The 144,179-nt window shown below is 41.8% G+C and overlaps 11 protein-coding genes across 13 annotated transcripts in view; 5 read left to right on the forward strand and 6 right to left on the reverse strand.

The window, feature by feature from the left end:
• Positions 1 to 9,668: 9,668 nt before the first annotated feature.
• Positions 9,669 to 11,973, reverse strand: LOC308083610 (long-chain-fatty-acid--CoA ligase ACSBG2-like; the record flags this gene model as incomplete). The annotated part of the gene is made up of 2 exons (XM_080425925.1): positions 9,669 to 11,768; positions 11,932 to 11,973. The coding sequence occupies 2 exons, from the start codon at positions 11,971 to 11,973 to the stop codon at positions 9,669 to 9,671; spliced, it is 2,142 nt and encodes a 713-aa protein (XP_080282051.1).
• A 3,129-nt stretch (positions 11,974 to 15,102) lies between these two features.
• LOC308083611 (long-chain-fatty-acid--CoA ligase ACSBG2-like) lies at positions 15,103 to 17,133 on the reverse strand (the record flags this gene model as incomplete). The annotated part of the gene is made up of 1 exon (XM_080425926.1): positions 15,103 to 17,133. One exon carries the CDS (start codon positions 17,131 to 17,133, stop codon positions 15,103 to 15,105), a length of 2,031 nt encoding a protein of 676 aa, XP_080282052.1.
• Positions 17,134 to 18,954: 1,821 nt separating this feature from the next.
• Positions 18,955 to 20,937, reverse strand: LOC308083612 (long-chain-fatty-acid--CoA ligase ACSBG2-like; the record flags this gene model as incomplete). The annotated part of the gene is made up of 1 exon (XM_080425927.1): positions 18,955 to 20,937. One exon carries the CDS (start codon positions 20,935 to 20,937, stop codon positions 18,955 to 18,957), a length of 1,983 nt encoding a protein of 660 aa, XP_080282053.1.
• A 3,726-nt stretch (positions 20,938 to 24,663) lies between these two features.
• sacm1lb (SAC1 like phosphatidylinositide phosphatase b) lies at positions 24,664 to 54,773 on the forward strand. The gene is made up of 20 exons (XM_080427351.1): positions 24,664 to 24,791; positions 25,852 to 25,949; positions 26,965 to 27,039; positions 27,631 to 27,758; positions 30,912 to 31,061; positions 33,099 to 33,158; positions 33,950 to 33,983; positions 35,715 to 35,816; positions 37,139 to 37,224; positions 38,789 to 38,875; positions 39,232 to 39,300; positions 39,866 to 39,945; positions 40,152 to 40,250; positions 44,838 to 44,976; positions 47,967 to 48,033; positions 48,214 to 48,286; positions 49,437 to 49,530; positions 50,696 to 50,788; positions 51,210 to 51,267; positions 51,901 to 54,773. Exons 1-20 carry the CDS (start codon positions 24,763 to 24,765, stop codon positions 52,035 to 52,037), a joined length of 1,758 nt encoding a protein of 585 aa, XP_080283477.1. The 5' UTR covers positions 24,664 to 24,762; the 3' UTR covers positions 52,038 to 54,773.
• A 7,047-nt stretch (positions 54,774 to 61,820) lies between these two features.
• slc6a20 (solute carrier family 6 member 20) lies at positions 61,821 to 78,021 on the reverse strand (the record flags this gene model as incomplete). The annotated part of the gene is made up of 11 exons (XM_080425928.1): positions 61,821 to 61,991; positions 62,865 to 63,030; positions 63,459 to 63,618; positions 64,113 to 64,317; positions 66,938 to 67,100; positions 68,529 to 68,770; positions 69,286 to 69,396; positions 72,364 to 72,591; positions 73,612 to 73,703; positions 74,611 to 74,751; positions 77,895 to 78,021. The coding sequence occupies 11 exons, from the start codon at positions 78,019 to 78,021 to the stop codon at positions 61,821 to 61,823; spliced, it is 1,806 nt and encodes a 601-aa protein (XP_080282054.1).
• Positions 78,022 to 86,804: 8,783 nt separating this feature from the next.
• On the forward strand, positions 86,805 to 93,903 carry ggctb (gamma-glutamylcyclotransferase b). The gene is made up of 5 exons (XM_080427357.1): positions 86,805 to 86,905; positions 87,736 to 87,930; positions 89,251 to 89,396; positions 90,617 to 90,749; positions 93,264 to 93,903. The coding sequence occupies exons 2-5, from the start codon at positions 87,814 to 87,816 to the stop codon at positions 93,426 to 93,428; spliced, it is 561 nt and encodes a 186-aa protein (XP_080283483.1). The 5' UTR covers positions 86,805 to 86,905; positions 87,736 to 87,813; the 3' UTR covers positions 93,429 to 93,903.
• A 1,389-nt stretch (positions 93,904 to 95,292) lies between these two features.
• On the forward strand, positions 95,293 to 103,985 carry LOC308083615 (gamma-glutamylcyclotransferase-like; the record flags this gene model as incomplete). The annotated part of the gene is made up of 6 exons (XM_080425930.1): positions 95,293 to 95,299; positions 96,974 to 97,131; positions 100,340 to 100,488; positions 100,670 to 100,802; positions 102,078 to 102,250; positions 103,979 to 103,985. 6 exons carry the CDS (start codon positions 95,293 to 95,295, stop codon positions 103,983 to 103,985), a joined length of 627 nt encoding a protein of 208 aa, XP_080282056.1.
• A 356-nt stretch (positions 103,986 to 104,341) lies between these two features.
• On the reverse strand, positions 104,342 to 105,949 carry LOC308083616 (sodium-dependent lysophosphatidylcholine symporter 1-B-like; the record flags this gene model as incomplete). Its single annotated transcript, XM_080425931.1, has 1 exon — positions 104,342 to 105,949. The coding sequence occupies one exon, from the start codon at positions 105,947 to 105,949 to the stop codon at positions 104,342 to 104,344; it is 1,608 nt and encodes a 535-aa protein (XP_080282057.1).
• A 6,152-nt stretch (positions 105,950 to 112,101) lies between these two features.
• On the forward strand, positions 112,102 to 119,937 carry cnih4 (cornichon family member 4). The gene is made up of 5 exons (XM_080427358.1): positions 112,102 to 112,177; positions 113,117 to 113,185; positions 114,549 to 114,661; positions 117,063 to 117,203; positions 117,448 to 119,937. Exons 1-5 carry the CDS (start codon positions 112,109 to 112,111, stop codon positions 117,473 to 117,475), a joined length of 420 nt encoding a protein of 139 aa, XP_080283484.1. The 5' UTR covers positions 112,102 to 112,108; the 3' UTR covers positions 117,476 to 119,937.
• The window catches only part of LOC308084610 (alpha-N-acetylgalactosaminidase-like), a 443,273-nt gene continuing 415,375 nt past the window's right edge, over positions 116,282 to 144,179 (forward strand). Inside the window, exon 1 of the mRNA XM_080427355.1 lies at positions 116,282 to 116,292. The gene's annotated coding sequence lies outside the window, so the exon portion shown is untranslated. The remainder of the gene's footprint in view (positions 116,293 to 144,179) is intronic.
• On the reverse strand, positions 120,801 to 143,921 carry wdr26a (WD repeat domain 26a). Of its 3 annotated transcripts, none has more exons than XM_080426938.1 (14): positions 143,095 to 143,921; positions 141,547 to 141,646; positions 140,663 to 140,719; positions 140,095 to 140,222; positions 138,796 to 138,893; positions 137,704 to 137,860; positions 136,083 to 136,233; positions 135,068 to 135,208; positions 134,793 to 134,912; positions 133,845 to 133,990; positions 133,204 to 133,282; positions 132,556 to 132,685; positions 125,207 to 125,401; positions 120,801 to 123,574 (listed from the first exon to the last, which is right to left on the reverse strand). In XM_080426938.1, exons 1-14 carry the CDS (start codon positions 143,469 to 143,471, stop codon positions 123,552 to 123,554), a joined length of 1,902 nt encoding a protein of 633 aa, XP_080283064.1. In that variant the 5' UTR covers positions 143,472 to 143,921; the 3' UTR covers positions 120,801 to 123,551. The 3 variants fall into 3 exon arrangements, with proteins under 3 accessions (XP_080283064.1, XP_080283063.1, XP_080283065.1); XM_080426937.1 differs by having other exon boundaries at positions 140,095 to 140,231; XM_080426939.1 differs by having other exon boundaries at positions 136,083 to 136,221; positions 140,095 to 140,231; positions 143,095 to 143,920.

Below are 144,179 nucleotides of genomic sequence, written 5' to 3' on the forward strand. Positions count from 1 at the left end.
GCTGATTTTACACTTGGTTGCACTCTGAAAATAGCAGATCTACAAGCTCACAACGTGTCGCAGCGCGACGCGTTGTGAGCTTGTAGATCTGCTATTTTCAGAGCCCAACCAAGTGTAAAATCAGCCATTACGACGCCTGCAAGGCCCACCTGGATCTCTTCTCCAGTAGATCTCTTCTCCAGTATGTTCTATATATTTAGTCTTAGTTTTAGTCATATAGCTTACTTTTTATTTAGTTTTAGTCGATGAAAAAAGGCAGTCGACGAACATTTTTCGTCATAGTTTTAGTCGACGAAATCAACACTGGTGCAGAGGGTGGATAGTTTGCACAGCCTCGATTGGGTTAAAAGCTCGCTAATCCCTGTTTTGATCCCCCCTCCTTTGCCTGGAAATAGACCAGTTTACCTGTCAATCGATGGCCACAGCGGGAAGGCCACAGCGGCCCTCATTCATCATGGCCGACCTGCGTAATGAAGGGGAAAGTAAAGGCGGCTCAGCCACCAAGCCGGGACAAATATTAGGTCTTTGATATTCACAGCCGGTACGCATGTAGTCACGTTCACAAAAATGACAATGGGCTTTGTTTGAATACAAGCATTTGTTTGATGGTCGTGTTGAGAGAGATTCTCGTTATCGAGTATCGTTTTTTCTTTCCGAAGTGAATCCATTTATACCACCGTCGGATCAACTTATAGAGATGGAACTTTGTTATAGAGATGGAAACATAGTTAAGGCCAAGTAAAATGTGTTAATTTATCCATTAACACTTGTGATCTTGCAGTGAGTGTAGCATGAAACAGACCGTTTCACATGAGTGGATATTGATTCTCTCTGGCTCTGTGGCCAGTGGTCGATTCAGAGCTTGAACCCAAAAGGCTGTCACATGGGGCTGTGCCGGTGTCAGAACCCTTGATCCGTTTCAAGGAGCTGGAATCGGGTTGCAGTGAAACCTGGTCTACAGACGGCGCCCCGCACACACCCACCGCCCATCTCCTCCTCCAACCAATTTGCACCGTACTCTTCAAGGATGAGCCCGTAAATCAAGGACAGGCTCTTTTTAAAGGCCTCCACCTCATCAGCCATAGATCACAGCTTTATTGAGGAGGGGTATTTTGGGATGATGGCTGCATCGTGGGTAGCATGTTCGACACGTGTCACATTTCCTCTGGTGGCCATTAAATCTGAGCCCCATTGAAATGTCGTAAATCATGCACTTATCAGTCACCTGCTTGTGTCTTCTTCCATTTAGCTTTTTTAGCTTTTTCTTGCAGCAGCCCCTCAAAAAAGATTCTCGTCTGTCTTTCCGCCACAGTGTTGTTCTTGATTGTGTAATAAATGCATTATGTCTTGTAATGAGGGCATTCAGGTTCAGGCATATTACATTTTTAATAGGTAGCATATGGAGATGGTGGTGCTGGAGGTGCTCTATGCTCTACAGATTCTACCTGTTTCAAAATAGAATGTTGCCTCCACCTGCTGGGCAGCTTGGAAACTGCAACTCCCTGAGGACTTCTTTTAGATAAAGGACACGGGAATACCTGGCCTGGAATCAAAGAGCACAACATATTATGAACATATTTATTCCTGTTATTTATTTAATGTTTGGGTTTCACTGCAATCTTCTTCTTTCAGCTGATTCCAGGGGTTGCCACAGAAGATCCATCTGTTTCTGTTTTGTGCATCTTTCTCAGTCACTCCAGCCACCTGCATGCCCTCTCTCAGTGCATCCAAAAACCTCCTCTTTGGCCTTCTCCTCTCTTCTCTTCACCCAATGTAGTCATTTCTGATGGTGTCACTCCTTGTCACTAATTGATTGATTGATTGATTGATTGATTGATTGATTGATTGATTGATTGATTGATTGATTGATTGATTGATTGATTGATTTAACACTTTATTACTCAAACACGCACAGAGGTACAGTAAAACACATCAACAGAGCATAGAATATTATCACATTAATACATGTCATCAACAAATACAAATAGCTTTATTTACAGAGGAGAAAAAGGAAAGTTGCGGCAGTATGACCCCTCATTTCAAGGGGATTTAATATCCATCTCCAATTGTAGTTTTCTGACAGATGTTTTTTCAGGCAAGTTAAGCCAGTGATTCATATCCTTTAATGGAGTGGTTCTCAACCAGTGGTCCGGGGACCACCAGTGGTCCTTGAGGGGGTACCAGGGCGTCCCCAGCAAAAGGTGTTAATATGAAATGAGTCGCTCTGGATTAAGAGCGTCTGCTAAATGCCTAAACTGTAAACTGTAAACTGTTAATACATTTTCACCCCTTTAACCATATTGTATGTTGGCTATTGAAAAATAGCAGATATACAAGCTCACAGCGCGTCACTTCGTGCCACGCTGTGAGCTTGTAGATCAGCTATTTTTGAACATTTTCGAAAAATCTTGAAAGTGTTTGAAGAATTTTGTAGAATTTTGATTTTTTTTTACAAAAAACTTCTCTTCTGGGGGTCCCTGGCACAAAACATTTTCAGATGGGGGTCTGCGGCCAATTTAGGGGTCCTTGGCATGAAAAAGGTTGAAAACCACTGTTTTAATGGATGATGTCAGGGCATTCCACACTATGGTGGCAGCGTAGCAGAATGAATTTCTCCCCATGTTTGGGCTAAATCTGGGGGGTACCGGTTCGTAGGCGCTCCCTCTGGCGTTGTGGCTGTGGGGTGTCACTCACTTTGGAGAAGTAGACAGGTATGTGGGCACTGTCTAGCTCTGATTCATAGCCTAGAAGGAGTTCCTCCTTCACTGTCTTTTCGTCAGTGCCACCGTTTTGAAGCCGTACAGCATGGCTGGTCTAACTACCATCTTGTACAGCTTCCCTCTCACTCTTGCTGATACCCTGCTGTTACAAATCACTCCTGACAGGCTGACACTTTCCTCCATCCGTTCCACCCTGCCTGCACCTGCTTCTCTTCTCCTCTTCTCTTCTCTTCCACACTCCCCATTACTTTGGATCGTTGACCCCAGGTATTTAAACTCCTTCACCTTCACCGCAATATGTGCCTATCGTTGCTGTCGGGCAGAAACCTTGTATCTCCATATTTCAGCCTTGCATGTTTTTTTCTTCATAAATCAATGCTTTGTATTACTACAGTAGTCGAGCACAAAAGTAGCAAAAATAGCGGATATTTTTGTTTTAAAGTAGAAGTGAAAGTGGTTAAATGTGTGTGTTTGTGTGGGTTTTATTAAATTGAAAAGTATTAACAAGGTCTTGTGACTAAAGAATAACTACATTTGATCAATTGGAATGCCCGTTCATGTTTACATAATCCTGAAAAGTAACAGTTTAAAACATTTCAACCCTGCGATATGTGCAGATAATGCAAATGATACAGTATAATTATCACATACTGTACATAATTGGAATAACGTAGCATTCCACCACACACTATACAGAAGGTTACCACACATATATTGTATGCTGCAAAGACAGAGTGATGGCTCTTCTTAGTGGAGGGAGGAAAAGAGAGGAGGCAGTGATAAAATGCTGAGACCCAGTGGTGGAAGAAGTACTTCTGTTTGTTTTTTTAATGCTTTCAGTAAAAGTAGTAATAGCACAATGTAGAAACACGCTGTTACAAGTTGCTGTTATAGTGCAGCAGTTAAGCTCATTATATGGAAGGTATTGTGCATTTTAGGAAAGAAGCATGAAACTTTCAGCATATCATCTACATACCCCAAGGTTTGATTCCAGACGTGGAAGCACTTTCAGATTGACCTCTGGTGACCTTGAGTGGTCATTGACCTCAGAATTGATTTTTTTGCCCCATTTTTCTCCATTATAATAATATATGCTTGATAAAATGTCAGTTTTGTTCTAATAAATGAAAAATGAAACCTAATAGTCACTCTACAGAAATGGTGATTATTACTATTATGATAGTTCTGTTATGACATTGTTATAACATTAAAAACATCTAGGAGAGAGAGAGCAGCAGTAAAATAAATAAAAACAAGAAAGAAAGTGCTAATGCATTCAAAGTGCAATATAGGTACAGTGCTATTCAAAGGTGCTATTCATCTCATGTTGGTTTTGGTTTTGGGGGCAGTATATGGTGAGCGTTCAAGGTTCTGATGGTTTGGGGTAGAAACTGTTGGACAGCATGCTGGTGCTTGTCCCGATGCTCTTTTTTTACTAAAATTTTTATCCCACGATTTTGTAACCCTTATTTTTCACCCGGTGCCAAAAGTGATCCTGGGCATTATACTCCCCTCACCAGCCCGATGCTCTTAAACCTCCTATCAGATTGCAGTAGTTCAAGGATATGGTGGGAGATAATATGGTACCATTTCTGTCAGAAACCTGTCTACGACTACCAGTGACATCGATGGGGAATCCAAGCTAATATAAACTGCAGGCTTTATATTCCTGGAAAGTTTGCATGCTATAATAGAAGCCATTGTTCTCGCATTAATAAAGAAATAAATGAAAAAAATGAAAGGCAACTGTCCACAGCCCTCCTCTGAGACACAGAATGAGCATGAGTGAGAGTGAGAACACTTGGAACCATAATCTAACACTCAATGGTCTTTTTCACTCTCTTCATCTTCTCTCTCCTTATTCCCTTCAGCCTCCTCATCTTCGTTGTCTTCATCTTAGACCATGGCAAAATTCAGACTTCTGCTTCAGTAAGGTTATTGCTGCTCAAGTGGTCAGACATGAGGTCGTTAGGGATTAAGGGTCTTGCTTATGTACACCCGACATATTGTCAGGGCTGGGAATCGAACCTGGTACCTTCTGTTTCCCAGGTGGCCTCTCTACAGCTATGGCCCCCCTTCTTCTTAATGGGTTGTAGTGGACCTCTCCTCCTTCACACTTACATAGTCAGTCTTACAGAATGGTATCTGCAGTTTATTTTGCTGCATGCCTTCAATGCTCTACAGCTGCAGCTGGAGCCATTGCCTGGGAGTAAACAGTGGGCATGACAGTCCCTCCTTTAGCAACCTCCCACCCGGATGTAGTGATGTCTCTTTCCTCTGCAGGTGGCTCGATCCGATCTGCAGCTTTCCACAACATGACCTGCAGATGAACATGCAGTATACTGTGTGCAGAATCATATTTGTCTGTCAATACAATGCGAAGAAGAACTCTGCACCGGTATCTTTTAGGTCACTGTGCGTGGCATCAAGTTCCCCAAGCACTGTATTGAGACTAGTCATGGTACTTTCTAGGAGTACTTTAAGCACATACCTTGCCCTTCTCACAGGGTAGGAGACAGTATCACATCCTAACAGGTTCTTGGAGGAGGACAACCACAAGCATCCGATAAGCACAGTGTATTTTGTCTAGGATTTACCATTGAGAATGAAGGCGATGCCACCGCAAGCAATGCTTTTATCCCAGAAATGTTCATCAATGTTCCACTGCAACCAGGGAATGACATCAGAGTGCCAGTGGGCATCATGCGGGGATCGATGATGGTAAATGGACTGCATTTAAATAGCACCTTACTAGTCTTCCTGACTCTTCAAAGCACTTTACAATGTACTTCACATTCACCCATACATTCACACACCAATGGTAGAGGAAACACAAATACAATACAGTGTCTTGCTCAAAGACAGGAGGAGCCAGGGATGGAACCTGGAATCTTTGGATTCCAAGACGGCCGCTCTACCTCATGAGCCACTGCCACCCCGCATGATGACAGACTTATATCGCACTTCCAGTCACTCAAATGGATTATACATGTCATGACGCTTGAGGTCCAGTGTGGGGTTCATACTTAATGGCAAAGCTTTTCAGTGATTTCTCAAGGTGTACAAGGGTTGTGAGCACAGGATCCAGGTGAGAAGGTGGAGAATCGATACATGGACATGGATCCAGATAAATTGCTTTTTTTTTGGCAAGATTAATTTCTGGACATTCAAAAATAGACTTAGTCTCTAAGAGCACCTTTCTAAATTGACTACCAGCTAAAACGAGACTTTTTCCTGGTCTTGGGCCTAATTATTACATACTTTATGCAAATTGTGCAAATGAGGAAAGGTTGCATGACTTCACCATGATAATAGATGAATTTCTGCACATCACAAACATGGGCTTTGACTCTTAAGTCACCTTTCTAAGTTAACTGGACGCAAAATGTTAGCCGCAAAATGTTAGCTATTTCCAGGTAATTTGCTCATTAAGCGATACATTTGCTGATTATGCTTATTACTCAAATTGCCCAATATGCAACTTTTAGGAATCAAGCTTAAACTCATCTGCTAAGCCTATATATGACATTTTAATCATAAAGGTTTACAGGAAACAACATTTCTGGTTTTAACATGGGGTTGACAGCCCAAAATGTGTACAGCCTCTGACAAGTCTCAGAGGTCAATTGATAAATGCTTCCACGTCTGAAAACAGACTTCATGACATATAGAAACACTGTAGGAAGTTTCATGCTTCTTTCATAAAAATCACAATACCTTCCATATATGAGCTTATCTTCTCACTAGAACCCTGAACGCTCACCATATACTGCCCCCAAAACCAAAACCAACATGAGATGAATAGCACCTTTGAATAGCACTGTACCTATATTGCACTTTGAATACATTAGCACTTTCTTTCTTGTTTTTCTTTATTTTACTGCTGCTCTCTCTCTCCTAGATGTTTTTAATGTTATAACAATGTCATAACAGAACTATCATAATAGTAATAATCACTATTTCTGTAGAGTGGCTATTAGGTTTCATTTTTCATTTATTAGAACAAAACTGACATTTTAACAAGCATATATTATTATAATGGAGAAAAATGGGGCAAAAAGTGCCAAAAATGCAATTCTGAGGTCAATGACCACTCAAGGTCACCAGAGGTCAATCTGAAAGTGCTTCCACGTCTGAAATCAAACCTTGGGGTATGTAGATGATATGCTGAAAGTTTCATGCTTCTTTCCTAAAATGCACAATTGGTTTGCTTAACTGCTGCACTATTATTGTTAAGTATTGGTGGTGTTAAAGGCATAGTATGCAACAGAGGGAAGTTAATTTGACCAATTCATTTCCCTCTATACCAGCAGTCATCAGCCACTGGAGTAGTGTGGTGGTGTTTACCTGCAGAAACACATCGCCCTCTCGTTTGTTTGTGAGCTGAATAATTAGACCATGTTTCATAAATTACCACTCTACCCTCTACCTTGTCCTTCCATGAGGGTAAGGAGTCACACTTTTTAATGGCTGTTGGTAGGGCAACTCAGCTTGAAAAAAGTAAATGTTCTAGTTACTAGAAAAGATCAAAATATGTTTCTTCTGGATCTCAGATAGTGGCAGTGCAGGCTTATACCTGCTAAGCAGTCAGTATATCAGCCTGGTTCTCATGTGAAAACATTTAAATAAAATACAGCTCCACCGTTGCAATAAGACAGTATCATCTAGTCCGTGCCGCTGCCAATAAAATTAAATACAATAATAAAATAAAATGAAAAATGTCGTCTGAGAACCAATTAGTGTAAGTTTATATTCGTATCAGTATCAGCTGAGCTATAGTTATTCTATTTATAGTGGCTCATAGGAATAGACTACGTGACAACCAGGAATAGTTTGGTGCCCACCGGAGGGACGGGTGACAGCCGGAATGTAGACGGCATCCGGGAGCAGTATGGGTTGGCGCCCAAGCCTGTGTCTTCCGTGAGGAAGCCCAACAAATCCACGTTGAGGCCTTTAAGGAGGGCCATTCAAGCAAGCTGCACGGGGACTGGGAGCCTACAGTACCACCATGGCCCAAGAAACCACGCCAGAATGAAATGTTTGGAGCGGGGGAGTCTGGTGCAACGCTCAGGTCCTGGACCTGGTGAGACGGAGGAGGAGCCCGGCCAGGAGGCCATCCACAGAGCCTAGCCCCTCCACATGCCAGAGCCTCTCTTCTCCCCCAGGCTAGTTCCGGACAAGCAGATTGAGTGGCACTGTCTTGCCCTAAGACGACTGACCGTGGGTAGCTAACTGGGACGTAAGTCCGGGCTTGATCGACACCGGCTGGGTCACCTGGGCGAGGGTGTATGTTGCGAGGCCCGAAACACCTGTTGACCCCAGGCTAGAACACTGATGATACGTCCCAGGTGCATCCATGTGATGTTTTTTCGTTACAGCTGTTCTTCATGGGCAAGAAAAAAAAAGACAGCTATCAAGACCTCTCTCATTAGGTTTTCCCAAGTTTTTATTAAGGTTTAAATTGTATAAAGTATTTATTTTTCCTGGCTTGTTTGCTCATAATAAGCCTTATTGTGAGGGGAAAGTAGCTCAACATAACTCAACGCAACTCCAGGGGTATTATACGCTAGTTCGTTCGATAGTGGCCCTTGGACTGAAATGTTGGCTATTATTCTCCTTTTCAATCATTCCTGTCATGTAATTTACATGGACACCCAAACAAAGTAGCAATTTCAAGACACCAGCTCGACTGTTTATGCTACTAATTTCAATAGACGCTAAAACTAAATGTTAAGATGAAAGAAAATTGTTGCCTGACAGTAAGTTCCTTTTTCGATTCCCGGCTATGCAGACCATAGAGCTATATAAAAACGACATTATGCCAAACCATATTAAAACTTTATTAAAAAAATCATAAAAACTATAATAAGAACAAACAAAAGAAAAAGGGGGGGATATAAACTTGAAGACACGTAGTATTACCAAACAATGTCAGAGCCGAACTGGAATATAAACACTGACCTATGACAGTTTTCATACAGGTAAGGGCGCTGTTTCCATCTCACACTCTTCCATCTAGAATAGATAAGATTGCCAAATCCTCAAAAAGCTGTCAAGCACATTTCTTAGAAGATAAGTAATCTTCTCAAGAGGAATACACCTGTTCATTAATCTCTGAGAACCATCTTGCTATGAGGATGGGGGAGTCAGATTTCCAAGTTATTGCTATGCATTTCCTAGCAACTCCAAGAACCACCTCTATGAATTAAACTTAGTTTTTTCTTAACTTTGCACTAGTATAAAGACAAAGTTCAGGGTCTAATGGAAATGGGGCACCTGTAATTTTGGTAAACGTGTCACAAATATCCTGATAGAATGTTCTAACATTTGCACATAACCATGTAGAATGTAAAGAAGGAGCCTTCTTCTATGCCACATATGAAACATCTGTCTGATAGCAGGGAGGTGTAGCCTGTAGGGGCAGCAGTGACAATCAACACTGAATTTGGAATGAAAAACGGCACATAGATATTTTGCAATGGCTTATATTCTTTTCACACAACACAAACAACAAAAGATAGTTAATATTATGAGAGATGGGAGTCAATTTCTGAAAAGGCATAACGTGTATTGGTTTGTGTAAGTCTTTTCAGTTGTGTGTCTCTGTCAAGTATGTATTTATCCAGGCAGCTCTATTTGCGAGGCAAGGGTGGTCAGGAGTACTGGGGGGGGAACCTATTTGTAAGTAAGTAAGTAGGTCGGAGAGGCTTATTGTCGGTATCAGCCAGAGCGCGGGAGTCTATCCCCCCGTTTCGCAATGTGCTAGACCCCTGGGAGATGGATTGCTGAGGTGGAGCGCAACACTACCATCAGCTAGCAGTACTTAAAGCACGACTTGCCACACCCAAGCCGTGCTATTCATTCGCTGAGTTGCCGGTGCCCGGCCATGACCTTGTGGTCAAGAGGCAAGTGCTCTACCGACTGAGCTACCCAGACACAAACTTCTACCTATTTGTAGAATTTGTCAATGTAATCTTTATACATCTTCATGACCACCGATCTCTTCAGCTTCATGGTAGGACCAAGCTCTCCACCGTCGATGGAGAAGTCATGGTCCAGGACGATCCACTTCTGAATGCGCTGGGCGTTGGAGGTGGCATTTTCGTTGACCTGGTTGATTCCTTTCTGGATGGCAGCATGGACAGCATGGTCTCGACCACCAGCAATATCAGAGACGAGCATGGATTTGCTACCCAGCTTCTTGCACAGCTCCAATGCCTCGGGTATCAACTCATCCTTTGGGGTGCCTGTCTCACCGTTCACCTGGCACTTGATGGTGAGCAGCATGGACAGGAATTTCCTGTTGTCTCCGATCAACATGGCGTTACTGATGAGCGGTATGGCCTTCTTCACAGCGTCCTCGATGGGAACAGGAGGTACGTTCTCTCCACCTGCTGTGATGATCAGCTCTTTGATGCGTCCGGTTATGAAAAGGTATCCGTCCTCATCATGTTTACCAAGGTCACCAGAGTGCAGCCACCCATCTGCGTCCATAGCCTCCTCCATCTTGTCGGCCATGTTGAGGTAGCCCATGAAGACATGTCGACCCCAGAAGCAGAGCTCACCGTTACCCTCCTCATCGGGGTTGTGAATCTTCGTCTTGCATCCTTCCATCTCCTTCCCACAGCTGGTGAGTCTGAAGGCGTTGGTCTTGGACATGGAGTGAGGTCCTGTGACCTCACTCATACCATACACGTCGTACACAGGGATGTCCAAGCTGAGGAAGAACTCCTGGGTGTCTTTGGCAATGGGGGCAGCAGCCGTGTAGCACTTGTCGCAGCAGTCCAGGCCCAGCTCTGTGCGCACCTTGTTGAACACCAGCATCTTGGCAATGTGGTAGGTAAGCGGCTCACGACTGACTCCGTTTTGGGTTATCCTGCAGAGGTTGGTGTGTAGCCCCACATTCTTGGCCCAGGCAGACACCTTCCTGCGAACAGTGGACAACTGGGCACCAGTGGCTTTCATCTTCTCCTGAATCTTTTCCCAGACTCGGGGGACGCCTATGAAGAATGTGGGATGCACCTCTTTCAGGGTGTTGACCAGGGAGCCCTGGAGGGCATCTGGCTGTGCGAAGTGTGTGGCCCCTCCAATTTTCATGGGGACCCAGATGTCATTCATCTGAGCAGCGATGTGGCTGAGGGGTAGGTAACTTATCAAACGCTCTTGAGCCACGGTGGCATCTGTCACATGTATGTGACGGCTGGTGGCTAAGGCTGTCCATGTCAGATTGTCATGGCTTAGCATGACTCCTTTGGGTTGCCCTGTGGTCCCTGAGGTGTAGATGAGTGTGCAACACTGATTGGGCTTCTGACTGGCGATGATATCATCAAGTGGAGCATCTGGCTCGCCGCGTCCTAGCTCCATAAATTCCGCCCATGTGTAGAGATTCTGTTTCTTCTCCTTTAGAGTACCTTTATACTGGATTATGGCTTTCAAGTACGGCAGCCGGTCTTGAAACTGGAGGATTTTCTGAAGTTGTTTGTGGTTCTCTACAACAATCACATTGGCCTTGCAGTTATCTGCTATGTACTGGCACGCCTCAGGAGAACTGGTGGTGTAGATGCCCACAGCAAAACCTCCTGCCAGGATGGCAGCAATGTCAGAAAACAACCACTCAGGGGAGTTGAAGCCCAGGATGCCTACACCATGGTACCGCTCCAAACCAAGCTTGAGGAAGCTCTTCGCTGCTGTGCGGCAGGTCTGGTAGTATTCTGTGTAGCTGATAACCTTCTGGTTCTCGCCGTCCTTCCAGCCCAGAGCGGTGTAGTTGCCGAAGCGCTCCACAGCTGAGGTGAACATCTGGTGGACCGTTAGTGGGGGTTCGGCGGCCAAACCAGACTCCTCCATTCTCAGTGTCACTTCCTCATTGCCCCTGGAAGTCCACAGGCGAGGTTTCTCGGCTATTGGTACTGACATGGAATCCGTCTGTATTATCTGCTCTCTTTCCTCTACTCTTGTCGTCTTGTCTTTATTACCTGTTCTCTTTCCTCTTCTATTGTTGTCTCGTCTCCTTGACTTTTTGTTTCTCCACTTCTCTTGTGAGCACAACTATGATGACAAAGTCGACCCTTATAGCACTCATCTGATGTCACACAACGAAAATTGCCTAATAATGCCGATTTGCGTGCAAATGTACTCAATTTGACATTGCACTAGGCCGATGCCCGTTGGGAACACCTGCCACTCCGGTTATGCAGAGAACCTGTTGTACCTGTGTCCCTTTTATGCCCATATGGAGTTCTGTGTCAGTCATGCCCAAGTATGGAGTCCAGACCAGTCTATGATGTCAGTACTATGACTTCATATTGATGACATTCAGGGTGTCCAGATAGATAGTACCTCATTTCCATGACTTTTCACACATCCCGCTGTCCCCGCATTGTGAACGGTAGGCTCCAGGTTTCAAATGCAGCATTTCAAAATCCGGCTTTCATCAAAAAGCTGATTCTGTTGCCACTGGTGGGGGATCTCAGCGACAACACATCATGTAATGACAAAGTGGACACTGGAGCACTGCTCAAGCAGACAAGCATCCAACCAAACATGAATGAAAATGAATATTTTGAACATTATACATTCTGGGTCACCAATGCAATGGTAGAGAAAACGGTTTCAAGTGATGGACCGTCGGGACCAATCAAGTTGTATGGTGATAGATATGTTGCAAAATTTGAGAGCAAATCGATTTGATTTGAGCATTCGTTATAAGCAATTAACACACGTGTGCATTGGAATTTGAACCTGTAAATATTTTTGCCACACACGTAATCCTGAATTTGAAGTCACTGTCACTATAAACTCTGACTGATCTATCGTGATCACATGACTTCAGAGTGTACCAATCACATAAGAATGTTTCAATTTGAGACAAAATAGGAGTTTTTGATTGATTGAATACTTTATTAACAGTTTGCAAAAAGTACAGTGGTACAGTTATACGATAATGCTAAAAGGATAACACAAAAAGCCCTGGGGGCTTGTTTCCACTGTGAATTCAATTCATCAAGACATACGAAGACATACAATACAAGAAATCATCAATACTATTTAGCAGAAAGTGTTTTCTGAGAAAAATGGCATGTCTCGGCAGGTGGAAATTGTCCAGGCCTAAATGGGAAGTTGCGTGATGATCCTGAGTTTGCTTTTTTGTTGTTTGTTTTTTGAACCACGTATGGTTCAAGAGTTATGGGCCAAACAGACAGATATGGGCCAAACAGACAGAATCTCCATATATGGGCATAAAAGGGACACAGACACACAGTCGGGTACAACAGGCACTCTGAAGAGGGGTACAACAGGTATTGCATAACAGGGTGCGGCACGCATTTAAAACATGAATCGTTCCCGAGTATGGATCACCATCTTTGTTATTAATGCAAGAACAATGTTTCTATCTAACAAGTTTGTATTTAACCATCCTAACTTTCCAGGAAGAGAAAGGCTGTAGTTTCTATTAGCTTGTAATCCCATCAATGATGTCATTGGTATGCGGGTTTCTGAACTGTCCGTAGCCCACCTCTGAGACACAGAGAGAAGAGACAATTGTGGCAATTATATGAAGATAAGGTTCATTTTTCATTTTTAACATCGACAGCGACAACTTTTGGCCTATAAATAGTATGTTTACTGGAAACGGGTGTTACAAATTGGAACATCACTCATCAGTTTTGAGAATACATTTATATTTTCATTTATGAAAATATGAATGAAATAACGTTGAAACAAATAACAATGAAATTAAATAACAGCATCTTCAATTAAGTCTTTGGCTGTTTATTTTTTATCTTATCATTCTTTTTTAATTATTATGTTTTGTTGGTTGGCCTACAGTCAGAACCTACTACTTTGATTTACTAACAAAACAGAGTGAATATCTACAGTAACCTGCAAGAACAAGAAGGGTATAAAAACAGCACTTCCATGTTGATCTCGGATTTCATGTGGCCAGTCTATGAGATTAGTTAGGGGTGTAGGCAAGGCAAGGCAGTTTTAAATATAGCACGTTTCAACAACTAGGCAATTCAGTGTGCTTTACACAGAACATCAAGTAAAGGAAACACTATTATACAGTGACATTAGGATGCATAAAAGCAAAACAAAAGAAGTAAAAAGATTACAGTTTATGTGCAGAAGAGAAAGGAAGAAAAGAAAAGTAACTCGATCAAAGGCAGCAGCAAGGTCTTTAGTTGTGTTTTAAAAGCAATACAAGTGGCATCAGACCTGCAGTTTTCTGGGAGTTTGTTCCATATTATGTGGTGCATAAAAACTAAATGCTGCTTCCCTACGTTTATGTTTGGTTTTAGAAAGCAGACCTTTCCCAGATGCCATGCGAGATCTGGATGGTTCATGATATCGTACAAGATCATAATGTATTTTGGCCCTAAACCATTCAAAGCTTTATTACACAGGGAGTTAATGTGGCTGTTTAAATGTAGGTCCGAGTCCATGACTACACCAAGGTTTATGACTTGGCAAGAAGTTAACATTACCCATTGGAGTTGGGCGCAGACTTTTAATCTGTCTTCCTTGGCTCCAATTGAAGAAAATTATGGCACAATCAGTTGCTGATTTGTTCAATGCATTTACTCAGTGTTTGTATTGGACCATAGTCCTCTGGTGATACGGTTATGTAGTTTTGTGTATCGTCTACATAACGATGGTAGCTTATTTTGTTGTTTTCCATAATCTGAGCTAGTGGGAGCATGTAGATATTGAACAGTAACTCAGAGTGTACCAAATGGACCCGTAAATGGACCCTTGTCCTGTAAGGTACCTGTAAGGGACCCTTGTCCCTTACAGGTCCATTATAGATTGGGGTCCCAGATACAGCATACAGTACATCTACGATCTACAAGCTCACAACGGGTCGCATCGCGATTTACGATTGTGCAACACTCTTGTGTGATGAAGTAGGGCATTAATGTACAGAAAAACATAGAAAGTTGAAGTATGGAGAAAAACAATTCTCCCAGACAGCAAGAACATAAAAAAGAACAAGTATCAAATTGGGGTCTGTGGCCTAACATTAAAATGTTTGAGAATCACTACTGTACAATGTGTTAGAGTTTACTGAGAATATAATAGGCCTAAAACCAACACAAATAATAGCTAAATAACCAAGTGACCAGCGAGAGAGACAGGCTGTTTCACTCTCATTACTCCGCTGCTGTTCAAAGCCTGAATACCTATGGTAGATGATGCCACAGGTCCACAATAATATTGAGGCCCACGATAATATTGAGATTTTTTTTGTTATCGCGATATCACGTTAACGACAGTACTGCCACGATAATATTGATAGATTTTGTTATTGCGACAATATTGTTACATCCTTAGCACACAGTTCTACTTAGGAGGCAAGGTGATTGTTGGGAGTGGCCACCTATTTGTAAAAGTTCTCAATCTGATCCTTGTACATCCCCATGACCACCGATCTCTTCAGCTTCATGGTAGGACCAAGCTCTCCCCCGTCGATGGAGAAGTCATGGTCCAGGACGATCCACTTCTGGATACACTGGGCGTTGGAGGTGGCATTCTCGTTGACTTGGTTGATTCCCTCCTGGATGGCAGCATGAACAGCGCAGTCCCTGCCACCAGCAATCTCAGAGACACGCAGGGATTTGCTGCCCAGCTTCCTGCACAGCTCTACGGCCCCGGGTGTCAAGTAATCCTCTGGGGTGCCCGTCTCACCGTTCACCTGGCACTTGATGGTGAGCAGCATGGACAGGAACTTCCTGTAGTCTCCGATCAACATGGCGTTACTGATGAGCGGTATGGCCTTCTTCACAGCGTCCTCAATGGGAACAGGAGGTATGTTCTCTCCACCAGCTGTGATGATCAGCTCTTTGATGCGTCCGGTTATGAAAAGGTATCCGTCCTCATCATGTTTACCAAGGTCACCAGAGTGTAGCCAGCCTTCTGCATCAATGGCCTCCTTCGTCATTTCAGGCATGTTGAGGTAGCCCATGAAAACGTGTCGACCCCAGAAGCAGAGCTCACCGATGCCCTCCTCATCTGGGTTGTGAATCTTTGTCTTGCACCCTGGCATCACCTTTCCACAGCTGGTGAGTCTGAAGCCGTTGGGTTTGGAGATGGAGTGAGGTCCTGTGACCTCACTCATACCATACACGTCGTACAAGGATATGTCCAGGCTGAGGAAGTACTGCTGGGTGTCTTTGGTGGTGGGGGCAGCACCTGTGTAGCACATGTCGCAGCGGTCCAGGCCCAGTGCCTTGCGCACCTTCTTGAACACCAGCCTCTTGGCAATACGGTAGTTCAGCGACTCGCGACCAACTGCTCCGTTTTGGTTAATTTTGTTGAGGTTGGTGTATAACCCCACGTCCTTGGCCCAAATGGCCACCTTCCTGCGAACGGTGGACGACTGGGCACCGGCAGACTTCATCTTTTCCTGCATCTTCTCCCACACACGGGGTACGCCCATAAAGAATGTTGGACGCACCTCCTTTAGAGTGATGCCCAGGGAGCCCTGGAGGGCATCTGGCTGTGCAAAGTGGGTGGCCCCTCCAACCTTCATGGAAACCCAGATGTCAACCATCTGAGCGGCGATGTGGCTGAGGGGTAGGTAACTGACCACTATATCCTCGGCCTCAGTGGCGTCTGGCAGATGCACGTGGCATTTCTGAGCTAAAGCTGACCATGTCAGATTGTCGTGACTTAACATGACTCCTTTGGGCAGCCCTGTGGTCCCTGAGGTGTAGATGAGCGTGCAGCACTGATTGGGCTTCTGACTGGCAATGATATCATCAAGGCGAGCATCTGGCTCAGCTCGGCCTAGCTCCATAAATTTTGCCCATGTGTAAAGATTGGGTCTCTCCTCTTTTAGAGTACCTTTATACTGTATAATGGCTTTCAGGTAGGGCAGTTGGTCTTGGACCTGGAGGATCTTCTGAAGCTGTTTGTGGTTCTCCACAACAATCACATTGGCCTTGCAGTTATCTGCTATGTACTGGCATGCCTCAGGAGAATTGGTGGTGTAGATGCCTACGGAGAACCCTCCTGCCAAGATGGCAGCAATGTCTGAAATTACCCACTCGGGAGAGTTGAAGCCCAGGATACCCACACCATGGTACCGCTCCAGGCCAAGCTTGAGGAAGCTCTTGGCTGCCGTCCGACAGTCCTGGTAGTACTCTCTGTAGTTGAGAACCTTCTGCTGCTCGCCGTCCTTCCAGCCGAGAGCAGTGAAAGTGCCGAATCGCTCCACAGCTGAGGTGAACATCTGGTGGACCGTTAGTGGGGGTTCAGCGGCCACGCCAGACTCTGCCATTCTCAGTGTCACTTCCTCATTGCCCTTGAATGTCCATAGACGAGGTTTATCTGCTATTGGTATTGACATGTAGACTGGGCGTTGGACATTCTGTATGGGCAAGGGTGGTAGAGCCTGTTCAGTAGTCATGGGCACAAATGAGAGAGCTTTCCGCTTCTTGGACTGCTTCTTGGTACTTTTTGGCTATTTTCTGCTTGCAGGTATCTCTTCTCTTAGTGCACTACGTTGTATCTCTCTTTCCTAGCGTGCTTTTCTATCATGTTACTATTGTGAGCAGAATGTGAAAGTCACCAACGTCAACCCTTATATAGCAGTGGTCTGATGTCACACATAACATTGCATAACAACGCAATATCAGCACTTTTTATATGCTCATACAGTGGCATGTCCATTGCCCATATAGGGGCATATCAGCGGTTCTGGACAACTGCTTACCCGAGCTACTCGGCGGCGAGCACTCCCTTGAGTCCTTGCAGATGCGCAAGCCGAGTTTGAAGTCGGCCTGTCCCATATATGCACATGACCATATATGGGCATAGGCTCTGGACAACCGGATCTCTATATGCCTGTATATGGGCGTATCAGGTTTGTTTCTGGTTTGAGTCATACTGACATGCCTACTGTATATATGGGCGTATGTCTGAGTCATAGTGTCGTGGCCGTGGTCCTGCCTATATATATGGGCGTATCTGCCGTATCAGGTATTGTTTATGGTTATGTCTGAGTCTGAGTGATGTGGCCCGGGGCATAGTCTGCCCGCCTGCCCTCGCTTCCATTAGACAATTCTAATATAGGGTAATAATATATCTTACTGCTGATCCGACTGACTTCACACTGGGCACTGTACTCCCTTGGGTCCTCAGCAATACACAATGCCAAGTTACTGGAAGCAAATGTTACAAAATAGTTTAACATAGCTACTTTGATTTAGTAATAAAACTCTCATTGTATTGACTGATTGATTTAATACTTTATTAACAGTTTGCAAATAGTAGAGTGTTACGATTATACAGTGGTGCTAAAAGGATAACACAAAAAGCCCTGAGGGCTTATTTCCATTGTGGTCCTGTGTATTCAATTCATAGAGACATTTTAAAGACATACAATATACCGTAACCTGCAAACAGACGATTGGAATTCATGTGACTGGTCTATGATGTCAGTGATCTATGATCCACATTTATATAAGCACGCCTTCAGCCCAAAATTGATTAAAATTAATTATTCAAGTAATGATTACATTAAGCGAAGAAAAAAAAGAGAACAAAAAAGATGTAGGTAATTATTTGGTGATCCGTCCAGGTTGGTTTGAGAGATTAGCCTGGACAATCAGACCTATTATGTAGACAACTGACCTCTCCTGTGGAGCCATGCCATAGGAAAATATCTAATAAAAAATACAATATGACCTGGCCAAAAATGGAACTTTGTTGGCAACCCCAATGCAAGCTGCCGACTACGAACAACAGATATACAGTGCATGGTATGACATAGGATAATATAGAAGAATTAAAATGCAGTTTATGGTATATGGTATCTATCTGTCTCTGTTTTTACTCCCCAGTCACATGACCACCAAAGGTGAATAAATACTTAATTTGATCATACATTCTTTAATCTACAGAGAAATCTATCAAGAAAGAGAACATGACGTCACACCATTGAAAGTAATAGCCGAAAACCTCCCAAGATGGCACCACCTGTCCATGGAATTCAATGGACGGGGGCGGGGCAGTTGCTCGTTCTAAATTAAGATATCCTGCCAATATTTAGAGGTACATTACAGCAAACTACAAAACTCAAACTTCTATCCAAGTTTAATTCTGCTTTACCAAGGGGGCATTTTGGACAGTTAGCTAACATGGGGGATGGCACCCACTTAAATAATCTACTTGCACACAGCTCTATTTGGGAGGCAGGTGGTTGTTTAGGAGTACTGGGATGGCCACCCTATTTGTAGAAGTTTTCAATCTGCTCCTTGTACATCTTCAGTACCACTGATCTCTTCAGCTTCATGGTAGGACCTAGCTCTCCCCCGTCGATGGAAAAGTCGTGGTCGAGGACGATCCACTTCTGGATGCGCTGGGCGTTGGAGGTGGCATTCTCGTTGACCTGATTGACTCCCTCCTGGATGGCAGCATGGACAGCGCGGTCTTGCCCGCTGGTGATCTCAGACACACGCATGGATTTGCTGCCCAGCTTCCTGCACAGCTCCACGGCTTCGGGTGTCAACTCATCCTTTGGGGTGTGCGTCTCACCATTCACACCGCACTTGATGGTGAGCAGCATGGACAGGAACTTCCTGTTGTCTCCGATCAGCATGGCGTGGCTGATGAGCGGTATGGCCTTCTTCACAGCGTCCTCGATGGGAACAGGAGGTATGTTCTCTCCACCTGCTGTGATGATCAGTTCTTTGATGCGTCCAGTAATGAAGAGGTAACCATCCTCATCTTGCCTACCCAGGTCCCCAGAGTGTAGCCATCCGTCTGCGTCAATGGCCTCCTTCGTCATTTCAGGCATGTTGAGGTAGCCCATGAAGACGTGTCGACCCCAGAAGCAGATCTCACCGATGCCCTCCTCATCTGGGTCGTGAATCTTCGTCTTGCACCCTTCCAAAACTTTCCCACTGCTGGTGAGTTTGAAAGTGTCGTCCCTGGACATGGTGTGAGGTCCGACACACTCACTCATACCGTACATGTCGTGCACAGGGATGTCCAGGCTGAGGAAGAACTCCTGAGTGTCGTTGGTGATAGGGGCAGCAGCCGTGTAGCACTTGTTGCAGCAATCCAGACCCAGTGCCTTGCGCACCTTGTTGAACACCAGCATCTTAGCAATGTGGTAGGTGAGCGGCGCATGACTGTCATCACCATTTTCTAGCTTGCTGAGGTTGGTGTGTAGCCCCACATTCTTGGCCCAGGTGGCCACCTTCCTGCGAACGGTGGACGACTGGGCACCGGTAGATTTAATCTTCTCCTCCATCTTCTCCCAGACACGGGGGACACCCAAGAAGAATGTGGGATGCACCTCCCTTAGAGTGTCGACTAGGGAGCCCTGGAGTGCGTCGGCATGCGCAAAGTAAGTGACCCCTCCAATCCTCATGGGCAGCCAGATGTCAACCATCTGAGCAGCGACGTGACTGAGGGGTAGGTAACTGATAACACGCTCCTGGGCCTCAGTGGCATCTGTTAAGCATGCCTGTACATGACGGCATTGGGCGAAGGCTGCCCATGTCAGATTGTCATGGCTTAGCATGACTCCTTTGGGTTGCCCTGTGGTCCCCGACGTGTAGATGAGCGTGCAGCACTGATTGGGCTTTTGGCTGGCAATAGCGTCATCAAGTGGAGCATTTGGCTCGTCGCGTCCCAGCTCCATAAATTCTGCCCATGTGTAAAGATTTGGTCTCTTCTCTTTTAGAGTGCCTTTGTACTGGATGATGGCTTTCAAGTACGGCAGCTGGTCTTGAAACTGGAGGATTTTCTGAAGCTGTTTGTGGTTCTCCACAACAATCACATTGGCCTTGCAGTTATCTGCTACGTACTGACACGCCTCAGGAGAATTGGTGGTGTAGATGCCCACAGCAAAACCTCCTGCCAAGATAGCAGCAACATGAGAGATTACCCACTCGGTGGAGTTGAAGCCCAGGATGCACACACCATGGTACCGCTCAAGACCGAGCTTAAGGAAGCTCTTGGCTGCCGTTCGACAGGTCAGGTAGTATTCTGTGTAGTTGAGAACCTTCTGCTGCTCACCGTCCTTCCAGCTCAGAGCGGTGAAGGTGCCGAAGCGCTCCACTGCTGAGGTGAACATCTGGTGGATCATTATTGGGGGCTCATTGTTCACACCAGACTCTATTCTTAGTGTCACTTCCTCATTGCCTTTGGATGTCCACAGACGAGGCTCATCTGCTGTTGATGAAAAAGGCAGGCTCCACATGGCACTACTGGGCTTTCTCAACAGGACGTTCAAAGGAGAGCTCCTGGACTTGTAGATCAAGAGCTCGCTACTTTCACTTGCAGGTTGGTTTGCTCTCTTTTCCCCTTTTTTTTCTCGTCTTCTGGTTGTGTTTTGTCTTGTTACATGGTTTCTCTCCTCCAAGTTCCTTTGAACAAATACCGCCAAAAACAACCCCTTTATAGCATTAATCTGTCATCACACAAAGTACACACCTCTGCTCTCACCGATTTATGCAGGCGGATTTGACATCTACACAATACAAACTGTAGCCTAACAACGCCAGAACATGAGACATGCGCAAATGATGCTCTTCACAGTTCACACACAGTCACACTGACACACCACCTATTTCTCACGCTGTCAAGTCATCCCTAAAGGGACTAATTGCGTCAACATGTGCATTGAGACATCCACTGCCGGTATTTGAGCGACAAAGTGAATGAAATGATTGTTTCTGAAGTAGGCCACCCTAACATTAACTAGTAAAGTGAAAAGCAGAAATGATAGGTGCATCTCACTCCCTGTTGAGGGCGCACAGCAGTGTAATTCCATTGATCATTTATATCCCCAGATGTCACTGACAAGATCGACATAGATCTTAATATTAAATAATCTAAGCAAATTTAAGCAAAACTAAGTTAACTGTTAGTCTGTCACAGCATTGGCCACACCCAACAACATCCCTGGTCTTCTAAAGAGCTTTCATTTCACCCAGACCCATCCTTAGTCCGCTTTTTCATAGACAGTGCTTAATAATGGTTTCGCACCCGGACTAATCGAAGTATTGCCAGATCATTCACATTCACGCAAAAACCTTCAGTCTGCTTCAGCAGAACCAGACGTCGTCACAGCCCAGTCACAAACTGTTCACACTACTACAACGCAGCCTGGCAAGGTGGCCTACCTATTTTTAACCCTATGTGCCCTTGGCTTTTTGCACCTTGGCTTTATGTCTAATCTCATGCACAAGGTAGGCCTACTTGCCACTATGTGTTATACCACTTTCACCACAAATTGGAATTATATTTTATTTTAAATTGAATTATACAACTACTTATTATTATTGTCTCCGCCGTAGGTGGAGAATATGTTTTCGCTTCGTCCCGCCGTGTGTGAGCAAACATTGTTAGCCAAGCTAACATTGGTCAAGCTCCACGTGACACGTGTCAATATGTTGACACCAATGAATTTGATTGGCTAGAGGGACGCATGACGAAATAAAATATATAAATAGGTGTGTCACTTCAAAAAGCCTTTATTTTTTGAAGTGAGGTAAGACAGGATCAATCAGTCTTGATTGGAACTGTACCTTCCAGTCCAAATCACCCGTCCGTGCGTGTGTGTGTCCCTCTGAGAACACCTAACATTGGTCAAGCAAAGGCGCAGAAGGCCAAAGCTAAGAAAGCATACTCATCTACAACAGGGACATCAGGCAGTCTCCTCCACAGTTGCCCCTGTCAGCCTCACAGCTGAAGAGCTGGAGGAGGAACAGCAGAAGGTTCAAGAAGAAGAAGAATCGTATCCAGAAGGCTTTCCGTCGTACGTCGCTCGTTCCTCTGGGCAGAGACAGAATCTACAAACAATACTGGTTTTTCCCTTCCACCTGTGCTCTGTTTGTGGAGGATGATTACTTTGGGCTGACGGAGGACATGCTGGAACCCCACCCTGCATCTCTACAGGATGAACAGATGGAGGATGAAGGACAGCAGGACACACCGATGGACACCATACATAGCCCCACCTGTATCCCTGCCAGTTGCCTGCCAGTCATACGCCCCAACCAATGGGCCTTCTACAGCTCGGTGGAGGAGGTGGAGCAGCTGATGGAGGCATTGAACCCGCAAGGTCACAGAGAGAGCAGCCTCAAGGAGACGCTACACCAGGAGAAAGACAGAATCACACAGATACTGAACAACACTGCTGCTGTCAAATATAATTATAAAACCAAGGCCGCAGAATCCCTTGCTACAGCTGAGAGTTTCGTGGAGAGCCGACTCAGAGATATGCTGTTGGACATTGAGGAAAGAATCTACGAAGGAAATCTGGAAACGCTGAAGATAACGGAGAGAGAGACATGGAGATCAGCATTGGAGAGAGGACAATATGAACTGCTGGCTGCTGATGGCAGAAAGAACGGAGAGATGAATGGTGGAGAGGAGATGGAGGTGGATGACTCTCAGCCAGTTAACAGTACCGTCCACTGCCTTGCTCATGCCCTGTTTCAAATAGAACAGGAAATCGAACGCAGGTTCCTCCAAGTTCCTCTGGGCGGCGAGGAGTCCAAGAAAGACAAGAAGAACGGTAAAAACAGGAAGAAAAAATGACGACCCGTCCAGTGACAGTGACAATGGCAGTGCCAGTGGTAAGATGGTTTTGGAACGTTGGAGAGAATCTCTGCAGTCCTGCTCCAGTCTTTCCCAAGTGTTTGTCCATCTGTCCACTTTGGAAAAGAGCATCATTTGGGCAAAGTCTCTCCTCAACGCTCGCTGTAAACTGTGCAGACGGAAAGGAGACGCAGAGACTATGTTACTGTGTGACGGATGTGACCGAGGACATCATTTGCAGTGTTTGAGACCCAGACTGAAGTCTGTCCTGTCCCGGAAGGAGACTGGTTCTGTCCAAGCTGTCGTCCCAAGCAGCGCTCTGTCCGTCCCGTGTCTGTTTTCGCTTCGTCCCACCGTGTGTGAGCATGGCCCCTAGCCAAGCTAACACTGGTCAAGCTCCACGTGACACGTGTCAATATGTTGACACCAATGCCTTTGATTGGCTAGAGGGACGCATGACGAAATACAATTCTATAAATAGGTGTGTCACTTCAAAAAGCCGTTTACGTTTCTTGAAGTGAGGTAAGATAGGATCAATCAGTCTTGATTGGAACGGTACCTTCCAGTCCAAATCACCCGTCCGTGCGTGTGTGTGTCCCTCTGAGAACACCTAACATTGGTCAAGCAAAGGCGCAGAAGGCCAAAGCTAAGAAAGCATACTCATCTACAACAGGGACATCATACTCCTCCACAGTTTCCCCTGTCAGCCTCACAGCTGAAGAGCTGGAGGAGGAACAGCAGAAGGTTCAAGAGCTGAAAACTGACATAGATCAAACACACCAATCAACTGCTGAAACTGTTCAAGACAATGAAGATGAAGAAGACAGACAAGCATTTGAACAAACCAGTCAATTACGACGACTCCCATATGACACATTGCTTCAAGAAGAACATCTTTTAGATGCAGACACTACATATTCAGTCGAGTCGCCCCTGCAGAACACCAAAAACCACGCGCATTCTACCAAGACGACCCGTTCTACCAAGACGACCCGTGCTATTAAAATAGCACGGGTCTGCTGGCGGAGACTTGTGCTCCGAGGAGCACATTTTCTAGTTATTATTCTTTTTACTGTTACTGTATGCCACTGTGTTACCACTTTTGCCACAAATTGGAATTAGAAAAGAAAGGAAATATAATTATACAATTGTATTTATTACAAGTATTATAATAATAATATTATAAAAAAATATTATTATTATAATTTATTATGTATTGTTTTTTTGTTTTTTTTGTATTACTATTATTATGCACGTCAGATCTGCTCTTTTTGAGCCCGTGACGCCGCGAGCGTGCAGCAATATTACCAGACTCTCTCTTTTCCTGGTGTTTCGACCAGGAGGGCGTGGTTTTAGGTTAGGATCAGGGGTAGGGGATTGGCACATAACCACGCCCACCTGGGCGAAACACCCAAAGGAAGAGGGGAGTCCCGCAACATTACAGCCACACTGACACGTCACTGACCGGGAGGAGGAAAAGATGGCGACTACCTACGAGAGATTCAACCTGTAAGTCCCAGCAGAGACGAGTAATTCTTAACATTTTACGTTGTTTTGTGTGTTCTTGTGGAGATGGCAGTCTGTTCCAGGTGGAATATACGACGGTTCCATTCATGTAATGAATGTGTTTTACATTCGCAGACAACTAGTTGTTGCCTGGGGTACAGAGAGCTAATGCTAGCAATGTTAGCCACTGTTTACAATAAATGATAATAATGAATGGACAGAGATGATTTTAAAGGTGTCAAAGCCACCCTTTAACGCACTATGGTGTGCCTTCATATGTACCAGTGTTGTGATTGATAAATGCCACCATGAATAGGAACTATCAGCTGTAGTAAAACCCTGAATCAGAATAAGCTTTAATTGTCACATCGCACTAGGTTTACAGGTGGTGTAAGGAAGTGGGTGAAAGTGTCATCATTTGTAGTTGTTCAGGGAAGGGAAAGAAGAATAGAGAAGGAAATATAAGACGGTGGTTGCCCTGTTGCCTGCTAGAGGAAACCACACTAACAAGGATAGAACAGGTTAAAAAAAATAACAAAGCTTCCTGACATTAGTGGAGTGGGATTGATTGAATAATTATATATATAATAATAATAATAAAAACAGTTTGCAAAAGGTACAGTTATACAATAATGCTTGTTTAAGGGCTTGTTTCCATTGTGGTCCTGTGTATTCAATTCAACAAGACATACAATACTTTACAAGAGATCGTCAACACTAGGAGCAGTACAATTGTTATTACAGAAAAACATTGGGGGGGGGGGGGTCATTTCTTTTGGCAAACTTGTCCCTGTTGCAAATTGCAGACAGGTGCTCTTTTATGGCGGTTTTGAAGGAGGGTAGGGACTCGAGAGTCACACTTTTTGATGGCTGTTGGTAGGGCATTCCACATTTTGGTGGCATAACGGTAGAATGAATTCATCCCCATGTTTGTGCCGAATCTGGGAGGAATGAGGAAAATATGCATATAGTGACATGTATGTACATGAGGTAAAAAAATTACAGCAGATGTGTACATGAATGTAAACCCCTTGCTTGTGTTGTTCTTTCCTCACCATATTAGGCACACCACACCAGAGAGGTTCTACATTGAGGCCTATGATGATGGCGCCAATGATGTCCTTGCCATTGACAGGGTGTCAACAGAAATGACCCTCACAGGCAAGCTGTGTGTGTGTGTGTGTGTGTGTGTGTGTGTGTGTGTGTGTGTGTGTGTGTGTGTGTGTGTGTGTGTGTGTGTGTGTGTGTGTGTGTGTGTGTGTGTGTGTGTGTGTGTGTGTGTGTGTGTGTGTGTGTGTGTGTGTGTGTGTGTGTGTGTGTGTGTGTGTGTGTGTGTGTGTGTGTGTGTGAGAGAGTGAGTGCCATGGATGTGCTGCTTGTATGATTAGAATCAGCTTTATTGTCACATCGCTGGTTTACAGGTCAGGTGTAGACAAGTGGGTGAAATTATTTTTTGCACAAGCTCCCATCATTTGCAGTTTTCAGGAAAGGGAAGAGGAATGGAGAGAGAAAAAGTAAAACAGTATAGAAAGACAGGTCAGGTGTAGAAGCTATATGATCTGCATTCTGCATTGTATATCATGCATAATTGATCTCTTGATCTGTAATGTAAACCGGCCTGGTTGAAATGGACTACTCAGTGGAATGCACAGGAACAGCATCACAAACTTGTGATTATGATGACCCTGAACTTGCCGTTGCATTTGTATTGGGTAAATCAGTCGTCCCACTTTACACAGACTCTATATTTACAACACATTGACGTAACAGAGGGAATTTGAGGTTGTGAGTTAGTTTATGTTTGCTTTGGATCTGTGAACAAGGCATGCTGATTGTGTTCATGTTACCTTTAACATAACTTATGTAAATATTCCATAATCTGCCAATCTTACGATGGGTCTAAGACTGCCCTTGTAAAGTTGTATTAGTACCTTTTATAATAACACAGTGGCACATTAGCTTTCTATTCGTTATCTGCCAAAATCAAATGATTTGTGCTTGGCCAATGAACTACTGTTGTTTCTAGATTCTGGGAATTGATGTTGACAACAACTGTTCAGCAATAGATTTAAGTGGATTCCTTGAGCCCATGAAACAGAGTCTCTGTCTCTTTGCCAACACACACTATGACTGATTTGGTGCTACTTTACAACCTTGTCTCTGTTCCCATCTCTAGTGAGGAAGGACATTCCTCCCTCCGCCGTGACGAGGCCAATATGTGGGATCATGGGGACGATTCGCTTGGTAGCTGGTAAGTTCAGTTTTGTCATGAAAGAGGTACTGTAAATTCTGGAGCAAACCAGCTGTAAAAACATGGACAATATTCTCCTGTTGCCAAACACAACAGCGGTTCACTAAATGATGTACTGTATCACACTTTAGCAAATAGTAAAAATACGTAGGGACCTCCTTTCTGCATTTGTACTTGATGGAGCAAAAGTGCATTTTGTTTAATAGCGGCAATACTTTAGAACACTGTTTCCCAAACAATGGGTCGGGACCCATGTTTGGGTCGCGGGCCAATTGGGTCGTGAGTAAATATCCCCTTTTTCGTCTCTTCCATTTAAGAAACAAATGTATATTTCAAAAAGAAGAAAAAAAGAAATCACAACTTTTCATCAATTAAATTAATTCCAACATAGTTTTGAATACATAAATATAAATATTAAAAAAATAATAACATTTAAGAAGTGAAAATAGCAGATCTACACGTTGGGAGCTTGTAGATCTGCTATTTTCACTAGTTTGGGTTCCCTAGTTTGGGTCCCGGTCTAATTTCTCTTTTGGGTCTTGAGCTAAAAGACTTCATAGTATTGCATTCACACACCGACTCTTTTCTCAGGCATGTACCTCATTGTCATCACAAAGAAGAAGAAGGTGGGTGACCTCCTGGGCCATGCTGTGTGGAAAGCCCTGGACTTTGATGTGATCTCGTATAAGAAGACGGTGCTACACCTGACAGACAACCAGGTAGGCGGCGTTCCGCCCTCAGTCTCTGCACAGCTCTTGTGGGTTGACAAGAGCTGCAATTATTCCATTGATTATGTTTTCGATTAAGCGAATAATTGAGAATGACGTTTTCATAAAATAGTAAAAATAAAAATATTATTTTTTAAATAAAATAAATATCTTTTTTTTTTATTATCAACGAATCAAAACCCAAGTCTGCTAATTGATGATTTTGTATAATCTATTAACCCAGTGAAACCGTGTCATTTTAGATTTTAAGCGTTGGCTATTCAAAAATATCAGATGTACAAGCTCGCAGCGCGGCACGAAGTGACGCACTGTGAGCTTTTTCAACATTTTTGAAAAATCTTGAAAGTGTGAGAACTACTGATATTCTCTCAGAGGGCATTTGTACGAATCGGCCTCAGGTCTTAATGGGTTAAATTGAGTAGTTTTGATAAACTGTTGCAGCCCAAGTTGACTTTACTTTTGGACAGACTGCAGTACAAGGCGTTCTTGTACTAACATTAAAGTGGTATGCAGGCTATGAGACTGACAGGCTGAGGCACGTCATTTCCTCCTGTGGTTAACATGCAGTAGTTTCTGGTAAAGATAAGCACACATTTCTCTTAATTGTGTGAGAATGCTTGGCGTCTTGAGTATGTCTTGTGTGTGTGTAGAATAGACTGCATTCTCTGGTTGTGTTTAAGTGACACACAGTGGTTGGAGTGCTTGGCAAACGGAGAGGTAGAAAACAAGATGCTGTCAGGTTGAACAAGAAGTGCTTTCAGTTTCAGCTAGCATCACGTTTCAAGGCTGCTACACAATGAAGCCTTTGTTTTTTGTCCATGACTCCTGGCCGGTGTGCCAATTTGTTTGACTGCATGGTTTACTGATTGGTCAAATATGACACGCTGTTATACTGCCAAGTCTTTTGTGGCCAGGCTACTTGGGCTGTCACTTTTTCCAAAAACAGAATCAATACTAGAAAATGTGCTCCTCGGAGCACAAGTCTCCGCCAGCAGACTATAGCAATTATATTATCATAGCAATAACTAATGAGATACAGTAGAGTAAAGGATATATACTGTAGTTAAATAAAAAGGTGTATGTGTATGATCAGCTTTGGCCTTCTGCGCCTTTGTTTGACCAATGTTAGGTGTTCTCAGAGGGACACACACACGCACGGACGGGTGATTTGGACTAGAAGATACTGTTCCAATCAAGACTGATTGATCCTGTCTTACCTCGCTTCAAAAACGTAAACGGTTTTTTGAAGTGACACACCTATTTATAGAATTGTATTTCGTCATGCATTCCTCTAGCCAATCAAAGGCATTGGTGTCAACATATTAATACGTATTAAGATTTCGGTCTTGTTGTGGGATCAATTCAACTCTAGTCCTCTTCTGTGTTACTGTTGTAGATGAGTATGCTTTCTTAGCTTTGGCCTTCTGCGCCTTTGCTTGACCAATGTCAGGTGTTCTCAAAGGGACACACACACACGCACGGACGGGTGATTTGGACTAGAAGATACTGTTCCAATCAAGACTGATTGATCCTGTCTTACCTCGCTTCAAAAACGTAAACGGCTTTTTGAAGTGACACACCTTTTTATTATAGGATTGTATTTCGTCATGCGTCCCTCTAGCCAATCAGAGACATTGATGTCAACATATTGACACGTATTAAGAGTTCGGCTTTGTTGTGGGATCATTTCAACTCTAGTCCTCTTCTACGTTACAATTGTAGATGAGTATGCTTTCTTAGCTTTGGCCTTCTGCGCCTTTGCTTGACCAATGTTAGGTGTTCTCAGAGGGAAACGCACAGACGGGTGACTTGGACTTACTGAAGGTACTGTTCCAATCAAGTCTGATTGATCCTGTTTTACCTCACTTCAAAAAGTAAGAACTTTTTGAAGTTGAAGTAAGAACTTTTTGAAGTGACACACCTATTTATAGAATTTTATTACGTCACGCGTCCCTCTAGCCAATCAGAGGCATTGGTGTCAACAAATTGACACGTGTCACGTGGAGCTTGCCCAATGTTAGCTTGGCTAACAATGTTTGCTCACACAAAGCGAGAACATATTCTCCACCTTCGGCGGAGACAATAATGCAGCGTAAAAAGGCAGCATTGGCCCCCTACAGGCAAGTGCAGCAGTATATGCAACTGAATTATTTACCTACCGGTGTGTCAAGTATTATATAACATGATATATGCAATAACAGCAATAGCTATATGAGCATGCAAGTTTAGTGCATTACTTTGAAACAAAAGTTATGTATAGTTAAACTCAAGCTCATAAATATGCAAAGTTTTGATAGTTTTGTGCCAGCCTGAATTCCAGAGAGAAGAATCAGAATCAGCTTTATTGTCACGTCACAGCTTACAGAGTAAAGAAGTGGGTGAAAGTCGTTTTCATGCATAGTTACCATCGTATCGTTATTTCCATAGGAGAAAGAAAGGGAAGAAGAAAAGGGGCGAAAGGAGATCAAACAAGAAAAAAACAAATAACAAATGATCTACATATTTACTCATGGTACCTGAGATAAGATATGAAGGTGCATGAGCATAGAGACAGATGTATACTGTGCATGATATACGTATGCTCCCTGCAAGAAGCATGTTTTATCATGTTTCCATGGTGGTCACTTATCTTTAGCTGTCACTGAATGTTGTCTTATCGTGATTGAGAAATGCAAAGGTTATATAGTACCAAAGGTTTGTCTCTTGGGAGTGGACTCCAGGGAATAATGTCTCTTGGGAGTGAAGTATGAGAATTAGAAAGTGTTTCTATAAAAAGAAAAAGGCTCATGATATTCACACATTTTGCTCATCTACACAAGTCATCACACTTGTGCCGAAAAAGGCTGCACACTTGTAGCCCGATGCAGATAATAATTTAATGAATTCTTCAGGTAATTGTATAGAAGAAAATGTGGGAATCTCAAACGCTTATCTCAAATGCTTATGTACCACATCCTTTATTTACGCTTAAATAGAAAACCCTATGGTACAGTAATGAAGTATTTGAAATCTGGCGACGAACTCGTCCAGGTTTTAGAACTTCAAAATAACACGACACACACAAGGGCACATCATTTCTTTTTCTCTTTCTGTTCGGTGCCTTAACCTCTCTCCTCTGGTCACACTGTAAACCTCTCTTCTCAGATGCAAGACAACAAGGGTTTTTTGTCCATGCTCAACAACGTCCTTTACACAGACGGCTTCTACTTTGCCACAGACTATGACCTGACCCACAGTCTGCAGCGCTTGGCTAACACCAGCCCAGAGTTCCAGGAGATGAGCCTACTGGAGAGGGTGAGCCATCAGTGTGTATGAGAGGAGAGAGGGTGAGCCATCAGTGTGTATGAGAGGAGAGAGGGTGAGCCATCAGTGTGTATGAGAGGAGAAGGAGAGGGTGAGCCATCAGTGTGTATGAGGGGAGAGAGGGTGAGCCATCAGTGTGTATGAGAGGAGAGAGGGTGAGCCATCAGTGTGTATGAGAGGAGAGAGGGTGAGCCATCAGTGTGTATGAGAGGAGAGAGGGTGAGCCATCAGTGTGTATGAGAGGAGAGAGGGTGAGCCATCAGTGTGTATGAGAGGAGAGAGGGTGAGCCATCAGTGTGTATGAGAGGAGAGAGGGTGAGCCATCAGTGTGTATGAGAGGAGAAGGAGAGGGTGAGCCATCAGTGTGTATGAGAGGAGAGAGGGTGAGCCATCAGTGTGTATGAGAGGAGAGAGGGTGAGCCATCAGTGTGTATGAGAGGAGAGAGGGTGAGCCATCAGTGTGTATGAGAGGAGAAGGAGAGGGTGAGCCATCAGTGTGTATGAGAGGAGAGAGGGTGAGCCATCGGTGTGTATGAGAGGTAGCCTCGCGTGGCCAGACAATATCACACGACACACTGCGTGGATATTAGTCTGGTCCCTATCAACGATAGATTTTTTTCCAAGGGGCGGTTACAAAAAGATCCAAACGGACTCTATTGGTTAGACCTAAACCAATCAGAGCAGTGCTTCCTTGTACGAACGAATCAGAGCAGTGCTTCCTTGTACGTCATTGCTCCAAATAAGGTGATAAGCCCGCCCACATTTGGATACTGGGCCCTGATTGGTCCCGCACAACCTCTGCGGGAGAGAAATAAATTCTCTATGGATGGGGGCCAGACCTAATCTGCCGAGGGCTAAAGTGCATGCAATTTTGCAAAGGCAGATTCGTCTGGAACCAGGCTATATGAGAGGAGAGAGGGTGAGCCATCAGTGGGTATGAGAGGAGAAGGGAGGACAGATTAGAGCACTGTCGGGACCCATTTCCATTTGTGTATCGGTCGCCAGTAAATATCCCTTTTTTCTTCAAAGAAATTCCGAAAGAGATTCATAAATTAAAAACTCAATCATACATTTTTCAAGAACTTCATGAAAAATTCCATGACTTATTATGATTAAAAAAAAAAAAAAGTAGTGAAAATAGCAGATCTATAAGCTCACAACGTGTCGCGTGAGCTTGTAGATCTGCTATCTTCACAAGTTTTGGTACTGGGGAGACACTTAATTTCTCTTTTGGGTCTCGAGCTAAAAAGTTTGGGAACCACTGGATTGAAGCCTACTGGAGAGGGTGAGCCATCAGGGTGTATGAGAGGAGGAGGGAGGAAAGATTAGTGCAACACTTATACGTGCAGTTAAACGTTGTTTCCATTTATATTGTTGTACAACCTTTGCAAGATTTCTGATGCTTGGTGGCATTGTTTTTAAAGGCGCTCTAAGTGATATATACAGTATATAATATATTTTTGTTCAAATAAGTGTTAAATGCTCTATATTCTGATAGTAATCACTGCTGTAGAATGTTTGTTTAGTAACAGGGGCCTCACCATCTCTCCAGCTCTTTAGTAAACAGAAACTTCATTTTCCGGTGGGTCTTCAATTTCACCCAGTCAGGAGAAAGAACCCATTTATGAGCAGTTTTTGTGAGCTCATTTTTATATTTCATCTCTTCAAATTTCACTTGTTTAATATCCTGTATCCTGCATAAGTTCTCTCTCTCCTGATGAGATGAAATTGGTACACTGACCTGAAAATGTATTTTCTGTTTACTTGAAGAGCTTGAGAGATGGGGAGGCCCCTGTTACTGAGAAAACACTCTATAGCTATAGCAATGATTACTATCAGAATATAGAGCTTTAAATATTTAACATCTTCATGCTCATGATTATTTCAGGTATTGTCACACAATTTCAACTATTCAGCGGAAAAAGACGCCGGAGAAGGTGCTGCAGTTTTATTTTGAGCTGAGTGTATGACTAGACTATACTGCATGATGCTGACTTCAGCTTGTTTGACCTCTTCTTCTTCCTCCAGGCAGATCAGCGGTTTGTGTGGAACGGTCATCTCCTGAGAGAATTCCTTGCACAGCCAGAGGTGAACGGAACTCATTGTTGTATTTGAACATTTTGTCGCTGTCGGGTGGATAATAATAATAATACTTAGAATTTATATAGCGCTTTTTTATTATTTGTTAGGAAAAATAAACTAAGATAAGCAACTGCAAGTAAAAAAGCAGTAAATCACTAAAAACAAGAGTTAAAGGCAATTCTGAACAGGTGGGTTTTCAGGGCGGTTTTGACGGAGGGGGCATCTCTGATATGTTTGGAGGGGACAGCCACAGGGAAGGCCCTGTGGAACTGTTACTTTTCAGGATTTAAATTCAAAAATAGCATAAGTAGCAGATCTACAAGCTCAAAACGCGTCGCTTCGCACCGAGTTTCGAGCTTGCAGATCTGCTAGGGGCGTTAATTTACGGAAAAACACAAAAAGTTAAAATATGTATATAAGAGGTTTCTGCCCGACAGCACGATTATTTCAAACTTTTGTCTCGATTGTGTTTAATGAACTATTTTTCTTTTTTTAGATAGGGAAAATAGCAGATCTACAAGCTCACAACGTGTTGCGACAGGACGCAGTGTGAGCTTGTGTGTCGGCTATTTGTGCATGCCACCATTGTAAAACAAAGTATAATACAGTGCTTAAGTAGTTAATCAGCCTAATTGATTTAGTCATTTATAATTAAAAAAAAACGGTTATTGTTTCTAAATGTCGGTTTCTATATATTTTCGTTTAATTGCCCAGTCCTAATTTATATTGTACATACATGTTCATAGTGACATTTCAACTTAATTTAACTCTTGAACTCTCTTCTCATCCTCTTGCAGTTGCACAAGTTTGCCTTTCCGGTTATTCACGGCTGTATCCTTTCTGAATGGTGCAATGAAATTATTGTTATTTATTATCATAGTAAAGCAGTGTAAGGTCTTCCATCACCTGGTCAAATGCTGCTTACATGGATTCTAAAATTCTCAGCTTATTTCACAAGCATATTCCATAAAACATGGTCTCGTTATTTTATAAAAGGCAAAGGTTAAAAAGCCTCAATCTGCAACTGTTTGGCTGTATGTCAAACAGCAAGATCATACAGTAGGTTTAGAATGATAAATACCTAAACATCATAATTCTTAAATGTTGTGCTAATTGTTTAGGAGACGGCGCTAGTGTGGGGGGTGGGGGGGCGGGAAATCTCAGACAAGAGTCATGATATTTGTCTCACTGGACCACTAGAGGGAGACAAAGGTCAGCAGTGGGATTGGAAGTGTACCAGGGTGACCTAAGCTTTCCTTCCTGTGCAGATTGTTAATTAGAGATTGTACAACAATGTAGATACATGACGGCTTTACTTCTGATACAAAGTGATTAACCAATTAAGACCTGAGGCCGATTCTACAAATGCCTTCTAAATCAGTAGTTCTCACACTTTTTCGTTATTTGGCCACGGACCCCCCATCTGAAAATGTTTGTGCCAGGGACCCCCAGAAGAGAAGATTTGTGTTAAAAACTTTCAAGACTTTTCAAAATATTTTAAAAAATATTTTTGAATAGCCAACGCAAAAATCTAAATTGACATGGATGCTTTCCCGGTATTAACCGGTTAATAGGACAAAATAGAAACTTTAACAACATGGCTTTATCGTCGTTCTGGTGATAAGTTGACACCCTGACCATGACTTGGCCTAGCTGTTATCTTGCTTGTTTATTGCTTTGGCATTAGGCTGGTTTTTATACTGAATTTAACTAACTTTAATGGACTTCCGTCCACTTGTTTTTATTGGTTTATTGTCAGGTTAATAATGGCTGATAGATTAAATGTGGCAGGTCATTGATACTGGCATAAAGCTCAAATGAATCCTTAGAATACATAATTTATGTATGCATAATATTACTGAGCAGAATGAGCACTAGTGCAGAATCGTGCTTCTAAACCTTAGTTATTAAGCAGAGGTACAGTGAGGCGGCAGTGGCCGGGTAGAGTGAACTGGAAAACCGCAAAGTTCCTGCTTCTGATGAGCAGGTTGGTGCCTTGCATGGTTTCCTCCGCCATCGGTGTATGAATGTGTGTGTGAATGGGTTAATGGCACAATCAATATAAATGCACCATTTACCATTTTACAGTGAGTGAGTTAACAGTTACGTGTCTATATTTGACCAATATATCAGTCTAGGTTATATCACCTAGACTGCCATTATTTGACTTTTTGACGACATCTTTGTTAGCAGAGTTATGCAGTGTCCTAAAATATAGAATATCTACGACTCTCCCCCAAATCTGGCTCTAATGTTTGGGGATCCGTACTGGAGCGACAGGATGGTCTTTTAAACCATTGGTTCTCAAAGTTGGCTCTGGGGACCGGCAGTGGTCCTTGAGGGTTTCCAGGGTGTCCCTGGCTAAATGATTGATAGTTAGGAACCAAATGGAACCTTATGGGACTGTAACTCTGATGAGAGTTTCTGGGGGGGGTCCTTAAAATAAAAACATTTGAGAATCAACATACTGTATTAAAAAAAAAACTATTGGTGCATGCTGCCACCCAGTCCTGCCTCATACAGTTCCCAACCGTTGAATCCGTAACCCACATGTTTGTCCAGTCATCATCATGAGGTCCTGCTGCATCAATGGCAAGGTCTTTGAATGGAACATCGTGTCCAGAAGGAGCTGCTTCAGAGCCGGGGTTCGCTACTACGTCCGAGGTGAGTGACCGCACCACTGTCCATCCTACAGGAAGCATATCGTCACAGACCAAGCCTCCTTTGTGCCCGCCCTGCCACTTGGAAATGGGATCTTTACCAGACTGAGTAGCGAAGTTAGAAAAGAAAATCCGCCGACCGGAGCGAATCCCAGTCTGGATCCCAGGCTAGCATATCGTTGCTGTCGGGCAGAAATGACTGGTGCCGGTCATTGTCAGTCATGTTCTTCGTATGTCGTTGTTGTCGGGCAGAAACGTCTTATCTCCATATTTTAACTTTTTGTGTATCTCCTGGTCCAAAGACCAAGGAGATATGATTTTTCGAAGATCTAGACTCCCATCCACTTCCTTGTTAACTTAAAACTTAAACATTTTGTATCTCGGCTTGTATCTCGGCTTTCAATGAAAAATCTCTGGCAGCGGGCAAACGCAAAAAAAATTAGTTCTGGCAGTGAATGAGTTAAAGAGAAAATGCATTTCCTCTGTGACCGAACAAACGCTCTGTAGCTGTACTATCAGAATATAGTACTTTTTAACAAAAAAAACCCAAAAAATATCACTTACCCTACCTTTAATGCCCTACGTGAAGTAGCAGATCTGTAAGCTCGAAATGAGAGCGAAGCGACAAGTTTTGAGCTTGTCGATCTGCTGCTTTTGCTATTTTTAATTTTTAATCCTGAAAAGTTTTGGACATGAGTTTTCCCCCCGACAGAGATGATATTTTCGCTGTCACACTGCACTAAGTGGCAATTAACCTTGTGCACATTGGCACTTACTTACGGTACCCTTTGCCTAGACCTAGACGACCCCCAGGAGATTCCAGGGGGTCCCCGGCAAAATGAGGAACAGCTTAAACACCTGAGCCATATTAACATTTTTGGCTTTATCGCCATTGTTAAGCCCTGAGCGCCACATGACGTCATGAAAAAAATGTTCAGAACCCAAGATATCATGATTTGAAAATGTGCTGCTCCATTCACTTCTTGTTTAACTTCTTACTGAAAAAGGCTGTATCTCGGCTCCTAAGCACTTTTTTTTTACAATGAATTTTTGGCTCTGGCACTGGGACAACACAACCAGAAATAAGTCTGGCACTGAATGAGTTAATAGGCAATCTACAAGTTTACAACTAAGTCCCTATTTCCAAAATATTTTAAAAACTCCTATGGGGTCCTTGGGACAAAATCTTTTAAAATGGGGGTTGCCATGGCAACCCCCATTTTAAATACATGAAAATACATGAAAATGTTTGAGAACCACTGCTGTGATACTGTATATGGTGTCTATGAGCAACTGTTTGATAATGGCACTCTTGGCGTCTTTCAGGCATTGATTCAGAGGGCCATGCTGCTAACTTTGTGGAGACGGAACAGATTGTGCAGTACAACGGTGGCAAGTCGTCATTTGTACAGGTGAGTCACAGGTGCCAGCACGACTGGCTGAGAGGAGCAATCTTGAGTCATTCTTTGTAGGCTAGACCAGAAAAAGATTTGATGCCGCCAAAGCCTACCATGTGGTGTGTATAATACGGTACATTGTGTAAAAGAGGGCTCAAGTGGTTAATCGATTTGTTGATATACATCTACAGCATATGGCATAAACGTCATGCGAAGCCCGGCACAAATGTCATGCGCAGCAGTGTTAATTTAGTCGACTAAAACTATGACGAAAAATGTTTCATGACAAAAACTAAGCTAAGATTACTAAAACTATGACTAAATACATTTCGTTAACAAATAAAAGCTAGACTAAAATGTTAGGGAGGGACTAGTGGAGAAGAGATCCAGTAGAACAAAGTCATGTTACGCTTGGCTGTGTGCGAGTGTCGCTTTCCGAAAATAGCTGATCTACAAGCTTGTAGTTTTCGGAGTGCACTTAAGTGTAAATCAGGCATTACGACACCATCAAGGCCAGCCAAAATACATTTAGTTGACTAAATCAACTGTAGATTTAGTCTACTAAAATCTTATGATATTTTGTCAACTAAAACTAGACTAAAGCTAAAAAAAACTAAAATATAACTAAAATGTAATTTTATTCATAAGACTATGACTAAAACTAAGTCAAAATTTGCTGCCAAAATTAACACTGATTACAAGCCCCCACAAAAAGCCAAGCTGAGGGTCTTTTTGGCCTATCAGGAAGGCCCGCCGATCAGTCAAGCCTTCAGGAAGCCCAGAATCTCTTGTCTCCCCTTCTGTCCCGTGTTCAGGCCGCTCAGCATGCATGCCTTTTCAGTTCTCGCAAACCGTAGGTTCCCCCCAATTACCTTTCGGCACTTTCCATCAAGGGATCTTATGAGACACACACCCCGTGTGTAGCCGTAAATAGTGTTTTCTGATGACCTGTACATAATGGGGTTAAGAGTTGAGAAATGAAGGTAGCATGCAAGGTATCCCTGCGTGACCCCAAGGTCATTACTGGAGGTTATGTCACATACTGTAGCCTGACTGCTGGTACTTTTCCACAACACTCCCAACATGTGCTTTTATGGGCGGCTGATATTTTTTCTACAAAAGTATGAGATAGTTAAACATTATTGAATGAGCTCAGTGAGTAGCTCAACCGTGCATGAGTGAATATTTACCTTATCGTGTGTGTGTGCGTGTGCGTGTGCGTTACTTGTATTACTGTGCTTTTTAAGGTCACTATCCCCATAAGTATAGTACAATTTGAGAAATAAACATTGTGAGGAGAAATTTCCTGGTCCTCACACGGGAAATGGTTGTTTTATTGTTTAAAAAAAGTTACGTTTACAATTAGGAAAAGATTCAGGTTGGGATGAGAGGTTAGGTTTAGAGGTTGTGGTTGGAGTTATGCCTGATGTATACTTGGTTGCACCCGGTGTCACACACTGAAAATAGTTGTTCTACAAGCTTGTAGATCTACTATCTTCGGCTTTAGGGTTATGGTTTAAAATGACAATTTTAATTCATAAAATTGCTTTTCTGAAATGATGTCCGTTTGTGTTCACAGACTAGAGGCTCTATCCCCTTATACTGGTCCCAGAGGCCCAACTTGAAGTACAAGCCAAAGCCACAGATTAGCAAAACAATAAATCATGTAAGTTGTTTTGATGTTTACTGAATAACAGGCTTTGCATACATTCATATACATACATACCGTATTTTCCGCACTATAAGGCGCATCTGAGTATAAGGCGCACCTTCAATAAATGTATTATTTTCATATATAGGGCGCACCGCATTATAAGGCGCATCCGCACTATAAGGCGCACTGACGGTGCGGCTTATTGTGCGGAAACCAAGGGAACCAATATTGATACATATATAAGGCGCATCGGATTATAAGGCGCATCCGCACTATAAGGCGCACTGACGGTGCGCCTTATAGTGCGGAAAATACATATAAAATGTATAACATCCTCATTTATTTTTCCTATATTCTTGTCTCTATAGTTGGATGGATTCCAGAGGCATTTTGACTCCCAGATTATTCTCTATGGAAAACAAGTGATTTTAAATCTGGTAAGATGGGGTGCAGTATCATTCAGTATGGTCTTTTTTTTTTTTTCGCAGTATGTAGAATGCAACTATGTTTAAATTCCAGTACTTCTATGGATGTTGATATGTGCCACCTCTAACGTTTGGTCTGACAGCCTGTTCTCGACTTCAGTTTGCTACGTAAATGGTTCTGTGGCATAGCTGAACACTGAACCTAAGCCTTCACTGAACAGTACATTTTGTCATCATAGACCACAAATGTTTAACACTGTAACCACTTAAACCCCAACATCTATATTCTGGGGGGAACATTAGCCAAAAATGGCAGATCTACATTGCGACGGGTTGCGACACAACCCGTCGCAATGTCACGCGTCGTGAGCTTGTAGATCGGCAATGTTTGGCGAAGAGATTTGGCGTGGACGTTCCAAGTACACAGCCAAGGTTTAAATGGTTAATAATTAATATATTAATAATTTTAAAAAAAAACAATAATTAATTAAGCTGTTGGTAAGCTAAATTCTTAATGCACATGGTCCTATGTGTGTTTCTTTGGTATGGGTTTATTCATTTCATGCTATTGTCTCAGATAGACCAAAAAGGCTCAGAGAAGGCCCTGGAGCTGGCCTTTGACAAGACGGTGACAAATTTGGCCAACGGCATGATCAAGTAAGGACCCCATTCTGTAGTTTACCTCGCACGTAATGACGGTACAATCCTCAGTGTTACTCCAGGCATTTGTAACTCTGAGATTGTACAAATGTAACCAAATGAGTCCATTTGGTAACATATGTACTCTCTCAGAGTTCAATAAGCTGTCAGGATTTTGTAAAGTGTTGTGACATGGCTCTCTCTGCCGCTGTGTCTTTTAATAGGTACGTCGCATTCGACTTCCACAAGGAGTGCAGTCGCATGCGGTGGCACCGCCTGCAGATCCTGGTGGATATGGTTGCAGAGATGCAGGATGAATTTGGGTATGTGTGCATCGGTATTGACAATTATGCAGCCGATGTGTCCCGATTTTTAACCACTTTCAACCTGCCGTCCCTATTTTGGTCATTGTCATTCAAGTTTTTCAAAGACTTTTTGACAAAAGGACCGAGGGATTCTCGGTCGGGATCCCCAGATTTTTTTAATGTGCAACATTGTTTTCTCATTCAACAGTAAACAGACCAACATACAGACACAGTCACTGCAGGGGGGTATCATGCACCCCCCGGAATTATACTTCTAATCAGGTTTTTCTTATTGGAAAAAATGTGCTGAAAATGATGAGCTATGATAAAAAGTTGTCAAAATGTCCCACCTACCTCAAAATCCCCTTTTTTGTATATGGCTCTGGCGAAATTATGTAAATGCAAATATTAATTCATCAAAATTCCAAAAATAGACATGGTAGTCTGAAATTTGTCATGGACTATCCTGACACATAAGGGTAAGTAGCAGAATAGCATTTTGGGGCTTGCTACCATTGTATTTATAAATATGACCTATATAATCCCCAGAAACACAGAAAAATATACTGTCCGCTTGACAAAGATGGTAATTTTCCAGCACTTTTTTGTGAGTATCACTGCCCCACTTGTATATAGAACATTTCCCATATCCCTAAGCTTTAATTTAAGCCCAAGATGACCTTTCTATCTTGAAAATTACTCTTTCTGTAGCCAAAAGTCTGCACTATACCTCAAATCGGAGAAAATATTAAATTCAGTCAGTAGCTTTCTAGAAGCCTAGAATCCAACAATAGGTTTCTATGTGCAAATAAGATGTCTAGACAGAGTTTTTAAGCAAGCTTTATAACATATAGCATAACATCACACACAAAACAACATCCTCTGTAATGAACAATGAACTAAATACACACATTACAGTATCCTGCCCTGTACACAGGGACATTTGTAAGCAACAGTGTCCACCATATACACTGACTTACACCATGCAGAACAAAATGCACAGTCACATTAATCAGTCATCATAGAACTCGTCAGAGTCAAAATTTTCCTCAAAATCTCGTTGTCTTCTGGTCCATGATCTCCAGTGTCAAGGAGATCAACCAGCGAGGTTGGTAGGACCGGACCGCAGGACCACACTGGTGTCAATTAGGGCTGCACGATTCTTGCTCAAATGTGAATCACGATTTTCCTCCATAAGAATTGAGATCACGATTCTCACACGATTCTCACACAATTCTCTTGTAAATATAAAAATATTAAGCAAAAAAAGAAAAAAAAGCTTTTTCTTTTTTTTTTTTTATTGAAAAAAAAAAAGTCATAATTCAAAATCGAGATCGCATAGGCGTCTGAATCGAGATCACGATCTTTTTTCGATTAATCGTGCAGCACTAGTGTCAATTCCCCTTCGGTTTTCAACCATCCCTGCCCTTCATCACAGGGGTTGGGTTTTTCCACGATAGCTTCATCAGCTCGCTTGTATAAGGCAACACGGTGGTTCACACGTTGGATGTGTGGCTTCAGAGCAGAGTAGCATGGAGGAAGGCGAGCCAGGTCAACTTTAGATTTAGAACTGAGTTTGTCATCCGCCCCCACCATTTTCTGCAGCAACTTGGCACGGGGGATGTCCACTGAAGACTTGTGACTCTGTCCATACAGCAGACACGTGAATTGCTCCAACTGCCTCATCACCTCAGGCTTGACATTCCAGTCGTCACCAAGCTGACGAAATGCCTCGGGAAACCTGGGATTCTTTTCCAGCTTTTTCAAGGGCCCCACCTTCCCCTTCCCTTTGAATGCACTGGTGCAGTCTTCTCCACTGAACACATAGAATCCCAGAAGAGTGGCACAGTAGTTTTCTCCCAGGGATTCTGCAAGCTCAGAGAGGTTGAGAAGTTGGCGATGCTTCCCTGATCCTGTATCTAGGTAAACTGTCAACTTGATGGCATGAGCATGGTACAGAAGAATAGCAAAAATGTCTGTGTCAGGCGTTCTGACCACAGCACTCTCGTATCCTAGCGCAGCAGCATAATGAAGGTACAGCACCACCCTTGTGTCAGTTTCTTCCTGGTTGCTGTAGATTTCAGGGCGCTCACACACACCTCAACCTGAAACACAGGGCCATTGCATTTTGATTACTTCACCACCAAAAATCTCAAGAAGAAGAATATAGGCTTCCTATTTACCTTTCCATTTGATGAGGCCAGTTGATGGGCTTTCCCCTCCACGATCAGCACTGCCATCTCTGTTCTCTCCAGCCTTGAAGCTGCCTGTTGGTCACTCCATACACGTAGCAGGAGCTGGCAAAACTGCTTTTTGTTGTCATCATTGGCAAGAAACGTCTTGAAGTCATATGGCTTCCTAGTTGCTGGTCCAGCGAAAATGATTCTCTCTGAGCTGCCACGCCTCAACCTTTCTTGGGATTTAATTGAGTCTGGATGGTAACTGTCAGTTGAGAACAAAAAGTGCTTCTTGGCCACCATCTGATCTAGTATCTGTAGACATATATCACCACAGGTTGGGGGAAGGTTGGTAAGAACATGAAGCAGTGCCAAGCCATCCTGGATGAAGAGAGCATCCTTGGGGTAGGTCAGATTTCCAGGGGTTGAATCTTCCAGAAGGTAGTGTAAGAAAGAGGCTTTATTGGTCTTGGAGAAAAAAACATCCTGTGTCCCTAGGCTGGGGGCTACAGGCACCAGGCAGTATTTCATCAGTTCTTCCAAGACCAATGGCTCATCTTGATGGCATTTCGTCAGCTTGGTGACGACTGGAATGTCAAGCCTGAGGTGATGAGGCAGTTGGAGCAATTCACGTGTCTGCTGTATGGACAGAGTCACGAGTCTTCAGTGGACATCGCCCGTGCCAAGTTGCTGCAGAAAATGGTGGGGGCGGATGACAAACTCAGTTCTAAATCTAAAGTTGACCTGGCTCGCCTTCCTCCATGCTACTCTGCTCTGAAGCCACACATCCAACGTGTGAACCACCGTGTTGCCTTATACAAGCGAGCTGATGAAGCTATTGTGGAAAAACCAAACCCCTATGATGATGGGCAGGGATGGTTGAAAACCGAAGGGGAATTGACACCAGTGTGGTCCTGCGGTCCAGTCCTACCAACCTCACTGGTTGATCTCCTTGACACTGGAGATCATGGACAAGAAGACAACGAGATTGAGGAATTTGAGGAAAATTTTGACTCTGACAAGTTCTATGATGACTGATTAATGTGACTGTGCATTTTGTTCTGCATGGTGCAAGTCAGTGTATATGGTGGACACTGTTTGTACACTGTTGCTTACAAATGTCCCTGTGTACAGGGCAGGATACTGTAATGTGTGTATTTAGTTGATTGTTCATTACAGAGGATGTTGTTTTGTGTGTGATGTTATGCTATGTTATAAAGCTTGCTTAAAAACTCTGTCTAGACATCTTATTTGCACATAGAAACCTATTGTTAGATTCTAGGCTTCTAGAAAGCCACTGACTGAATTTAATATTTTCTCCGATTTGAGGTATAGTGCAGACTTTTGGCTACAGAAAGAGAAATTTTCAAGATAGAAAGGTCATCTTGGGCTTAAATTAAAGCTTAGGGATATGGGAAGTTTTCTATATACAAGTGGGGCAGTGATACTCACAAAAAAGTGCTGGAAAATTACCATCTTTGTTGTTGTTTGTCAAGCGGACAGTATATTTTTCTGTGTTTCTGGCGATTATATAGGTCATATTTATAAATACAATGGTAGCAAGCCCCAAAATGCTATTCTGCTACTTACCCTTATGTGTCAGGATAGTCCATGACAAATTTCAGACTACCATGTCTATTTTTGGAATTTTGGTGAATTAATATTTTCATTTACATAATTTCGCCAGAGCCATATACAAAAAAGGGGATTTGAGGTAGGTGGGACATTTTGACAACTTTTTATCATAGCTCATCATTTTCAGCACATTTTTTTCAATAAGAAAAACCTGATTAGAAGTATAATTCCGGGGGGTGCATGATACCCCCCTGCAGTGACTAGACAAAACTAAAATAGCAAAACTAAAATACAAAATTAGACCATTACTGCGTCAAATGTAATCAACAAATTATACTATAACACATTTTCAAACATTGGCCAAATTGTCAAGTATTACCTAAGAAAGAGGCAAACATTTTGAAAATCCAATCTACATGCTCACAACATTGTGAGGCGTGTGTGTGTGAGAGGGCGCCTTTTGCCTCAACATGGTGAACCCCACAAGACAAAGTGTGTGTGTGTGTGTGTGTGTGTGTGTGTGTGTGTGTGTGTGTGTTGAATATTGAAGAAAGGGCTAAATGGCCACCATGTGAATATGATGAAATTGGTTTGTTTGTTAATTCAGCTTTCAAATTCAATATGATCACAGGTTTAAAAACATAGGTGGCAATAAAATTATTTAGCTGATTATAATTATTATATAGAATCTCAATAAATAAAAAGTTCAGAATAAAAAATTTGCAATTTGTCTAAGCCAAAAATCTAAATAACCTAATAAATACATCTAAAATCCACTCATATAAGAGTCAGTAGTAGCTTTGGGGAGTTGGGCTTATTCTCTAGGTTTAACCATGCATGTGTGCTGCTACAGGTACTTCCTGGTCGATGCTGACGGAAGCGTGCTGGTCCAGCAGGAAGGGATGTTCCGCAGTAACTGCATGGACTGTCTGGACAGAACCAACGTCATCCAGAGCTTGCTGGCCCGACGCTCGCTGCAGTCACAGCTGCAGGTGAACGCATACTTTTAACCCTTGTCTCAGTGCTTCTCAAACTATTTTGAGGACCCCCTGAGAGCGTACCAAATGGACCCATAGGGCAGTAGTTCTCAAACGTTTTCGTGCCAAAGACCCCCAAATTGATATATATTTGGCCGCGGACCCAAATTAAATCTTGCATACAGTATCCTTAATGTGATTGGTTCCTCAATGTTGGATCTGGTTCCTCCAGTTCTGGGTCCCAGCCCTATTCATCATCTCCATATTTGGGCAATCCTTCAGCCCAACCAACCAGTAACTTAAGAGACCCTGATGCTGCGTCCACACGGGCAGATACAAAGATGCTAAAATACACAGCATATTTGTCGCTTGTATCTCTGTTGCTCAACACGGTCGTTGACGTCATCAAGCGCTGCATCATCGGAGCTACAGTTGTAGTTTTCTATCTTTGTATCTGGAAGTTCAACCCAGCTCAACTTGAATTTGTAGCTTTGCATCTTTGTATCTTTTGTAGCAGCTACAAACGTCGGATGTTGCTTTGTAACTCCCAACATTCACACCGCCGACCAATGGTGTGACTTCCTCATTCAGTGACCCTGTCGATCATTGACTCAAGTCAATCAGTCAGAGACTTGCGCGTACGTACGTCTGTGACCCCCGCTGCTGTTGCTGTCCAGCCAAAAATGTAAACATCCCCTGAAATGAAGCTTTTATAACTTGTTACTATCAACATGACCTAGATTTGTGGTGCAGATTCCACCATTATGGTTTAACTGTCAGCTGGATGTCTGTGACGGCCGTGGACGAAGGATCTCTTTGCTACAGTCTGACTGTGGCAGTGGACTTTGAACACAAGTAGCTTGGCTAAAAGTTATATACTGCCTGCCGAGGGAGGGGTCGTTAAAAGTTAAGCCTTTATGGGTCTTTACCACAGGTGCCATAAATGCCCCAGCAGGTCTCCCTGACGTGTGGTTTTCTCAGGACCTTTTACTCCACTGGGGTGAAACCATGTATACAGTAAATGTTTGTGTTGTGGAATGAAGGGTATAAATGTTTGTGTTGTGGAATGAAGGGTTCTTTTTTTTTAAGTTCTTTGTCATATCCATTTTTGTTTATAAAGCCAAAAAGCCAAACAAAATGTATTTTTTATTTATATAAATTCTATTCTAATATTCAATGCCAAAAACACTGTTAAATTGTTAATCGCAATTATTCGTATGGCAATTAATCAAGTACAAAATGCCATGATCGTTGACAGCCCTAGATATCGGCAGGGCTTTGATATTAATGATAAACTGTTGCTGATACAGCCAACCTGGTTAGACATGTACTGTATGTATGTAGTGGTGTGTGTGTAGAGCAGCGCTGCGCAGTGTATCGAAAGTAATAGAAACTCAATGATTTTCAGTTTCACGATTATGTAATCATGGAAACTTGGCAATTAATTCCAACATCTTAACTGATTCACTGCCAATCACGTAGATCTACGCGAACCTATTTAAAGCCGCCACGTGCCAATCGCGTAGATCTACGTGAACTATATACTATTTTTTTTTTTTCAATTTGACCCAAAGACCAAGGAGATATGATTTTTTAAAGATCTAGACTCCTATCCACTTCCTTGTTAATGGGTCAGCTGTTGCGCCTTGCCCATATCTCCTCACCATTACACAAGGGTTAATAACCAGAAGACTGTTATTGACCCACTGAGGTGATTATTACATGATATTTGGCCAACAGATAATGGTCAAGATAAGTACAATGTGCAACAACAAAAGGCTTTTACAAATATTATAAATGCGTCTTTTCCGCACCATCAATCAGTAATAGTTATAATAGTAGTTGGTTGTGATAGTAATATTTAGCAAAAATAATAGGAATTATACTTTTTTGAGAGCTTGAGTACGGATATTTTACATAATACTTTTTTTTTTCTCCCTTTTTTTTATTTTTATGTTAGACAAAAGACAAAGAACTGTCTGAACATTAAAGGAAAGAAAGTTGCTACATGTGTGTGGGTGGAGCAATAGTTCTTCTTGGCGTGGTCAGCCTTCACTGACCTTGAGTTAACCCATTTAGACCTGAGGCCGATTCTAAGGTTTCTGCCCGACAGCGACGATATATAGTAACAACTAAAATGACACAGATGCTTTCCCGGATTGAAAGGTATAACAACTTATAGGCTTTCCAAGTCTAAAGAGGTTAAGAGTATGGCTGGGTATCGAACCCATAACCGATACCAGTGTCAGCATCGGTGCAACCTTATCTGTAGGGCTGTCACGATTACACATTTTACTTGACGATTAATTGTCACTCAAATAATAGCGATTAACGATTTAATAGTTTTTGGCTTTGAACATTGGAACATGAATAAAAACGTTGGCTTCGTAATCAAAAGTTGCACAGGGCAGATATGACAAATAACTTAAAGGTAGGGTAGGGTTAGCTGATTTGCTTTGGTTAAAATAAGTGTTAAATAGCTCTATATTCTGATGGTACTCATAGCTATAGAGTGTTTGTTCAGTAAAAGGAGTCTCACCTGTCTCTCCAGCTTGTTATTAAACAGAAAATGCATTTTCAGTACTCTCTCCTGATTGGCTTAAACGTTGTCACCTACCTGAAAATGTACGTATATTCTGTTTACTAAAGAGCTGGAGAGACCCCTGTGACCGAACAAACGCTCTGTAGCAATGATTACTATCAGAATATAGTACTTTAACCTTTAAAAAAAGATATATAATTACCAAAACATATCACTTACCCTACCTTTTTAAATATACAAAGAAATTACTGACAATTATCATTTTATACTTAAAATAAATAAAATAAAAGAATATAGCGAAAATAGCTGATCTACAAGCTTGTAGGTGATTATGTAATAATTGTGACAGGCCTACCTATCTGTATGCTCGGGTCAAAAATGCCTTGAGATTGTTCCAAATGTCTGGATTAAAAACCCAGTAAACCTGGGTTATAATAACCCACATTTTATTTAAAATCTGCAGAGAATGGGAGTCCTCCATGGCCAGCGGGTTGAAGACCAGGCAGACTTTGAAAAGATCTACAAGAACGGTGGGTTTGTTCTTCTCTCCTAAAGTGTTGATTGATTTTCCACATCATTATTTACATAATATAAGCTGGCCATGTTCTTTCTAATTACTGATTGTTGACTGTATTTCTACTGTCCTCATAACTGATATTTCATCTAACTGTAAACCTTTTCTCTTTACTTGACCACCCTCACATTTGCAGCATGGGCAGACAATGCCAATGCATGTGCCAAGCAGTACGCCGGTACAGGAGCCTTGAAGACAGACTTCACAAGGTGAGCAGCCATATGAATATGGTCAATAACTCTGCTTAAGTCCATCTTTACTCAGCAGTCTAATGGATTGTTGAATAAGAGAGAAATACATGTCGTCTGCAAACCTCCTATATCCGTATTGTGTGTGGGTTTTACAAATATTGAACCAATGAAAAGTATTAAAAAGCGCTTCTGACTAAACCTCCTAACTCCATTGGATCCTCAAACTGTCGGTCAAACCAACACCAACTCTGTTTTCTTTCCCGTCTGACTTTGTCATTCTCTTTTAAAAAAAATTATCCCACGATTTTGTAACCCTTTTTTCACCCGGTGCCAATTTTCTAAGTCATCCTGGGCGCTACACTCCCCCCACCAGCCTAGGGAGCCCAAGGCCGAGCTCATGCCTCCTTCAATGCATGAGAGCCAACTGACCTTCTTGTCACCTGACAGGGGGGAGTTTCCCCGGTAGGACGTAGCACGTGGAAGGAACACGTTATTCCAACCAGTTCCCTTCCCCTCCATCAGGCACCCCGGCTGACATGGGGGAGGCGTTATAGCGACCAGGATTACTACATGTTTTTTGTGAGGGTATTAACTACCCTAGTAGACACGGGGAGAACATGCAAACTCCACTTCGTCATTCTAATCCATGATGGACATAACTATCTCCACATTCACTGGTAGATAACCTCCTAACTCCACTAGAGCTGCATGTGGATAAAGTAAGATAATATAAGGACACGTGAAAGTATTGTGTTTTAAAAACAAGGTTTGGTTTCTGGCCGACAGCAGACATATACTGTACTACTGTACATTAGTCACACTGTACTAGTGTTGCTTCTTAAGTATAAGCAATGTACTGTATGCAATGGCATATTCATGATAATTTGAACAGTTATTTCTATAAAATCACGACGATCATGATTATCTTCATCACTGTACATCTATTTTTGAACATTTTAGATTTATTTTTTATCTTCACAATTCTTCTCTTCTGGGGGTCCCTGGCACAAAACCTTCTCAGATGGGGGTTCTCGGTCAAAAACATATCCATTTGGGGGTCCTTGACACGAAAACGTTTGAGAACCCACTGGCCTAATGCATAATACTGGGGGTCCTTGAAAGGGTTGAGAATCACTGATCTTCATCATCACTGATGTAAATGTCTCAGAACAGGGAAGAGGACACACTTGGGCCTGCTGATGGACGGATGGAACTCCATGCTCAGATACTACAAGAACAACTTCTCTGATGGATTCAGACAGGTGTGTGTGCTTATACTATTACTATACTTATGAGGGCCAAATGTACCCACAAGTATAGTAGAATTTGAGAAATAGACATTGTCAGGACAATTTCCTCAAGGGTTAGGGTTTAAAATGGCAAAAAGTTGTAAAAATGGCATTAATAAAATGCCTAAAATGTTTATTTCCTTACGAGTGTAGTAATAACAGCGTGTCTGTCTTCTCTCCCTCTAGACTCTCTCTGTTATTTATTTCCATTGAGTCCCCACAGCTGTGTTTGCCAAAGTGCCTCCACATTCCCCTGCTGTGTAGAGCTGTCACAATTCCTCTATAAGTAACTAGAATTACTCAAATCCTCAATTACAGTTTTGCAGTAGCATGAAGCATCCATTTCTGTTCTTCATGGCGGTACCGTAGATGTTGAGGATGAGTATTGGTGCTGAGAAATAAAATAAAAAACATAAAAAGTTTGAGAACATTTGATGCTTGCTTATCTTATCTTGAAAATGTTTGGAAACATTTGAACACAAATCTCTCTTATGGGGGTCCCTGACACAAAATATTTTCAGATGGGGGTTTGCGGCCAAATGCATTTTAATTTGGGGGTCCTTGACATGGAAAAAGTTTGAGGACCACTGGACCACACCACTGGTTCTCAACCTAGAGTCTGGGGACCCGACGTTGAGAAACACTGGACTACACTAAGCCTGTGTGTAATGTTGATCGGTTGCTTCAAACCATTCAGGCCTGGTTGGACTACACCAGGGGTAGGCAACCTTAGGCACGGGTACCAACATTGGCACAGAGGAGGGCACTCACTGGCACACTGGCATAAGTGTGTTTTTAAATGTAGTCAATTCAATGAAGTCCCCCCACATCTGTATGCAAATTAATTCTACATTCATTCAAACTCTGAACTGTCTGAGGAGGGAGTCTGGGATATAGGTGGGTTGTTGCTCTGAGTCTAATAATCATTACAATGTCCTGATTTGACAGACAATATTAAAAAAGTTGTTTTATTTATGAACAAAATCTGTTTCATTAATTTTGATGTAGTGTCATAATTAAACTCAATGTTGATATGGCACGCTGACTATCAAGAAAATAAAAACATGGCACTTCATGTCAAAAAGGTTGCCGACCCCTGGACTACACTAACTAACCCCATGCCTCTTCCTCCACGCAGGACTCCATCGATCTGTTCCTCGGCAACTACGCTGTCGACGAGGCGGACATGACCACGCCCCTCCGTGACCCCAAAGACTGGAAGTTCCTTACCGTAAGCAGTGATAAGAAATGTTAAAAATAAGAAGACCGCTGTAAATGTAACGGCCAGAACACGTGTTGTGATTAGAAACATTTGCGGTAACCATACTGAAATAAATAAATATGTGATTAAAGAATACCACAACACTTGCCCCAAAAATATCTATGTATTTGAAATAATTGATTGTTGGTACTCGTGTTGGCATGGTTGACGTCTAAAAAGAGCAAAAGAACTGCCAGCAATGACAGAAATGTCCCTCGGGTACATTTAATTAGAGATACTGTTGGTACGGGCAAACCACGAATGAGGACATTTCTGTGAGTGCTCGCAGTTATTTTTCTGATATTGAACTCTTCTGAGTTGTGCACCTGGCGGTGCGGAGTTTCTACTTTGACGTGCATTTAAAATGTCTCTTTTCCTCCTCTCTTCCTAGTTGCCTATCATCATGGTGGTAGCCTTCTCCATGTGTATCATCTGTCTGCTTATGGCTGGTAAGACATCCCTGCTACTCCCACACATCAAACACATTTACTAAATTTAGACGGGACACCACATATTAATGAACAATACATATCAATGTAAATACACCAGACTTAACAATGATGCAAATTTTCATCCGCAGTCCCCACAAAAAAACAAGCAACAATAGAGTACATTAGGAACATTTTCACGGTGTTTCACAAATTGCAGATTTGGACTTTTGGAGTTTTATCCCTGATATTATAAAAGTGGGTAAAGACCTCATATAGTATGCTGTTTCTCAACGTAAGGTCTGTTAAAGTAACACTGAGGATTTTACGGTGTCGATTGGGGTCCCACCAGAGATGAAACACCATATCACCGTTATCGGGCAGAAACCTATCTCCATATTTTATGTTTTTTAGTAAATTAATTTCCTATTTGATCATACCACAGTGTCACAAAAGCATCAAAAGCAGCAGATCTGCAAGCTCGAGAGGCGTTTTCAGCTTGTCGATCAGCTTCTTTTGAATTTGAATCATATGAGGTTTCCACCTAACAGCAACGATATCAAATTGGGGTCCGTGGCCTGATGCATATCTACCTGGGTGTCCGTGAAATGAAGATACGAGTGCACACTCACCTCAAGTGTTTTTCCATTGCAGGCGACACGTGGACAGAGACCTTGGCCTACGTGTTGTTCTGGGGCTCGGCCAGTGTGGTGACGGCCGGCGTCATCCTCTTCAACGGCCGGGACTTTGTGGACGCGCCCAAGCTGGTGCAGAAGGAGAAGATGGATTGAATGTGTGCGTGTGGAAAGCAGCTGGGCCCCGCCGACCTCTCCTTCTCCTCTTCATCCTCCTCCGCCGCTTCTTTGTCATCGCTTTACCCGCAGCATCAGCGGGCCTGGAGCCTGTACTGACTCACCCTAAAATGAGGGGGGTCGGGTCGGAGGTTTGGACGAAGAAGGAGGAAAGGAGAGGACAACGCAATTCTCTCACCCATGCCGGTCCAGTTGGGACGGATTTGACCATACGGCAATGCGTTTTACGCGAGGGGGACGACCCGCTACCGTCGCATGTTGACGACGGCCGACTTGATTTTAAGATTCTGTCCCTACATCGGTACACAACTTCGAAACGGTTGCTTCGAAACGGCTGAAGCACTCCCGTCGCATTGTCGGCTCGCCCGGGGGGTGGTGCCTCGTGTGGCTCAAGTCCGTATGCCGTATGGTCCGATGTTTGTCCCAAGCCGTCACTATCTACTACTTGAGAGTGAGAAGGAGCGTTTCGCATGCGGGGCGAGAACAAGGTCATGCGTAAGACAATTGCTGAGCAGACTGATTATGCATTGGCCTGCTGCTGTCCACACACCATTCACATTAAATACTCTGGATTGAGGGGGGCTGACTCCCCCCTGTCCATATAGGTTTTACTGTATAGGCTGTACCTTCTTGGGTTCGTTTCTTGTAATATCTTTACTGTCCCATTTCAATGGGATTCATCCACACTTACAAGGACTCCCATGCAAAAAAAACAAAAAACAGAACAAGAATTTGTAAGGGAACTATGTATTGTTATTTTTTTCTTGTCTCTTTAATTTTCATTTACTGTTGCCAATATTATGCCATATCCTTGCTTGTTGCCAATAATGCATAAATATATAAATATATATAGAGTTATGTATTGTGCCCTTAGTGGCTGATGTCAAACCAATCTGCTGTGTCTTAGAAGGGCAGCTGTTCCGTGGGACATGATGATTATTGATAATCTGCCCCGTTCCGTAAGAAGGTTAGCTGTCCCAGGGGGTCGGGTGAAATTGTATGAATAGTTTTTAACTGTTTTTGTAGGTTGTCCATGGCTTATTTGAAGTGCATAGATGACAATTTACAAATGAGCATGAGATGTCTTGAACTGACAAGCCGGGGTTGCTCTCCGGGGTGAATTAAAAAGATTACAGTTGATTTTGGTACAAGATTTTCTGCTTAAGGGCGCGGTCGCACCGAAGTATAATTCTACCTGAGGGTGGATTCTGCCAATAATGCTTTTCAATGGGACTGGAGCGTTTTTTATTTGACGAATTCCACGAATGGCGACAAACTGCTCCATTCTCATTGAAAAACATTGGCAGATTCCGCCCTCATCGGTAAAATTCCAGTTCGGTGTGACTGCGCCCTTGGCCTATATTTATGCTTCTGTGAAAAAAGGTGTCGTACAGCAACTAAAAAGTCAGAGACAGAACTTAGGCTTTAAACTACCTAGAAGATGAATGCATTTCTGTGGTCTAGCCTTCCATCCTGCAAGGGAGAATCTAATGAATTAACAATAAAAAACATACTTTGTTGGGTAGAACAGCTTTGCACGCTGTCTGGAAGATCAGAACACACAATCAGTCTAACATTGCATCAGCACTCCTCCAGTCTCATGAATGGAGCACACTTTGACCAGTACAACCAGTGGTTCTCAACTCCGGTCCCGATGGACCCAGATGACTGCACGTTTTCCCTTACTGTATGCTATTATGATTCACACGATCTGGCTGACCCATGATTTAGATCAGTGTTTTCCAACCTGGGGTCTGGGCCTCAGCTTTTGTCCATTGTAAGAAGGGGGGGGGGGGGGGTCTCCAACGAAAAAAGGTTGGGAACCACTGGTCTAAATCAATACTCGGAGGGCTTGGGAACCGCAGGGTAGAACCACTGCAGAAGACTATAAGTCAGCCCTGACACTGTCTTCTTGGAACAGGACCAATGTCTCAATGTCCATAGTTCAAGACAAGGACTTAAGATGCTGCTGAGGAAATGTGGTTCCTAATGAGGAAGAACCTCATGGTGTCAATGGTGCAGGGTGCGGAGAAATGGGCAGAATGGCGGCATGTCTGTCTGTCTACTGTATCCTCTATATTCTCTTGTCTCGCTGTCTGTCCGTCTGCCTCTCAAAGCTCTTTGTGCCTCTCTCTCATTCTCCGACTTGACTGGCCCCCCACCCTCATGCCTAATTTATGCTCCGTCATGCGACCACGTGCACCAAAAATAGGCAATCTACATACGAGAGAGAAAGTGAAGAATTAATACGACGGTGTCTCCTGCTGGAAATATTGCGATGCGCCCAGCCATTTTCGTCACTTTTCTTTTCTTTGTTACGTTTCTCTCTGTCAAAATGCCAGAGAGAAAATAGACGGAAATAATATAAATAATATTTCGGTAAATACATTTAAATTATTAAGTATAAAATAATTTTTCGGTAACGAGTGACTTCTATTTTCTTCACTTTTTCTCTGTCATTTCCGGCAATGAGTGATTTCCGTCACACTCCCTCGCTCTGCCATTTTCCTGGTTCCTCTCAACTATTTACCTCTGTCCAGCATTCATCGGGGTGGTGCTACTACTGCCATAAAGCTAGTTCATTAAGACCTGAGGCCGATTCTACAAATGCCTTCTAAATCAGTAGTTCTCAGACTTACAAGATCTTTAAAAAAAATACTAAAATAGCTGTGAGCTTGTATATCTGCTATTTTTGAATAGCCAACGCAAAAATAACACGGATGCTTTCCTGGTTTTAATGGATTAAAGTGATAATAGCGCATCTAAGCTAGAAGATCTACAAGCTCACAACGCGGCTATTCTCATTCAGTTGTTGTACGCCACCATTGTAGCACAGTATAATACAGGGTTATACTGAATGTGAAATTAGAATTTTTGTCATTTCGATTTGTTGATATATAAGAAATAAAAAAATATCAAAAACAAAAACCTGCTTCAATCTCCATTATTCGATTTACCTACATGAGCATGAGATTAAAGTCGGTTATTGGTTCTAAATATGGGTTTGGATATATTTTCAGTTAATTACCCAGCCCCTAATCATAAACAGGAGCTCCCTCCTTCCTTATACGCTCAGAACGTAAGCGTAGAAAAAGTGCTCAAATGTTTTGTTTAAGTAAAAGTATCAATACCGCAATGTAGATATACTCTGTTACAACTAAAGTAGACATTACAGTCCTGCCGCCCCGTGTCTCTTATTTCCACTGGTCTAAATCTGACTATGACATTTCACTTCAAAGTGTAGTGGCCCAGTAATAAACATTGCAGATAATTACCACTGTAACGTGGTTGAGCTATTATTTGTGTGTGGTTTTTCATGTATTTTTTTCTTTGCTTTTTTTATCTGTCAGATCATCATACATATCAGTTTCAATTTTGTATGAAGAATTTGGACCCATGACACATTATGACACAGTGTTCTTCATCGTCTAATAAGCTAGCTATTTCCTGGAACAGTTAATTAATAATTAGTAGATTTTTTATCATAATGTGATAACAAATCAAATAATTGTGAACTTATTGTGAACATTGGAACAATGGCACCGGTGGTTGGCCTGACTGACCTTTTTACAGTGGTACTTTTTACCTGCCACGAGCCTAAATAGCAACCAGCTCTGATTCATATTAAATAATGGTAGCTATATTCCCTTCCCTTACATTATCATTTTTTAAATATCATTCAAGCCTCTCATGTTAATTGACTATATAAGCCTACACATCTAGTAAATTATGTGAAACATTACATTGTTTAGCCTTTTCCTAGTTAATCCTGACATAATTCCATAATGGTTTGTTAGCTTGTTTGCTGGCTTGGGGGATAAGAAAGGGGGAAAACAGCTTAACATGCCATTCCAGATTAGCATTAGCAAGCAGACAAACATAACCAGAGGGACATGCTGGCTGTGCTGAGCAGCTGGGGGTTGACCAATTAAGACTAGTTTTGTGTTAATTAATTCGGTGTTGGACCGAAGGTCTTGGTGAGCCCCTGTATAGGCCTAAATGAGTGGAGAAATGTTCTTTCTAAAAGTAGAATTTGAAGACTGAACCCCTGTCATGAGCTTACTTTTGTACAATCTCAAGACACAGAGAGAGTCTTACTCTAGTAGTCGAATGAAATGCATAAATAATATTGTAGCATCCCATGGTTGTGCATTGGACAGAGGAGTTCTTCCCAGCATGCCTCAAGGGTGCACGAACAATTTTGGTTTTCATGTTATTGTCATTTAATTCAACCATTCATTCTTCACCTTGGGAATGTGTTGGGAGGGAAATCTACGAGTTACATTGTGTTATGTCAAGATCAAAAAGAATAGTCAACACAACAGCTTGCTGCTCCACATTTAGGCCTATACTGTGCAGAACGTTTTGGCCACACCACAGTGTGTGCAGACCTTTCTTTTTGATCTTGTAACTTGCTTTGTCCAAATTGTCCCGCACCTGACCTGAATTAACTAAATTGTAGTGTAACCTTTTGTGAACATTCCTACTGTCATTTATTTGATGTGTTTTACCATGATGATGAGAAACAACTCAGGAGGGAGTGAGCTGCTCTTCTGGACACAATTTGTGAATAAAAGTGTTCCTATAGAAAGGCCTTATCACTTCTTCCTCTGATCAGAAGCCCTCCAGTAATGTTTTGGATTGATGTCAGAAGTGTGGGATGACCAAGCACAATAAAGATAACTCAGAGGCAACTTCAGTGGTTTGCCAACTAGGAGAACGCTCCTGACGCTGGCCTACTGGAATATATACCGTGGAAGACACTGACCTTGGCTGCTCCCCAGAAGGCGCCAGCACGCCCTGGGGTCACCAACGAGAGTGGCTGGCAGAGAATAATTGCTGTCACACGTGGGCACCTTAGCTGCACACAAGGCATACTATACTCCCATGTGAGGCACCCTTGCTGTCCTCTATGCTCTAGTTCTCAACCTGTGGTGCAGGGACCCCAGCTAAATGATAGTTAGGAACCAAATGGACCTTTATGGGTCTGTAACCCGAAAGGGCCTGAAAGGGCCTGCCTGATTCTCACATGCTCCACTACAATAGTAAGGAACAATGAGGTTCCACCGCGCCTCAAGCCAAATTCAGGCTGGTCCGGTGCATCTCAGGAGCGGGACTGGTATGTATAGAAGAAGGAAGGAACTGCCACAAACTTGGACAATTAAAGCCTTTTTAATTACAGGGTGCAGGCAAATAACGAAACAAGTTAACGTTCGATGTCAATACATCTTCATCAGTTGTCAATATATCTTCATCAGGTCATGACCTGATGAAGATATATTGACGTTATTTGCCTGCACCCTGTAATTAAAAAGGCTTTAATTGTCAGAGTTTGCGCCATTGCCTTCCTTCCTCTCCACTACAATAGTACTACGTGGCGGCGCCCCTCATGGAGCGTGTGGGGGCTGACATCCTGGGCCTGTTCGCCATCACAAACCATGGAAATTGCTACATCATCGTTGTGATGGACTACTGTACTTTACTAAGTGGCCAGAAGGCAAAATGCAGTTCCAGACCGGAGCACAGTCAGCGACCACAGCAGAGAAACTGGTCACAGACTTTGCTCTGGATATGACGGAGCATATAAATTAGGCATAAATTAGGCAATAGGGATGTGTGTGGGTGTGGGTATCACCTCACTTGATTGAGCACTCTGGAGTCAGTGAGTCAGACAGTTTGTGGTTGTGTTGTGTAATAAAAGAGTGTTCAAGTCCTTGTCATGACAAGGACATGATTGTCCATGTCCACACCAGCAGCGTGTTAAGTAACTAAGTACATTTACTCAAGTATTGTAATTAAGTATTTTTTTTTGTATTTCTAATTTTCAGTACTTTTACTTCAACTCCACATCTCAGAGGCAAATATTGTACTTTTCCTTCATTACAATTATTTGAAAACTTTAGTTACTAGTTATTTTGTAGATCTTTATTATTAATACATAAAACATATTTCAACCACTTCAGCCTATATGCATTTCAGCCATTTGAAAATAGCATCGCGATGCATTGTGAGCTTGCAGATCTGCTATTTTCAGAATATTTTTATACATTTGAAAACTTGTGAAACGGGACATTCTGCATAATGAGTACTTTCTACTTTTGGTACTTTAAGTACATTTTGATACCAATACTTTTGTACTTTTACTCAAGTCCATTTTTAATTCCGGACTTTTACTTGTAACAGAGTATTTCTACATTGCAGTATTGATACTTTTACTTAAGTAAAAAAATGTAGTACTTTTTCCACCACTGCCTGCTGGGCATTTCAATATAATGGAGGGAATGAAGTATGCAGATATCATAGTGGTCAGTCTTCAATATGTTTTGTATCCATCCTTGTATCGTTCTCGACTGAAGTGGACATTTAGTTGTTCTGTGCGATGTGACACATTTGTGAAACTTTGCCTGAAATGTGTGGAATTTCCAGCTTCAGTTTGCCAAAGTGTGAAGAACCAATACTTGACGTTTTATTAGGAGGAGGCACCTTACTGCCTTCGTGCATTCAGACACCATAACATCATGTACATCTAGGGGTTCTCAAAGTGGGGTCTGGGGACCCCCCCAAGGGTCCTTGAGAGGATTCCAGGGGGTCCTGCAGCTAAATGATTGATATAGTTAAGCTTGAGCTTGTCGATTTGCTACTTTTGCTATTAACAGTTTTAACAGTAACAGTTTTGGACATATACATATGGCATCTTTAATAATTTGTATAATAGCTGTACACTTGAATGTCTGCATGCCATTATCATTTTTAAACTTGTTTTAACTGCATTCAGAGATAGTTATTATTTAGTTATTACTAAAACCAATAATATTAAAATGCAGAGGCAGTTATGTAATAACAAGTAGATATTTATTTATACAGTATAGTGTCACATTTACAACTGGGCCTTTGAGGACAACCATAATAATGACATGGCCCAGGATTAAATTGAGTTTGACACCCCTGCCCTAAGGGAAGAAATTAATGTTTAATAAAATTCACACAAGATACTGTAGTATTGAACCGTTTTTATTTACTTACAAGGGTAAATATGTACATGGGTTATTGGAATTGACTGATAATCAGTATATTTGGCCAGATTTACACATTCACATTTCTTTTTTTTTTCATTCTGTGGTCGTCGATATAACTCCTATCTTTGAAAATAACAAAAACCGTAGTGTTTGTTCTTTCGTCGTTCGCTCTTGGAAATAATTTCTCCATCAATTATTAAAACTAAACAATTCATCACACAGTAGAAAAGACAATATATAAAAACACCTTGGTAAAATAAGAGAAGTTAATAAAGGACTTGGATTTGGCAACATTGGATTTGACAAACACCTATTCACAGACTAAATAAAAAGTTCAAGAACAGAAAAATATGGTACAATGGTCACGCATGAAAAGAGATCATAATGTAATTTTCATTTTGGCTTGACAAATTGTCTTGAATTCAGTCGTGGCTGACTACTGAAAATATTGTATCACACTGTGATCATTGATACCATCATTTTCAATACCTAAGGTAAATACTACAAAATGTAAAAGACAGTAAATAGTTTTGACATTACTGTAAAAAACATACAGTATTACCAGGCAAAGGTCTCACAGTATCCAAACACGTTTGGCACAAGTTGAAGTGCTGCTGGTTTCTGACACCACTGCCTTTATGTGCTTTCTGGTGTTCAGTACAACTCTTATATTTGGCAATGTCAATGAGTTTTGTTCACATACTTGGTAGAAAGGATAACAGCCCTTCAATGACTATGTTCATAGTTAGATTTGTAAAAAAACAAAATGAAAACATATATTTTCTTAACCACTTAAGCCCTATGTACTTGTTTGTATGACAAATAGCCAAATAGATGAAAATAGCTAATCTACGATCTCATCTACATTTACCAAAAGGAAATGCACAAATTTAATTCAGTCTGACCAGCAGCAGGGATAAAACCCCCCAATGGCCATAACAATTAATGACCAGAAATGGGGGATATCAAGAACTGAGATCTTTTTTGGTAAAAACAAAAAGTTGTTAAAAAGTTAAAGCTCTATATTCTGATAGTAATCATTGCTATAGAGTGTTTGTTCAGTAACAGGAGTCTCCCTGTCTCTCCAGCTCTTTGATAAACAGAAAAGACAACATTTCAGCCAATCAGAAGAGAACACCCATTTATCAGCTTTTTTTTTTATAGTGTTCCAGTTCCAATTTTGTCTGCTCATTTCTTTGTGTCATCTCTTCCAATTTCACTTGTTTAATCTGTATCAAGTCTGAGTTCTCTATCCTGATTGGATCAAATTGGCAACCTGACCTGAAAACTGAACAAACACTCCATAGTAATGAGTACTCAGTCAGAATATAGAGCTATTTAACACTTATTTTAACAAAGAAAATGACTTACCCTACCTTTAAGCACAGCGCTTGAGTAAATGTACTTAGTTACCTTCCACCACTGACTAGAACAACACAACTATACAGAAACCAGCCTGACATACTCAGGCACTGTGCATACATACATACATACAGTATGCCACTACTCAATGAGTAAACTATCTCATAGCTCATTATATCATAATCACTTAGTGAAGTGTCATTACATGAAATCTCGAATAACACTAACATTGTTAAAGTAAACATATTTGTGGTGAACCGACCCCCCCAAAACGTACAGACACTACTGTTACTGTTGAATATTACGTGTCTGTCGGGTGGAAACCTCATACGTCCAAAACTGTTCCTTTTCAGGATTCAAATTAAAAAAAATCTAAAGTAGCAGATCTGCAAGCTCAAAACGCGTCGTGGCTTTCGTGTGACGCTGTAGTATGATCAAAGTAGGGCGTTAATTTACGGGGGAAAAAAAACACAAAAAGTTAAAATATGAAGAGAAGAGGTTTCTCCCCGACAGCAACGATTATGCAAAACAAATGAAGAAACTTGATAATAATGATAATGAGAGAGATGTATTATTGCTCACGTCTGAATGAAAGTGCTTTTTACACCACGTAAACCCTATATACAGTACTTAGTTGACCGGGGTGCCTCAGGGCTCTACACTAGGTAAGTATTTCCCTCTACACAAAATCTCTTCACCCCCAAAATAGTCAATGTACAAGCTTGCGACGTGTCACGTTGCGACGTGTTATGAGCTTGTAGATCTGCTATTTTCGCTGAAACAAAACGTGACACTTTTTGTGTCACGTTTTTCTTTTTCCTTGACAATGTGTTATTATCGGTGCAAGTGCAACGCATTCTCACTCCCAAGAAGTCAAACGTCGCCACCAGTGGCGTAACGAGCCAACAGTGGGCCCCAACACGGGGTGGTCAACGCCAAAATAGCCGATCTACAAGCTACTAAGCTCTTTTTTGGGGGCAATTTTTGAGGAAGAGATTTAGAGTAGAGGGGAAAAAGAGTGGACAGAGTACAGAGCCAACTCAGGTCCAGTTGACTAAGTACTGAGGGTTTAAGGGGGTTAGTCTGGTCAGACCTCTGACGTTAATACTGATGCAAACACACAACATAAAAAAAACATAAAAAAACATAAAATCACAATACAACAGAACTAATATCATGGCTCCTCAGGGGGATCCCAAGGCACCACTAGTGCTATATACAGTTTGGCCACAACATGCAACACTGGTGAGTTTCTGCCAGTTGTTGCGTTTGTTTGTTTTGGCCAGTTTACATCCATACGATGTGGTGGTCAAGTTGAACTTCAGTGAACGTGGGTCCAGTCAGAGTTTGGTATCAGAACCAACATAAGTTGTCCCGTCTCTCTCTACGAAGATATTGTGCTGATTGACTGTCGTTCTGTCTTCCGATTGGCCCGCTCCCTCTTCTTGCAGTACACGTAGAGAGCATAGAGGGGCACGCAGCTGACAGACGACACCAGCAGGAGGCCGATGAAGATCTGGCCAAAGACAGGATACTCCAACACCACCGATTTACCCTGAGAGGGAAGAGCAATGATGTTTTTGTTAGGCTAAGACAAAAAAAGAAAGAAAGACATGCCATCTCCGGTTTACTTCCCATTCAAATTCAATAATAGCACAAATAGCAGATCTACAAGCTCAAAACGTGTCACTTCACGCCACGTTTCGAGCTTGCAGATCTGCTATTTTTGATACTTTTGTGTGACACTGTGGTATGACTAAGTAGGACATTAATTTACGGAAAAAACACAAACAGTTAAGATAACAGGGTACCATACTGGGTAGTACAAGTACAGCGAATACTCTGACAACAGATACAACGTGGTATTGCATAACCAGGTGGGGCATGAATTTATAACTTGCAACTTGCGTGATCACCGCCCTGTGCCCTTTGGGCAACCAGCCTAGTACTGTAAATGAGTCCTTGTCGTCGGGGCCTAGGGGTTTCCCAGAATAATCAAATATTCTACTATTCGAATATCAACACCACTATTAAGACACTGTACATCAAAGTCGAATATTTGCTGAAATTATATTATATTATATATTATTTTAATGTTATTTTTATTAAATGTTTTAGTTTCACAGCAGATATGCAGCTGTGAGCTCTGGTACTGGGTAGTTCTCCTAATCCATTCATGGTTGATTGTTGTCAAATCAGATTTGTCCCGCCTACATCAGTTAACCCTTAACTCGCTGGTTGTTCTCAAGGCTTGCAACGCAGCGTTTTAATGAGAAATACAGAGAATTCGTAGTTTTTACTGGACAAAAAAATATGATATATCGGCTATTCGAATACTTTTTGGTATTCGAAGTTGAATACTAAAAATCAGTATTCGTGAATACCCTAGGCCTAGTAGGCATAGCCACAGATCAGACAGAAGTCTCACCGTGTCTTTGTCCCAGGCTGGGTAGGTGGGCGTCCCTCCTCGGATGTAGTTGACGATGTAGAAGAGGAAGAGCGCGATGAGGAGCAGAGGGCTGACCACCGCCCACATGATCTTAAAGTACCAGTTGGGCCGATGGCCCAACATGTCTTCGATGTCTTTTTCGAACCTGGGCAACAACAGAACATTAGAATTAATAATAATAATAATAATAACATTAATAATAATAATCAGTGATCCTCAATCTTCTAATTTCAAGGACCCCCAGTTTGATATGCATTAGGCCCTAGACCCCATACCATTTGATATGGATGAAATGTTAATCTTATGTTGGACTCAGGATTCAAATTCAAAAATAGCAAAAGTAGCAGATCTACAAGCTTAAATCGTGACATGAAGTAGGGCAAGTACAGTAGGGCATTCATTTATGAAAAAAAACACACAAAGTTAGAATATGGAGATAGGAGGTTTCTGCCCGACAGCAATGATATTGCAACATTATTATTATTATGATTTTTAAAAGAATTATAAGAATCTAAATGAGCTAAGTGTGCGGCTACTTTGATGATTTCAAATATAAAACAAACACACACACACCTCTTGATGCCATAGATGTAGCTGACGGTGATGATCTCCAGGAGGACAATGAAGAGCAGGGAGAAGGTGGCACCATAGTCGTTGAACATGGTGAACCAGTAGTTACCGGATCGTGTGGTGAAGCCCAGGCCAAGCAGCATGCACACCATACACACTATACCTGCAGGAAGAGCACAGGAGCAGGGTTGTCATGTCTGCTTATTATAAGCCACTTCGGGGATTCTTTTCTGTACTGTAAGGTTGCTTGTATTGGTAGTTGCCGTTGTTTTTGGCTTGTTTGTAAAATGTAGTTGCTTATTTGGGCTTGTTGTTTGCCAAATTAATATGTATTTTTCCAAACCCCCCAATCAAAAAATATTTTGTGCCATGGGTTAAGGGATAGTTCACCCAAAAAATATCTTTTTTTCTATCGATTAGTCACCCCATGGAGACTTGAATTCATGGATAGTTTTTTGATTTTCTCGCATTCCTAAGCAAATAATTTGATGACCAGCGGACCGGTAGGCAGCGGTTCCGGTAGGAGACACGAAGGAGTCTCTTTGTGTCTCCTACCGGAACAGCTGCTGGTCATCAAATTTGATTGATGTAACCACAACCACCACTCCATCTGCAGCACCACCTCCACCACCATCCATCCCCATCGACCTCTCTCACCGTTCAGCGTTTCGATGCTCATGTGTCGGGAAAGCAGCTTGAAGTCGCGCAGCGGGGTGATGATGGCGGTGACGTTGCCCAGCATGCTGCCCATCCCCAGCAGCAACAGCATGAAGAAGTACAGCACCGACCACAGCTGGGACAGCGGCATGCTCTTAATGGCCTCGCTGTACACGATGAACGCCAGGCCTGCACCTTCCACAGCCTAGAGAGAGAGAGAGAGAGAGAGAGAGAGAGAGAGAGAGAGAGAGAGAGAGAGAGAGAGAAAGAGAGAGAGCAGGAAAGCGATAGGGACAGAGTGAGAGATGAAGAAATGAGTGAGAACTTGTTCTTTTATTTATCGTTGCTGTCGGGCAGAAACCTCTTTTTTTTGTAAATTAAAGGGATAGTTCATCCCCAAAATGACTTTTTTTTCTACCGATTAGTCACCCCATGAAGCCTTGAATTAATGGATATTTTTTAGTTTTGGTTGCATTCCTAAGCCAATAATTTGATGACCGGCAGCGGTTCCGGTAGGAGACACAAAGAGTCTCCTTTGTTTTTGTTTAAAAAAAAAATATCCCACGATTTTGTAACCCTTTTTTCACCCGGTGCCAATTTTCTAAGTGATCCTGGGCGCTACACTCCCCCCACCAGCCTAGGGAGCCCAGGGCCGAGCTCATGCCTCCTTCAATGCATGAGAGCCAACTGACCTTCTTGTCACCTGACAGGGGGGAGTTTCCCCGGTAGGACGTAGCGCGTGGAAGGAACACGTTATTCCAACCAGTTCCCTTCCCCTCCATCAGGCGCCCCGGCTTTCACGGGGGAGGCAGTACATGTTTTTGTGAGGGTATTAACTACCCTAGGAGACACAGGGAGAACATGCAAACTCCACACAGATAAGGCCCTTTCGCCAACCCCACCTAGGGTATGGGCGCTGATGACGCAGAGGAGAAGACACGCCCCCAGCGCCCACAGCGTCCCCGGCGGGAATCGAACCCAGTTTCCTTTGTATCTCCTACCGGAACCGCGGCCTACCGGTCCACTGGTCATCAAATTATTGGCTTAGCAAACAAAAACAAAAAAATATCCATGCATTTTCCCTTAATGCCCTACTTGATCATACTACAGCATCACACAAAAGCATCAAAAGTAGTAGATCCACCAGCTCGAAACGGGGCGCGAGGTGACATGTGTTTTAGAATTTGAATCCTGAAAAGTAACAGTTTTAGACATACAGTATGAGGTTTCCACCTGACAGAGACTATATACTGTCTTTAATGTAATTTCCTGAAATGAAAGCAAAGCATATCAGCTCATAATGTTCTCATATACTACAGCGTCTCGGGGGCTAAGCGTGAATTAGAAAGATAATGACACAAAGCGGTATGTCCAAGTAAACACTGGCAATTACAAATTAACATTCACCCTCACAGTCACGGTGGCAGTTATAAATTAATCCTCCTCTCTCCACCGTGACTCAAATCGAGTTGAATCAGTAGACTTTGAGCCCTATTAACACCACCATTAACATTTATGTAAGGATGTTGTAAATGGCATTGTTTTTATTGCAGTTTTATCGTACTGTCATTTTTTGCACCGATAACAGAGAGAGTCCATCATGGCCAGTAAATTAAGGAGTTATCACGCCATAATCTTATCTGCATTGTCTACTTGGGATCCAGCACTGTCATTGTTTACTAGTTTGGATTTTGAGAAAAAGTTAGGGCTTACATAAGCTCTGATATCAGAACATTAGGGCGATTATTCTATCGATTCATTTTTTTATTAATCAAATAATCGAGAAGCGCGTTTTTATTTACCGTATCAATGAAACAATCACTTAAGCGTGATTTTATGGGTCATCATTGCACCTCTACAGTACATTGTCTCAGATAAAACAGTACCTTGAAGTAACTACGCACATAATTTAGCTGATAAAAGGGTTAAAAAGTGTTTCAGCTGGTCAGCCAAATGGTTTATCGGCATATACGTGATATTAAACTAACAGTACATCTGTTCTTGAGGTAATTGTTTATCGCCCCAAAATCACAAAGGCTAATTGGAACTTTGGGATACACAAATAAGTAAGTGTGTCCAAAAACGTAGTTACTGCACTTTAGCTTTGTAGGGCAGCGTACATTGTCTCAGATATAACAGCGCCTTGATTTAAAATAGTTTACTTTGAAATTGCACTTGTGAAGTGACCACATCTAACAAGTGGCCTGATGCCAATGTACTTTAACATACATACAAACATACTGTTTTGAATATTGCAGACATGAGGCCTGGCATAGACAGCTCACACTTACATTACATAAACTGTAGCTTATCCTCAAATGAACTCAGACTGGACTCAGGGTTATTACGTATTAGCTCCTGAACAATAGAGCTACTCTTAATATTGCATAACTGACTAGTTCTCAATAATACAGTTGATGTGTGTAATGTTATTTAGGACCTTACAGTGATGTGTGTAATGTTATTTAGGACTTTACAGTGATGTGTGTAATGTTATTTAGGACCTTACAGTGATGTGTGTAATGTTATTTAGGACTTTACAGTGATGTGTGTAATGTTATTTAGGACCTTACAGTGATGTGTGTAATGTTATTTAGGACCTTACAGTGATGTGTGTAATGTTATTTAGGACTTTACAGTGATGTGTGTAATGTTATTTAGGACCTTACAGTGATGTGTGTAATGTTATTTAGGACCTTACAGTGATGTGTGTAATGTTATTTAGGACTTTACAGTGATGTGTGTAATGTTATTTAGAACTTTACAGTGATGTGTGTAATGTTATTTAGGATGTGTGTGTGTGTGTAATGGTATTTAGAACGTACAGTTGACAGTTCAGCATCCAGATCACAGGTGTCCATTATTCCAGCTATTTCACCAAACTGCACCGGATGCGTTTGGTTTAGCTTCATGATCCAGTCATTCACATTGTCAATACTGATGCTGTCCTCTGCCAGGTCAAAGGTGTTCAACAGCAGCAAGCGAACCCTGGAACACACAAGTATACAGATATTATGAGTCATTTTAAGGATACGGTAGAACCCACCATACCTCAAGGATATTATCATAGTTTTGCATGTTGTCCATGTTTTTTCCAATTCGAGTTTTCGTTATTTCATCAGATTTAGTTTAACCCTGACACCCCAATTCCTCTAAATCAATGGTGGTATCGTTTAAGACAGTGATACTCATAATTATTTTATTTCAAGGACCCCCAGTTTGATATCGTCTCTGTCGGGTGGTCCAAAACTGTTACATTTCAGAATTCAAATTCAAAAGTATCAAAAGTATCTACAAGCTCAGTTTCGAGCTTGTGGATCTGCTACTTAAAATATGTAGATAAGAGATTTCTGCCCGATTAGGTCAAGGAAAGACCCCCACTTGATACAAATTTCATATCTGGGAGCCCAACCGAGACCCCAGGTTAGGAACAACTGCTCTGAAGTTTCACTCACTCTTTCTCTCTCTGACAATCACACACTTTGGGTAAAGGGCCTCACCTCTCACACACACTTTGGGTAAAGGGCCTCATCTCTCTGACACACACTTTGGGTAAAGGGCCTCACCTCTTAGACACACACTTTGGGTAAAGGGCCTCATCTCTCTGACACACACTTTGGGTAAAGGGCCTCATCTCTTAGACACACACTTTGGGTAAAGGGCCTCACCTCTCAGACAAACACTTTGGGTAAAGGGCCTCACCTCTCAGACACACACTTTGGGTAAAGGGCCTCACCTCTCAGACACACACTTTGGGTAAAGGGCCTCACCTCTTAGACACACACTTTGGGTAAAGGGCCTCATCTCTCTGACACACACTTTGGGTAAAGGGCCTCATCTCTTAGACACACACTTTGGGTAAAGGGCCTCACCTCTCAGACACACACTTTGGGTAAAGGGCCTCACCTCTTAGACACACACTTTGGGTAAAGGGCCTCACCTCTCTCACACACACTTTGGGTGAAGGGCCTCATCTCTTAGACACACACTTTGGGTAAAGGGCCTCACCTCTCAGACACACACTTTGGGTAAAGGGCCTCATCTCTCTGACACACACTTTGGGTAAAGGGCCTCATCTCTTAGACACACACTTTGGGTGAAGGGCCTCACCTCTCAGACACACACTTTGGGTAAAGGGCCTCACCTCTCAGACACACACTTTGGGTAAAGGGCCTCACCTCTCTCACACACACTTTGGGTGAAGGGCCTCACCTCTCTCACACACACTTTGGGTGAAGGGCCTCACCTCTCTCACACACACTTTGGGTGAAGGGCCTCACCTCTCTCACACACACTTTGGGTAAAGGGCCTCACCTCTCTCACACACACTTTGGGTGAAGGGCCTCACCTCTCTCACACACACTTTGGGTAAAGGGCCTCACCTCTCAGACACACACTTTGGGTGAAGGGCCTCACCTCTCTTGGCAGCTCTCAAAGTTGAAGGTGGCCTTGAATCCGTAGATGGCGAAGGTAACGATGCTGGCGAAGATGGAGGTTCCGCTGTTGACCATGGCCACGACGATGGCCTGGCGTTCAAAGTTGTTGTGGTATTCGTTGTAGCTGGCAAAGGCGATGAGCGAGCCGAAGCCGAGACCAAGAGAGAAGAAGATCTGGGTGGCAGCGTTGATCCACGTGTTGGGGTTGGCAAGCTCTTCCATCTGAAAACAGCAGTAGTGGAAGGAGTACTCAGATTTAAAGTTGCAATACCACAATAGAAATACTCTGTTACAAGTCCTGTATTCAAAATTTAGCTTGAGTAATGTGACCAAAGTATTGGCTTCAGCCATTTTCAACCTTTCTTCATATAATTGGTGGTCCTCACTAATGCTCATGATAATATGGTACCATTTTTGCACTCCGTGCCCCGCCTCCCCCATCTTGTGATTGGCTAGCTGCACTTTGCCCAGCCAATCACAAGACGGGGTTGGCGGGACATGGAGAGAGATAGCAAAACTAATCATGTTTACATTTAGCTAGAAGCTCATTTCCATCCATAGTCGCCACACATTAAAAAAAACACATAACAATATGACGAAAACAGAGAGAACATACAACTGCCTAAACTTTTATTTTAAGAATACCATACCTAGATAAAACCCACCTACATACCTACTTAAGCTTAATTAGGCTTTCCACCACTGAGAAGCACACAGGCGTACATACAGTACAGTACCTTTGGTGTGAACATGAACTTGATGCCATTGAGGGCACCGTGCAGCGTCAAGCCCCGGATCAGATAGATGAAGAGAACCACGTAGGGGAATGTGGCTGTGAAATACACCACCTGATGGTAAAGACACGTACATAACAACAAGATTCAAGATTTAAGAGATTTATTGTCACAAGGATGTACGAGTACATGCACTGTGAAAACCTTAGGTTGGGGTGCTACACAAAACAAAAAATTAATACATAAATAACAATACTAAACTAATAATAGCCCTAAAAGCCATTTCTAAAATAAGGTTAAAAACTGTTTAAAATCCTAAATTAGCATACAATGCCATAATACCACAGAAGGTGGTTTAGCAGTCTTATAGCCTGGGTGAGGAAACTGTTCCTCAGTCTGCTTGTGCTGGCTTTGAGGCTCTGATACCTCTTCCCTGATGGCAGCAGTTTGAACAGACTGTTATGGGGGCGTGTGGGGTCTTTGATGACCCTCAGGGATTTCCTGAGGCAGCGCTGGCTGTACAGCATGTTAGGAAGTGGTGAAACTTAAGTCTTAAATTGAGTTACAGCTGTACTTTGACAGCCCTTTTTTCGTCTTCTACACCACATTTCTTCACCAAAAATAGCAGATCTACAAGCGTGAACTTGTAGATCTGCTATTTTTGGCGAATGTTCTCCCCCAGAATATGGATGCTGGGGTTCAAGTGGTAAAGGAGTATTTTATCAATTTTCAACCCATCTTCATATGATTGGTCCTCACTAATGCTCATTATGAGATGGCACCATTTTTTATCAATTCAGTCTGTGTCTCAGAGGAGGGCTGTGGACAGAGCGGAAACCTGCCTACCAGTAACATCATCGGTAGGCAGGTTTGGACATTTCAAACAAGATTGCAACCTTTTTTTTCTATTAATGCTAGAGCAATTGCTTCTATTTCAGCATGCTATCTATCCAGGAAGAAAGTAGTTTCTATTAGCTTGGAATCCACATTGGTGATGGCATTGGTAGGCCGGTTTCTGTACTGTCCACAGCCCTCCAATGAGACACAGAGTGAGTCCCTTCTTATAATTAATGAGCATCAGTGAGGACCAATTGTGAGTGAAATGAAGATATGGTTGAACATACCTCTAAGTAAACGCAGCACTCTGTTGTTACAACAAGATACTGTATAATAATAATTTGGTCACCACTCCTTGGGGTGTTTTTTTGTGTGAAATTTGTACTCTGCATTTACCCAACCTATAATCACTAGGAGCAGTGAGCAGCCTGCAGGGGTTAAGAGCCTTGCTCAGGGACAGGGACACACATTAACACATTGCTAGCCTGGAATTGTACCTGGGACAACCAGGGGCTCTGGCTCCGCAGGCGGGCTCAACCACTCAGCTATGGCCGCCCTCAGGTAAAAGTAAAAGTGATAAAAGAATTGTGAAAATTGCTCAAACTTTTTCAAAATATGCAGCTCTACAAGGTCACAACGTTGTGAGCTTGCAGATCGGCTATTTCCAAAAAGAGGATCTTTATGACCCAGGTTTCTGCAAGGTTTACAGCACAAGCCAAATTCACAATTTAGGCATTGAGCAGACGCTCTTAATCCAGAGCGACTTACGGTAAGCAAGGACAACACAAGGTAATACATCAAATGCATAGAAATAGTAATCTAATAATAAACTAATACATAAGTAAACCATCAGCCTGTACATTGAAACTATACAAACTATAAGATGCCAGGTCAACAATGACCTGGCATCTGTCTACATAACATGCTATCTAAGTTACATTTTAGCCAAATGCAAGTGTAACATTCCTGTGTAAAGAATGACTTGACTTGAAATGCACTGGTGATCCACGCTCGTCAGCTAAAAAGTGTAAACTTCCGTCCTGATCTGACCCAGTGATCTCTGACGCCTCTCACTCTTTGCTTATGTAACGCAGTGTGACATGCTTTTGAAAAAAACAATCCCACTCATCCACTTTAAAGGTGCTGCGAGTGATATTGTTTTAGTTGAAACAAAAAAGAAATTTGGTCAAAAGTGAAAGCTCTATATTCTGATGTTTCGTTCAGTAGCAGGGGTCTCCCCGTCTCGCCGCATCTTTTAGAAAAGATATATTTAAAAATAATTCAGGTGGGCCACCAATTTCCATCCAATCAGGGAGAGACAACTCCATCAGCTCTCTATCAGCTTCAAGTTTTAACACTTCCAATTCCACTTGCTTATCCTGTATCCTGTTGAGTCCTCTCTCCTTGATTGGATGAAACTGGTATCCTGGCCTGAAAATGTACTTTCTGTTTTAAAGAGCTTGAGAGATGGAAGATCCCAAACAACAAACACTCTATATACCAATGATTGCTGTCAGAATATAGAGCTATTTATCACTAACTGTTTGCTACAGTTAACTACAGTTCATGCAAGCACTCTTGAATGCTTTATGACTGGAGCATTTCAGGTCAAACAGCCACAAACCTGCTGCGTTGCAACATGGTGGTCTTGTATTGTTTGGTCGTGTCTACAGGTGCGTAAGAGGACATTGACTTGACTTGACTTAACCTGACTTGACTTAACTTGACATAAGATGTAACAATAAAGAAACAACCTTGAACCTTGAAACTTGAACCATGAACCTTGGGGGTCCCCCAAGCTTGTTGTGAACTTGTAGGTCGGCTGTTTTTGCATAGCCAAAGCACAAAACACGGTTAAAGTGGTAAAAAACAATTTTGTTGGGGACCCCCTGAAAATCCCTTAAAAGAGTAGTTCACCCAAAAAAATACTTATTTTCTATCAATTACACACCCCATGAAGCCTTGAATTCGGGAGAGTTTTTTGTTTTTGTCGCATTCCTGTGCCAATAATTCGATGACTGGGTGGCTGCTCAAATTGAGTCTTCTACCAGAGACTTTGCCGTTCATCAAATTATTGGCTCAGGAAAGTGACAAAAACAAAAAAATCTCCATGAATTCAAGGCTTCATGGGGTGTGTAATTGATAGAAAATAAATCATTTTTTGGGTGACCTACTCCTTTAAGGATCCCTGGGGGTCCCCGGACGACCGGAGGACCCCACTTTGAGAACCCCAGTTGCTCTAACCTTTCCGGTGGACTTGACACCGCGAACGATGAACAGGTAGGTGAGCATCCAGGCCAGCATGAGGCAGAGCGCCTGGCCCGTGTGCACGCCTCCGTTCTCTTCGATGGAGCCGGTGATGTCCAGCGTCTCCCTGAAGAAGAAGTACTGCGTGGGCGTGGCCATCTCACACTCCTCCAGGGGGCCCGTCCTGTTGGCGTTGAGAGGACACTCTGCCCAGGGCAGCACCGACTGAGAGAGAGAGAGAGAGAGAGAGAGAGAGAGGGGAGGAGGGAGAAAGAGAGAGTGAGCAATTAGGGTTGGGATCTTTTAGGATTTTAACGATTCCCTTTAAAGATTCCTAAATATTTTTCTTTAAAACATTTATATAATTTTGGCCTTCAGGGACCCTCTGGGTTACTTATGGACCCTGAGAGCGTACAAATGGAACCAAAATAAAGGAGCACTTCAACCATTTTCAACCTTGTGGCCCTCACTAATGCTCATAATAAGATGGCACAATTTCCGCCTACGCACTCTGTGAACCTGCCTACCAATGACATCATCGATGGGGATTCCAAGCTAATGGAAACTACAGATAAGATCATATAAGATAAGACCTTTATAGATCCCGCTGGGGAAATTCAGGCATCAAAGACAGCGCAGCAGTTAAAAACTGATTACAGGACGAGGGGGAAAAAGTACAGTAGATGCAGCATGATGGAGAGACATCACAGACAGTGAAATGGGACATTCTGCATAATGAGTACTTTTACTTAAATTGTATATTCAGTATATTTTAATGCAAATACTTTTGTACTTTTACTCAATTTTTTATATCTGACTTTATTTTTAACAGAGTATTTCTACATTGTGGTATTGGTACTTTTACTTAAAGGTAGGGTAAGTGATTTACTTTAGTTAAAATAAGTGTTAAATAGCTCTATATTCTGATAGTATTCATTGCTATAGAGTGTTTGTTCAGTATAAGGAGTCTCCCATGTCTCTCCAGTTCTTTATTAAACAGAAAATGCATTTTCAGTGCTCTCTCCTGATTGGCTTAAATCTCGTCACCTCCCTGAAAATGTACTATATTCTGTTTACTAAAGAGCTGGAGAGACCCCTGTGACCGAACAAACGCTCTGTAGCAATGATTACCATCAGAATATAGTACTTAAACCTTAGAAGAAAATCACTTACCCTACCTTTAAGTACAAAATGTGAGTACTTCTTCTACCGCTGCACCCTAGTCAGACAACATGTTGAGCTCACCTGAAAGGAGTTGAAGAGGTACCAGAAGCTCCAGGCATTGATGACGTTGTAATAAAGACAAAGATAAAAGGATGTCATCATGCTGGCCAGACCTGAAATTAAAGGAAGAATTAGGTAACATAAATAGTCTCACAACAACTTCCAATTCTGTGAGCTAAAAGTCTGTCTTGTGTCCAGAGTGGTCCATTTAAATTACATTTACAACAGATACACTTCTTTAAAAAAAAAACTTTAAAAAGCTTTACTGTATTTCATTGAGACCTCAATTTAAGGCCTTTCTAATTATTCTCCCGAAAGTGAAATACTCCTCTGCCTCTGAAAGGTCCAAACATATGGAGTGCTGTGTTAAATATACTCAGAGATGAATGAAACTCTTCATTTTGCTGGCATAGGCAGTAGCTCTACGTCTATGTTATGCTACCAATCAATATTTATATAAAACCAATCATTTTACTTCAACTTAAGTGTCCTGATGGTACTGTTCATAAACCTGCACATAATGTTTTCGATTTGTTAAAAAAACAACAACAAAAAACAGAGGGGGGTACATTTTCTCACCACTTGGGAATCAACGATTCTCGAGCCAAGGGGCTCATAGGTCAGGAGCCTATCTCCTGTTTCCGTAGCATGAGGCAGCTTTACATACAAGTACAGTACATCCCCTGGACATGACTCTAGTACAGTATGTCAGAGGGATTTACCCCCAATCCAACCAAGCAGGGAGGGATTGGGTACCATTTTTATAGTTTTTGACTCAGCCAGGGATTAAATCCTGACCTCTAAGTTCACAATTAAAAAATAGAACATTTAAATTTTTAACAGAAGAACAATTGAAAACTTTTGACAATAATAGTACAACCAAAATTGTTTTATGTGCTTAACATCTAAATTAAATTGTGACATCCACCTCAGCTAATCCAACCATATGAGTGTCCTTCTAAATCGACCTAAAGGACTTTGTCTGACAACAATACACTGTTCTGTCAGAACAGAACTCACCCAGTCCTCCTAGGTAGGGGCTGATGGCGTTCCACGCCCCTATGCTTCCCAGACGCATCTTCTGACCAATAGCCAGCTCCATGTAGAACAAGGGTATGCCCTCCAGGATTAGCATGATGAGATATGGGATCATGAACCCACCTTAGGATGAAGACAGAGAGAGTCCCATTCACACCACTTTACAACAAACCTGTTGTTCTGCTACAATTAGGGATGCCTGGGACCATATGAAAATGATATGTAACGATTATTGTGGCAAAAATAATTGCCATTAACGATATTACCGTGATAATCAAAATGTGCTTAAAACTTAAAATAACACTTTTGTTGACCACTTGAACCCTTAGCATCCCTATTCTGGGGGGAATGTTCACCAAAAACAGCAGATCTTCAAGCTCACAACGCGTTGCGCACGCACGCACGCGCACACGCACGCACGCACACGCGCGCGCACACACACACACACACACACACACACACACACACACACACACACACACACACACACACACACACACACACACACACACACACACACACACACACACACTCACACACACACACACACACACACACACACACACACACACACACACACACACCTGCAAATAGCATTCAGCATTATGTAATTACAGTCCTTACAGCAGTGGTTCTCACAGGGCTCAAGGGGGTCCAAGGGGGTCCCCAGCTCAGCTATTTGAAAATATCCAAATATTATATTATTTTCCATAGAAGAAATGGTCCTTATGCCCACCTACGGAGACGGACAGGTGCGTCGGAGCAATGAACTTGAAGAGCAAAAAGGGAGTCCCGCACACTGTCTTCACTTACAAAAATGTATTAAAAGGGATACAACATTTTGGTCACGCTGACCTTCATCGTTCTAGGCTTCATCAGGCACCTGATGAAGGTCCGAAGTGACCGAAACATTGTATCCCTATTAATACATTTTTGTAATTGAAGACAGTGTGCGAAACATTTTTGCATAAAACTTAAAACCTAAATCTTCTTTTATAGGGGTCTACAGCACAAAATATATTCAGATTTATGATTCAAAATTATTATTATTTTCGAAATTTGTTTCAGATATTGTAATATGTACAAGCTCACAGAGCGGTACGAAGTGACGCACTGTGCTCTTGTAGAATGGTTAAAGTGGTTAAAATGATTGTGACGCTACATTAACTTAACCACCTTTGCTGGGGGCCCCATGGAACCCCTCCTCCAAGGACCCCTGGGGGTCCCCGGACCCCACTTTGAGAACCAAATGCACTAAACATTCCTCACTGTTAGTTAACTGTAGTTAACTGAGACAACACATGTACTGGACGTCTAGTCTTATGTCCTGCCGGCTGCCTCCAAATGACCCCCACGGGTCCTTGGCGGAGGGGTTCCAGTAATTACTGTAAAAAGGGTGGAATGAAGTGACAAGTTCATGCATGTTCATTGACCCCTACAGAGGACCAGTACATATTTCTCCCATCTAACCCATTGTGGCCATTATACTGCAGTGGTTCTCAAATATTTTCATGGACCTCCAAATGCAGTGGTGTAAATGTGCAGCGGTGTAATGATGTACTCAGTACTGTACTTAAGTACAATTTTGAGGTATTTTTTTCAGTAACTTTCCTCAGTATTTACAATTTTCAATACTTTTACTTCAATTTTGAGGTATTTTTTTCAGTAACTTTCCTCAGTATTTACAATTTTCAATACTTTTACTTCTAGCCCACTACATCTCAGAGGAAAATATTGTACTTTTACTCCACTACAAGTATATGAAAACTTTAGTTACTAGTTACTTTGTATATTTTGATTATTATTACGAAACACACTAACCACTTCAGCCGTACATATTTGAAAGTCACTGGTAGACAGGTTTCTGAACTGTCCACAGCCCTCCTCTGAGACACGGACTGAGTAGAAAGAAATTGTACCATTTTGTCATGAGCATTAGTGAGGACCTATTACATGAAGATAGGTTGAAAATGGGTGAAGTCGTCCTTTAAAAAAAAACATGAATAGTTGAAATAGCCGATCTACAAGCTCAAAACGCTGTTGTAGATCTGTCATTTCCACTATTGAACATTTTGGAACATGGAAACGATTATGCAAGATTTGTCATTATATCTCAAATAATGGGATTATGTAATAATTGTGACACTGTCCCCTCTAACCATGATGTTGTTGTGCATATTATCATTACTATTATACTGCATCAGTGACCATGTTCCCTCAGATGAACTCTGCAGGAACTGACACTTTTGTCTCACTATGCTGGTTATTTATTAATGTATTAGCACTTAATATTAACCTGAAGGGTTAGTTAGTTAGTTGTGCTAATTTTATAGTCGGATAAGGATTATGACAAGTTGCTAGAATCAGCTTGATTGTAAATCTTGGATTATTGTGTTGTTACACAACAAGGAAAAGCATGAGCAAGACCATTTCACTCACTCACTCACTCACTCACTCACTCACTCACTCACTCACTCACTCACTCACTCACTCACTCACTCACTCACTCACTCACTCACTCACTCACTCACTCTGGACAAAACATCTACTGTAGCTACACACCTCTTTTTTTTTACCCTTGTTTTCCCATGCACCTGTAACTTTATAGCAACAAAGCTGACTATGCAGGCTTCACAATGTTGCAAGCTGACATAACCTCAAAGTCGCCTAAAGTTCGGAACACATTGCATAATGGAATCAACTTTCACTCACATGGGCAAAACATTGCCAATTAAGGCGGTATTGTTATGGTTGGTATAATCAGACAGACACACATCACTCCATTATATATCATTTATAATGAGGGATAGCCTACATTAATCCTACATTATTATGTATTTTAAATAGGCCGAGTAGCCTACACGCGTCAGTCATTAATCATTATAGACTCAGTTTATATGAGAAAGCAGCCTTGGATCAAGACTATCATATTATATATTTTATAGAGTCTGACTTTTATAGATATGCAGATGTCAGAATCGATCAAATACATCTATGATAGTCTTGATCCAAGGCTAATGAGAAAGGGACTTGTTTGTTTTCAGTCCCCAGAACTTTTTTGTGTTGTCCTTTTAGCTTTAAATGTCTTACTGTACCACGTGCTGTTTACATTTCTGACTAATAAAAGTCCATAGATAAAGTATTCAATCAATCAAATCATTAACACGTGGTGCGCAAATAACGGCACGGCTGACACCTGCCACAGTGATAATAAGAAAACAAAACAAAACAAAACAAATATAATAAATTATACTATAGTTCCTTACCTCCACCGTGCATTTGACAGAGGTATGGAAAACGCCATACATTTCCCAGACCAACTGCATAAGAGACACAGGCGAGCACAAATTGCATAGGATTGTCCCATTTGGGTCTGGCTGCATCTTTGTCCATGGCTGCTGCTGCTGGAGAGGACTAAAGTCTCTGGTAAAGTGGACAGCTCCGCAGCTCTCTCCTGTCAGGAAAGTAAGTAACACACATCCAATGAAGCTTGTCCTGTGTGGACGGACGGCAAGGCAGGCTACTCAAGTTCAACACTAGACTGTCAGCGACATTCACTAAAGTCTTATGTCTCTCAAGTTCAACTTGGAGTTTTATTGGCAGCTAGGCTTATTCTAATGAGCTCCTTGTCGAGAGGCAGAGGGAGGACTGGAGGAGGGTCTGACGGACTGACTGCTACTTTAATTGCTTGTGAGCGTAGATAAGGCAGGTGAATGTTTGATTGGATGGTGTTTGAACCTCCTTAAAGGTGTGTTTAACCTTTGAACCACTGACAGTTCTCACTCAGCCCACTTTCCTTTAAAGGTCTGTGTTTGTTTTGAGTAAAAAATGGGAGAAGCACTATGCTTTCTAAGACTCACTGTGTTGTTTATTTAACAGAGGCTTATTGTCTCAAGATAATTAATATTACAATTTCACACAACTTAGTTTATTGTTTTTTTTTAAATAACGTTTAGAATAGGCTATATTGTGTAATAGCCTATTAGCATACCTTTCAATATTATCAATATAATTATGAAAGTCCTGAGGCTCGAGGTGAAAAAATTGTTTTAAGTTCTAGGTCCCCATATTGTTATTATCTTTGCTGTAGTTAAATGAAAGTATGTTACAGTCCTTTATTATTAGCCTATAATAATAATAATAATAATAATAAAGCTGCACTATGTAACTTCCTGTGTCTAGGTGGGACATGACCTTTGACACGATCTAAATATCTCAATAGAAGAGCAGGGAGACAAAATACAGTCACCCCAATTGTTTAAGTTATATTGTATTAACATACTCTACCATACAGATTACAAATTACATTTTATTCATTACAAATAAAGTTACAGAGTGCCGCTTTACTATTATTATTATTAGCTGTCAGTCACAGTTCTGATGAATTTCGGTTTGTAGCTGCAACTGTAAAAAAAACAACTGGGACCATATGAAAATGATATGTAACGATTATTGTGGCAAAAATAATTGCCATTAACGATATTATCGTGATAATCAAAATGTGCTTAAAACTTGAAATGACACTTTTGTTGACCACTTGAACCCTCAGCATCCCTATTCTGGGGGGAATGTTCACCAAAAACAGAAGATCTTCAAGCTCACAACGCGTTGCGGTTGTAAACCTGTGGTTGTTGTGCAATAAGTTGCCTTTCTATGGAAAGTGTGGCTATGACAATTGCTGAAAGACCTCTGTGGCCTGTTTAGTGATTAGGCCAAACCAAAATGTAGGGTTCCACAACAATTCAAACACATTAAAATGTACATTTAATAAGTCGCCCTCTCATATTGTCTGACTTATTCTTCCTTTTCTTGAGTTTGTTTTTTTAGTAGGAGAGACAACATCTGTAAAAACTGCTCAACTATCAGCATCTAAACGGACCGGTTCTGTAACATACATTATAGCCTAAAACATGCATACAGTTATATCATGACACAGTTATAGGGCTATCAGTTATCATGAGGTATATCATCAACAGCAGTCTAAAACATGAGCATGGCATACAGTCCACAATGAAAACATGCTTAATGGATTGTTAATTATGAGAACAAAGATGGGACAGGATAAAACTAAACAGAATATCAAACATTATGAGGCTTTTGTCCATTACACTTTCACAACGGGGTGTGTCCCAGTTATAGGGGTGAGGGGCCCGAAGGTGAGCTGCAAAATGTTCTGACCGGTTATTGGACACATTGGTATTGATATAGGTATACAGGCTCATAGCGCAGCTGCTATTTTAAAAAAATCGTGAAAAATGTGTGCAAATCTTTGAATATATATATTTTTTTAAGTGAACATTAAAATATTTTGTTCCAGGGACCTCCAGAAGCAAAGATTTGAGTTAAAAATGTTGTTTCCAAAATGTATATGTATTCAAAGATGTGCACAAAATGTTGAAGATTTTTCAAAAATAGCAGAGCTACAAGCTTGTAGCGCAGCACTCGGTGCAGCGCTACGAGCTTGTATATCTGCTATTTTTTAATAGCCCAAAGTATAAAATAATGGTTATATAGCTAAAAATCTAAAATGACACATATACAGTATGCGTTCCCGGTCTTAATGGGTTAAACCCCTGTAGTCTTAGAGAACTGTACTAGAGTTACAACTGTCTACACCAAATCTCTTCAGGAAAGAAATTGTCCATCTACAAGCTATGCAACACATTGTGAGCTTGTAGATCTGCTATTTTCAAAAGATGTTTATACATTTGAAAAATTGAAATGGGACATTCTGCATAATGAGTACTTTTACTTTTGGTACTTTAAATACATTTTGATGCCAATACTTTTGTACTTTTACCCAAGTACATTTTGAATTCCGAACTTTTACTTGTAACAGAGTATTTCTATATTGCAGTATCGATACTTTTAATTAAGTAAAAAATGTGAGTACTTTTTCCACCACTGGTGACAATGCACTGTCCACCAGGAAGGAAAGGACACACAAAACTAGCAATATTTGTCGTGCAAATATTGTAAACATTGTGAATGACATTGACACACCGCATGGCTCTTTCTTCTCAAACTAGAGACAAAAGTGTTGATATCAACACAATTACTTCATTCTCACAATGTTCTGCTAATGAAATTCAACCCTCCGAGCTCAGGCTCTGTTCACTTGACTCGCAGATGGAGGTAAAAGTTGCGCAATGATGACACACGTGCGGACACTTGCTGCGTGTCCCACTTATCCGTTATGGTTGAATTCGGCCCAATATCGAGGGCACCGTCTGTCAGGGCCGTAAGGGTAAATTAAGATTAATTTAGGGGGTACAACCTATAAGCCTTTGGCCTGCATGTCCAGTGCAGGCCACAGTCCCACCTGGAGTCTGATGGAACCTTTGCCTCAGGGCTCATGTTTTTTGGAGAAGCTACTCTGTAAACAGCACCGTTGACTGATCATTGATGGAGTCGGGGATAGAGAGGGGCTCCCACAGCGGGGGACACAGCTGTACAACCGGGAAGAGTTGTTTTTAAACTCGAACCCCACAGACTGGACACCCAAACGCAACTTTAAGTGTCCCATGCAGATTTTACATTCCCTCTGACTCCTAACACATGTTTCGTCGACAGATGTTGGAATTCAGTGAGACCTCTCTCTCTCACAGGGTTATAGCCTCCTGTCTGTCCCATGTTTATCAACCAGAACTGGTCTCTCTCTCTGCGCCACAGTGGCCCTTCGGCTTCTCACATCCAAGGAACTCAGACCAGAACAATCCGGAAAGTGCTAGTCTGCATGCAGCCCCAGTTTGTCAGTACTGTATATAGATCGTAATAGGTTCTGACATCCTGCTGCCAGAGCTGCTGTGCTGAACAGAGTACTGCGCGCCCCCCCGCCTGCCCTGTCAACAAAGAACAATTAACGACTGTTGTACCCAGAGTCACGTAAAGACACCATTACGTAAAAAACAGGCCCCCCTAAGGCCCTGATCCTTGTTGACGCGGCGGGCTTGTCCCTCGCTCTCTCACTGATGCTCTCTTTCTCTCTCTCTCTCACTTTTACGTAAGTGGATTTCGTTAAGCGGTTCTCAAGGTGGGGTTCGGGACCCCAAGAAATCTGTACTTAATCTAATCTAACAAGTAAGATCTTCTCTTATGGGGGTCCCTGGCACCAAATCTTTTCAAATTGGGGGGGGGGCAGCTTAATATGTATCAATCTGGGGGTCCTTGACATTAAAATGTTTGAGAATGCCCTGCATTAAGGGACAGAACAACATAGTTCATTGTAACGAACGGTTGCAAACTTGTGAATGGGCGACCCAGGAAATGTGTGCGAGTGGTCCCAACTAGCCTTCACTTGTTATTCAGTGAACAAGATATACTGGGCTTTTACTGCCCTGAAACGGGCTTAAAGAAACAGCTGGATCCAATGTGTGGGTCTCTGAATAGCTCTGGGCCCTGAACAAACGTTCTTGGTCCTTGGCTTGAGATGTGTGGGAAACCCAGGAGGGGTTGTATTGGTTAGGAGAAAACTGCCCTTTCGTAGTTTTTTGTTATATGTCCGGAAATCAGCTTCTGATACAGTCTAGTGTTAATTTCTTGGTGATTTTCAGTGCTGTAACCCCCCAGGTATTCAGTGGAACGGGTTACTTAATCACCACTAGTAAGTCGTGTCATTTGAATGTGCTTTGGTGGTAAGTTACTTTACAGTATGAATGCTGCAAGATCCTACATACTGTACAGTACTGCATACCACTAAAGCAATGTTGCAATTAACTGCAACGTAAACCATTCATGCCCTACCCTGTGTGTTTATGAACCTACAGTATCAATTCTGATCCTTTCCTTATTACTTTATTACAAGAGCATTTATATCATCCTTCAAACTCTGTTGCAAGTGGTGGCCAATGCATTATAGCGCTGCCATCTACAGGCGATTATAGGAAAGTACAGTCTACAGGTGTCATGACAGAAAATCTGTGTTGAGCCATTTTTGTCTCTCTCACACGGCGTATGATTTTTACGGCATAATTTCCAATTCAAAAGATTACAATAATAAAAAAAAAACACTAAAAGTATGTTTATTGACTTTTGCTGGCTCAAAACAATTTTAAGTGATCTAGTTTGATCTAAAATATCTTGGGTAAGATCTGTATAATATCATCATCAATCAAGCTGTTTGAACCTTTTAATTAGTGCATTGTTCTTGCCGCAATGCGACAATACACTTTAAAATACTGTATAAAACATAAAAAGTATGTAGTAGCTGCTAAAATTTCACAAAAATCTTTTTTCAAATCTTTAAGAAACAAAAGAATAGGTTAATTCCAGTTAAATCTGACAAAGTCTTTATCTCTTAGCCATGCATAATGCCCACTTGGCCAAGCAGAGTGTGCCTCTTTCTGTTTCTACAGATTACCAAAGTCTCACGACAAAGAAAAACACACCCCCAGGGTCATGGAAGTGTTTTTCCCACTCAAATCACGTCATATAAGAACTGTGCTCCAAAACAAAAACAAAAAAAGAGTGAAGCATCAACTTGACGATGAAAAGGAATTAATTCATCCAAAGAGTAAGAAAATAAAGGGCCGCCTACAAATTGACAACAGTTCTCAGGCTTAAAAATGACCACAACGACTACATCGCCCATTACACATGCAGCCGCTACCTGCTCTTTCTGTCGGAGAGTAGCGTTGTCAGTTCTCAGTTGTTTAATCAAATTAACTAAATAATAGCACACTATTATTTTTTGGAAACCAGTTCTTATATGATGTGATTTAAAAGAACGTCTATGGGATTTTGAATGGGAAAAAATACTTCCGTGACCCAGGGGCGCCATGGGTTTGACATCAGGTACTTCGGTACCCTGTCGGCAGGCAGACCACACACAGACCATCCATCCAACGTCTCAATTGGTCGGAATCGTTCTTTTACCCCTTTGTGATCTGGAGGTTGTGATTGGAGGGTGGCAGTCCAGCCCGCCGACCCTGACCCGCCCTGGGACAGATCCATATATGGTCCCCTGCTCTCCTGCCCTTATGCCACTCTTCTGCAGGAGGCGGAGCCTGGGGTACAGACAGGTTAATCTTCAGTGTTCATTTGATTCTGAGAGTGTACCTCAGAGTCAGTGGTGTAAAGTAACTAAGTACATTTACTCAAGTACTGTACTTAAGTACAATTTTGAGGAATTTACTTTACTGGAGTATTTCCAATTTTCAGTACTTTTACTTCAACTCCACTACATCTCAGAGGCAAATATTGTACTTTTACTCTACTACAATTATTTGAAAACTTGAGTTACTAGTTACTTTGAAGATTTACAGTAGATTTGTATTACTAAACATACATTAACCACTTAAGCTCTATATATATTTCTATCTACAAGCTCACAATGCGTCGCAATGTGACGAGTTGTGAGCTTGTCGATCTGCTATTTTCAAAAGATTTTTATACATTTTGAAAACTTGAAATGGGACATTCTGCATACTGAGTACTTTTACTTTTGGTACTTTAAGTACATTTTGATGCCAATACGTTTGTACTTTTACTCAAGTACATTTTATATTCCGGACTTTTACTTGTAATAGAGTATTTCTACATTGCAGTATTGATACTTTTACCTAAGTAGAACATTTGAGTACTTTTTCCATCACTGCCTCAGAGTGTACAAATGCACACATTTGTACACTCTCAGAGTTAAAAAAAAAAGAAGTAATAATGTATGTGCCAAACTGGGTAAAATCAGCTATTGAACCTTGTGTGATTCCTGTGAATCCTGAATACACCTCTGTAACTGTGAAACAACGAAGGGATGAGAAGCAATGAAGGATTACACAGACAGACAGACAGACAGACAGACAGACAGGCAGGCAGGCAGGCAGGCAGGCAGGCAGGCAGGCAGGCAGGCAGGCAGGCAGGCAGGCAGGCAGGCAGGCAGGCAGGCAGGCAGGCAGACAGACAGACAGACAGACAGACAGACAGACAGACAGACAGACAGACAGACAGACAGACAGACAGACAGGCAGGCAGGCAGGCAGGCAGGCAGGCAGGCAGACAGACAGACAGACAGACAGACAGACAGACAGACAGGCAGGCAGGCAGGCAGGCAGGCAGGCAGGCAGACAGACAGCAGTATGACATGGCTATGTCTTCATGTTAAACGTGTAAGGATTAAAAACAGATGACATATTAGTTTACACCCGATAATATACGTATATTACGATTCTGGAAATGATGCTTCTGTGCAGATAAGGTAATGGCTATAGAGCATTTAGTGATTTTAAATTAATTTGTCTAATTGTATATTGTATCATACTAAATAACATACTAGGCCATGGGCTAGTAGTCAGTGTTAATTTAATGAACCTACTGTAGGCTTTATTCCTTATGGAAATATTTCAACTATGCCTCCACATTCTGTCCTTAAATTAATTTTAAGATCTGTTAAATAGGTTTCTCAAATAATACAAAAATAAAAGCACTGATTGTCAACATATGGTGAACTCAATTCAACGCACCTGTCATTCAGGGCTCCAAGCTTTTTGTTTTGAACAGGGTACCAACAACAGTGCCTAAAACAATATAAAATAAATAAGAACAGAAAGCATGATCAAAGGACACATTTGAAGAAGCCAGGTATTTCCATTGTACAGTTGAAAAGTTTGACAAATTTGGCTCTTTAGGAAAAAATATATATATTTCTATATGTTAACTTCATAAGAGCCTCTTTTGTCATTTTGTTACAGCAAAGTCTTTGAAGAATCACATGAATGGCACTCAGCAGCGCGTGGTAACCACGGCAACGGAAAGATGGAAAGATGTTGTTTTTTTCCATGATCTCTCTCTCCTCACTCATCAGCTCACGTGTTCTTACACATGTTCTGAGCGTCAGTCTCATCAATGACATAGTAGGCTACCTATACACCCGAAGGATGCATCAGTCTCATCAATGATGAATGATGAAGGATGCCTGCATGGAAGTTGGAATCAATCAATGTATTGATTCAAAGACAATTGACCTTTAAGAAAGAGTCTCATCCTATGGTAAGGATAATTAAGGATAATTCCTTTTTTTAACAGGTCGTTCAATTAAGTCCTTGCGGTCTTGTTTCCAATGATCTCATGGTCTCATGGTCTCATCCCAGACAACACTGTCTGTCTGGGATGAGATGTTGAGATGAGATGTTCACTTGTTAAAGGTCTATGTTTTTGTTTATGCAAAGCACCAGCAATAAACCATAATTAACCCGATTTGTCATATGAGCCAACAGCATAACTTAAGAAATCATAAAAATGTATCCTATACTTACCGATGCCAATGTTGACTCTGGTCCTTGAAAGACATAAAGAAAACGGTCGCGCTGTTTATTAATTAAAATTAAGTTTTCTTCACTCAAAACGTGTTATAGATGTTTTAATTATCTGGTATTTGTGATGACACATATTTTTGCTGGTCTAGACCGTGCGACTTTTATCCAAAATGACCGATTCATTGCATTATTATATTAGAACTGTTACAAACACATATAAATAAATGAAGCCACATCTCAGGCAGTGATCACTGAATGGTGTTGTTTGGGATTTTTCCACTCGTGGTGGATGCAATGCAAGAAAGAAGCAGTTGAGCGCCTGCCTGTGATTGGTCACTACGGACTCAACAGAGTATGAAGTGGGCGCGGTTTGCAAGGACCAAAACAAGCCCTTGAGTTTAGCCTACTACCCTATGGATCCAAGACGGTCCGTCATGGATGAACTTCAACATAGTGTTTGCACTTTCTCCCTTTTTGGCCCGTACATCTACATAAACGTTAAAATTTCAAATGTAAAGTGTTTACCCCATGGCCACGGATGTCACAATTATGTACCCGTATATTACGTATTGTTCAATAAAAAGCATTTAATCCGATTGGTGGCCATTTTTGCATAAAGTTATAATGTATCAGAGTGCAATACACATTCCTACCGATAGGGTATAGTTGAAAGCATATATGGAGAAAATACGAAAAAAATGGCCACCAATCGGATTAAAATGCTTTTTATTGAACAATACGGACAATAAAGGTACTTTTGAGGACCCGTACATAATTTTAACAGCCTTGGCCATGGGGTTTGCACTTTATATTTGAAATCCAAACGTTTAAGTAGATGTACGGGTCAAAAAGGAAGAAAGTGCAAACAATATTTTGAAGTTCATCCATGACTCAGTCACGTATCAGGGCTGAATATAATACTCCAACCACGGAAGTAGGCTAGGGCTAGGCAACCATATGGATCGAGGATGAATCATTTTATGGCATTTGACATTGTCTTCACGTCCCCGAATGACATCTAGCGAAACGTAAGCTACCCACAGCATATAATTACATAATATACTGCAGATAAGAATGCCACTGACATGACCTCCTATTAGATGGATGTTGAGCTGGCATGCACGATCTGTTCGGGTTGTTCAGTGCACTTTTTCTTGAACAAGAGAAAGGGTTTGATGTGCACCTATGTAGAAGAATTTGAGCATCGATGTAATAGATAATTATTATTACTACTGTTGTTGTTGTTGTTGTTGTTGTTGTTGTTGTTGTTGTTATAACCCATGAAATCCAATTTTGAAACACAAAAAATAAATAGATTATATAAATAAAACTTAAAATCTACAGATGTGCTTGTGGAGAATATATAGTCTAATGAATTTACACAAATGTACTATTCATTAATTGAAACACACACACATGTTTCTCTCTCTACTAGTCAATAATATTATCATGTCATTATAATGACTTAATCAGTTTCTCCTATCGTCCCACTATCAGTGGTGTTTTCTGACTGACCACTAGAGGGGGGTGTGAGTCACAAAGTGACCTCCAGTAGTCCATCTGAATGACATGCAGGTTTTGGCTGAAACCATATATACAGTGAGCTGTATTGTGTGGTGTGTGGCCTAGGCCAGGACGCACGGCTCAGTCAGAACACAGCATTAGCATGAGAATGGTGTGTCAGCATAGTATAAAAGAGAAGGCCACGCAATTTACATGCTACCACTTCTAAAAGGCTTATGATCTGTCCTCTGCTCCCGTTCCTCCTCCAAACCCTCTGCTGAACCTGGTTCTTCTGCTCAATAATCCTACCCTCTTCCTTTTTCCTCCTGTCTCCTCCTCACTCCTTTCCACTCAGCATCTCTCCCTCTTCCTCCTCACCCTGCCTCCCCTCTTCACGGTGCTCGCCTTGCTCCTGGCACGACTGGCGGACAGCATGGAAGCTCAAGCTCCCCACACCTTCCTGTACTTTGCCTACGGCAGTAACCTGCTGAAGGAGAGACTCCAGCTCAAGAACCCCTCGGCCGCCGTCCACTGCGTGGCCAGGCTCATGGTATGATGACACACACACACACACACACACACACACACACACACACACACACACACACACACACACACACACACACACACACACACACACACACACACACACACACACACACACACACACACACACACACACACACACACACACACACACACACACACACACACACGTGTAGTATACTGAGGTTGATTGATTGATTGATTGATTGATTGATTGATTGATTACTTTATTAGACAGAAATGTAAACAGCACGAGGTACAGTCAGATATTTGAGCTAAAAGGATAACACAAAAAAGTCCTGGGGACTTGTTTCCATTGTGGTCCTATATAAACAGAGATACACAGGCAAACAGAGAGATTTAGAGGGAGTTCTCGGGGGCTATTATGTCCTTTTATTTACTTGGTTGCGCGCAGAGGCAGAGTAGGCAATTGCCCTAGGGTGCCATTAGGCTGGGGGCAAGCCAAGATGTACATTTTTTTCTTTTTCTTTTTTAAGAATATATATTATATATATACATATTTGTGTATTGTTTATAAAACACAAATATTAAAAAGAACCTTCGAATTTGTACATTTTAAGTATTAGAACATTTTAAAGTTAGGTGCGCCCCAACAATGTACCCCTCCCTTCCATATGTTTTTTGGTTTTGCCCAGCCAGCGTATCTGATTCTGACCACTCCGCGGCTCCGCTTTCAGTTCCTACAGTGTGGCAGTTGCGGCGTTAAATGAACACAGCAGAATTTTACTGTGTTCTTCCTACCTTCGTTTTTCACTCTCTGCGGGCAATACAGAGGATGTACAGGATAGACAGGTTTCTTGTTTACAAACTTTACTGGGTGGGTGCATTGAGGGTGCAAAACCACTTTAAAAGAAACATGCATGATTAATAAACTGATTATTAGAGTCAGCTAGAGCCATGAGCTGCAGTGTGTGATGGTGATCAATTTACCTCAAGTGTCTCAAACTAGATAAGATATGACCTTTATTGTTAGAAGGGCAAATTCATTAATGTACAGTATAATAGTTTTGTTTTCAATTTTCTAGCCTTGATGACCATGCAGTCCAGGTAAAGGTAAAATCCTGCCTAGGGCACCAAATTCCTCACGCCCGGCACTGGTTGCGCAACTACTGAAATCTACAAGCTCAGAACATATCGCAGCGCAATTGTGAACATGTAGATAATATGCTGTTTTCTGTGTGCCAGCACACAAACTGAAAAAAATCAAGTCTAACAGTGGGGTTGGTCATCATCAGCAACTTTCTTTTTCTCTATCAGTCTCTTCTTATCTCTGTCTTTCTCTTTCCCTACTGTTCTTTTCCAGGATTACAAGCTGGTGTTTGGGAATCACAAGGGCCTTGCCAGCGACCGGTGGCACGGGGGTGTGGCGACCATCGAGCACAGCCCGGGGGATGAGGTGTGGGGGGTAGTGTGGAGGATGAACATGTCCGACCTGGAGTCCCTAGACAGGTACAGCTGAATCCAGTGGAAAGTAACTAAGTACATTTACTTATGTACTGTACTTCAGTACATACGTTTTTACTTTTGTCTCAGAGTCAAATATTGTATTTTTTACTCCACTACAATTATTAGAAAACTTAAGTTACTAGTTACTTTGTAGATTTTGATTATTATTACCAGGGCAGGAATTTCAGGGAGGCCATGAAGGCCATGGCCGCCGTTGCCCCACAGTTTGGCCTCATGCCCTTCAAAAATTAGGCCCTTGCAAGAGTGTAGATTGACAAAAAGGGTGACAAAAAGGATGATTAAAAATAGTTACAGCTCTCTCTGCTAGCTGCAAAGAAAACTCAGACAGTCTGTGTGACTTTTGAGACACAGAGTTTGTGACAAACAGAACATAAACTCACTTGCACTAATAATACACATGCTGTTTGGGCCAACAGTTACAGGACATAAATTCACCAGACAGAGTACAGAATTACCGTTTCTATTTCACTGTTAAGATTCTGAATTCTTCTCAGTTCTCATCCCCATCTTCAAACCAGTCCAGTGACTCTGAGTATGAACTTCTGAACTCCTTTTCAGGAGTTTTTACAATTTTTCTTTTATTTCACTGATAGTTATACTTAATTCATACAAATCATTTCTTAACCCTTAAATTAAATTTATAATATCAGTGTTTTATTTGATGGCCTTGCTGTCCTTGTATTTGGCCTTTGTGCCCTCAAAACATTTACAAGGCCAAAGGCCAAGTGGCCTTGCCCCTAAAAAGATGAAATTCCAGGCCTGATTATTACAAAAGACTACATAAACCACTTCAATCCTATATAAATTTCGGCCATTTGAAAATAGCCGATCTGCAAGCTCACAATGCGTCCCGATGCAACACATTGTGAGCTTGTAGATCTGCTATTTTGATACAATTTATACGTTTGAAAACTTGTGAAATGGGACATTCTGCATGAGTACTTTCTATTTTTGGTACATTTTGATACCAACACTTTTGTACATTTAGAATTCCGGACTTTTACTTGTAGGAGGAGTTTTTCTACATTGCAGTATTGATACTTTTACTCAAGTAAAACAAATTTAAATACTTTTTCCACCACTGGCTGAATCCTGCAGCTTCCATGCAATGGCTCAGGCAAACAAACACCCAGCCAGCAAGGGAATAACAACCATTTCATGTCTTTCATGTGTGTGTTTGTGTGTCGACGCATGTGTTGCAGTCAGGAGAACGTGAGACTCGGAGCCTACAGCCCCGTGGCGGTGTCTGTGAAAACGCCAGGTCCTGAGCTCAGCTGTCGCACCTACATCATGAACAGCTGTGTGTACGCCCCGCCCTCTCCACAGTACATGAAGGTAAACGCCACTGCTGTCCCCTGTTTCGCCTCTTTGAGCATACAGTGCCATGTTCTCCAGCCTGATTTCACGTGTCGACCTATAGTGTTTAATGTCCTTGAAACAACACTCCCCACTGTGTCATGATTTGCAGCTTTCAACAACGCTTTCAACTAATATTTTTGGCAAGAAATTATGAATTGGGCTTAAAAGAGTAGTTCACCCCAAAAATGACTTATTTTCTATCAATTACACACCCCATGAGACCTTGAATTCATGGAGATTCTTTTGTTTTTGTCGCATACCTGAGCCAATAATTTAAGGACCGGTGGAGACTCAAATAAGAGTCTCCTACTAAGTCTTATATTGACCGAAGACCCGGTCATCAAATTATTGGCTTAGGAATGCGGCAAAAACAAAACAAAATCTCTGTGAATGCAAGGCTTCATGGGGTGTGTAATTGATAGAAAATAAGTCATTTTTTTTGCAGTGAACTACTCCTTTAAGAGTGCTGAGACTGAAAATGTATGGAAAGCCACATCACAAGCCACCAGTGACAGATGACAACATAAACGTAGATGACATAATCCTTTGGAATGAATCTCTGTCACCCCCCCTCCTCTCCTTGTCATGGCACACAGAACAATTGCTGTGGTGTTTGTTTCTGGTGCTTGCCGGACGCCGCACCGAGATTGTTTTTGTATGGCGTAGAGATAATGGTGCACAAGGGCACTAGGTCATGGGCCTTTTGAACCTTGTTTACTCACCGTGCCCACCTTTACTCCCCGAAGCTTCTGGATCGGTGGGTTCCAGCTCCATAATCTGGCTTCCACAGAGTCATTGCTTAGCCACTTAAAAACCCCATGTGGTTGAGCGGAGTCCGTCAGGGCTCTATGCTAGTGTATTTTCTGTTGTCTGTTATTGTGGGGAAAGCTTTTTGCTGAAAATAGCCGCTATTTTCCTGCGAAAGCTTTCCCCACAATACGGATGCTGGGGTTTAAAGGGATAGTTCACCCCCAAAATGACTTTTTTTTCCTATCGATTAGTCACCCCATGGAGACTTGAGTTTATGGAAATGTTTTTGTTTATGTAGCATTCCTAAGCCAATAATTTGATGACCGGCAGCGGTTCTGGTAGGAGACAGTCTTCTTTGTGTCACCATGGGGTGAGTAATCGATATTAAAAAAGTCATTTTGGGGGTGAACTATCCCTTTAAGTGGTTAAATACGACAATGCATTGTGTCAGTGATTCTCAAACAGTTTCATGTCAAAGACCCCCAAACTGATACAGTAGAAAGGCAGCGGACCGCCTTGTGAAAGGATTTTGAAAGGAAAGGAAAATAGCCCACATCTACAAGCTCACAATGCGTCGCATAGTGACGTGTTATAAAATAGCATAAAACAGGGGTTAAGTGTTAAAATGATATATTAACTAATTTTTGCTGGAGACCCCCCTGTAATCCCCTCAAGGACCCCTGGGCGTCCCCCGGACCCCACTTTGAGAACCACTAGCGTTATGTGATCAGCCTGTGATCATCCTCCAGTGGTGGTAGAAGTACTCACATTTTGTACTTGAGTAAAAGTACCAATACCACAATGTAGAAATACCCTACAAGTAAAAGTCCGGTATTCAAAATGTACTTGAGTAAAAGTACAAAAGTATTCACATTTAAATATATTTAAGTACTGAAAGTAAAAGTACTCATTTAGCAGAATGTCCCATTTCACAAGTTTCCAAATGTATAAAAATGCTTTGAAAATAGCAGATCTACAAGCTCACAACGTGTCGCGATGCGATTTGAAGTGGTTAATGTATGTTTTGTAATAATATTCCAAATCTACAAAGTAACTAGTAACTAAAGTTTTCAAGTAATTGAAACAATATTTGTCTCTGAGATGTAGTGGAGTAGAAGTAAAAGCATTGGAAATTGGAATTAATCAAGTCAAGTACCTCAAAATTGTACTAAAGTTACACCACTGTCATCCTCCTAGTGTTCACAGTTCTGTGTGTGTGAACGAACGCTGGTTGCCAGACTGTTCTTTAGCACGTCTGACTGCACCAGATAACACGTGGCCTTGAGAGAAAAAAACACACAGAGGGCAAACAGGAGAGCGTGGCTTTGTGGCCAAAGCTTTGTGGTGTATACCGCATGCGAACTGCGAGAGAGTCACTCTGTTGAACATGTTTGCATTGTTCGCTCTGGTGTGTTTGTGTGTGTGCAGTGGTGGAAAGTAACTAAGTACATTTTCTCAAGTCTGTACTTATAAGTACAATTTTGAGGTATTTTAACTTATTTTAAATTACTTAGTTACTTACTAGTTACTTACAAAACCACGTCAGCATATATATACTTTGGCAATTTGAAAACAGCCTGTCTACAAGCTCACAGCTTGTGAGCTTGTAGATCTGCTATTTTCTTTTTTTCCCCCAATTTTTATTTAAAAAGAAAATACAATAAATAAATAATAATTCTAACAAACAAACATTTTCAGTCATTTTATTTTTGCTTTATTCCATGCATCCTCCATTATCAGGTGATTGTAATGGGGGCTGAGCAGAACGGCTTGCCAGAGGATTACCAGGACAAGCTGAGAGCCATCCAGACCAACCGGTACGACGGCGCCTTGCCCGTGATGACAGAGCTGGAGCGGATCATGAAGAAAGCCAAGGAGAGAGCCCACCGCCGCTCTGACGCCTGACAGTGAACCAAACAACTCCATGTTTGAAGACCTCAACCTTTTACACTGGCATATACTGTTGTCCCCATAGCAGTGCCTTGAATACAAGAACGCTCGCCCCAAAACACGCTCGCCCCGGGTCAAATCCGGCGACCTCGGAACGGTCGCCACCAGGTATTCCTAAACGTAGCCTCAGTAAAACGATGCCTAAACCTAGCCTTGTTCCTAATCTTACCCTCAGTAAAACTATGCCTAGACCTAACCTTATTCTCAGTAAAACAAATACAAGAATACAAGAACCGCTGGGGGCGAGCGGCCCGCGGAAGAAAAAGGGGGCGAGTGTGTTTTGGGGCGAGTCTTCCGGTTACCAGTGCGGGCTGGTCCACAAATGCCATTCTTTTACACTTTGAAGCATTGTTGAAAATGTTTTAATCGCAAGCGCGATTGCATAGAATCTTCATTACACATTGGCCTTAATCATTTTAAAACAAAACAAGAGCTCTGGATCCACATGGGAATGGTGTAGCTCCGGTGTGAATCTCGGACTTTGTGTGGCCAGCCTGTGACGTCAGTCATTCATGACGTCAGTCGACATTTTTTTTTTTTTTTTTTTTAATTTTTAAATTTTTATCCCACGATTTTGTAACCCTATTTTTTACACCCAGTGCCAATTGTCTATGTAATCCTGGGCACTAACTTCCCTCTGCCAACCTAGGGAGGCCAGGGCCTAGCTCATGCCTCCTTCAATGCATGAGAGCCAACTGACCTTCTTGTCACCCGACAGGGGAGAGGTTCCCTGGTTGGACGTAGCGCGTGGAAGGAACACGTTATTCCAGGGATTACTGCATGTTTTTGTGAGGGTACCTACCCTAGGAGACACGGGGAGAACATGCAAACTCCACACAGAAAGGCCCTTTCGCCAACCCCACCTTGGGTATGGGCACTGATGACGCGGAGGAGAGAACACGCCCCCAGCGCCCACAGCGTCCCCTGCGGGAATCGAACCCAGGACCTTCTAGCTGTGAGGCGACAGCACTACCGACTGTGCCACCGTGCCCAGTCGACATATTTATGACGTACAAGTCAAAATCTGTGGCAAGGTTTTCAGCCCCATCCGAGCCTGGTAGACTTGCAAGACTTCCGGCATTTAGGACGCTATTGTGCATGCTTCTATCGTCTGAAACGCTAGTGCGCCGCCTGCTCTAATGGCTCCAACTTTGGAGCCAATCCCGGAAGGAGAGTGTACTTCTGGGTGCTTCATGCGCTTGTGAGCAACTTTCATTGAAATGAATACATGGGGGGCGTGGCAGTCCGTTCTCTAATAATAATAATGAATTGCATTTTTATAGCGCTTTTCTACCCAAGTACTCAAAGCGCACCACAATGGTTCAATTCATTCATACATTGGGAGGTGAAGCGGCGAACAGTCAACGCCAGCGTCCTCACTTCCCACACCAATGGTAGCAAGCTGGCACCGACCTACTCATTGGAGGCAATGTCTTGCCCAAGGACACTTCGACATGTGGACAGGAGGAGCCGAGATTTGAACCGCCGACCCACGGATCATTGGACGACCTGCTCTACCTCCTGAGCCACAACCACCTCAAATATAAATGGTAACTCTACGGACTGGACTTGGCACTCCAATCAACACAATTTGCGCATAGTAAAGCCAGGAAAGGGATAGTGTCCTGGTCGCTCAATTAGTCTTAGTTCCAGTAGTCGGTCTGGGCACTTGTTCAGCGGGGAGGGGAACTGTGAAAGATAGTGTGAACCTCTACATGAGTTACGCTCTCTGGAGTGAAACTTCTTACTGTCAGGTGAAGGAAGAAGCAGCTGGTGACTCCATATGCCAGGGCAACAGTATACAGCGACTGGCAGCAACATGGAGGGTAAATTGGCAGTAGCCTACACAGAGGAGAACTGGCAATGAATACAACTGAAGAGCAGATGTGATCACTCTGAAGTACGGACACACGGCCTAAATCATAATTTAAAAATATAATAAATATACAGCATGAGTCATGTCAGTCTCCACAGTTATGTATGTACCGACCTATTGCATAAACTCTGACTTCATGTAACAGCCTCCCTACGACACACTGGTGTGCAGTAAACAAACAAAAATGCAGATTCTGAATCACAAACCAGTGAAAAAGGGCTTCGTAGCTCTGAAGCATTGTGCACAGCAGATGTACAAGCTCAGCTTGTACATCTGCTATTTTTGAGAACCAATACTAAGATTTTTTTGAAAAACGTATGTTGCTATATATATAGCTAAAATATAAAATGACACAGATGCTTTCCCGGTTTTAATGGGTTAGCCCTGGCGTCTCCATTTTGGGCATGTCATATAGGCTAAAATAGTCAAAAAGTTGCCTATAGCCATAGGCCTATATGCTTAATTCATAATCATCGTACGACGGTGTCGCGTGCCTGATCTACAAGCACGCAATGTGACACATTGTGAGCTTGAGGGCTATTTTCCTCATGCAATAGTGTCAGGTTTAACTGGTTTTTAAGTACTGACTTCCAATGTACTGTGTGTGATCTCACCAAGCTCCTATCCAGATAATACAGCTGGACACTTCTCTGTAAAAACAGTCTCCATGAATAAAAATGCAATGTCTTTAACAATCCACTTTATGACTGTATTTTGATTTATTGATTGATTGATTGATTTAATACTTTATTAGACAGAGGTACAGTCAGACATTTAGGTTAAAAGGATAGCAGAAAAAAAGACCAGGGGATTGTTTTCATTGTGGTCCTGTCCTGTGTATTCAATTCATCAACATGGCAAAAAAAAATAACACAAAAATACAAATCATCATTAATGTACAAAGGAGAAAAAGAAAATGTCGGCAGACATTTTTCCTTCAATGTTTAATGAGTCTGAGAGGGAATGGGTGGATGAGCCTTTTACAGATCCATGTTTACACTTTCAGAGTAAATTGATACTGGATTTCACTGTGCAGTATAAGTCACACAATTTATCTTATAGGTTAAAGTTATACCAGAAATGTATTATTGATTATGTTTAAATCATATTTATCTAAATTAGTGTAAACACCAGGGAGCGTAAACACACCAGGGAGCATGCAGAGAGAGGGGGGGCGGGTTAATATATTCAAGTGCACATTTTCTTCATTTCATCCAGATGTGATCCTGACCATGATACCGCTATTCTGGTTGCCATGGTGATGGTGCCCTTGTTTCACCTCGCGTCATCAGCCACCATGGTAACCAGAAGAGCAGTGTGGAAAGCCTGGTTTCTATTTGCCTCAGTGCTCTGATCTGGGTGCAGAGCCCGCCTACTGTATCCGGTCATTCACACGCGCACACATATGTACATGTAGAGACCGTTTCCGTATCTGCTCTCTCTAGTCCGGAGACCGGATCAGCGCAACCAATGCAGAGCTCGTCGTCAGCCAATCAGCGTCCACGTTCGCTCTCACGTTCCTCAATGATGCTGTCAGGTTCAGGACTAAACAACAACATGTCTTGTCTGCGTTATCCTGCTACGATTTGTCTTTTGATTTGCCTTTTACAAATTGCTCACACAGCAACCAGCATCACCAGTGGTCTGGGAAACAATTACTTTGTGTCTAATAATAATTCATCTGAACATTTTCTGTATTTTGCCTATGGGAGTAACTTGCTGAAGGAGAGACTCCATGTGAGGAACCCCTCTGCTGCTTTCGTGACAACGGGACGATTAAAGGTATTTATAGGCTGTTATGTGGGTGGAGAATAGAATAGTTAGTGATTCATTAATATCTCAGCAGCATGCAGCTACACTTGTTGGAGTGTTGAGATAACGTTGCAGCATGGAGACATGGGAAATGTCGCCCCCTTGTGGCAATTTATCTTGGATAAGCAGGCAGTAATAATGCTACATTTTATAATGATAATCTCAACGGATGAATTGGATCCCCAAACTAACAGTGGTGTAAAGTAACTAAGTACATTTACTCAAGTACTGTACTTAAGTACAAATTTGAGGATGTTTTACTTTACTTGGGTATTTCCAATTTTCAATACTTTTACCTCTACTCCACTACATCTCAGAGACAAATATTGTACTTTTAATCCACTACAATTATTTGAAAACTTTAGTTACTTTGTAGATTTTGATTATTATTACAAAACACTCATTACCCACTTCAGCCCTATATACATTTCGCCATTCAAAAATAGCCGATCTACAAGCTCACAATGCATCGCGATGTGACACGTTGTGAGCTTGTAGATCTGCTATTTTCATTTTATGCATTCGAAAACTTGTGAATGGGACATTCGGCATAATGAGTACTTTTACTTTTGAGTATTTCTACATTGCAGTATTGATACTTTTACTTAAGCAAAACATTAGAGTTATTATCAGACCCCTCATATTATCATTGGAATGACAATAGCCTATACTATCTTGTAAGTAAATAAATGTATAACTTTATAAATGAACATGTAAAAACAATATCACACACATTTCTTAAGAATTACAGTGGGGGGGGTCCTTAAGAGGGGTCAATGTACAGATTACCGATTGTTTTTTAAATATTATACTTTTAGACTGATGATAGTAGGTTCTTGGTTTACACTATGATCCTAGATTACTATTTTTATGCATTTGATGTATTACCTCGTGTTTTTCTTGCTCACTGCAAGTCGCTCTGGATTAAGAGCGTCTGCTAAATGCTTAAATTGTAACTGTAATTGAGGTCGGGATACCAATTTCATCCAATCAGGAGAGAGAACTCATACAGGATGAACACACCTGAAAATGTATTTTCTGTAAACTAAAGAGCTGGAGAGACAGGGAGGCCCCTGTTACTGAACAAACACATACAGTATGGCAATGATTACTATCAGAATATACACCTTTAACTTGAACCCCCAAAAAATAGGCCCTATCACGTGCAGCGCCTTTGACTTAAGCCCAATACACTTTGTCGTAATAATACATCAGACTTATATAGTCTTTACAAAACAAATCAAAATAAACAACTTTATTAGGAGCGAAAATGTTAAAAGGCTGAAAACATTAAGCTAAGACTAAGAAGCAGAAAGGGAGATAAAGAGAAGTCGAGGGGAGAGAAGTCTGAAAAGGTGGGTTTTGAGCGAGGCTTTGAACACGGCAAAGGTGGGGGCTGCTTTGATGTGAGGTGGGAGTGGGTTCCAAAGGGAGGGGGCTGCAACTGAAAAAGCCCTGTCACCCCAGGTGCGTTTGTTTGTTTTTTGGGGAAGTCCAGGAGGTTGGCATCACCAGACCTGAGGGAGCGGGAGGGGGCATGGCGTTGGAGGGGGTCAGAGAGGTAGCGGGGAGCCTGGTTATTGAGGGCCTTGTAGGTGGTGATGAGTATTTTGAAATCTATTCTGTGTTTTACTGGGAGCCAGGGAAGGTCATGGAGCAGTGCTTCTCAAACTTTTTCATGTCAAGGACCCCCAAATTGATACACATCAGCCCGCGGACCCCCATTTGAAAAGATATGCCAGGGACTCCCATTTGTAAGGCTATAGCAGTGATTCCGAACCATTTTCATTTCAAGGAACCCAATTTGATATGCATTAGTAGGCCTTTTTAAGGTAAGGCATTTTTATCTCTGGGACCCCAATATACACTGTAAAATCAATGTTAATCTAACTCAGAGAGAGTACAAATGGAACCAAATGGATTCCATTTGTACTCTCTCAGAGTTACAGACCCATAAGGGTCCATTTGGTTCCATTTGTACTCTCTCAGAGTTACAGACCCATAAAGGTCCATTTCGTTCCTGGCTATCAATCATTTGACTGGGGACCCCCTGGAACCCCCTCAAGGACCCCTGGGGGTCCCCGGACTCGACTTTGAGAACCAATGTCGTGGAGGACTGGGGTGCTGTGGTCTCTGGATCAGGTTCTTGTGAGGAGGCGGGCAGCAGAGTTTTGCACATATTGAAGTTTCTTGAGAACTTTGGAGGTGGCACCGTAAAGGAGGCTATTGCAGTAGTCGAGTGTGAGTGTGATGAAGGCTCAAGGTCGTACAACGAATAGCGTAAATAGACGATGTACAAGCTCACAACACGTCTCATCACAATGCATTGAGCTTGTAGATGGGCTTTAAACAGTGGTGTAAAGTAACTAAGTACATTTACTCAAGTACTGTACTTAAGTTAGCCTGGTAAACCCCCTCCCTCCGGAAATCTCATTTGCATTTGATTTCAGGGAGGTCTGGGATTGCGTAGGGAGTAAGGCTGCCCGAACACTGCGTGTTCGAACCAATCAGCGGCTGCTAGGGGTGGGATCATCCAATCACCTGCCTAGTAGCTTGAAAAAAAGAAAAACTGTCTGTCATCGATTCTGCGACCGGAGTCTCAGATGGGAAGTAGGCTGTGAAACAAATGTGTGTCGCAAGCTTCTTCCATTTGACGGTGTCAGGTTATACTTAAGTACCATGTTGATGTATTTTTACTTTACTGGAGTAAAGTAAAAAAATTGGTATTTCCAATTTTCTATACTTTTACTTCTACTCCACTACTATCTCAGGGGCAAATATTATACTTTTACTCAACTACAATTATTTGAAAATGTTAATTACTAGTTACTTTGTAGATTTAGATTATTATTACAAAACACACACTAACACTTCAGCCCGATCGACTTTGGACATTTGGAAATAGCAGATCTACAAGCTGCTGTGAGCTTGTAGATCTGCTATTTTCAAAAGATTTTTTATACATTTTGAAAACTTGTGAAACGGGACAGTCTGCGTGATGAGTACTTTTACTCAAGTACATTTTTAATACCAGACTTTTACTTGTAACCGAGTATTTCTACATTGTGGAATTGATACTTTTACTTAAGTAAAAAAATGTAGTACTTTTTCCACCACTGGCTTTAAAAGAAAAATTGTCAATGTGTCTTCTGCTATATTTCAACCCTTTCCTGATCAGGATCATAGCCTCCGTTTGGGACACTGGACACCAGACTTCGATGGCAACTGCTGGCATGGAGGTGTGGCTACTATTGAACGCAGTGAGGGAGAAGATGTTTGGGGCGTCGTCTGGAGACTGAACATGAGAAATCTCATTACTTTGGACAGGTAGCTTCATTGTGACCGCTTTAAAGATTTGTTGCATTCATATTATTATTATTACTATATATTATTTCTATAGTAGCCTATTTAGCTTTTCTCGCTTTTCTCAATGGCCAAGTAAAATATGTGTAACACATATTTGGTTCATAAAAGATTTTTTTTGAAATTTGTATTTCCCAATTTCCAGCCAGGAGGGAGTTAAAGCCGGCAGGTACCGACCTTTGGAGGTGCGAGTGCTCACAGATGATGGAGAGATGCTCTGTCGAACATACAAGATGAACGACTACAAACCTTACCTCACCTCTCCACCTTACAAAAAGGTTTACATTCATACCTCTCACCTCACCTCTCCACCTTACAAAAAGGTTTACATTCAAACCTTATGTTACCTCTCCACCTTACAAAAAAAGTTTATTAACAAGCCCTTTGAAAATGCAGAGCAAAAGCAAACTGCTGGATCAGCTGTTTTGACAGTTTAGTCCGACCAGTTCGTGATTTATGGGTCCGATGTTGATCCCGATTTTACCGACACGTGGTCGCGCTGCGACTGGTCGTACACTTGTAGATCAGCACTTTTGAACATTTTCATCTATATAAATAAGGATGCCAGGGTGAAAGTGATTAGAAATACGACACGTGTAATGGAATGACGTAAAATAAGTCAAATAATAGTCGATATATCTGACAAAAGGCTTTAAAGTTGTGACCCTCCCCGCCCCATAACCCCAGCTACATCATGCTTCGAAGCCCAGCTGTGTGCACAGCTGCTCATATAGGTTGAAGCCTCTATAATATTAAGGTCAGGACGCGTGATGTTTCCACGGCTAACAAAAATACAGCTGAGTTTTCCTGCAGTGGTGGAAGAAGTACTCCCATTTTTTACTTAAGTAAAAGTATATCTATAGACCCCTTAACAGACGACGTCACACTGATAAGAACCAGTATGAGCGCACAGGCCGGCACCAAATGAAACCCATTCTGTCATGTCTCGCTAGGACGCGCCTCACTAGCCAACACACAAGAGGAGGTTGAATGTACTGAAACCAACGCACCCCAAAACAATATGTTGGGAATTGATTGCATGAAACAATCACCTGTGCGTCCCCCGTCTCAATGTTGGTAAACAAATAAAGGTCTATACTGCAATGTAGAAATACTCTGTTACAAGTAAAAGTCCGGTGTTCAAAAATTACTTAGTAAAAGTTACTTAGTAAAAGTATAAAAGTATAATAGTATAATACCTTGTTGCTCTGTTATCTGATATAATTCATTATTGTTATTTGCATTATTGTCTTGTGTTATCGTTGCTTGGATCTGTACAAGCACTTTGTAACACTGCACTATGTAAATCAAGTCTTTTATTATTATTATTATTATTAAAACATTAAATAACATTTTGTAACAGCATTGCAACCAACAGTTTGCAAAGACAAGCACAGGGAAGTACAGTTCAATACAAGGTCTGAGGATTTTAAACCCAAGAGAGCACTATGGCTTGTTTCATTGGGGTCCTATGTACTCAATTCATCGAAAAATTCATTCAATTCATTTCTAAATAGTTTCTTAACCTCTTCATCTTGTTTTGTTCTTTCCAGGTAGTGTGTCTGGGTGCGATACAGAATGGTCTACCACAGGATTACATAGACAAACTGCAGGCGCTGGAGACCAACGGATACAGTGGTCCATCTATCGTGGATACCATCCCGGGTTTGAGTCCTGGCAATAAGAACTGGGCAGGGGACAATAACCTTGCTACCGCAATGCCATGGTGTGATGTACAGTGCTGGTCTGAGGTCGTTTCGGCAATTACTTTTTCTATGATAGTGCTTATATTTTTTGGTTTTGGTTTTTCTGTTTGCATGTTTATCGTGAAACTGAATATCCTCCCTGACGGGTGAAAACCTTGTAGGCTCGAAACCATTACTTTTCAGGAAATGGAAATAAGTTTCCAAACAGTGGGTCGGGCCCATATGTGGATGGCGGACCGATTTTTGTGGGTCGTGAATAAATGCCCCCCTTTTTTTGTTTTCCTACATGGAAAAAAAAAACATTATCATTTCAAAAGATTAAAAAAAAAATCAATCATCAATTAAAAACAATTCAATTTTTTTTTTTTTTAGTATTTCATAATTGAAGAAGTAGTGAAAATATCAGATCTACAAGCCAACAATCATAACTTGCGCCATGAGCTTGTAGATCTGCTATTTTTGAATAGCCAAAGAAATCTTAAAATGACACAGATGCGTTCCCGGTCTTAATGGAATAAGATAAATTTTTGCACATTTTGGAATTATTTATGAAAGCTCAAAGCCAATGTTTTCATGTCTTAGTTTTTAGTTTTTCTCCCTATTTACACAAATTCCTGTAAATAGTGTAAATCAATGGTTCTCATTTTCTGGATCAGGACCCACTTGAAAATCTCAAAAGCGTTCACGGCCCACCCATCTGACCACTTTTGGGTGGGCCGCGTGCATTTTCAGAGCATGTTTATTGTTCTGAAAAGTTCCAGAAAATCTTAGAATTTTCTTTTTGGGGAAAATGTATATAAAGTTTAATACAGCAATGCATTGATATTGAAAAGAGAATGTACTTTGTAATAATGTACTTTTGAAGACTTAAGTATTTTTAAAAGCAGTAGTTTAACTCATGTGCCAATTTGACAGAGCAACTTTCACTTGTAGTTGAGTATCTGAACTTTGACTCAAGTACTGGGGTTGAGTAGTCTGTGAAATGACGGTAAGGTACTATTGATGAAGGTCCAGAGTGACCAAAATGTCAGTGTTTAATAAACGTTATGCTGCTGTCTGAGCAAGAGCAGTGTGTGGGATATTTCTTCTTCAATGGTCAAACTCTGAGACATGTTTACGTTTTGTATAAGGATAATTCCTTTTAACAGGATGTTCATGAAAGTCCTTGCGGCCTTGTTTCCAATGAGGGCCTGTGAGCAATTAGGGGTTAAGAGTCTTGCTCAGGGACAAATTTCATTTCATCGACACATATGCTGGCGTGGCCTGGAATCGTACCTGGGGCTCCCTAGACGGGCTCACTAACCACTCAGCTATGGCCGCCCCTAAATTATAAGGGCCCTTAAACCGCCCCTATAATCTCTCTAAGACAGATTTTTTGTTTTACAAATGCGTTCCCATATTACAATTTAGAAATCTACACATTTACAGACGCTCTTGAGTGATTTACAGTAAGCGAGGTAACACAAGGTAATACATCAAACCCATAGAGATGGTGCAGACGGTATTTGTACGAGTAGATATTGTCTCCATCCCCTTGTATTTTTTCTTCTTTTTGTCACTTGTATTTTGAATGAATGTTGTGTTTTTGTTGTTAGCTATCTGGAAAAAAAAACAGTTTAAATATTTGTTGATCCACAAGGGATCTCTCTGAAATCATATTGTATGAGGATGTTAGTCTTGCCCAAATATAGAGAGACAGTGGATAGTTCATCCATCAAATGCATACATTTTCCTGTGCTATGCTTTAGTGACTAGACCAATGGTCTCTAGAATCTAGACTATTTGTTCTAAAACTTTTTCATGTCAAGGAAGGACCCCCACATTAACATGTATACTTGGTCGCGGACCGCCTTCGGAAAACATTTTGTGGCGGGGACCCCCATACAAGATTTGTGTTGTTAAAATGTTTCATAATTATTCCAAACGTTTCTATTTTTTTCATTACTTTTTGAAAATAGCATATCTGCAATCTCACACTTTTATTTTCAAATAGCTGATGTAGCCTAGTATATAGGCTTAAAGTGGATAAACTGATTTTGATGCTATATTAACTAATTCAGCTGGGGGCCCCTGAAACTGCCTCAAGGACCCCACTTTAAGGAACCATTGTTCTAGACCATGTTGGAGAGCTCTGCCTCTGTCGAGTCCTCTTTAATCCCTTCAAGAGTCCATTTCGAAATTGGTTTGCTGTCCCGCCGTTCCTGGAGCAGTCTGCGGTTTACTTGCCTCCTTTCCTCGTTGACTGGATAGTAGTAGAATATAACCAAGCCAACCACTATGAAGGCGATGGGCACAGCAGAGATCAGCAGTTGCAGGGTTAAATGAACCTCCTCTGGTTGTGTGCACCCTCGAGTAATGTAGCCTGCAAAATATAAGCTCAGTGTGGAAATGCCCACGGAAATTCCAGAGCAAAACTTCCATAAGAAGACGTACAGTGAGTAGAAGATGGCCTCGTGTCCGATTGAGTCAGGGTTATGCACCTCGAAGTCATCGATCACATCGGGAAGCATCGACCACGGCAACAGTATGGCTGCGCCTACACTCACTCCAGTACCAAAGGAGAAGATGTAGGTGAGATTCTTGTTGCTCTTCACGCACACTAACAGAATCATGAAGGGAACAGCACACAAGTTTCCAGCATAAAAAGCTGTCTTCTTCCCAAACCTAGTCTGGACCCAATGCCAGAAGGGGACGCTCAAGGTCGCGGCGATCATGCAGACCAGTAGAATTTTCTGGAAGTCATCTCTGAAGCCCAATGCGTAGGACGTGAACACGGCAAAGTTCCCCTCCAGGAGATAGAAAGCCATTGCTGTCAAGAGGACGCCCATGTTCAGGAAGACAAAGGGTCTATAGCCCATAACCCTCCTTATTGCTTGGAAGAAAGGCATGGGCTCTGCCTGGGCACGACGTGATTCATTTCTCTCTTTCACTCCAAAGAAGAGAACTATGGCACAGAAAATGTAGATGGCGCTCATGGCACACGAGGCCATCATGTAGGCAATCTTTGTGTCCTCAAGGGAGACGGGAGAATCGGCTTTAGTATTGAAGGCAATTATGGAGGTAGAATTGGATACAGGGATGCACGGTGCGCTGGCCTGACCCACTATCTGCCCCTGGATACCTGTACCGATGAACATGGTCAGAACCTCCATGGTCATCCTGTAAGCGCTGCACGAGTCTCTGTCCTTCTGCTCTGGGCTGATGAACATGGTCAGGGCAGAGTACGGCACGTGGAAGCAAGTCTGTAGTGTCTCAAAGAGGCAGTAGAACACCAGGTACCAGACGACCTTGCCGTGATCCGCAAAAGGGGGAACGTACCATACGAGGGAATACGCCAGCACAGCGAATGGCGTAGACAGCACAATCCAGGGCAGCATGCGGCCGAACCGTGTCCATGGGCTGCGGGACACGAGAAAGCCCACGGTGGGGTCTGTTATTGCGTCCCACGCTCGGCCTACAAACACGATTATGGAAGCGTAGAGGGGGTTCAGCTCGGCCACGTCCAGTAGATAGATCTGCAGGAAGAATCCCAGGATAGTGTCTGTGATCTTGAAGGGCATCGAACCCATGGCAAAGCACAGTTTATTGCATAGTGATAAACTGTTCCTTGGCTCATGCTTCCCATCGACCTCAATGCCATCGCCTGAGCTGATGCTGCCATCTGAGCTGACCACCTGTTTATTCAATAAACTCATTTTGGACACCTCTTCCTTGGCCATAATAACAACTGTTCATTTATGCCAGAGCTGCTGTTGGATGGATGTAGTTATTCTGTAGCATTCGCGTCCAGCTATTCTTGTCTGTCCTCTCTTCTGATTCTGTGTGAGGCCTGCTTCTGTCTTTCTCTAGTTGTAGATGGACATCTGGTGGAATTCCGCCCTACAACACCTTATACTGTGGAATTAGCATTGATCTGACGTCACACACACAACACAAACCGTTGCCTAAGTCAGTGTTTGCCAGACCCAGGGGGTCAGGCCTACATGAGGCTTTGTCTGTCCCTCTTTTCCTCCCGGTCAACGTTTTTCCTCCCGGTTCAACGTTTTTCCTCCCGGTCCCTCTTTTCGATTGGCCAAGCTTAGCGTGACGTAGTGCTCTGATCTTCAGATTTCAACTTATAAAGTGGTTTGTAGGTGTGTTACATACTAGGAATTTATTCTGGGTCTGGCAGAACCAGGTCTCCTGGTCTTGTTTCCAAACAATGGGTCGGAACCAATTTTTGGGTCACGAGTAAATATCCCTTTTTTTCTGTTTCCTAATTATAATTGTTTAATTAACAGCTTAAGCAAGGCATAATCAATGGGGGACCAGGTCCTTATTGAGAAACAAACCCTGACAGGATGATTAGACCCCGAAGCGAAGGGGTCTTTATCACCCTGAAGGTTGATGCTATCGCATCACCCTGTCAGGATTTATTTCTCAATAATGACCTGCTCCCCATTGATTATTCCTTTCATACCGGTAATGTATTTTTGTCAGTTTGGGTGGTGGGGAAACACCACATTTATCTTTGGGTCTCTGTAGAAATTAACTGACTGCTGACTTGTGTCCTCATGCTGCTTCTTTATACACTTTATACTGGCAGTGTGTGTCCCAACGGTGCCGGAGATTAGCTGCTCATAGACACACGGACGGACACACGTGAAGACATAGTCTCAGCCTTCCTGTCTCAGCCTGGCAGAGACAATCAAAGGATATTTACTGTGGGTTAAGGCACTCTTTGGCTCTCATTGAGGATATAGTCAATCCTAGGTACTCGTCCAGGCTGCGTAAACACTGGAGAGTCAGCCTGGACGAGTCAGCCTTAATTGTTTAATTTGTTATGTGATGTCTATGATTTGTACGTACTCTATATGGACCCTGTGTGTTTGGAATAAACTTTGAAATGAATATCGTCGCTGTCGGGCAGAAACCTCTCAACTCCATATTTTTTTCGTAAACAAATGGCCTACTTCTATACTACAGCATCACACAAAAGTATCAAAAGTTGCAGACAAGCTTGAAATGTTTTGAGCTTGTAGACATTTGCCATTTTTGAATTTGAATCCTGAAAAGTAATAGTTTTGGACATATTTGGACAAATGTTAACTCAGGCATGTACAGTAGTAGTCATCATATAAACTATTTATTTATTTATTTATAAATATTGTATATTGAGGGAAAATATAGTGCTCAGAGTGTATGTATCAGAAGAGTTCACATTTTAGGGGCAGAGAGTTTTATCTCCCTCTGCATGAATGTTTTATTAACTTAGTTCACACATATTTGAGAGTGGAAGTGTTGTTTTTCGCCTTGGAAAAGTGTACAGCTCCGGGACTACTTGACATACATTGTTTCTGATAGTTTTTTTCCCAATGTACAGTATGCCATAGGACCACAATGGAAACAAGCCCTTACGACTTTGTGTTATCCTTTTAGTAGCATTGAATGATTGTACCACTGCACTATTTTGCAAACTGTTAATAAAGTATTCAATCAATCAATCAATCAAAAGTCCACGTGGTCATCTAATCTAACAGCACATATAATATATCACATTAGCAGCAGTACAACTTGAAATTACAGCTTTGACGTAATTCCTTTTCCATGGCTGCTAATGGAACAATGGCCATACAACTGATACTTAGAGAGCCAATCAGTTCAATAAGGCACAGGCTGTGCAGAAGAATTATACTATATTGTTATTATGGTTGCTTATATCTAACCTTTATATTTTACCATCACTTATAGTACTCCATATAATAACATTATGACATGATATTTGGTACAGTAGCTCGTAGGAAGAAGGTGTCCGCTGCGGCAATAGACCTGATAGCTATTGTATTGTTTGGTTCAGCTTGTCCTTGAAGCAGCTGGTATAACTATTGTCTGATCCCTGTGCTCGTTGGTAGAACTACCGTACCACCGACCTGAGTGTTATTGTACTTCTCCCCATGATATCATGTACATTAACCCATTCAATCCGGGAACGCATACTGTGTCATTTTAGATTTATTTGGCTATTAAAAAATAGCAGATATACAAGCTCATAGCGCGGCACTCGGTGCCGCGCTATGAGCTTGTAGATCTGCTATTTTTGAGGGGGAAAATCGTGAAAATGTGTGCAAACGTTTGAATATATATACACTGTTGGCTCAAATCATTGCTTCTGGGGGTCCCTGGAACAGAATATTTTGAGATGGGGGCCCATGGGGCCCACATTCAAAGATTTTCCCATGATTTTTCAAAAAAGATAGCAGATTTACAAGCTCGTAGCCCAGCACCCGGTGCCACGCTATGAGCTTGTATATCTGCTATTTTTGAATAGCCAGAGTATAAAATAATGGTTAGGGCGCGCTCCCACCAAGAGTTGGCTGGCCGCTGTTTGCAGAATCTGCCAATGCATTGTCAATGCAAATGCGTTGATTCACGCAAGACCGCTAGTCGCGCAGACCTTGCGTTTATCTGCTCTCCGCGACTAAGCAGAAAACTGCTGGAGGCAGGAGCCGATTTTCTCCCTGTCCAATCGGGTGAGTGGAAGGCGGACTGTCTCAAGACTCAGGAAGCAACATGGTGCTCAAGGCAGTAGGCAGTGCGGGCTACGGGGAGGGTCCTGAAAGTGAGTGACAGGCGCGACACTCCCGTTTTTTAGAATCCGCTGGCTGCAAAAAACTGTGGCCGCCCGCGCACAACCTGCGTTTAACAGCGGCCAGCCAACTCTTGGTGGGAGCGCGCCCTTTAAAGTGCATTCCCGGTTTTAAAGCATAACCTTCACCACCTAGAATATTGTCTCGACTCCTACTGCCTCATCAATTACTGTTGATGCAGAATTCCTGGACAGCTGCTAGGTCCTCCCCTCCCAGACGACAACAAACCACACCACTCTGCCACAATGAATGCCATATTGGGCTAAAAGCTTGCAGTGAAAAAAGAAGAAGCAAAACAACTATCTATATATTCATGAAGTGCGTTTTATTCAGGGTTCATTACATTTCTTTAAAAATATGTTTTGTTTAAATAGCCAGAGAGCCAAAGTAACATTATTTGCAAATACTCTGGACCAGGACCTTTCTTTGTGTGTGTTGCACTTCCATGACCACAAAGCGACATCTCACCCTCTGAAATAAGAGTTAAAATCCATTTAAAGTTTTTTTATAATGATAAAACTCATTGGCTTACTGGCATGTGCAATGTCAGGCCCAGGTTGTTTGCTTTACCTTGCCTTTGACTGGCACACAGTGTTGTGGCGGCCTTCCCTTCTTGCAATTGGTTAGTTCAAGCACTGCATCTATTATGAATTCCCTCCCAAACACGATCTATTTGAAAGGGGAACAAAAATACTGAAATGATCACAGACGATAATCCTTCAAATGTTTAATCAATTTCACCCTGGCGTCCCTATTTTGGGCAAATTTCCCATGTTTTCCCAGAAATTTCAGAAATAGCTAAAATACCAGATTAGCTATTTTCTCTAAGGGCCTAATCACTGTCTTAAAGGGATAGTTCACCCCCAAAATGACGTTTTTTATATCGTTTACACACCCCATGCATGGAGACTTGAATTCATGGATATTTTTTAGTTTTTGTCGCATTCCTAAGCCAATAATTTGATGACCGACAGCAGTTCCGGTAGGAGACACAAAGAGTCTCCTTTGTGTCTCCTACCGGAACTGCTGCCTACCGGTCCTCTGGTCATCAAATTATTGGCTTAGGAATGCGACAAAAACTAAAATATATCCATGAATTCAAGTCTCCATGGGGTGACTAATCGATAGAAAAAAATATTTTTTTAAACCCTATATATTTAGTTGACTGTGGTCCGCATGGCTCTAGGTCAGCTAGTATTTCCCTCTACACCACATCTCATTATTTATCATAGCATTGCAACCTGGTGAGATCGGCTTGTAGATCACCTATTTGCGCCAAATGTTCGCTCCAGAATAGGGAATTATTCCCATAGCTCCCTCGTTTCAATAAATGACTCAATAAAACTCTCCTGCTTACCTGAATAACTTTGTATTCAAAGGAGACCGAGTTGTAGATGAATGGCTCTCTGGAATGTCTGTTGTTGTAGGAGTCCAATGCAAAGCTCAAAACCTGTTCAGCTTCTCTGTCATTTTGCCCTGTGGCACCCTCAGAAGCCAGACACAGTGTCAAGATGACCATGTATGCCAGCAGCATCATCTTCTTGGGATATCAATTTCAGTTCCAACTTAAGTTTCTGATTCTTGCTCGGCAACTCAAAGATGGTGTGATAAAATCACATAAAGCTGGAGGTGGCTTTTTCTCCTGCCACCTTTTATAATAGACTGAGAAGCTTGCAACCACATCATTTCTTAGTTTAATATTTGCTTTGTACCTCTATCAGGTTGGTGTGACATGGAACAATGACGCTTGCATTAAAAGTGCCGACACGATAACATTGTCACAAACAGTACTATCAAGCACAAATTTAGGTGTGGCATTGTGCCATTGAGATTCTTACACTGTGATAGTCATATCTGTCTTTGTCTAATGGGCTTACAGTTACGGCAGCCTGTTTCAGATTTACTTAAAGGGCAAGACCACTTTGGCAGAGGTTTGAGTTGTGTAGTTACCTTGCCATGATGTAACTAACAACTAAGGTGAGGTGGGCAAGAAATCAAAAATAATTTCTCCCTTGTCTAGAAATTGATCATTTAAAATATGTTCCTCATTGACTTACATTGTAGGGTGAAGAGCTCAGGAGGAGCTAGAACATCACCAAACCCAGTACTGTTTATTTTATTATAAAAATGTCAAATTCCTATAGATTTTGCTATTTTTATGAGAAAGAAAACCCGGACTGGATCCACCGATCTGGATCCGGATCTTCAAATAGTGAAATCAACAGGAAGTTGACATTTTTATTAAAAAAACTAACAGTACTGGGTTTGGTGATGTTACATTGTCTGAATCAGCTTTGTTTGCATTCATTTACGATTTTACGGGCTTAAAAGAGCTAATCCAGAGCGGTTTTGCTTTGTTTTAAGTCAATGAGGAGCATATTTTGAATAATAAATTTCTAGACATCATGGCAAGTTAACTACACAACCCAAACCTCTACCAAAGTGGTCTTGTCCTTTAAGATATCTATGGCCTTCACTGCACTTTTTAGTTAAAAAAAATAATAAACACCAATCACATTCATTTAACAACTGCTCAACTGTAATGCCAGGAAATGGTCTGCCTTCTGAGAAAACAAAACAAACAAAAAAAAGGAAAGGAGGAAGATTGACCTTTTCTTGGATAAACATGGGTTGACAATTCTCCAAAGCATGATCATAACACTAGAGGTTCCAGTAATGGACAGCTTGAATGACCTGGTCCAAGAACCAATGCTTCAAAGAGATCTTTTAATTATAGATCATTGTCTCCTTGGAATAACCTGCCTCGAAACCTTTTGGTATTGGCATGAAAATATACTTAAAGTACCAAAAGTAAAAGTACTACGTCGCGATGCCACACGTTGTGAGCTTGTAGATCGGCTATTTTCAAATAGCTTATGTATAAAATAGGGCTAAAGTGGTTAATGTGTGTTTTATAATGTAGCCTAATAATGTATGTCTGCAAAGTAACTAAGTCTTCAAATAATTGTAGTGGAGTAAAAGTACAATATTTGCCTCTGAGATGTTGTGGGGTAGAAGTAAAAGTAATGAAAATGTGAAATACTCCAGTAAAGTAAAAATTCCTCAAAAGTGTGTAAGTACAGTACTTGAGTAAAATGTACTTAGTTACTTAGTTACACCACTGACCAGGGCTAGCCTACACTCTCCAACCCGCTAGGTGGCGACAAAAGAAAACACACCAGTGCTTGTGATTCCACTCCTTGGCCTCGGGGGGCTAAACGGCATCCCGGAAGTGAGGGTTCAAACGTAAAGATGGAGGCGGCGGTGTTCATTCTGTCTCTGGTGGACTGCTGTGCACTGATTTTCCTGTCTGTTTACTTCGTATCCTTTAATTCACCGGGGGTCCTTAGGGGGTCCGCCGTGCATCTCGAACCATGTGTTTAATAGCAGAGGCAAAGCGAGGCTGTCACAATAAAGTAGACTATTTACATTCAACCAACCAGTATAGCTAACCCGGTTAGCCACCTAGCTACAAGTGTCAGTCCACTGGTTCATATATAATTATAAACTTAAAATATGTATTTTTTTACCACATTTGAACAGTTTTGTCCCGTATTCACTGTGGAGACACACAGCTCGTAAAAGCTCTATATTTATTTTATGATCCAACACATTTCTCAAATAATGTCACCAGTTGGGTGGAAACCTTGTAAGTTTTTATTATTATTTATACAAAAATATTACAAAATTGTGTAAATAGTAGATTACAAGCTCACAACACAAGCCTTTTTTTGCTACACTGGTTTTACCTCTAGGCTTTACTGCCCCCATGTTTTAATTGCTTTGTTTCAGTTTCTTAGATGTTTTTAATGGTGTGATGATTCTATTTTCTTATGCAATTGCCTATTAGCACTTTGAGATTTTTTACAAATGTAAAGTCCATTATTATTATTACAACGCTTCAAGGCCTTGTGAGCTTGTAGATCTGTTATTTATTTAACACTTTATTAACAGTTTGCAAATAGTACAGTGGTACTATTATACAATGATTCTAAAAGGATAATACAAAAAGCCCTAGAAGGACAGCATTTTGTTCAGACAAGTTGTATGGTTCTAATGTGTTTGTAAAGCCTTGACTCTGAGTTGTATGGTTCTCTCTAGCCTTGGATCAAGACGATCATAAATGTATTTGATTGATTTTGACATTTGCACATCTATGATACGAAAGTAAAAGTCAAATTCGATAAAATACATATATGATAGTCTTGATCCAAGGCTAGGTTCTCATGTTTTTGTATAAAGCCTTGACTGTGTTGCCAGATCATCACTCTGTCGGATCTAGAATGTGACTACATAAACGCCAGAGCCTGTTGCTCCAAACTCAACAAAGTAAGTTCATGTCTCAACAACAATGAATGCTTTAGTTAATAAAGCAAAGCAAAGCAGTGCAGCCATCATGTAGCCGCAAGCAACTCTGATGCTATAATGCTATCTGGCATCTAGAGTTGCAATACCAACCCTTGACAGCACATTCATCCAAACAGAATTGATTGTATTAAACAACGTTAAACTCACCAAGATTGCAGCTGTACGGAAAGTACTTTGTATCTGTCGAGATTTTGTTTCATAAAAAACGTAGACAAGTTATGAGCTACTTTCTGTCAATACATTCCGTGCAGGTGATTATCTTTCTAAGTGTTCGAGTTTGGAAGCGCTCGTTGGAAATCACTCAACGGTTCTGCCTACCACCTGTTTCAAAATTGCACATAATGCAGGAGACAGCAGAAAACAAGCGCTTAAATACTCACCTGCATGGAATGTATTGACAGAAAGTAGCTCATAACTTGTCTATGGTGGATTTTTATGAAACAAAAACTTGGTAGATACAAAGATGATAATCCAAGCTTTCCGTACAGCTGCAATCTTGGTGAGTTTAACGTCGTTTAATACAAGCAGATCTGACATTTCTGTTTGGATGTAAGGGCTGTCAAGGGTTGGTATTGCAACTCTAGATGCCAGATAGTATTATAGCATCCGAGTTGTTTGCGGCTTGCCATCATGCATCTGTCTTTGGAGTGCCATAATAATTAATAAGGGTTGCAAAATATTGATTATTTTCTTAGCGATTTTCCTTTTGAGTCGTTTTTCCAATTAGTAGGATGATCGAGAAGCGTGGTTTTTAATATATATATTATAAAAACCAATTAATATAGCAATGTGAAGAAAGTCTAGTTGATTTTTTCTATATTCAACTAAATTATCCACTAAATTTACCAGCCCTATTTTATACTTCGTCGTTCTGCAAAAATAGCAGATCTACAAGCTCTGTAAGCTTGTTGGTCTGCTATTAACACTATTTTTGAAGATTTTGTTTTTAACTGTTTGCATATATTGACATGCCCTCCCCCTAAAATGTATTATTTTATTAAATTATTTAATACATTATTTAAAGATATATGTTTTTTTGCTTAACTATTGCACCCCTATTTTTGATAATAATGTAACATTAAGACATTCATTGGATTTAGGTTCTCAGCTTTCATAAAAGCAAAAGGTTAAAAGCCTCTATCTGCTATTTCTTCAACTGGTTGGCTGTATGTACAACAGCAGCAACATATGGGGTCTTTCGTTCCCGTTGTTTCACAAATCACAGATTAGGACTTGGCCTAACAAAGTGGTTCAGTCATGAGACTGAACCTTTAATTTCGCTTTATTCCATGGGAAATGACATGTGATTCCATTGTCTTTCCAGTGGGTCATCCCAGAGTTGTTTGGCCAAGGCCTGTCTACTGTGCTGATGATGATCTCCATGCACTGGTTCATCTTCCTGCTCAACATTCCTGTAGCAGGCTGGAATGTTTACAGGTGAATGGCTTATGCACACACTGTTACTTCTTAGTACTGAACCAACATGCCAGCATGACTGCCAATGTTGACAAAATTCCAGTTTCAACTGCATCTTTATTTTCCCCCTAGGGAGAAATTGTTTTGCTGTCAGGGTTCCTATAAAAACAAAATGTAAAGGACACCATTAAAGTTTTTGCTGAAGCGTTTTAGCAGTAGTGTCAACCCACAGTTTAGTGTCGAGAGCAAATAACCAAACATTTGTACTGTAGATATACACAAGGTAAATCTCAACACCTCATAACAGTAAGCAGTGGGCTTTTTTGATTGATTGAATATTTTATTAGGCAAACATGTAAAACAGCACAGTTACATTTAAAATACTTTGTCTAAAAGGTCCGTTCCAAAAAGTCCTTGCGGTCTTGTTTCCATTGAGGTCCTTGGTATTCAATTCATAGTCATATATAGTGGCACCAACAGTTCAAATATCAACACACAAAATACAGAAAAAAAGAATATCACTATATGTACAAGCAATAACAAAACAAAAAGCAGGGGGAAAATAATACAGTATGTACAAGCAGTGGTGGGGGGGGAATGAGGGTCAAAGCAATAATAACACTATGAACAAGAATGGGGGGGTGGGATAGCCTGGTAAACCCTCCCTCCGGAAATCTCATTTCCATTTGATTTCAGGAGTGAGTCTGGCCTGATCCGCCTTTCTGCAATATTGGCTGTGCTGGAGTTGGGCGGGAGTAATACCGTTGACTGACAACCCCTTCAGCCAATGATAATTTTTCCCCTTCAGCCAATCAGCAGTTCACCAGTCTAATATGACGCAAGGGGACTTTTGAGACGATCCATGCCCAAAATGGGTTGCCTTATTCGGTTACATGGGTGTCACTGCCCGCCCCTACCGGTTCTCTACATTTTTATTTTTAAATAGGCTTTGTCATGATTAATTGACCACATATATGAAGTTAAACAACTAAATTCTATCCAAACGATATCTTATAAGTAAATTCCGTGCCTCAAAATAGAAGTTAGAGAGCTTTTTGAAGTAAAAAAATTGCGGAGAAAATAGCGCACAAGAAAAAGATGGCTGCCGTTCGTGTTTTGGGCTCACTCGAACTCGCCACCTGATTGGCCAACGTAAGCTGTCAATCACAGAACAATGAGCGACGACGCTGATAGGCGCGGCCGTTTGGCATACACAGCCAATATTGCAGAGAGGCGGTTCATGCCAGACTCACTCCAGGAATCAAATAGAAATGAGATTTCCGGAGGGAGGGTTTACCAGGCTAGGGGTGGGAGTCAAAGCAGAAAAAAGGGGAGGGGGGTTGTCTATCTAACGGGAAAACATTTACTACCTCCTTTTTTGGCCTCCTGAAAGGTGAATTTTCAGGGCTGATTTAAATGAGCCCAGCGAACTGCATTTTTTTGAGGGATGGTGTTAGTTAGACTATTCCAAACGTGGGTGGCAGTGCTGTAGAAGGAGAATTTGCCCATGTTTGTTTTGAGTGGTGTGAGTAATCGATAGAAAAAAATGTCATTTTGGGGGTGAACTATTCCTTTAAGGCACAAAGTAATCCAGCACTGGCCCATTATCCTGTTACACTCCTTCTCAAGAAGACTTAACAACAGAATCATCAGTCAACTTTATAATGTTCTTATTGTTGCTGTGCCACTCATTAGTTTAAAATGTTCTTATTGTAGCTGTGCCACTCATTAGTTTAAAATGTTCTTATTGTAGCTGTGCCACTCATTAGTTTAAAATGTTCTTATTGTAGCTGTGCCACTCATTAGTTGAAATGTTCTTATTGTAGCTGTGCCACTCATTAGTTTAAATGTTTTTATTGTAGCTGTGCCACTCATTAGTTTACAAGGTGTAAAGATGGGGAAAGACTGCAATCTTGAGGGGAACCAATAGATGAGTAGCCTCGGAAACCCATGCTTTTTTTTTTTTACAAAAGAAAAAAAGCCTGGGGGAGCCATGCAGCAAGATGGTCTTAGGACCTTGTTATCTCCTAACCAATCAGAGTACAGAGGGGCGTCGCTCTAAATTTGGTGACGTCAGCGTGCTCCGTGCACAGGCCGGGGGGGGAGGGGGGAGGGGAGGGGAGGCGGGGACATAGATTGGTGAAGCAATAGGAAGCCCCGCACGAATCCGGGCGGCTGGGTTTGGATCCGCCCTTCAAGACCATCGATTGAGCTCGTTGCCTCAGGCTAATAGATGAGTGATCGGTTAAAAAGTCCTTACCACTTGAAAGTACTTCTTATCTGGCAGTGTTGAAAATGTAGCTTTTCCTTTTATGCCTACAAGTGAAAGGATTAGAATAATCAAGGCAGACATGGGTGTAAAAGTTAGTTTTCTCCATTGTGTGTTGGATTGGATTTCTGCTGATCATGGTTTATCCTTCAGGTTTGTGAAAGTACCCATGGGAAACATGGGGGTGTTTGACCCCACTGAGATCCATAACCGGGGCCAGCTGAAAACGCATATGAAAGAATCCATGATTAAACTTGGCTTCCATCTGCTCTGCTTCTTCATTTATTTGTACAGGTAAGAATGATGGTGTTGTTGTTGTGATTTTAAGCCCTTTATTGTGTTTTTTTTATCCTCTGTGATGATACTTGACTGTATGTCGGGAAGTGCTGCTATTGTGCCATTTTTTACGTGATATCACCAAATAAAATCAAACAATCAATCTTTTTTTCTTACACAACAGCCGGTATTTGCCAGGCTCTTACATTTCTTTTTTTTCTGTCTGCTGACCTGTCTGTTTCTCTCTCTCTCTCTCGTCCAGCATGATCCTGGCACTGATCAATGACTGACTGACGCAAGAAGAGTTTTAACCCAAGCTGCCAAATTCCAAACCCTTGGGTATGCTCTATTGAACATTATGTCCCGGTCTTGTGTGCATAAAGTGTCATAGAATAGCACTACAGGGAAGAGACCAGTTAGCTTATGTTTCATTCCTATACTGAATAGTAGGTGTAGTCCTATTCTTAGAAAACGTATGCACATAATACCTGGGTCTAAGCCAGAGCAGCGTCACCACACTCCACTGCTGGATCTCAAATCATTGCTCAGCCCCTCGACCCGACCAGAGAAATGAAAGATGGTTCACATAATGTAATTGCAACTTCCGTGATTCCACTACTGCCCAGAAGAGGTGCGTGCGTGCGTGCGTGCGTGCGTGCGTGCGTGCGTGCGTGCGTGCGTGCGTGCGTGCGTGCGTGCGTGCGTGCGTGCGTGTGTGTGTGTGTGTGTGTGTGTGTGTGTGTGTGTGTGTGTGTTGCGTGTGCGTGCGCGCACGTGTCCCTGTGTATAATCTGTTCATACTATTCGATCACAGACATCTTGGTGGTAAACGGGTAATTGTAATCAAATGGCAGGTGATTATCATTAAAGCCCCCCATGAGACAGATAGCAGAATCCATCAACAACCATAAACGCAGTAATAATGACCCCATAACTGCTAGATGGTTCTTGCATCCTGTGCAGTATGCACTGTTTTGCAACAGAAGCTTTTCACAGCACTGAGCAGCCACTTTGACCAGTAAACAACACAGCTGAAGGTATTAACATTAATTGTGCATGGGTTTCATTTGGGTGTTACTGTATATGACCGCATGGCATAACTGCTGTACAGTTAAGTTCATGATAGGGCACACCGAAACTCCTAAAGAAAACTATTAACTATATATTTGGCTGTGTTTACCTGTCAAAATGGCTATTGTGATAAGGAATAAGAATTGATAGAAATTGGGGAGAGACATAAAAAAAACATGTTGTCCAATAAAATGTTTTTCAACAAACATAAGTCTAAAATTCCATTAACTACCTTCAAAACGTTTTTGTAATTGTTGAGATAGATACTGATATGTTACATACAGTGCAAGACATATTTTATAATAAAAATATATGATAAACTTAAACTTTTGAATTCATGGGGCCTTTAAATGACTACCATGGCAAATGAGCTGTGGCATTCATGACATGACATATTATGACATTTCATGTCATCGGGCAAAACGCATCATGAGAATACTTTGAATAAATGTGTTTGCGTGACTGGTCAGCTGTGGCATTGCTAGCAATGCACTGCTTTTCTGGGCAGAGGGAACGACAATCGCACTGAATAGATTCTATATGCCTACCGTTACTGTATGGTAAATAGTAAATACCTTTCCTGCTATGAGCCTAACATCACAATTTATAACCGACATTCAATTGCTGTTTTGTCAAGCATGTTTAGAATAAATCGTAATGTAGTGTTCACTTCTCTCTCTTCATATTTCCCAGTATGTGTTGTTTTGGAAAGTTTCACTATGGATGTGTCCACTGCAGCAAGGTTAAAGGTCAATTCACTTTTAGTCTGGTGCTTCCATTGGAGATCTCCATTCTCCACCTACAGATCATCTGGGGACTTATTGCAAGAGCATTTTCGTTGCTTGAATGGTGGTGAGAACAGCTGCTAACAAAGCTAAGCCTACTGCTTTGGAAACCAATCACGTCGCTGCTCAATTAAGAATGGCTGCCTTTGGATGTTATGTAATGCAGTTTTTTTTAACCTTCTAAATAATTAGTAAATGATGCATTTAGCACCTTCATCCAAAGCGCTTTATATTCACCCACACACGTTAACACACTGATGGTGGAGGAAACCATGCAAGGCACCAACCTGCTCATCAAGAGCAATTTGGGGTTCCGTATCTTGCACAACACGCAGCTAATATATTCCAGACGGTCGGTCTGTCTGTCCAAAAATCTCAAGCGCAAACAGAGCCGGTCGCATCTTATCATGGATTATGTGCTTGTTTTTTTTTTTAACAAATAGTTAGTTGAAAATAAAGTTACAGTACTGTCATCCTGTGCGTGAATTGACCCAAGCCTTGATTGCAGATTTAAGTTGACTTATTTTTTACTGAATTGCTTTTGTATCAGAAGGTTTATTTCAAAATGTCTTGGTCCTGTGTTTGTTGGAAGGTGATGATCATTTAGATTGGTATAAGGGCTCTCAGGGGATTGCATGCAGTTAATTGGGTCCTTGTGCTCATTCTTATTTTTACAGTTCAGCCACAATGGCACAGAGTATGAACCTGTTAAGTCGTGAGAGCCTCATCTAGCAGAGGTTCTATGGCCATTGCATTGGTTCATATTATACTGTAGTTCTGTGTAAACTGGGGGTTTTGATGTTGAGATTCATGTTCACATTGACATACGTTTCTGACATGAGTTCATTTTGGGGGTGTTGGGAAATGTGGAGTTTCTTAAATAAACAAGTAAAAAATACGTTTCATTGCTCTTTTTTTTATTACATTTTAAGACCTAGCCCCATCAGTTGCTAGATATATTTGTGAAATTGATAATACTTTTTGAGAATGGAAATCATGAGCAGACTTTATATTTATGTAGTTACCTCATTAGCGGACTTTTCACCAGATGCTCTTTATTCTCCCTTGCTCCGGGGAATCAGTCAAAATAGTGAGCATTATTCATCTTCTGTTGAAAACTAAAACATCTCAATTCACTCTAACCTACCCTCATTTACTGTTACTGAAGTACATTTTGAATACCAGTCAAATATATATATATATGTCGGTACGATTGCAAACCAGTCAGATTGAAAAAGGTGCACTCGTTTTCACCGACAGAGGCACGCCGTCTGAAGGTGACTTGAGCCATGAGAGGCACCGGCGAGCGAGTCGCCGTGCAGTGTTTTGCGAAGTCACCTTCAGCACCCCAGTCTCGGTACATCCGAGACGTCATTTCTTTTTTTGACGGGGGAGTGCAGGAGGTGAACTCGAAGAAAACAAGCACTCCTTTTTCAATCTAACTAACGTATATATGTGTATATATATATATATAATTCTTGAAGTGGAACGTAACATGAACACAACATTTTTTTAAGCGGAACGCAACTGACATGATACTGACATGAGAGAGAGTGAGTGTGTCAGTGCACACTCCATCTCCTGGATGAACATAATATTGTCTTTCCAATTCATTACTTATGGCGGTCATTTTTGACTGGGAACACAAAGGGTGTAACAAAGTTGAATAAAGCACTCAAAATTCAATTGAAATGGTGATGAGCAATTCTAAATGTTCTCATATCTAATGGAGAGGAAATCATGAGGTCTTGAGGCAATCAGATGAAAAATACAATATTTATGATTCAGGAAAGTTGTAAATCAGTCAGATTTGACCCGAACACTGCAGGAGGGTTAAGTAGAAAATTTGAATACTTCTTCCACCCTGCATTTTAATACAATACATACGAGTATACTGTACCAGTTTCCCTTTAATGTCTTTTATACAGGCTGTCTATGGCCACAATAGCCTTTTTATGCATTATGGATTTGAATTTACATTTCTAAACGCTGGTATTCGTATTTTGGGCATGTCATTATAGACAGAATGTTCCTTATTTCAGATTTCTAAATATTTCAGAAAGTGTGTTAATATTAGCTGCTTTGCAATGTAGGTGATCTGCAGTTGCTCTGGATAGAATTGTCAGCTAAATGGCTACAATGTAAATGATAAAATATTATTTGCCCTTCCATACATAACAATTTGGGGGCGAGGGACACAAGAATCAAACAATTGCCGTTTTAAAACCCTGAATGCTTTACTTAAAATATGCATACATAACACTTCTCCTACACAACAATACATAACAGTACAATCACTTTTTTTGTAATAACACATTTAAATGCAAAAGAAAAGAGGAAAAAAAAAGGATTCTTGCGAGCCTCGCTGCAAACAAATAGATCTATTGGCTTCTCTTTTTTTTTTTGCCAAGCCACCTTATAGCAAGGAGAGGGGAACACAAGAAGCCCCCAAAATACTTATAAGTAAACAAATGAAAAACAAAATAAACCTGTATAAGCAGAACCTAGAACAACACCACATCTGTGATTGCTTTTAGTGTTTGATTCATATTGTCACGTGTTGTTTTTTGTGTGTGTACATCTACTTATGTGTACCACTACTGTGAGAACTGAACTGTATGTTCTGTAACAGATTAAACATGACCTGCTGGTTTTAGCGGGATGGCCTTTGGGCAGGACCACACCTGTATATGCAGGGGAGATCTGTGACACAGCAGAAATAATGTTCTGTGTGTCGTGTGTGTGTGTGCACAGTCTCATAATACATGCCATAAACATACAATTATACAGCACATATTATACATAAAACATCATATCAGGCAGGGTTTGTTTGCATGATTCTCCAAACAGAAACAACAATTTGTACAAGATCATAGTCCTATGATACACTTGTGTACAAATGTGTCCATTAACTGTTACATGGCAGAATAAATCCACTGAACTAAAATGAAACAAACAAACGCAGCGATAACATGGAACAAAAATCGATAAAAACAAACTTTTAAAAGACATTTTATGCCAGGATAAATCTGAATACATAAAAGGAAAAACACACCAATCCTGTAAAAAAAAAAGAATAAAAGAAAAAAATACAATTCACCAAAGACAAAACAGGAACATAACAGAATACAAATACGAGATGTGGTGAGAAGGAAAACACACTGAAGGCAAGGAGAGCATGTGGAGGTAAACCCTATATACTTTGTTGACCGGGGTCCCCCAGGAGTCTGTAATTGGTCCCCTCCTTTTTCTTTTTCCCTCTACACCAAATCTCTTTGCCCAAAAATAGCCGATGTACAGTAACAGTACAAGCTCACAAGGCGTTGCGATGGGTTGTGAGCCTGTAGATCTGCTACTTTGGCCTATTACATGCCCAGAATATGGACGCTATAGGGCTCATCATGAGGTTAATGGTGACACAACAATGGTTGACACACAAAACCAGATCAGGGTTGAGGAAACCACACTCAAAAAGGGAAATGCAGCGGTGAGGGTTTAACAGCCAAGTAAAACGGATAGAAATAACTCCTTTCAAAATTTAAACTTCTTTTCCACAACAACAGTTTTCTTATATAATCTTAGAAGGCAGCTAACCACTGAACATGCTTGAATAGGTATAGCAAGAGGACATAACACGGTATCCGCCACAGCATAAATCAAATACTATTTAGCCATGAAGCAGGTAAGTCCTATGCATTCCTATGCAACACGCCCGTCAAATAGAAGATCTCCAACCATAACCAAAAAGCTCATATTATCCGAAAAATCACACTTTTTTTTTACTTGTAAAAAAAGAAAAGGGGGGGGGGGGGGGGGAGGATAAACTGACAAGTGTTTCCAAGATTCTCTTCGGTGGGTATTACATCCAACTAGATCAGTTCAAATTCCTTCAAGTCCTTCAGTTTGCAAAAATCTTGCTCAAAAACTTTCAGGTGGTGGGGGGAAAAAAATCTTTTTTTCAGCTTCCTCAAACAAGTATAGTTGAGCGGTTTCAGAGGCAGCACTGAATAAACTAATTAAAACAACTGCGCCGCAAATACCCTCCACCAAGCACTGCCACTCGACAGCGTGTAACTATTCAATGCACTAATAATGAGAATAAATAATATCATTGATAATAAATAATAAAAGGTGGAGGCAGGTGAGCATTGGTGGTCCTAGGAGTAGCTCTGTGAGAGACAATAGGTCCAGACACAGGTGGAGGTGCAACATCATACGTCAAGATACTGCAAGCTACACAGCTAGGAGGTGCCACAGGTCCCAAGGGTGTCTGTCTGCTGGTTGGCCGTGGTTCCATTCAAGTGATTTTTTTTTGTTTTGTTGTCTGATATCTTGGTTTGACATCTTGGCCCCCAGCCAAATTAGCACCAACTGGCCCAACCTCCTGGAAGCAGCTCTCAAAACTGAAAAAGTTTTCTTTGCTTCATTCATTCCAGAGTCTAATAAGAGTCTCAATTCTCTCTTTTTGACTTGAGAAGTGCAGAGTGCCCTCGTGCTCCTGAGGTCACCATCAGCTGTCCATGCTGCAACATTCTGGAGGACAGAGCAAGATTTTAGTACCTTTATTAGAAGGATAAACCCCTTGAGATGCATCATCTCATTTTCAAGGGGGTCCTTAGCACAAATGAACAAGGCGTACAATACACAAACAATACAACAAGATACATCCATGCAGACAGACAAGACAAGAGCTCTCCCAAAGCTAGCCGCTCCCACCCCACCGATTCAACCCATAGGTAGCCAAATTCATATGGAGACATACCCATTAACACAAGAAAACCATAATAAAGTACAAACCGGTACAGACATGCACATGCAGTAACATGCAGCAACATGCTCAAGAAAAGCAGGGTACAAACATTAACATTGGGATACAACAGTATATCCATGCACATGCACCTTAGAAAATGGATATCAATTCATTAGATACAGGTTTGTAATAACAATAGTTAGGAACAGGAAGTGTTAGAAAGTGAGTGAAAATAGATTATTTAAACACATTAAGGGAGGTGATTGATCTAAGTGAGCTTGGTAGAGCAAGTACAACATTTTAAGTACACTTTTTTACATTTACTCAAGTACTGTACTTAAAAGGTAGGGTAAGTGATATTTTTGGGTTAAAACAAAAAGTTTTTTTTTTAAAGGTTAAAGCACTATATTCTGATAGTAATCATTGCTATAGAGTGTTTGTTCAGTAACAGGAGTCTCCCCGTCTCTCCAGCTCTTTAATAAACAGAAAATACATTTTCTGGTAGGTGTCAAAATCTCAGCCAATCAGGAGAAAGTACCCATTTCTAAGCTTCATTTTTATAGTGTTCCAGTTCTAATTTTGCCTGCTCATTTCTTAGTGTCATCACTTCCAATTGCACTTGTTTAATCTATATCCTGATTGAGTTCTCTATCCTGATTGGATAAAATTGGAAATGAAACTGAAACTGAAACGAAAATGCATTTTCTGTTTTATAAAGAGCTGGAGAGACATGGAGACTCCTTATATGGACAGGACACTCTATAGTAACGAGCACTATCAGAACATAGACCCATTTTGCAATTATTTGAATAATTGCAAATCACTTACCCTACCTTTAAGTACAATTTTGACTTCATTGGAGTACTTCCAATTTTCAATACTTTTACATCTCAAAGGCAAATATTGTACTTTTACTCCACTACAATTATTTGAAAATGTCAATTACTAGTTATTTTGTAGATTTTGATTATTATTACAAAACCACTTCAGACCTATATATATACTTTGGCAATTTGAAAATAGCCCACAACGCGTCACAAAGCGATGTGTTGTAGCGACGTGTTGTGAGCTTGTAGATCTGCTATTTTCAAAGGATTTCTATACATTTTATACATTTGAAAACTGGTGAACATTCTGCATAATGAGAACTTTTACTTTTGGTACTTTAAAGTACATTTTGATTCGTCAATACCTTTGTACTTTTACTCAAGTCAATTCTGAATACCGAACTTGTACTTGTAACAGACCATTTCTACAATAGGGTATTGATGCTTTTACTTAAGTAAAAAATGTGAGTACTTCTTCCATCACTGACTGAATAAACGGAACACACTATGTAATGAAGGCTGTTCGCTAACAGCTTAAAGAGCTCTTGCGGGCGAATCACACACACAGTAATTTGTGTCAATCAATACCATTTAGTCCCTCGGCGTCCTGGACGTCCAGGAACGGGGCGGGCCCCCAGATGCGGACGGTTCCGTCGTCTGAAGCGCTGGCCAGCAGACCGGGCAGCACAGGGTTCCAGCTCACGCAGTTGACCGTGCGGGTGTGTCCCGTCAGCTCCGCGATGGGCAGCTCACTGCGCCTGTGCCAGATGTAAACTTTGTGATCTGTAGGAGGAGGGGTGAGATAATACCGTTAAAGCAAAATAAAATCTCACGACTGAAACATTTTGTATGGCCAAGTCCTATTATGCGATTAGTGAAATGGTATGACAGGAGCCCCCCACTAGCTCTGTTTCAATGTTTCAACAATTAACCCGTTCGACAAAATGTCTTCTAAATCCTTACAGTAAAGAAAATATATATATATATATGTTGCTGTCAATGGTTCTCAAAGTTTTTCATGTCAAGGACCCCCAAAATGATATGTATATGGCCGCGGACCCCCATCTCAAAATATTTTGTTCCAGGGACCCCCCAGAAGCAAAGATTTGAGCAATTATTTGCTTTAAAAATATATACAGTATATTCAAAGACTTGCCCAAATTTAACAGATTCTTCTAAAATAGCAGATCTACAAGCTCGTAGCTTGTATATGACGGGTACCCGCGTTTGACGGGTGAAAACGGGTGAAAATGTTACTTTGATAAGATCACGGGGACGGGCGGTACTGAACTAATCGCGGGCGGGTATCATTTTATTGTGAAAATCAGAGAGCACTGTTTCCGCCCAAACAACGTCACTTGTGTAACTTAACACAGCACAACTGCATGGAGCACGCTGGTCATCTTAACTGACAAAAACACATTGAAAATCCTGTTAAACCTTCAAATTAAAACCATCTGACGACGTAAACAACGACACCTGTGTGCTGCGTAGATGTGCGTTCGCGCGGGTGGCTTAAGCTCGCTCCTCCGTCTTCACTTGATTTCTGTACGAACCTGACCACTGAATGTAGTGCTGTTGTTGAAGGCTGCTATCTTTTTCAACACACTTTTCAATAGGATTTACATTTTACTCTGCATGTAATCACGGGTAAACGGGCGGACAACGGGTCGTTTATTTGACGGGCGGGGCGGGTCTGGTTCGTATTTTGAAATAATCACGGGTGACGGGTCGGTCTAGGGATCTGAGTATTGACGGGCGGGGCGGGCGCGGGTTCTCAAAATTGGACCCGTGCAGGACTCTGCTCTGAGGGTCCCTGGACCCCACTGGTGTAGATGGTATCATAGCATTATGCAGTTAGCCCCAATACAAATGTGTTATCTAACCATAATATTTTAACATGACCGTTTCTTTGGTGAAATCGTTTTAGAATATTTAGATATTACAGTTTATTACAGTTTATTATTTTTTAACTAAATAACTTTGAAGACTTGCTAAATAGTTTAAAGAGAAATCTACACTTGATGTGTGATTTTAAAAAGAGAAGGTACTCTTCCTGGGTCACTATTGATAAGGGTGATCTGTAAACCACATTGTATCGCCACGGAAACAGTTAGAAACACTTTAATATTGGCTACGAATGGACATCCCTCTCCACTCAAGAAAGGTCTACCTAAAAGCCAATTTTACAGACTTTAGTGGACTTTGTTATTCAACAGTTGATTATATAGAAAAGTCTGTTAATATTAAATCCAGGTTGCTCCAATGGGGCTACCCTAGTGAGTGGATACAGCACGCTTTTACAAATCTGATCTACTGGCAGAAAAAAGGGAAAAAAAACCTTCTTGGCAATTGTCTCCAGAATCAACACTATTATTTCCCTCACTTAAAGGGACACTTCGCCGATTTTGCAACCAGATCTTATTTTAATGAAGTTTAGGACTCAAGAAACAAGATCCTGTTTTTTTTTGTGTATAATCAGGTTTTTTTAGATATCTAGTAATCTTCGAATATATCGTGACGTTATTTACGTCACGACCATATGGTCTCATTCCTTTCCGCACTACATGTTGTCTCGACGCGTCTCAGTCAGACCAGCTCCAAAGACAGCCCCAAGGGGTGTCCGTAACACACAGTTCAACCTTCTTTCCCCACTCGGCCACTCCCATTAGCTGCGGCCAGCGGGCAACCCCCCTTGCAGAGTGAGGCATTACTTTACCTGAGTTATCTTCTGATAGTTGTACTTGAATGTTGACATGAAATAATAATCCTGTTTAGTGTTTCATAAGCGCAAGCGTAAAAAATAATAATAATACAGCGTGGAGTGGCGGCGCTGGTAAACAAACACCGTCGCGAAAGGCTAGGATCACAATACCAAGGATTCGACAGTGATGTCACTACTATGCGACACGGAAGTAGAACTGCATAAAGATACCAAGGATTTGTCAGTGATGTGACATCACTAACGAATCCTTGGACATATATGTAACTAGATGAACGTGTGCGAGGTACACGTTCTTCAGCCAGTGTTGCCAGATATTGTGAGAGAAATAAGCAAACAGGTCTATGAAAACAAGCTCAAAAGAAGATAACTAGGCCAAGAGCACTTTACCTAGACATGGGATATTATATATTTGAAAATTGCCGATCTACAAGCTCACAACGCTTCGCGACCCATTGTGAGCTTGTAGATCTGCTATTTACAAAAAAATCTTGAGGGGGAAAAAGTGCAAAATGTGGAATATTTTTGACACATATTTGTTAGGGGCTCCCTGGCACAAATTATAATTTCAGATGGGGGTCTGTGGAAAAATACATGAACATGTTTGAGAACCACTGGTTTAAACAACAATCAAAACATTTGGAAACAAGACCAAATATCAACTACATTTTAGAAAGAAGCCGCTTATAATAAGCAGACATGGCAACACTGGAATGCTGTTTGTATGTTGTTGTTGATCACACCCACATGCAACCTCCCCTCCCCAAGGAGGGGCAGTGCACCAAAGCATTATGGTCATTGTAGTAATGCAGCAGCCCAGTCAAACCATAGTCAAACCATAGATTTCATTATTTTTCTGGCCATAGGGTGCAAATTTTAAATTGTGCTACTGTTATCTACTACAAATACTATTACCATTGAGTGATTGCAGTTTCTTCCAGGGGTGAAATGCTCCTTTAAGGTCAGTATTTAAAGGTAGGGTAAGGATGATTTACTTTGGTTAAAATAAGTGTTAAATAGCTCTATATTGTGATGGTACTCATTGCTATAGAGTGTGTGTTCAGTAAAAAGAGTCTCCCATGTCTCTCCAGCTCTTTATTAAACCGAAAATGCATTTTCAGTCCTCTCTCCTGATTGGCTTAACATTTGTCACCTACCTGAAAATGTACTATATTCTGTTTACTAAAGAGCTGGAGAGACCCCTGTGACCGAACAAGCACTCTGTAGCAATGATTACTATCAGTTTTACTTATATTTTACTACTATATTCTAACAAAACAAAAAAATTAACCAAAAAATATCACTTACCCTACCTTTAAGCACATGAATTCTAGCAACCGTATTCTACTGTTAAAGGGTCTACACCATGAAAATCACTTTTTTCTTGGTTTTTTGTATTTTTTGGGGTCCCCAGTGTCTCTTGTACCCCAAAAAATGTTTTTTTTTAAAATTCAGTCATTCCTTCTCATTTCATGGATTTCCAGAATGGGCGTGTCTGAACAGGCAATCTCAGAATGGAAATGTTCATGATGTCATAAACATTTTTGATGGCAAACCCAATGTTAAATGAAAAGTGCCCGAATTGCTCCGAAACTTTTTCTACCCCCCCTAAGTGGGGGTCTACGAACAAATACTTCGGGCTCGGATTTTGGCTCCGCCCCCCGGAAGTGGGTGAAACAGGCACCTCAAACACTTGGTGGAATTGTTCAAAAATGTTCAAAGTGTTTTTTTTTCGATTTTGTATTTTTCTTAGATGCTTCTTTTTATGCAGAATTTTTCCATTTTTTTTTTTTTTAAATAATTTTTTAATAATTTTTAATAATAAAACAGACAGAATTGCTCAGTAGCCCCCCCCTGCCCAAGAGGACGTTTTGGTATTGCAGCTGAAAGTGCTGTATAAGCCAGAGACAATTGACTTGGGATGAGTATATCTGAGTGATGATTTAGGCTCAAACCTTTTGAAAAAGGTTTGAGGGACATAGACCATATGATATTAAATATCAAATATTTTTTTTTAAATTCATGGTGTAGATCCTTTAACATTCATAAAAAAATTGCCCATCTACAAGCTCACAATGAAGCTTCTAGATCGGCTATTTTCTGCAGAAAAAAAAGAAATTTGGTGTAGAGGGGAGAAAAAAGGAGCGGACCACTTATAGAGCCCTGGGGGACGCTACGCCAGTTAACAGAGTATAGGGTTTAACCGGTTGTACCTTTTACAGACAGACCCTGAACTTTCACACACTTTTAAAGCTGCTCCACTCGCTCTTCGTTAACAAACAAGATGGGAATTTGAGAGATGTATTGGTTCAAGTGTCAGATGCAACCCACTCAGACACTCCTTGCCCTACTTCCAAATGGCAACTTGTTGGACGTTGCGCTCACTGCCACAACACCATTAGAACTACTGTTGTTATCATCATTTAACTGGGAAGAAATTCCCTATTAAGAGTAACTTTTCATGACCCGGACGGTTGGCATAGCGGTCCGGGCACCTAGGCTGCATCAGCAGTGTGTCGCGGGTTCGAATCCCGATCCCGACGACCTTTGCTAGGTGTCACTCCCCATCTCTCTCTCCCCATTATCTGTCAGAATACAGTATACTATCTAATAAAGAAAAAAAAGTTACTTTTCACATATCGATAACCTCTTATCTCCACATTTTATCTTTTTTTCTTAAATTATCGCCCTACTTGATCATACTACAGTGTCACACTAAAGTATCAAAAGTAGCAGATCCGCAAGCTCTAAACGCTGTGCGAAGCGACGCGTTTCACAGCTCTTTCTTAACACATCGGGTGCCAAAAACGGTCCGGACCGTTTTTGACCCAATTTTATTTTTATACGTGGGGCCCACGTGGGGCGCTCTAACAAAACTTTGGGATCATCCAAGGAGTTTCTGAGAAGGAGAGGCCGGATGTGGATCCATGTCAAAAATCCTTCCGGTCGGCCTTTCCAATGTTATCTCCTTGACTAAAAGCTTAATATCTCCATTTCTTTTTAACGTGGTGGAAGCGAGCCGTTTTCGATCGGCGGTCACTCTGCAATGGAGGATCGCGTTAGAAATATTATTGTTCCAGGCGTTAGTCGGGACCCTCCGCCGTCTCGCACGCACGCTTTGTTTACATGCACTTCCGCGTCGGGGCTTCTACAGCACGAAACGTATCAACATAAGTGGATGGAAGAATAGCCGGCACTGAACGTATAATATTTGAATAAACCTCTGGCACCCAATGTGTTAAAACATTTCCTGCCATTGACGGAGATCTCCGTCATTTCAAATCCAAGCGTTGACCGCCATAGACCATATTCACACGGCGGCCATGTTTCTATGAAGTCAATGAAAGTAGCCACCCCGGGTGGCAGCACTTTCAATGTTAAATTCCAATATGGCCGCCGTGTGAATATGGTCTATTGTAGAGCTCAGTCTTTTCAATTTTTTTTTTGAAGATTCCACAAGAGGGCGCTCTAACACAAATTAGTAATGATCCTAGGACCCTGAAGGAATGGACGGATGTGACATCATCCCAAAAAATTACACTCCCGTCCACTCCTTCTTTATGGGTTTTAGAAAAACACTCCTTTCTCTTTTTTTTGTGAAAAAGGCTGTTATTCAACAACCGACCGGAACAAAATGGCCGATCGCGGTTACAAAATGTTTTCTCTGGTGGATAGACCAGACCCCCCCCACCCCCCAGACATGCTTTGTTTACATCCACATCGCGGCTCCTGTGGCGCTCCAAAGATCATCATTATAAGGTAAAAAAATATATATATATGAATTAATTAATACCTGGCAGGGAATATGTTAACAGATATTATGACCTCCTCCACGGTCACTATGTTTGTGGTCAGAAACCTTTCGTCTCTGCACTGCACTCTAGTGAATGTATTGCTTAACAACCATGCCAACGTGAAGGTAGCACGGAAGTGAGCAGAGTGGACACAGTTACTTCGTTTGAAAGAGACGTTTATTTTCTTACATAAAGGGAGTATAAATGGGCCTTCAGTGATGATTTGCTTGCCTGCTATGATTGTGCTAATTGATTTGCTTGGCTCCATGACTGGACACTGTTCTCCTGTTCTACCTTGTTTGTTCAGATGGCTGACGAAAGTCAGTTGAGTGAAACGTATCAATACAATTTTATGTAAGTGAAGGCAGTGTGCAAGACGAGGCTAATCACTCTTAACATTATGCGCTTAATCAAATTAACTGTGTGTATGTTTAGATGTACTAGTTAGCAAGTATTGACAACACAATTGATCACTCTGTGCTTGCTCTCTGGTGTCCTTAAATCAACCGGACTCATATTAATTTAATTATTTGCAGCCGTTTGACTGCATTACGGAAATCTTTCCACTTTAGTAGCAGTGAAAGAATTGATTACTAGGGTTAGGGTACAAGAAATAATACCCGTCTAGTGTGAGACAAAATCCTGGCCAAGCTCAGGAGTGTATAGAACTTATATAGATATATACGTGCATCAGTTGATGTTTTATTGACTGAAAACTCTGGGAGTGGGAGTACCAGTGACAACCAGGAACAGACTGGGTGGCGGAGAGACAGAGGAGGGGCGGGAGACGGCGACCCGGGATGGAGAGGGTTGAGAGCCCAAACCACATCTTCCGTGAGGAAGAAGTTTTTGCTACAGGCTGCGGTGAAACCTGCAGGGAGGGTTTAATCCATCAAGGCAGAGTGAGATGTTTGTGCCCAGCAGCAACGACGACGACGCAACGCACAGAAAAGCCTCTACTTCTGGTCAGACGAGGGAGGAGCCAGGCCTGGAGCCAAACCACAGTGCCTAGAGCCGACACCAGCTGCAAAATCTAAATTAAACTGGCCTGGCATCGGCCGGACTGATGGCGTGGATTCACGTATTCCATTCACACATGCCATGTGTGAGTGGATGGTCTGGCTAGTGCCAGGCTAACCCTAACCCCCAATTAGCACCGTCTCTAACTACCCCCAAGAGACAGTGTGGGCAGTAGCATGCCACTTGGACACAGGCCGGGGTCTGATCAGCCTCGGTCGGGTCGCCTGGAGGAGGGTGTCTGTCGCAAGACCCGGAACACACAGTGACTCCAGGTAACAACACTGATGATGTGTCCAAGTGCATCAGTTGATGTTTTATTGACTGATATAGCAATGAGTGACAGCAATGAGTAAAAGTCTAACTATGTGGTTAATAGAAAGCTCCCCATGCAGAGGCCTTGCCTTCACTCCCGCTGGCGATGAAGTCTTCATTGTGTCCTCCAAAGCAGGAGTGGATGGTGTAGAAGCCCTGTGTCACTCCCTGATACTTCCTCACCAGCACACGGTCCTGCAGATCCCACAAGTGCACTCCCTAAAAGCAGCACAGAAGACAATAGTTTAGCCAGCTTCACAGTGACGTTAGGGGCGTGTCCACCAAGGCGTTCAAAGGGAGCGCTGTGTATTTACGCTATGATGGAAACACCAGCAGCGGGGATGTGGCGCTGAGCATCCATACTGTGCTGCGCGTTCATGTGTGGCATTTTTATCTGGTCGCCGAGAGTTTAAATATTTTCAACTCTAGGGCATTTGGCTGAGAGCATCTTGCATTTTCAGCTGGGGGGAAAAAAATCTTTGGTGGACATGTAGCCTTACTGTATTACTGTGTTATGTGAATCCTTTTATTGTGCAAAATTCTGTTTTGTAACACAATATAACTCAATTCTGAGAATTATTATCTGTCCGATGTTGTAGAACAAATGACTGGAATGCACAACCAGACGAAATGATGGCATACATACATACTGTTTGGTACAGTATGTCCATACATACCCCCAGTTTGAGAACCAGTGCCATACGTGATAGACGTAAACCCCATACAAGCTTGCTCACCTGAGTAGCGACATTCAGCAGAGCCAACCTTCCGTTCTTTGAGACGGTGAAAGACATAATGGGATGGTCCTCCTGCACTCTGTAACGGCACAACATACAGTGTCAAAACATGAAGACGCACATGCTTGTGCTTAATACCGCTGGTCTGGATAGGGTCATCGTTAGAACCAGACCGATATATTAGCCATTATTTGACTTTTGTTTTTAACAACATCAGTATTGGCAATTATGAAGCCAGTGTGTCCCGATTTCTAACCACCTTCAACCGTCATTATAGGCAAAGGTTTTTAAAAGATGTGAAATGTTTTTAAAAATATCACATCTACAACCTCACAATGTGTATCGAAGTGTTAACTCTAACCCTAACCCGGAAAAAAACATTTATAGGGTTTAAGATATAAAATAAAATAAAGTTCAGTTTGTGTTTATATTTTTTATCCATGAAAAAGGTTATTTGTTTTTATTTTTTTGCTAGAAAATGAAATATTGTCAATTAGAAACTTGTTATAAATGTAGCACTTTTGACAAAATGTTGGTCAAACCGTCAGTAATCAGCACCGGTATCAGCATCGGTCACGCTCTAATCATAATCAGACAATCATATTTATCGTTGGTTGCGGCGGCCGTGCGATTTGCCTCACATGTTTCTGTCCGTGAGGTCCTCGAAGTTGTAGCCACGGATCCTCTGGTGTGTGTCTGACGCCAGCACGGTCTTGGCATCATTCAGACACCACAGACACTGGACGCGCACTCCCTCCCACGAGTCCAGCAGGTTGCCGTCCAAGTCCTGGGCAGCGGGACAAAAACAAAACAAACACAAAAATCACTCAAAACACATTACTAAGCAGTTTGAATCATCATATGTCCAAAACTGTTTTCAGGATTCAAAAGTAGCAGATCCACAAGCTCGAAACGCTACGTTGTGCGCCGTGTTTTGAGCTTGTGGATCTGCTACTTTTGATACTTTTGTGTAACGCAGTAGTATGATCAAGTAGGACGTTAATTTACGAAAAAACACAAAAAGTTAAAATATGGAGATATGAGGTTTCTGGCCGACAGCAACGATATAAGAATAAAAAGAAAATAAACGCTGGCACACTGAGGACTCCAATATGACGGATGCTTTATTGCAGTCAAACGCTGGGACGTTTCGAGCTAAAAGCTCTTCCTCGGGCAATAAAGCATCGTCATATTGGAGCCCTCAGTGTGAATGGATTAAAGCTAAATTAAATCTTACGACTTAACATTTTTGTATGAGCAAGTCTTTATATATACGATTTGTGAAACAGTGTAAAAGGAGTCTTGCTTAGCTTTCTACGTTGTATTTTCTTTTTATTCCTGTACTGATCGTCGCTCAGCACCTGCCCAACTTGGGGTTTAGGATCATGTGTGCATGTCGTTTTTCCTTTTTCATGAATCATCATACAAGTCATCATACAGTATAAGTCATATATCACTACCAAAGGAGAGATAGGTAATATTACATTAATATACACAGAACAAATACACTATTATGAGCTTTATGGAAACGCACATCACCACACTATCCGGGCCAGCAGCCCTTAGAGCTGTTCAAACAGACTACTCACACACTGGTAGAATTGGCCTCTCTGGCCACCCGTGACAAAGCGCTTGCCATCTGGGTTCCAGGCCACGCTGGTCAGGCTGTCCTCGTGAGACTGGCTCATCTTTGTCCGCAACTCCCCCGTCTGGGTCGGCAGAGACAAGAGACGCAGGGGGAGGGAGATGAAACCAGAGCGGAATTTACATCCTTGTTGCAAGCAGCAAAGTGGCTATTAGTTTCAATCCACTGTCAGAATCTGGGCTAGTATGCATGTCCTGTGTTGGCTATAGGGTTACCTACCTGCACATTCCACAGCCACAGCTCGGAGCAGTCGTCAGGGCCGCACGCAATCAGATATGCGTCATCCGGGCTCCATGCCAGGTATGAAACACCGTAGGCGTGACCCTCCAGAGTCTTCATCAGCTTCAGCTGGTGGGTTTCCTGTCAGTCAATGGGAAGAAACCAGTGAGTGAATCAGGTCTTGTCATATGCTTTACTTTGACACTCTGGCACTTATTAACATTGATATCGTCTCTGTCGGGTGGAAAACCTCTTATGTCCAAAACTGTTACTCTTCAGGATTCAAATTCAAAAGCAGCACAAGTAGCAGATCTACAAGCTCAAAACGCGTTGTTTCGCGCCGCGCTTCGAGCTTGTGGATCTGCCTACTTTTGATGCTTTTGTGTGATGCTGTAGTATGATAGGGCAGTGGTTTCCAAACTTTTTCATGCCAAGGACCCCCAAAATGATATGTATTTGGCCGCAGACCCCCATCTAAAAATATTTTGTTCCAAGGACCCCAGAAGCAAAGATTTGAGTTGAACAAAAATACACAATGCACACATTTTTCACGATAAAAAAAAAAACAGCAGATCTACAAGCTCGTAGCGCAGCACTCGCTATGAGCTTGTAGATCTGCTATTTTTGAATAGCCAAAGTATAAAATATGGTTAAAGTAGTTGAAATGTTTGTGACGCTGCATTAACCAGGCATGCAAACAGCCCCGAGGTGAAAAAGGTGACAACATGTTGTTTTCTTTCGGGTCAGGTGTCACACAATTGCCCTATTTGGGTTCAAAAAGGTGACTGTAGCTGAAAAGTGACACTTTTGCATGTCTGATTAACACATTTTGCTGGGGACCCCCTGGTACCCCCCCAAGGACACACTTTGAGAACCAATTAATTAATTAATTTAAGAAAAAACTCAAAAAGTTAGAACATGGAGATAGGAGGTTTCTGCCCCGACAGCAACGACATCTATATTGATATTTACTACTTTGAGTCATAACTCATCGTAATGAAAGAGAGTTGCTAACCGGGTCAACGTGCCAAATGATGACTGTGGTGTCTTTGGATCCCGTTGCCAGCTTGGTGCCATCGTTGGAGAACTTGCAGAACCACACCTCGTTGCAGTGCTCGGTGAGGATCTGCTGGGTGTAGCAGGGGAACTGTTTCCTGCAGATAAGACTGAAAAACGTGAGAGGGGGGTGGGGGGGCAATCCAGGCAACGTTTCTGCTTTGTCATTCATGCAGCCCACACTGAAACAACCTTGTGAAGTGCAGCGATCAAAGTAGTTAAAATAGATGTTACAGTACAGAGCAGCAGGAGCCTCGCAGCTGGTGGGGGGGGGGGGATAATTGTCAAGAAAGGGCAAGGACATTGGAGGTAAAGAAGAGACGGGTCGGGAACGTGATGACAGCACACACAACCAAATATGGACAGATTGTAAAGGAAGCCAAGAGAAGAGAGAGAGAGAGGGAAGGGTGGGGTGGGGGGTATCAGGGACTTACCAATTCAGTCCGGGAACACATTTGTCATTTTAGATTTCTTTGGCTATTAAAAAATAGCAGATAGACTAGCTTGTAGATCTGCTATTTTGGGGGGGGGGGGAAATAGTGAAAATGTGTGCAAATCTTTGAATATATATATGTTTTAAACATTTGCAACTCAAATCTTTGCTTCTGGGGGGTCCCTGGAACCAAATATTTGACAAATGTTTGCTTTAAAAAATATATATTCAAAGATTCACAAATAGCAGATCTACATTTTTCTTAAAAATGTTGCATGGCCAAGTCCTGATGTGCGATGTGTAAAAGTAGCCCCCCCCCCTACACACACACACTAGCGCTCTGTTTCCTAAACAATTAACAAAATATTGAAAATGAAGTTTTAGTCATATTGTGCCTGCTGTTCTACATACTGCATAACAGGTGAATAAATCACAGATTGAGGCTTTAACCTTTGCTTTCATGGAATAGCTGAGACCATTAGGCTTCTGAACATATTGCTAGTTTGACCACTGCAAGTGGTCTAATCTTAAAATAATAACTGAAAATAGCCTACTGTATCTACAAGCTCTCAATGCGTCGCACTGGCATTGAGAGCTTGCAGATCGGCTATTTTTGGTGCATGACATGCTTCCATTAGAAGTCACACTGGCTTCTATGGAATCCAAATGACTGAAATTAGTCTTGGCGACTGAGAATTTTAATCCATTAAGACCGGGAACACATCTGTGTCATTTTAAGATTTATTTAGCTATTCAAAAATAGCAGATCTACAAAGTGCTGCGCTATGAGCTTGAAGAAAAGTTGTGCAAATCTTTGAATATATATTTTTGAAAGCAAAATGTTTTAACTCAAATCTTTGCTTCTAAAAATGTTTTCTAAATTGTAACAGTATGTTGCTACATCAGTGGTGCTCCAACTTTTCCATGTCAAGGACCCCCAAAATGATATGTATTTGGCCGCGGACCCAAAGCTCAAAATATGTTGTTCCAGGGACCCCCAGAAGCACAGATCGGATTAATATATATTTTTTTGCATGCACTTATGAGCTTGTATTTCTGCTATTTTTGAAAAGCCAAAGAAATCTTAAAATGACAGATGCGTTCCGGTCTTAATGGATTAATCCATGGGGAACGAGTGAGTCTTTACCTGCTGCAGGCGTGGTCCAACAGGAGAGACACAGAGTCCAGGCCACTGTCCAGCTTGGTGTTGTGGTAGAGGCAGCGCTCTCGCTGGAGCTCCACCGCCTGTCTCAGTAGAGTCTGTAGCCTGCGAGGCGGCAGCATCACGGACGGGGGCAGGTATGCTGGACAGACAAGAGAAGGGTCACATTCAGACTGTTATTCGGACTGAAGTAGACTGAAGGTGATCAGGGTTTTTGCTGTTAGGGTACCTAGGCTTTGGAATGCTCTGCTTGAGGAGATTAAGAGTTGCAAAATCACTATCATCTCTCAAATCACTTTTCATAAAGCACATTCATAAATTCATGAACATTCATTTGAATTCTTAACATATTAGTTTACATGAAGCAAATGCAAAACTATTGTAATGAGTGAGTGTGTGTGTGTGTGTGTGTGTGTGTGTGTGTGTGTGTGTGTGTGTGTGTGTGTGTGTGTGTGTGTGTGTGTGTGTGTGTGTGTGTGTGTGTGTGTGTGTGTGTGTGTGTGTGTGTGTGTGTGTACATATGTCACTCTACCACAATAACTTAAATAACAAAACAATTTGATGTCACAGTAATTTGTAATAAAAATCACAGGGGCAATTGGAGTATCCACCGCCATTCAATTGGATTAGATCCAGTTGTTTGTTTGCAGGTTTCATCAAACAAATGTCTTCTTGTTAACGAGAGTGGTTTTGTGATGAAAGGTCCCACACACACACTTTTTCGCATGCAAACATGTTGTTGGTCATTTCAGAGTCAGGGAAATAGGGCTTATGTTCCCCTACACCTACAAGAGATAGCATTACTCCTTACTTTAAGACATTTGAACGAAAAAATAATAATTTCTTACTCTTAGTCTCTTTAAGTCCTGTATAAGGCCTTATTTGGACATAAATCAATGTAATTACTTTTTGATAATGTAATACTAGCGTGGACACCATGTGATTCATTGTAACTACTATTATTAAATCAATATGTTTGTCTGGGTTATCTACAAATGCACACAGTCAAAGCACTGTCAAAGCACATAGAATGACATGAAAATAAGAGCTTTACTCTGCATGTAAAACTATACTCACTTTGTAACTTGTCTAGGAGCTTGGTACGGGACACAGTGCCTTTGCCTTCCCATTCTGCTTTGGCTCGCAGGTCCTCTGCATGGCTGCACATCAGGTACCTTCCAAGGAGATGACATCATCTTTAGTCACCAACACTGTCTAACAGCAGCACAGACCTACAGCTACTGTATAACAAACAACACTGGCCAGCTCAGAGGTCAGTCAAGGTCTTTGTTGACATTACACAACCGCATGTAGGCCTATAGGCTATAGCAGTGGTTCTCAACCTTTTAAGGCCGCGACCCCCTAAAATAATCCTATTCAAACTGGGGACCCCCCCAAAATAATCATATTTGAACTGGGGACCCCCCAAAATAATAATATTTGAACAGGCAACCCCCTACCCTGACAAGCACTTGGAAGTGTAGGAGTTGAGGCATTACATTTAGTTTGACTCGGTTCCACAGATAAATATTGTGAAAATAGCTGATCTACAAGCTCACAATTGTGAGCTTGTGAGCGCTTTAACATTTTTGAAGTGGGACCTCATCCAGAAAAGATGGGAACCACTGTGCAATAGCATATCAGAAAAATGTAAGTCCTTAAACAAATCTATCAATATAGAAATGTATTTCAATGGTAATTCAACAAATGAACAGTGGTAAAGTCCAGATAAAACGGCATGTTGAGAGTATCTAACTTCCGTATCATGACAGATTTCCAAGTGAAACAGGGAAGTCATAATTTTGGCGGAATTTGATTTCAACGACTGAAAAAGTGGGTGTATCATAACTAGAGAATAGCAGCCATTTTCATGTCAACTTTAACACATTCCACGCCAGAGTTTAATATCATAATGTACTCACCAGTGCCAGCGATTTATTGTTGTTTTTTTTCACGTCGCCACAGACCTCGCTAAATACCTTAAAATCGCGCGTTCAACTGTTTGTAGACACACAGGGTAGCTGTGCGAGTTGCCCAGAGAAGACCGTTTCGATCGGCGATCGGCCATTTTGAAGCTACAGCGGTTTATGTTAAACAGTGATCAGCGAGAAGAAAAACAACAACCGAGAAAATTGAGATTTAGTTTCCGCTTTAGAGCGGAGGCGGGTGGGAACGAAAATCTCCGGATACGGATATTTCCGTTTCCGGGTGTGCTACAATGAAATGTGAACCTGCGAGTAAAAAAAAAAAAAAAGACCACTTCGCGTAGATCTACGCGACTGGCACGCTGCGCAATTATTTAGGTTCGCGTAGATCTACGCGATTGGCACGCAATGTGTTAAAGACTTTGCATCAGGTCAAGGGTTTGCAGTTTACCCGCTCAGGATGTGGATGCGCTCTGTGTTGTACTTGAGAGGAGTGAGTTCAGCTCTGAGGACCTGCAGAGCTTCCAGGACCTTGCCGTCCTCCAGGTACTCCAGGTACTTCTGCTGCAGCAGCAGGAACTTCATACGCTCCAGTGAGTTAAAAGTGGAGAAATGCAAGATATGACAAAATGTCAATTCAAACATGGAAGCTGTCATGATATCAACAGCTGAGTGTGTGTGTGTGTGTGTGTGTGTGTGTGTAAACTTGGAATGCCAAAAAAAGCAGCTTAACGGCTTGCAAAATTCTGTGCAATCTCTTCTACAATCGGTAGCCACCAAATATGGCGAAGGCGCCGTTGCTTGCACCCCTGAAGGGTGTGTGTGTATTTGTACCCCTGAAGGGTGTGTGCTGTGTGGGTATTTGTCCATGATTCGCTGACTGTACATTTTTACAGCACCTTGTAATATGTGTGTCCTTGTATTGTATCTCTTATATGGACATAAATAAATGATTAAATGTGCGTGTACGTGTACGCGTACGTGTGCGTGCGTGTGTGTGTGTGTGTGCTTCCACTTACCACGATGGCGCTTGGTGAATGCATCAATGCTTTCAGCTCATTCAGGTCACTCTCAGCCTAAATGGAAAGAAACAAGAAGTTCTTTAATTAAAATAAATTAAGGCAGGTTACACTGTTAATTAACCTATAAATAGCTTGAAGCAGAGTCAGTGACAGAGATTGGGAGCACAGTGAATTATACATCAACTAAAAGTGTTTTTGTAACATGAAACCCATATGCCCCCTCTCTACCCCTCTCTCTGTAGGCCTAAATGTAGTGCCTGGGATTTATAGATGTAGAATAGGGCAAAAGTGTGTGTGTGTAACTGGTGGAAATTAACTAAGTGCATGTACTGAAGTACTGTACATAAGTAAAAAATAAAAAATAAAAAAAGGTATTTTTACTTTACTGGAGTATTTCCGATTCTCAATACTTTTACTCCACTACATCTCAGAGGCAAATATTGTACTTTTACTCCATTACAATTATTTGACCATTTTAGCTACTAGTTACTTTGTAGTTTTCGATTATTTTTACAAATACATTAACCACTTCAGCCCTATTTAAACTTAGGTTATTTGAAAATAGCCGATCGACAAGCTCACAACGCGTCACGATGCAACACGTTGTGTTCTTGTAGATCGACAATTTTCAAAAGATTTGTATCAATTTTAAAACTCACGAAATGGGACATTCTGCAGAGCGAGTACTTTTACTTTTGGTACTTAAAGTACATTTTGATGCCAATACTTTTACTCAAGTAAATTGTGAACACCGAACTTTGACTTGTAAGAGAGTATTTCTACATGGCTGTATTGATACTTTTACTTAAGTAAAACCTCTGTGTGTGTGTGTGTGTGTGTGTGTGTGTGTGTGTGTGTAAGTTCAGGTGACTTGAAATAACCTTGTCCCACTCTCCCTCCATGACATGATTCCGGAACTTGGTGGCCGAAGGATGCTCCAGTCGGCAGCCGGACTCCTGCATCAACAGGTCCACCGTCTGGCTGTAGGACATTATGAACAAAACAGTGTTTCTCAACCTGTGGGGGACCGTACGGATACTGCATGCGGGCCCCCAAATAATTGGCAAAACACTATTATTAAAACCCATTAAGACCTGAGGCCGATTCTACAAAATGCCTTATAAATCAGTAGTTCTCAAACCTTTTTGTAATTCAAAGATTATTCAACATTTTTCAAACATTTTCAAGATTTATGTACAAGCTTGCAGCTTACAAGCTTGTAGATCTGCTATTTTTGAATAGCCAACATATAAAATCTAAAATGACACAGAAGCTTTGAATAATATAACATTAATTAAGAACGTTTTTGAGATCTTCAAATGGGACCTGATCCAGAAAGGGTTGAGAACAACTGGAGTAAAACATTGATTTTACATGATCCGTGAAAGCCTCAGGGCTCGTGATCAATTTATGATACTTTGACTGGAATTAGAAGAGCTCTGGTGTCATCATTTCTCATGAATCATGGGCATGGCTCACATCAAAGTCTCAGTGCTCATGATCAATTCATGACACTTTGATTGGAATTACAACTGGTGTATTATTATTTCATGAATCATGGCTCAAGTCTTCGAAAACAGATCAATAACGTCACTGTGTGTCAGTTATCTGCCAAGTAGGCCCTTTTACTAGCCTTGGAAGTCTTGCATCAAGGCTAGCCCTTTAACAAAGATTTAACACAAACAAGCTACTTTTCAACACTGTTGCGACTGAGCTCTAAATTTAATATGATCCCCCAGACTATGCTAAATACCACAGTCTATGATCGTGAACAAAGACAGTACAGTCTCTGGACACCAGGTTCTAACACAATGGCGTCTATTTACGTTTTGTACGAGAGAGACATGTCATGACATGTCAACAAGGCTATTGTAGACATGTTCAACACGACGAGTCCAGTGATTGGGGATTTGAGGACCGTGATTAAAAATAATTTCACAGCAAATTTGGCTGTGGTGGTGATGATGACATAACAGACAGGGGCCGAGTTTAGTATTAGGAGGACTTACTTCAACCCAAATCGTGTAGATGTTGTCCCATCAATCTAATGACATTCTATTTTAGGACTTACTTTTAAATCGTGTAGATGCTGATCAACCTGATGACATCTTCTATTATAGGACTTACTTGAACCCTAAATCATGTTGTCCTATCAATCTAATGACATTCTAATATAGGACTTACTTCAACCCTAAATCGTGTAGATGTTGTCCTATCAATCTAATGACATTCTATTATAGGACTTACTTCAACCCTAAATCGTGTAGATGTTGTCCTATCAACCTATATAAGGGCCGAGTATTCTAGACTTACTTCAACCCTAAACCGTGTAATGTTGTCCTACAGACAGGGCCGAGTAATTAGGACTTACTTCAACCCTAAACCGTGTAATGTTGTCCTACAGACAGGGCCGAGTAATTAGGACTTACTTCAACCCTAAATCGTGTAGATGTTGTCCTATCAGCCTGATGACATCCTCCTCTGACTGCGAGAGACGCTTCTTCTTCTTCACGGTGTTGTTGGCATCCTGCTGGCCACGGTGCTGTTGTTGGACCCGGGCAGCAGCAGAGCCAGAACCCGAGGTTGACACTCCGTTGTTGTTGTTGTTGACGACGACAGAGTTGCCATTGTTCGAGGACGTTGTTGACAGCAGCAGCAGCCCGTTGGAGTGACCAGCCGCCACCGCCGCCGCCGCTGCTGAGGCTCCAACGGTCGTCGACGACGACGACTCGCCGTTCTGCGAGCCGTTGTTTCGGAGTGAGGACAGCTCTGAGTCTTGATCCTGTCCTGCCCCGTTGGCCTGCATGTTATTATTATGATGTTAATGTGCGTGACAACCGCAGTATAGACCGAGAAGAACGACGGGCGAATGTGGGAAAAGTTACTTAAAAAGCCCCCAGAAAGAACGCGACCGCAGCAGCCAGACAGAGAGGCCTGCTGACCCACTTGATGCAAAGCACCGGGCTCCCCTGCGCTCCTTCTGCGGCGGAGCGAGGTGTTTGTTCCGCGGTGACTACACTGCTCCTTTCACCCGGAGGTTTCCTCCCCGAGACGGTGGAGGGGGGAAGCAGGGGGCCAGAGTTAACACGACGGGGACATTTTGGGAGGATGACGGTCGAAACGGGGGGCTGTCAGCCGTGTATAAGCGCTGTGTGGGCCGTTTTGTGTTGCTGTTCGCTGAGCTCCTTCCTCTTGTTATTGTTGCTCTTCAGACTAACAGCTGCTGCAGACCCATTATGGAGATACGCAGTGACGTCACCGGAAATTCCGACACGACTTCTCGTCCGGGTGGCCATAGCTACGTAAAAGCGCTAGGTGGCGCTGTTTGACTTTGCTCTTCTACGTTGTGAGGTCAAATAAGTGAATAGTGTTACAGTTAAGTATACAGAAGCCTATATAAAGTTCATTGGTTCATAGTGTTGGTGTAAAAAGAGACACAAGGAAAAGTCTAAGCTTAACACCAGAAATGACCCCCCCATCCTTCGATGAATTGAGTACAAAGGACCCCAATGGA

The sequence above is a fragment of the Gymnoscopelus braueri genome (assembly GCF_963280865.1).
Source record: "Gymnoscopelus braueri genome assembly, chromosome: 4".
NCBI lineage: Eukaryota > Metazoa > Chordata > Actinopteri > Myctophiformes > Myctophidae > Gymnoscopelus > Gymnoscopelus braueri.

Bases quoted from the DNA above. Each gene is read 5' to 3' on its own strand.
- sacm1lb (XM_080427351.1), top strand. From the start codon at position 24,763: ATGGCGACTACCTACGAGAGATTCAACCT. The intron at 44,977-47,966 runs GTGAACGCATAC...TAAAATCTGCAG, and splicing joins CGCTGCAGTCACAGCTGCAG to AGAATGGGAGTCCTCCATGG. The intron at 49,531-50,695 runs GTGTGTGTGCTT...TCCTCCACGCAG, and splicing joins TCTCTGATGGATTCAGACAG to GACTCCATCGATCTGTTCCT.
- ggctb (XM_080427357.1), top strand. From the start codon at position 87,814: ATGGAAGCTCAAGCTCCCCACACCTTCCTGTACTTTGCCTACGGCAGT. The intron at 87,931-89,250 runs GTATGATGACAC...GTTCTTTTCCAG, and splicing joins ACTGCGTGGCCAGGCTCATG to GATTACAAGCTGGTGTTTGG. The intron at 89,397-90,616 runs GTACAGCTGAAT...CATGTGTTGCAG, and splicing joins GACCTGGAGTCCCTAGACAG to TCAGGAGAACGTGAGACTCG.
- cnih4 (XM_080427358.1), top strand. From the start codon at position 112,109: ATGGAGGCGGCGGTGTTCATTCTGTCTCTGGTGGACTGCTGTGCACTG. The intron at 114,662-117,062 runs GTGAATGGCTTA...TTTATCCTTCAG, and splicing joins GCAGGCTGGAATGTTTACAG to GTTTGTGAAAGTACCCATGG. The intron at 117,204-117,447 runs GTAAGAATGATG...TCTCTCGTCCAG, and splicing joins TTCTTCATTTATTTGTACAG to CATGATCCTGGCACTGATCA.
- wdr26a (XM_080426937.1), bottom strand. From the start codon at position 143,471: ATGCAGGCCAACGGGGCAGGACAGGATCAAGACTCAGAGCTGTCCTCA. The intron at 138,894-140,094 runs GTAAACTGCAAA...TCTCCTTGGAAG, and splicing joins CGCATCCACATCCTGAGCGG to GTACCTGATGTGCAGCCATG. The intron at 133,283-133,844 runs GTGAGGCAAATC...GTGCCGTTACAG, and splicing joins GACCTCACGGACAGAAACAT to AGTGCAGGAGGACCATCCCA.